The sequence below is a fragment of the Salmo trutta genome, chromosome 18, assembly GCF_901001165.1.
Source record: "Salmo trutta chromosome 18, fSalTru1.1, whole genome shotgun sequence".
Taxonomy (NCBI): domain Eukaryota; kingdom Metazoa; phylum Chordata; class Actinopteri; order Salmoniformes; family Salmonidae; genus Salmo; species Salmo trutta.
Genome location: NC_042974.1, coordinates 27849557 through 27958375, shown reverse-complemented (window position 1 = coordinate 27958375; position 108819 = coordinate 27849557). Strand labels below are relative to the sequence as shown.

The 108819-nt window shown below is 42.2% G+C and overlaps 4 protein-coding genes and 1 long non-coding RNA gene across 7 annotated transcripts; 3 read left to right on the top strand and 2 right to left on the bottom strand.

Annotated features, from left to right (window-relative positions):
• Positions 1 to 7180: 7180 nt before the first annotated feature.
• On the bottom strand, positions 7181 to 33682 carry LOC115153119 (uncharacterized). The gene is made up of 8 exons (XM_029698186.1): positions 33378 to 33682; positions 19299 to 19455; positions 8862 to 8999; positions 8565 to 8729; positions 8261 to 8383; positions 8052 to 8131; positions 7784 to 7868; positions 7181 to 7375 (listed from the first exon to the last, which is right to left on the bottom strand). Exons 1-8 carry the CDS (start codon positions 33414 to 33416, stop codon positions 7344 to 7346), a joined length of 819 nt encoding a protein of 272 aa, XP_029554046.1. The 5' UTR covers positions 33417 to 33682; the 3' UTR covers positions 7181 to 7343.
• LOC115153120 (elongation of very long chain fatty acids protein 6) lies at positions 9910 to 14392 on the top strand. Its single transcript, XM_029698187.1, has 4 exons — positions 9910 to 10186; positions 10794 to 10925; positions 12253 to 12404; positions 12595 to 14392. Exons 1-4 carry the CDS (start codon positions 10092 to 10094, stop codon positions 13020 to 13022), a joined length of 807 nt encoding a protein of 268 aa, XP_029554047.1. The 5' UTR covers positions 9910 to 10091; the 3' UTR covers positions 13023 to 14392.
• LOC115153118 (ninein-like protein) lies at positions 32897 to 78159 on the top strand. Of its 3 annotated transcripts, XM_029698182.1 has the most exons (28): positions 32897 to 33208; positions 45511 to 45719; positions 52470 to 52566; positions 55638 to 55837; positions 59155 to 59221; positions 59397 to 59587; positions 59878 to 60033; positions 61243 to 61410; positions 62081 to 62217; positions 63744 to 63884; positions 64078 to 64252; positions 64793 to 64903; positions 65033 to 65122; positions 65734 to 65878; positions 66657 to 66725; positions 66830 to 66954; positions 67167 to 67534; positions 67831 to 68961; positions 69920 to 70024; positions 70142 to 70211; positions 70381 to 70665; positions 73365 to 73478; positions 73588 to 73734; positions 73869 to 74018; positions 75623 to 75736; positions 76843 to 77040; positions 77114 to 77227; positions 77317 to 78159. In XM_029698182.1, the coding sequence occupies exons 2-28, from the start codon at positions 45537 to 45539 to the stop codon at positions 77506 to 77508; spliced, it is 5043 nt and encodes a 1680-aa protein (XP_029554042.1). In that variant the 5' UTR covers positions 32897 to 33208; positions 45511 to 45536; the 3' UTR covers positions 77509 to 78159. The 3 variants fall into 3 exon arrangements, with proteins under 3 accessions (XP_029554042.1, XP_029554044.1, XP_029554043.1); XM_029698184.1 differs by lacking the exon at positions 67831 to 68961 and having other exon boundaries at positions 32900 to 33208; XM_029698183.1 differs by lacking the exons at positions 32897 to 33208; positions 45511 to 45719; positions 52470 to 52566 and having other exon boundaries at positions 55723 to 55837; positions 59402 to 59587.
• A 10402-nt stretch (positions 78160 to 88561) lies between these two features.
• Positions 88562 to 89515, top strand: LOC115153117 (uncharacterized). The gene is made up of 2 exons (XR_003867643.1): positions 88562 to 88755; positions 89253 to 89515. It is a non-coding gene; the product is annotated as an uncharacterized LOC115153117 (long non-coding RNA).
• A 1-nt stretch (position 89516) lies between these two features.
• Positions 89517 to 99579, bottom strand: LOC115153114 (ectonucleoside triphosphate diphosphohydrolase 6). Its single transcript, XM_029698179.1, has 14 exons — positions 99369 to 99579; positions 98636 to 98963; positions 97761 to 97837; positions 97490 to 97633; positions 96644 to 96719; positions 94811 to 94846; positions 94207 to 94295; positions 93535 to 93614; positions 91576 to 91640; positions 90943 to 91047; positions 90650 to 90790; positions 90466 to 90522; positions 90130 to 90242; positions 89517 to 89992 (listed from the first exon to the last, which is right to left on the bottom strand). The coding sequence occupies exons 2-14, from the start codon at positions 98901 to 98903 to the stop codon at positions 89909 to 89911; spliced, it is 1335 nt and encodes a 444-aa protein (XP_029554039.1). The 5' UTR covers positions 98904 to 98963; positions 99369 to 99579; the 3' UTR covers positions 89517 to 89908.
• Between the last annotated feature and the right edge of the window lie 9240 nt (positions 99580 to 108819).

Below are 108819 nucleotides of genomic sequence, written 5' to 3'. Positions count from 1 at the left end.
TGCCATGGATACCCCCACTCTCAACTTAAACTGGTGACTGAACTAAGATTTGTTAAAGGCAATGGTATTGCTGTTGTGATTAGTTGTGTAGTTTTGGGTACCGGTAGTTAGGAGCTCTTGAGAAATTGTAATGTAATTGTCCCCTCCAAAGTTGATATCAGATTTTCGCCCCTGGGTGTGGGTGGACAAAATCAACTTGCGCACCCACGCGTGCGATCTGGTCAGCATGTTAGGCTTGTGTGCGGCTGCTCTGCCAATGGAAACCCATTTCATGAAGCTCCCGACGAACAGTTATTGTGCTGACTCTGCTTGTGCTGACATTGCATCCAGAGGCAGTTTGGAACTCCATAGTGAGTGTTGCAACCGAGGACAGACGATTTGTACGCACAATGCGCTTCAGCACTCGGCAGTCCCGTTCTGTGAGTTTGTGTGACCTACCACTTCGCGGCTGAGCCTTTGTTGATCTTAGACGTTTCCACTTCACAATAACAGCACTTACAGTTGACCGGGGCAGCTTTAGCAGGGCAGAAATTTGACAAACTGACTTGTTGGGAAGGTGGCATCCTATGAAGTTGTCACGTTGAAAGTCACTGAGCTCTTCAGTAAGGCCATTCTACAGCCAATGCTTGTCTATGGAGATTGCATGGCTGTTTGCTCGATTTTATACACCTGTCAGCAACGGGTGTGGCTGAAATAGCCAAATCCACTAATTTGAAGGGGTGTCCACATACTTTTGTATATACAGTGTATTATATAGTGTTTGAGGTGTGCAAAATCCACTTAAATCTCGCTGGATTGATTGCTTTAGAGAAGAAAGATAACTTTATTTGATGGGTGTTCATTTTTTGTGGAATTGAAAAAAGTAATCATTTAACACAGTTCACATTTTTACAAATTAAATGGGCTAAAATGAAAGCAAATTCCGAAAATGAAATAGTGATATTACAGGAGGTTGGTGGCACCGTAATTGAGGAGAACAGGCTTGTAGTAACGGCTAGAGCAGAATTAGTGGAATGGTATCCATTCCATTTGCTCCATTCCAGCCATTATTATGAGCTGTCCTCTCCTTAGCAGCCTCCTGTGAGTGATATTATGACTGATCTCGCAAACATTGTAAATTAAGTTTAGATAGTTGTAATCTAGAGCCAAGCGTGTTTATTTTTAATCCGAGGGTATCCTGCTATTGACACACTTGTTGAATTATGCAACAGAACATGACAACAGTAATTAATGAGGCAGTCTAGACAGAGCAGGTGAGTGCGTCCCCCCTCTATGTTAATGTATTCATATATGCAAACACACCCAGTGTGTTTATGCAAATGAGGCACACGTAATTCTTTATTTTAACACAAAATATAAGAAAATACTTCATACAATAAGAAAATGTATATTTGATTGCATTCTACGAAAAAAAGTGAAACTTGACAATAAATGTAATACCTGAATTCCCACCAAAATCCCTGAAATTCATTCATTATTGTCTGTTCCAGTGCAATGTTTTATGTGCTATAATTTAGTCAATATCGGATGGATTATAAAATTCTAAATGTTTGGAGTGTCTTCATCCATTGTGCAAACGTTGCATTTAGTATAATTGTTTTTAAAACCTTTCAACAATTTACATGACCTTGCTACTTTACCATAGACTCGTTGTTGGCACCTGATCAAACACTAAAACATGGCCCAAAGAATGTGGTGGGGATCATGGGTATTATCCCTATACTAAGGCACACAGGTGTAGCCCTATTGATGTACAGGCTATCTATGTTTAGGTTAGGGCTAGCAGGGAGGTTGAGTTTAGACACATATGTTTCATCAATGATGGTGGTTTTTATGCAGACACAGGAGGTGGATAGTACAATTCTAAGAATATTTATTATAACAAAGGGGCAGGCAACCACCATCTCCCTCACTGCTAGCTATTGTGCAGGCAAACAGTGAGTACTGGACTGTCCACTTGTCTGAAACGTCATTACCAATTCATATTTTTTCCCGGACTTTTACACATCTTGGACATTTACTTTTGCTTTGTGGATGTAAGGAATGGGAAATACTTTTTGTATCAGTGTGATAATGGAACCAAAGGAGACCTTGGGGATGCGTGGTCTTATTGCGTGCATGCAGAATAAAATAATGGACATGGGGTTCTGCTGTGACTTTTTAAACACTGTGACCGAGAGGTTCACCAGGCGAATGGACTTAATTTACAAGTAAAGGTAGGGCTAAATGCATTTTCCTTTGCAATTTGCGGGTTAGGCTACTATCAAATCATGGGAATAGACAACATCCCTTTGAATGTATTTGATTTATCAAGCTACAATTTAATTTTGATGAGACACTATTTTAACGTTTTGAACTGCATTTTCTGTCATTTCGATACAGAAATGTAGTTAGAACCTTATTTATTATTTATGTTTGCGTGTAATAATATTTCACATAATATTATTGTGTGTGTGTGTGTGTGCGGGTGTGTTTTTTTGCGCGTGCCGAATTGTAAATCCATTGTGAAAGGCCATGGAGTTTGCGTTGCGAATTATTCCGATGAAATGTGTCCATATATTGCTCTTTTAGTGTCACCTATCAGTTGTAATTGTGGATGCTACATCGGTCTGTGGCTGAGCTGAGTTGAACAGTGTGTCATTTTGTTGGATGGTATGAAATATGCTGCCATCAGAGGTGAACATTGGGTGAAAATTGTTTGTCAAATTCGGTTAATAGCCTTGTTGAAGCTATGTTTTACATGGTGAACTTGGGCTTAATCAATGTTTATTTGTGAGTAAATCTGACTTTGCTAATAGCCAGTGCTTACCTAGCCACCGACCGCTCCACACTTCACTGAAATACACAATTATTGCCACATGTTCACACATACCACACAAAAGTAGATAAATCAAAACAGTTTGACTTACAAAGATAGAACAGAGACAAATACAACATACACAGATCCTCTCTCACCTGCAGTATGTTGGCAAGATGGCGCCGACAGAGAGGGTTGCCTCGCTTCTAGTCCTTAGGAAACTATGCAGTATTTGGTTTTTATGTATTATTTCTTACATTGTTAGCCCAGAAAATCTTAAGTGTTATTACATACAGCCGGGAAGAACTATTGGATATCAGAGCAACATCAACTTACCAACATTACGACCAGGAATACGACTTTCCCGAAGCGGATCCTTTGTTGTCACCACCATCCAGGGCATTTGATCTGATTCCAGAGGTCGACCCAAAACAATGTCACCGCGGAAGTGGTAGACGGAGCGGCCTTCTGGTCAGACTTCGGAGGCGTGCACACCACCCACCGCTTTCGAGTATATTACTCGCCAATGTCCAGTCTCTAGATAACAAGGTAGACGAAATTAGGGCAAGGGTTGCTTTCCAGAGAGACATCAGGGATTGTAACATACTCTGTTTCTTGGAAACATGGCTCTGTCGGGATATGTTGTCAGAGTAGGTAAAGCCACCGGGATTCTTTATGCCTCGCACCAACAGAAATAAACATCTCTCTGGGAAGAAGAAGGGCGGGGGTGTATGCTTCATGATTAACGACTCATGGTGTAATCATAACAACATACAGGAACTCAAGTCCTTTTGTTCACCTGACCTAGAATTCCTCACAATCAAATGCCAACCATATTATCTCTGAAGAGAATTCTCGTCAGTTATTGTCACAGCCGTGTATATACCCCCTCAAGCCGATAGCACGACGGCCCTCAAGGAACTTCACCGGACTCTGTGCAAACTGGAAACCATATATCCTGAGGCTGCATTTATTATAGCTGGGGATTTTAACAAAGCAAATTTGAGAACAAGACTACTAAATTCTAGCAGCATATTGATTGTGGCACTCGTGCGGGCAATACACTCGATCACTGCTTCCGCGATGCATACAAGGCCCTCCCCCGCCCTCTTTGCGGCAAATCTGACCACGACTCCATTTTGCTCCTCCCGTCCTATAGGCAGAAACTCAAACAGGATGTACCAGTGACAAGGTGAAGGTGGAAAGGACTCAAACAGGATGTACCAGTGACAAGGAGAAGGTGGAAAGTTTTAAGTTCCTCGGCGTACACATCACGGACAAACTAAAATGGTCCACCCACACAGATAGTGTGGTGAAGAAGACTGAAGAAATTCGCCTTGTCACCTAAAACCCTCACAAACCTTTAGCAAGCTGTCCAGGCCCTGAGGCAGCAAAGCAACTCAAAACCATGGGATGAGGTTTTGAAGTTGGTGTGCTGTGCCTTTTTTTCTCCACACATAGTGTTGTGTGTTCCTTCCAAACAACCCAACTTTAGTTTAATCTGTCCACAGAATATTTTGCCAGTAGTGCTGTGGAACATCCAGATGCTCTTTAGCATAGTCTTTAGCTGACACTAAGATTCTTCTTAACCTCATTGAGCATTCTGCGCTGTGCTCTTGCAGTCATCTTTGCAGGACGGCCACTCCTAGGAAGAGTAGCAACAGTGCTGAACTTTCTCCATTTGTAGACAATTTGTCTTACCGTGGACTGATGAACATCAAGGCTTTTAGAGATACTTTTTTGTAACCCTTTCCAGCTTTATGCAAGTCAACAATTCTTAATCTTGGGTCTTCTGAGATCTCTTTTGTTCAAGGCATGGTTCACATCAGGCAATGCTTCTTGTGAATAGCAAACTCAGATTTTGTGAGTGTTTTTATAGGGCAGGGCAGCTCTAACCAACATCTCCAATCTCGTCTCATTGATTGGACTCCAGGTTAGCTGACTCCTGACTCCAATTAGCTTTTGGAGAAGTCATTAACCTAGGGGTTCACATACTTTTTCCAACCTACACTGTGAATGTTTAAATGATGTATTCAATATGGACAAGAAAAATACAATCATTTATGTGTTATTAGTTTAAGGAGACTGTGTTTGTCTGTTGTTGTAACTTAGATGAAGATCAAATCTAATTGTATGACCAATTTATCCAGAAATCCAGATAATTCCAAAGGGTTCACATACTTTTTCTTGCCACTGTATATACTGTATTTTTATACCATCTATTGCATCTTGCCTATGCCACTCGGTCATCGCTCATCCATATATCTATATGTATATATTCTTATTCCTTCCCTTTACTTAGATTTGTGTGTATTAGGTAGTTGTTGTGGAATTGTTAGATTACTTGTTAGATATTACTGCACTGTCGGAACTAGAAGCACAAGCATTTCGCTACGCTCGCAGTAACATCTGCTAACCATGTGTATGTGACCAATAACATTTGATTTGATTGGCCTTACCTTGACTGCAACCTGGAATGAGTCATCTACTCTGTCCACATAGCCTACTAGTAATAATCCCATGATAATATTCAGTTTTTGCTCATTGAATAAACCATATTTTTATACCTGTCTCATCTCCTCTATAGTTATCCAGACATTGCAGAGCCCAAGTGTAGTGTAAGTATCCCTCAAGCAATTCATTGTTATTTGTTCACAGCCACAATGACATTGCATTATTCTTCCGTTTTGGACATGCTATGAGAGAGGACCATGAGCTGAAGGTGGCTGGGTGGAAACAACCTCACTCACTGGGGAATCCTTCTTAAATCTCCCTCTGCGACCCTTGTTCTACTGTCTCATCACTACACACTTACCACATGCTTGTTGTTATTCCTCTGAGCTCACCTGAAGTAAAACAGTGAAGCAGTGAACCATGATATGCACTATGCAAATGTGCAAGGCCACCCATAACTCATGGTTTTTCAAACACAACTTCTCATACAAAACCCCCACTAAGCCCTGTCTAAAGCTTCCCTCCTTTCTCTATACCCTCTTTCTGTGCAAGAACTGGTGTGTAGTTTACTGTGGCCTGTCAGAAGTAAGTTTAGTGCTCGGAGAGGGAAAGCACCCACGTATAGGTCTCCCTGAGCAAACCACCCACACCTCAGCCCTGTTTGAAAAGTGGGAATGTATACAGTGGGTTCTGCTGCACACAGAGGTCGACTCTCACCCAGCTCACAAGCCCTGCAGTTTGGATTGGTGCACTTTCTAGAAATCACACCGTAGGGAGCCCATTCCAGCCTGTAAATGTGGACTATTTTTCATTCTTCTTCTCCTAAGCCAGATTTTTTTTTTAAATGCTAGGCCTATATGTATCCAACCCACAATACCTTTTCATCTCATCACTCACTATTTTCTATTCAATAGGAACCAAACAGAGCCAACGGGACCTACCTGAATTTGACCAATAGAAACTCTCGCTTTTGTTGCAAAATGCAATTATTTGCTAAGGTTTGGACTAATGATTACACCAGAAGATGGCAGCATTTCTCACTTCCATCCCCACTTGTGTCTGTAATCATGTTGTCAGTGCATTCATACAGTATACGAGGCATTCTCTATCTCTGCGACAACAACCTGAGGTTGACGAGGTAAATTCTTTCCAGGAACTAGTCTCTTCTGGAAGAATGTTAATTAGGATGAAACAGAACCAGATTAACTACATTGTTTAACTGGGTAGGTTCTGTTGCTCAGCAGTCTGTGTCATCATGAAAGTCACAGACACCGTAGTAAACTACAGCTCATTCAAAAGCTATGCCAAAAGGGGATGATCAGCATGATGGGCTCAAAAGTTCAATAAATATTTGTTTTTAATAAAACATACCCACGCTTGCCTATCTTGCTTATTTGTAACTAGTTCTTATCAGCCAAGTTGACTTATATCATCAACTTATCATTCATTATATAGCAGAGTAGTGGGTGTATAGCACAGGTTGGTTGCACCTTGTGTTGCACCATGTGTTTGATGCCATTCCATTTGCACCATTCCAGTCATTATAATGAGCCATCCTCCCCTCGGCAGCCTCCTGTGATGTATAGTATGGTAAACTAGGGAGCTGTTGGATAAATATTGTTTAAATAGAGAATCAGAGGACACAAGTCATATCTCTCTTTGGGAAAAAGGTGAGGCCTAACACCTAGGAATCCTAAAATGAGCAACAGTATAATATTGCAATATTGATGTTTGCATAATAACAGTATTAAAAACAAACATAATAATGGAAATAATGTACAGCATTTACAACACAATAGTATTTGTAACTAACAACAAACAATGTTAATTTAATATTTTACCATTCTATTCTACATTTTCATAAGTAATCATGAAATAAATTAAAATAGCAGTAATCATATATACCAAAAACGACTTTTCACATAGGCCTATATTTTGAATGCAAGATATTTTTATTACTAACGTAAGTATGGGGCTAAGTGATGAGACAGAAAGTGGCAGTCTTCAAAGGTGGCAGTCTCAACATTATCTTATTTGGAGAGTTAATTTCTGTTGCTTCCATTAAATGTCACTCGGTATTAAGACGTGGTCCTCAGTTGACGCAAACATCAGTCAGCTGAGACTCTGGGGAAAAAATGCAGACAAAATAAATGTAATATCTCCACGTGATCTGATATGATAAATAATCTAGGCAAAAAGCAGACTCTTCACCATGAAGAGCCTATGCAGATACAACTTCCTCTATATCGGAGTCAAATGGTTTCAGCGCCAGATTGGCAGACACAGAGTTCTCTTGAATATCTGAGGGAGAAATTAAGCCCATCTAATAACTCTTGTTGTACATATGAGGGCTGCGTATCTGTACACGTTAACATTTGTACAAGCTTTACATTAATTACAATGTTTGGTGTGATTAGGGTCAGTACCTCACTGTTTTATGCACTGAAAAACATAAACCTAAAGATAATTACATCTAATCTCATCTAATCTCTCAGTAACAAAACAGTGTGTGATCTATCTACAGTAACTCACTAGGCAGAGGATCCCACTCTCTAAGGCTGACAGCACTCTTTCCTTTTGCACAGTCTGCAAATTGTATGTTTGACTCAGGCTCTTCCTACAGAAGCAACGAAACAAAAATGTTTGAAATACACTTATACAACACACAGACTCAGTCATTAACAGTTTAAACACACATACATAGACAGTTTGAAAAATGTACAGCTTGTTTTGACTACTGCTATTGCATCTCACAAAAAATATATATATTGTGTGACATCTTCAAAATAAATGATGTAACCTTGGGATAATTTGCCTTCAAACCGTCAGCTATGGATGATGTATTTTCCAAACGAAACAATGAAGCGATGCTCTGTCGATCTAAAAGGAAAGAGGGCACTGTTACAACAGTATGTGAGACCCTGCAGTCAGTGTAGACTTAACTTAGCCAGGGATCACACGTTCAAGCAAGTTAACGGCACACAGAGTAAGGCATCATAGAGAGTGTACATTTGGATAAAGTTGACTGTGGTTCAACCGGGGGTGGTTCTTTTCTCTTCAGCCTGGCATCAGCTAGAGCGTCAGATCTTCTTCTGGCCTCCATGGAAACTCGGACAGAGTCATAGATAAACACTGGTGAAAAAAAAGCCCAGGCACAGACCAAACATGATAACATTGTTTCTGCAACATACCCCAGCTGTTGCTCATTTAAATATACAAAGCAGATCTACATTAAAGCTATATCAATATCAACCGATGAACAGTACATTTCCATGCAGTAAAAAGACAGCAGAAGGTTATGTAGCTACTCTACCTATCATGATGAAGCCATAGAAAAATAGGCCCAAAATCATGTTAACTTTCACAAGTGGCTCGGAGTAAGTGGGGTCTGTCAATATGTTGACTCTGGGTTTGATTTCATTGGTGCTCTTCTTTGTTTTTGGAGCTTTTCCCCACAGTTTGAAGACGTGATCATTACCTGCATCGGAACAAAATGTACAATCCATTTCAAAATCCATTTCACAATGGATTTTACAATTCAGCAATTGGGAAATTCACACAGGTTTAAGCATTCACACAAAGAGTAGGAACAGAATAAAGGGTAAATCACCTTGTGATGCCGTTTGCTTCTTGTAAGTCTGTAGAACAGACATTAGGGACTTCACAAGCCCCTGGGGGTCTTTAGCGTTTGTGTAGGGTCCGGGATATCCTTGAGTCACCTGGTCCAAATTACCTGGAGAAGTACCATCTGTGGGAAATCAGAGGAAAATGTAAAATGTTGCCACAACTCAAGCTTAGACATTTGCCTCTCTGACTTCACTCTGTTAACGCTAGGCCTAGGCTAACTTCTGGATTCCTGTCTCACCTTTCCCCAGCAAACTCTCAAATTGTCCAAGCAATGTGTTTACAAAATGGGTCAGTTTTGGGGTTGTGACATCGAGGTTGTTCTGAACAGGGTTGATCAAAGTCATGTGCTCCAGCGATGATGAGGAAGCAAAAACATTTGCTGGAGTTGGCTTTGCATAAACTGGCTTTATGAGACAGAAAATAAAGGCCAAACATAAAATCTTGCTATTGCACAGCCCTACCTTGTGGGCAAGCTGTGACATTTTGATGACAAATATAGCCTAATTTTCAAAGACAATGAGTAAACGTTACAACTCAAACATCTAGCTGACTAGCTGTGTGTTATACAATTAAGTGTGTGGGAAACTGAACATTCTGGAGCTATTTTATGTGCCCAGCTTGCCCATTGGCATGGTAACCAACTGTCCTTACTATTTATGACATCAATCAAATTGTGTGCTCAACGATTATTTTCAAATTCGGCGGAGTTGCCAGGTTATGGTCTTGCACTGTGTGGGTCAAATCCTTAAGACATATTCAGATCAATCTGACCAAATCTGGCAACCTATTATCTGCGTCACAATTGTCTGTCTGCCACGTGCGTCGGCATTTTCGCAGCTACAAAGTAATAACGTGTGACCTACAAAGTTAGCATACCTAAAATAATAAATTGTAGGCCTACTGTTAGTTATGTGAGTTTTCTTTTTGTTAAGCATTTTATAACGACCTTGGTCGAAACCAAAATTCTCCCAAGTATCCTCCCACAGTGGGAGGAGAGAGGGCAGGGCAGAAGCCCATCATAGTCCACGCCTGTATATAGTAAAGGTTTTATTTGCGAGGAAATTAAATCAGGTGTGAGTAGAGTAGTGGTGGAGAGGACGCGTGTGCGCGTTTATGATTCATCTAACAGTCCAGGTAGCCTCCTATCTACTGGGATTTTAAATCACAGAGAATAAAGTATACATAGCCTAGTTTAGCGAGAGCAAGATCGAAAATGAATGAGACTGAACATCAAGTGCCACTTTCTCAATATGGTTTCGAGCAGCAATTTGACGAGCGAGGCGCTATCGAATGGATGCAAGAAAACTGGTGAGTATGTTGATAACGTTGGTTTGGTTTCAAAATGATGATGAATTCGCCTTGTTCGTGTGGTCGAACAGGACAGCTGAGCCAGGTCAGGTGTCGCCCTTCATCACTTCATAAATTGAAGAGCGTCAGGTGTGACGTCACTCTTCTGTCAGCCTAAGGTTGAAGCCAAATATATTGTACACATTTCTTTACCACCTGTACTCAAATAGCAGCCACATTGTTCTGTTCTTGCTTTTGAAATTAGAATATCCACATCTAGTCGTGGTTTACTCAGGATGTCTAGTAAAAAAAGTCAGCTAAACAGCATGGGAAAAGATTTTATGGTTACTTGAACAAATGTAACATCTCATTTTACATTTCATTTCAAGCCAGCTACTATCAACCGAAGTGGCTAGGGCTGATTGCTTTAGTCAATACATTTCGCTTATCACCATAGTAAACTGGGTGTGCCATGTTAAATACCTTCAGCATGAGTAATGGTGTATGTAAAAACATCACTTCATTAAAGTCCTAGGGTGTGCTCAATCACTGAAATACCTTTGCAGCTGAGTATCCTTGCCATGGGCACAGTCGACGGAAACTTACTGACATGCTTCTCTCTCACCAGGAGCAAGGCCTTTGTGTTCTGTGGCCTGTATGCAGCGCTGGTCTTTGGAGGCCAACATTTCATGAAGGAGAGGCCTAAACTTAGTCTGCGCAGACCACTGGTGCTGTGGTCACTCAGCCTGGCCATCTTCAGGTGCGTTAACACAGAACATCCACATTTACCTCTGACATTTGAGTGAATGGAAGATGTACAAGGTCTGTTTGCCTACAGTAATCTTGTCATGTCTCTGGAAACTGAAACACCCAAAGCTCTAAATCTATATTGTGAATTATTTTTATTTTATTTTTACATCTGCCAACAAGTCACTTTCATTATGCATCCATCTGTTAACAATCCTGATGGCAGAAAGATGGCTGTCATAATCAGTTAAGAGTTTACAATTCATACTCCTGTGTTTTACTGTTTTAAGATCTCTTTGTGCTGAAATTATGAATTTTTTTTGTGCCGAAAGCACCCTCATGGAGCCTTTTTTTTCATGTGGTGGAACTAAGCATACTGTACATGTGTGCTGCTTTGTAAGGGCCGTTTCCTAGATGCCAACGTGACCTTACTACATATGTCTCCCTAGTGCAGGGCTCTCAACCCTGTTCCTGGAGTGCTTCAATCCTGTAGGTTTTCACTCCAACACTAATTTAGTGCACCTGATTCTAATAATTAGCTGGTTAATAAAATGGAATCAGGTTAGTTAAAACCTACAGGAGGGTAGCTCTCCAGGAATGGGGCTGTGGAACCCTGCCCTAGTGACATGCTGTCAGCAAGCCCTATACTACATGTGGTTTGGTTGAGTTTGATGTAACTTTAGTGAACTCAAGAGTTCAACTCGGGGAAAACCGGAATCACAAATGGCTCAACTCTTTAGCCAGGTATATTTGGTAACAAATCCTTCAGAACTTACCTGCTCACTGGCAGGTTAACTCGGGGCTTACTCATTTATCCTGAATGAAGCGTCTGCGCTGTGAGTTGCGGACCAAAGACATCAGGTTCCCTCGTTGTAAATGTTGCATCATCACCTTCATTTGAGAAATGGTTGATATTTATTTTTATTTGAACATTACTAATGCAGAATGCATTAACTCCACACAGTGAAACTTGTGGATGACTTAATATAATTTAATTGTGTGTGGGGGGGGGGGTATAAAAGGTGCTTGTGCATTGATAAGCACACCAATGACTGCATTAAAGATAAATACAAATAATGATGGAAATACAAATAATGATGGAACTACAACAAGCCTATTTCAAACCATAGCGTACAAAAATCAGCAGGCTAACTTTTTTGTTTCACTGTGATTTTGGCACAAATTAAAATGTGGCACCAACTCAGCCATGGGTTGATGTTTCAGCATTCTCAATGAAGATTGGCTAGACATGCACACGACGTTACAAGCCTGCTAGTGTAACTTAAGCATTGCACTAGAGGGCAAGAGCAAAACTAACTTCAACTTTATTTTAATTGCAGTATCATTGGAGCAATTCGAACAGGATGGTACATGCTGTATATCCTCTCAACCAGCGGTTTCAGACAGTCTATATGTGACCAGAGCTTCTACAACGGACCAGTGAGCAAGTTCTGGGCCTATGCCTTTGTCCTGAGCAAAGCCCCTGAACTGGGTAAGAACTGGGGATGGAACTGCCAGTCATTGGTCTGAACTTGGCTTTTTGTCCACTCCTACCATGAGTGTCTAATTTATGGCAAACCATAAAACTTAGTCGAAGATAGGCAGTAAATGTTTAAGTGCGTCTGCATGTCTGGGACCATAACTTTGTCGGTCCTGATGTGTCCTCTCAATGACCTCCACAGGTGACACGGCATTCATTGTGCTCCGTAAGCAGCGGCTGATCTTCCTGCACTGGTACCACCACATTACCGTGCTGCTCTACTCCTGGTACTCCTACAAGGATCAGGTGGCTGGAGGCGGCTGGTTCATGACCATGAACTACTCTGTTCACGCACTCATGTATAGCTACTACGCAGTGCGGGCAGCCGGCTACCGGGTTCCACGTCCCTTTGCTGTGGTCATCACCACCTTCCAGATCGCTCAGATGGCCATGGGGCTGACGGTCAGTTGGCTGGTCTACCACTGGATGCAGGAGGGGGACTGCAACTCCTACCTGAACAACATTGTGTGGAGCTCCCTTATGTACCTCAGCTACCTGGTCCTCTTCTCCTCCTTCTTCTACCAGACCTACATGAAGGGCAAAGGTGGCAAGAGCTCCAAGATGGACTAAATTGTGTGTGGGGGGGGTTGCTACGTTGCCTGACGGGGCCCATTTTTAAGCTTTTCACGACAATGGCAGTGATAAGTCTGTCCATTCTCTATACACCTTATGCCATTAGTTTACCGGCAGAGAACTATTTTTCTGAATCTGTCAAGTGACCTCCACTGTCTGAAGTGTTTACAGAAATGTTTTCATGAAGATGTTGCTCTTTGTATCATAGTTCCGATCTGTGCTTTTCAAAAGGCACATGTAATGGCACCCCCTGTGAGTTTCTGTTCAGACTGGTGCGACTGGTTTTCATACACGTTTCCATGGTGCTCTCCTGAGCTTGTCAATGGACCAATAAGAGGGCGGGCAGCTGGTACGCCCATACCCAACCCCAATATTTGGCATTTCTCATTACCTTGGATTAGCCTACACCAGCATATTTCACTGTGACTGTCTTAGGTGAGGGCCTTCGGTTTCTCTGAACTGGTTTCCAAAACTCACCCTGTGAGATATTTGGTCACTTAAATGTAGTTTTTTAACTCAAAGGAACCTTCCTGAAAGCAGCTACTTGTCGGGTGTTCATATAAATGTATTTATTTGATCGTATGATGGCAGCTGGAATAGTGCCGGAAAAGTCAAACTTTCCCATGGTCTCACTGCACAATTATTAGATTTCTGCACCGGAGATGAGTAGTTTACTTTCGTGCTCTTAGGATGCAAGCATTGCCATGTTGCTTTTATCTGATGCATCACAGGAGTGGTTTTTGGTTTCACTGTCACTTTCTGGTGAGAATGCTGTGTAAACTAAAAGAAAAGCCTGTTCTGCTGTGAAAATGTCAGGTATTTTTGTCCCACCTCATTCTAAAATGTTTTTTTTAGAAAGGGAATGTTTTGAGCTTTGTTTTAAGTAGCTGGAAACCGACTTGGTATCTTGACATGCCTAACTTTATTTGTTGTCTTGCTGATAATTCAGTTCTGTTTATTTAATGAAGAATATTTATTGGTCTTTACAGGTTAAAGGGAGTATGAATGTATTTTGTTCCTGGGGGGGGGGGACTGGGCAAGATACTTTTTATTATGCTCAGCATTAAACACCATTTTCACTCTACCTAAACTGCCAGTGGAATTTGAATGCTATGTTTACATTTTAAAATTTGCAGCAGAAAAAGCTAAATGTATTTTAAGATGTGCCAAATGATGCTGAACAACCCTATGTCAAGATTATCTGTATGTATTTCCATATTTAGCAGATGGCCATCAGCCGATGAATTCTGTGATCCTGATCCGACGTGTTTGACATGACATGTACTACGTGTTATAAATGAAAACAGACAAACTAAGGCCTTCTAATATTTGAAATGAACTATAATAAAGCACTCTTTTGAAATCTGTTTTGAAATCCTGTGATTTGCTATAACCCCGGTAAACAAGCAAGTAGGTGGCAGATGTTGTACTTGTATCCCAAACGAGATGTTTGTTTTTAGCTTCTTTCATGCCTAGCTAGTCAGATTTAAGTGTGCTAAGTTCTTTCACATATTCAATCATTGTTTGTTATACAGCCAAGTAACTACATTTTGTTAGTGACCGTTATAGGAAAAATGTCATGGGGGGGGGGGGGACAACTGATGTACGGTAATTCAGTATTGGATTTCATTGCTATGGAAGGACAATTTGAAGAACACTGAACAAAAAATATAAAAGCGTTTTCATGAGTTGAAATAAAATGCCAGGAATGTTCCATATTTCTCAATGTTTACATCCCTGTAAGTGAGCATTTCTCCTTCGCCAAGATAATCCATCCACCTGACATGTGGCATATCAAGAAGCTGATTACTCAAGTGCACCTTGTGCTGGGGACAAAAGGCCACAAATGTGCAGTTTTGTCAACACATTGCCACATGTTGCAAGTTGAGGGAGTGTGCAATTGGCATGCTGACTGCAGGAATGACCAGAGCTGACTTCACTTCTCTACCATAAGCCGCCTTCAATGTTTTAGAGAATTTTGCAGTACGTCCTACCAGCCTTAACTGCAGACCAAATGTAACCACGCCAGCCCAGGACCTCCACATAAGGCTTCATCTGCAAGATCATCTAAGACCAGCCACCCGGACAGCTGATGAAACTGTTGGTTAGCACAACCAAAGGATTTGTGAACAAACTATCAGAAACCATCTCAGGGAAGCTCATCTGCATGCTTGTCTTGACCTGACTGCAGTTTGACGTAACCGGCAAATGCTCACCTTTGATGGCCACTGGAGAAGTGTGCACTTCACGGATGAATTCCGGTTTCAACTGTACCAGGCAGATGGTAGACAGCGTGTGTTTGTGTGGGCTGGTGGTTTGCTGATGTCAACATTATGAACAGATTCCCCGATGGTGGTGTTATGGGCAGGCATAAGCTATGGACAATTGCATTTTATCGTGACGAGATCCTGAGGTCCATTGTCTTGCTATTCTTCCACCGCCATCATGTTTCAGCATGATAATGCACGGCCCCATGTCGCAAGGATCTGTACGCAATTCCTGGAAGCTGAAAATGTCCCAGTTCTTTAATGGCCTGCATACTCAGACATGTCACCCATTGAGCATGTTTGGGATGCTCTGGATCGATGTGTATGACCGTATGTTCCAGTTTCTACCAATATCCAGAAACTTCGCACAGCTATTGAAGAGGAGTTGGACAACATTCCAGAGGCCACAATCAACAGCCTGATCAACTCTATGCGAAGGAGATGTTGAGCTGCATGAGGCAAATGGCGGTTACACCAGATACTGACTGTTTTTCTGATCCACACTAACTTTTTTTCAAGATATCTGTGACCAGCAGATGCATATCTGTATTCCCAGTTGTGAAATCCATAGATTAGGGCCTAATGAATTTATTTCAATTACTGATATCCTTATATGAACTGTAACTCATTCAAATCTTTGAAATTGTTGCATGTTGAGTTTATATTTTTGTTCAGTGTACTATTTTTGACAAAGATGGAGAAAGAAAAAGTTGATGAGCAAGCGGGTAAGTGAGATTAATGTTCGTACAGCACTTACAGTATGTAGTGCTGGTGAAGGATTATTTTTACGTTTTAACATTTATTTAAACTGTATCATAAAATGCTCAATTGTTTTTCAAGAAGATGCACACTAGCATTAAATGGCAAAAATATACAATGTACAAAGTATCTTGCAAAATGTAAAGACATTTTCCGATATGCCACTGGTTTAATGTCATGTTAGAACAACAAACCATCTGCAAGCTGTTACCAGAATAAGTCACTCATTCATGGCTGTGCCGGCACTCTTTTGTGCCAGAATGTTCTGTATGGCACGTTCAGGAGCTTTCTGGCCCATCTCCTTCCAGCTCTTCCACAGCAGTAGGTTATTGCTCTTTCCCTGGGTGATGAGGCAGTGGGGAAACCATAGGCCTTTGAATTGGCCCACTCCATCATTATGGCCCATGCCCTACAGCATGGTCACACTCCCTGTCAGGACAACAGGTGGACAGATAACCAAGATAAAGTGTTCTGTGCTGTGCTATGTTACCGCCAATCATCTGGTTGGATCAAAGAGGAACAAGAGGAAAATATGTGAACAGGCACTGACGGCATTGTCAAAAACAATACTAGGGGAAAACGGTTTTAACTGAAAATTGGTTGGTGCGATACTGATGAGTATAGTCAGAGATCAAGGTCAAAACAATAACATTCTGACGGGAGTAGGGCTTACAGGAGAGGGAAGAGGAGAGTGAGGCTCACTTACCTGGGCAATACACAATATAAACAAAAGTATGTTGATTAGAGATCGACTGATTATGATTTTTCAACGCCGATACCGATTAATCAGACAATTTTTTTAGTTTTTTTATATGTATATTTGTAATAATGACAATTACAACAGTACTGAATGAACACTTATTTTAACTTAATATAATACATAAATAAAATCAATCTAGTATCAAATAAATAATGAAACGTTCAATTTGGGTTAAATAATGCAAAAACACAGTGTTGGAGAAGAAAGTAAAAGTGCCATGTAAAAAAGCTCATGTTTAAGTTCCTTGCTCAGAATATGAACGTATGAAAGCTGGTGGTTCCTTTTAACATGAGTCTTCAATATTCCCAGTTAAGAAGTTTTAGGTTGTAGTTATTATAGGACTATTTCTCTCCATACCATTTGTATTTCATATACCTTTGACTATTGGATGTTCTTATAGGCACTATAGTATTGCCAGCCTAACCTCGAGAGATGATAGGCTTGAAGTCATAAACAGCACTGTGCTTCAAGCATTGCGAAGAGCTGCTGACAAACGCAGGAAAGTGCTGTTTGAATGAATGCTTACGAGTCTGCTGCTGCCTACCACCACTCAGTCAGACTGCTCTATCAAATATCAAATCATAGACTTAATTATAATATAATAAACACACAGAAATACGAGCCTTTTGTCATTAATATGTTGAAATCCGTTATCTATCATTTCGAAAACAAAACGTTAATTCTTTCAGTGAAATACGGAATCATTCCGTATTTTATCGAACGGGTGGCAACCCTAAGTCTAAATATTGCTGTTACATTGCACAACCTTCAATGTTATGTCATAAATATGTAACTAAATATGCAGGTTTAAAAAAATATACTTCTGTGTATTGATTTTAAGAAAGGCATTGAGGTTTATGCTTAGGTTCATTGGTGCAACGATTGTGCTTTTTCGTTAATGCGCTTTTGTTAAATCATCACCCGTTTGGCGAAGTAGGCTGTGATTCAATGATAAATTAACAGGAACCGCATTGATTATATGCAACGAAGGACAAGCTAGTTAAACTAGTAATATCATCAACCATGTGTAGTTAACTAGTGATTATGTTAAGATTGATTGTTTTTTCTAAGATAAGTTTAATGCTAGCTAGCAACTTACCTTGGCTCCTTACTGCACTCGCGTAACAGGTGGTCAGCCTACCACGCAGTCTCCTCGTGGATTGCAGTGTAATCGGCCATAATCGGCGTCCAAAAGTGCCGATTACCGATTGTTATGAAACCTTGAAATCAGCCCTAATTAATTGGCCATGCCTCTAATGTGGACACCCCTTCAAATGAGTGGATTCGGCTATTTCAGCCACACCCGTTGCTGACAGGTGTATAACATCGAGCACACAGCCATGCAATCTCCATAGACAAACATTGGCAGTAGAATGGCCTTACTGAAGAGCTCAATGACTTTCAACGTGGCACCGTCATAGGATGCCACCTTTTCAACAAGTCAGTTTGTCAAATTTCAGCCTTGCTAGAGCTGCCCTAGTCAACTGTAAGTGCTGTTATTGTGAAGTGGAAACGTCTAAGAGCAACAACAGCTCAGCCGCGAAGTGGTAGGTCACACAAGCTCACAGAACGTAATCGCAGAGTGCTGAAGCGTAAAAATCATCTGTCCTCGGTTGCAACACTCACTACTGAGTTCCAAACTGCCTCTGGAAGCAACATCAGCACAAGAACTGTTATTCGGGAGCTTCGTGTAATGGGTTTCCATGGGTGGCAGGTAGGCTAGTGGTTAGAGCGTTGGGCCTGTAACTGAAAGGTTGCTGGATCGAATCCCTGAGCTGACAAGGTAAAAATCTGTCGTTCTGCCCCTGAGCAAGGCAGTTAACCCACTGTTCCCCGGGCCCAAGGCACTGCATCGCAGACCATAAGTGTGTGAATTTCACAATTCTCCTGTCCTGCTAAGCATTTAAAATGTAACGAGTACTTTGGGTTGTCAGGGAAAATATTTTCTTTAGGAATGTAGTGAAATATATAAATAGTGAAGTACATATACCCCAAAAACTACTTAAGTAGTGCTTTAAAGTATTTTTACTGAAGTACTTTATACCACTGCTCCCAGTACACAATACATTCTAAGGCTAGGATTGGATAGTCTTCCCAAACAAACGTGCATAGCTAGTCTAGCCACATACTACTGCACATGACCAATGAGCTAAATGTCAAGTGAGGTGCTTTATCACGATGAAACATACAGTATGTGTATATAACCAGGTAAAACAAACATTAAATAGGCCATTTCATACATAAACTATATACATATATGTATATAGTTTATCTAACCAGCTAGCTTTCACGGGCATTACTGTGATGAATAAAACAAGTTTTTGTTATATATCCAGCAAAACTATTTTACATAGATCTTGGACTCTCGTCGTAGTTTTATCAACAGCACTTTGAGCAGTATATCTTGGGGTTTTGGCTGCCTTGGAGTCACACATGGCACAAAGCCTCCCCCTAGCGGACAAGAAAGACAATTACTCAGCAACTTACTCAGGTTGGAACTATAGGCAGCAGTGTTGATTTTCATCCCTGTGCAGCAGATGATGAGGTCTGCAGTGATCTCTGTATCCTTGTTGGTCACGATGATCACCATGTTCTTGTGGGTTATATTGAGCTCCAGGTCAGAAACTTTCTGCCCTAGACTCAGCTGGAAGGGTGAAGCCATGGGGTGACATTGTGAAATACACAAGTGAAATTACATTGCAGCAGGTGAATAACACCGCAATTATAATAAATATGTTTAGCATGTAACAGATGATCAAAAACTCAAAGGTTCACACTATTTATTGACTGTTAGTGCAAGTCACAACAGACATCCTAATTCTATAGGATATCCAATAATGAGGAAGGATATCATAATGTTTATTGGTTGCGTAAACAGTTTAGGTGATGTTATAGCGGGTGCAACGAAATATTTGCGTTATTAGCTCCTAACAATGCTGTAAAAATGTCAAACAAGTACACAAATAATAATGAAAAACTAAAAAACAAGAACTCATGAATGCCAGTGTAACCGATGTGAAATGGCTAGTTAGTTAGCGGTGGTGCGTGCTAATAGCATTTCAATCAGTGATGTCACTCGCTCTGAGACTTGAAGTAGGGTTTCCCCTGCGTTGCAAGGGCCGCGGCTTTTGTGGCGCGATGGGTGTCAGTTGTTGATGTGTGCAAGGGTCCCTGGTTCGAGCCTGGGTTGGGGCGAAGAGAGGGAACCTACACTGTTACACCAGGGAACCTACACTGTTACACCAGTTAACAACCTAAATAACACTATCAGTAATCCAAATGCAATCTGTGTATATACACCAAAAATATATAATAAGAATGATATATACAGCAGTAGATATATTACAGTGAGTTATGTCAATAATCCAGTATATAAATACCGGAGAGGTATATAAACAGTGTAACAATCCCATGTATAATCCAGTATATTGGCAATCCCCCTCTGTACACATATGGGCTCTCATGGACATTCTCTGTCTGCTGAGCAAGATACAATCACAAAACATTTACTCTGACTAGTGCTGTTTTGTCACTGACACAAGCTAGGTTTCCATACAATTGGCTACAGATTTTCATGCGAATATCCTAAAATCCTCATAAACAATATGTGCATTTTCCAACCAGTACTATCTGCACACTGTTGGCTAGAGTGGACATATAGCCTACAGTCCATTCGGAAAGTATTCAGACTCCTTGACATTTTCCACATTTTGTTATGTTACAGCCTTATTCTAAAATGTATTCATTTGTTTTCTTCCATCATCAATCTATATACGCAATACCCCATAGTGACGAAGCAAAAACAGGTTTCTAGAAATGTTTGCAAATGTATTAAAACATAATAATTAAAAAATAATAATTGAGACTTTACTGAGTACTTTGTTGAAGCACCATTGGCAGCGATTACAGCCTCGAGACTTCTTGGGTATGACGCTACAAATCAAATCAAAGTTTATTTGTCACGTGTGCCGAATACAACAGGTGTTTCACCTTACAGTGAAATGCTTACTTACAGGCTCTAACCAATAGTGCGGGAAAAAAAGTATGTGTGGTGTGTAGGTAAGTAAAGAAATAAAACAACAGTACACTGCGTGCACAATTATTAGGCAAATTGTATTCCTCGGGATTAATTTTATTGTTGAACAAACACAATGCTTTCAGTCAAACCTGAATGTTTATCAAAGGAAAAGTGAGTTTTGTCTTTCTCAGGGAAATATATAAGTGTGCACAATTATTAGGCAACTATTAGTGTTCAGAATTATTAGGCAACTAAATTACAAAAATAATTTCTCTCAACTCACTTGTTTATTCTCAATTTTTAGAGTAAGTGTAACAGATAAGTAACACAAAATGACAATTCTATAACATTTTTGGCCTTTCAAAAATATTCAGTGACCAATATAGCCACCCTTATTTTCAATAACTGCCATGAGCCTTCCATCCATGCAGTCTGTCAGTTTCTTGATCTGTTCACGATCAATTTTCGCTGAAGCAGCAACCACAGCCTCCCAAATGCTGTTGAAAAAGGTGTATTGTCTTCCATCACTGTAAATCTCACGTTTGAGAAGGGCCCACAAGTTCTCAATAGAATTTAAATCAGGTGAGGAAGGGGGCCAGGTCATTAATCAGGCATCTTTGAGGCCCTTGCTGGCTAGCCAAGCAGTGGAGTACTTGGATGCATGTGATAGAGCATTGTCCTGCATAAAGATCATGGCCTTCTGGAATGCTGAGGACTTCTTCCTGTACCACTGTTTGACGAAAGAATCTTCCAGAAACTGGCAGTAGGTTTGGGAGTTGAGTTTCAGTCCATCTTCAACCCGAAAAGGTCCAACTACCTCATCCTCAATGATAGCAGCCCATACCAGTACCCCTCCTTCACCTTGCTGGCACCTGACTCAAAGTGGTGCCCTGTGTCCATTACTGATCCAGCCACGGGCCCATCCATTCGGTCCATCAAGGGTCACTTTCATTTCATCTGTCCATAAAGCCTTTCAAAAATCTGTCTTCAGGTATTTCTTTGCCCAACCTTGACGCTTTAACTTGTGAATCTTATTCAGTGGTGGTCTTGTTTCAGTCTTCTTGACCTTGGCCATGTCTCTGAGCACTTGACACCTTGTACTTCTGAACACTCCAGGTAGGTTGCAGTTCTGGAATACGGTGGCACTGGAGGATAATGGGTTCCTGGTAGTTTGAAGTTTAATTCTTCTCAAGTTTTTTGCAGTTAATTTGCACCTTTTCTTCCCCATGCGTTTTTTGCGCCCCAGTTGACTATTCGCAACAAAACGATTGAATGTCCGGTGGTCACACCTCAATAGTTAAGCTATTTAAAGAGTGTTGCATCCGTCTGAAAGGCATTTTACATTTTTGGCTTTTCAGTGTCAGTTAAATTTCTTTTTTGGTCCATTTTACCTGAGGTAATGAGGCTGCCTAATAATTATGCACACCTTGATATAAGGTGTTATTCACTTTCGCCACACCCTCCCTCATTTCACAAATCCATATCACCTGAAAATGATTAAATCCAATAAGCATTCAAGTTTATATGGTTTGGAGTTCGAAAATGTGAATAGAAACAATGATAAGATCAGAATACTCACTTGCCTAATAATTGTGCACACAGTGTAAAAAGACATTTGAAAAAAGAGTAGCAAGGCTATATACAGACACCGGTTAGTCAGGCTTATTGAGGTAGTATGTACATATGGGTATGGTTAAAGTGACTATGCATATATGATGAACAGAGAGTAGCAGTAGCGTAAAAAGAGGGGTTGGCGGGTGGTGGGACACAATGCAGATAGCCCGGTTAGCCAATGTAGTTGTATGTACAGGAATGTATAGTTAAAGTCCATATAAGATAAACAGAGAGAAGCAGCAGCGTAAAAGAGGGGTTGGGGGGGGCACACAATGCAAATAGTCCGGGTAACCATTTGGTTACCTGTTCAGGAGTCTTATGGCTTGGGGGTAAAAACTGTTGAGAAGCCTTTTTGTCCTAGACTTGGCACTCCGGTACCGCTTGCCATGCGGTAGTAGAGAGAACAGTCTATGACTGGGGTGCCTGGGGTCTTTGACAATTTTTAGGGCCTTCCTCTGACACCGCCTGTTGTAGAGGTCTTGGATGGCAGGCAGCTTTGCCCCAGTGATGTACTGGGCTGTACGCACTACCCTCTGAAGTGCCTTGCGGTCGGAGGCCAAGCAATTGCCGTAACAGGCAGTGATGCAACTGGTCAGGATGCTCTCGATGTTGCAGCTGTAGAACCTTTTGAGGATCTCAGGACCCATGCCAAATCTTTTTAGTTTCCTGAGGGGGAATAGGCTTTGTCGTGCCCTCTTCACGACTGTCTTGGTGTGTTTGGACAATTCTAGTTTGTTGTTGATGTGGACACCAAAGAATTTGAAGCTCTCAACCTGCTCCACTACAGCCCCGTCGATGAGAATGGGGACGTGCTCGGTAATCCTTTTCCTGTAGTCCACAATCATCTCCTTAGTCTTGGTTACGTTGAGGGATAGGTTGTTATTCTGGCACCACCCGGCCTGGTCTCTGACCTCCCTATAGGCTGTCTCGTTGTCGTCAGTGATCAGGCCTACCACTGTTGTGTCGTCAGCAAACTTAATGATGGGGTTGGAGTCGTGCCTGGCCATGCAGTCGTGGGTGAACAGGGAGTACAGGAGGGGACTGAACACGCACCCCTGGGGAGCTCTACTGTTGAGGATCAGCGTGGCAGATGTGTTGTTACCTACCCTCACCACCTGGGCCGGCCCATCAGGAAGTCCAGGATCCAGTTGCAGAGGGAGGTGTTTAGTCCCAGGTTCCTTAGCTTAGTGATGAGCTTTGAGGGTACTATGGTGTTGAACGCTGAGCTGTAGTCAATGAATAGCATTCTCACATAGGTGTTCCTTTTGTCCAGGTGGGAAAGGGCAGTATGGAGTGCAATAGAGATTGCATCATCTGTGGATCTGTTTGGGCGGTATACAAATTGGAGTGAGTCTAGGGTTTCTGGGATAATGGTGTTGATGTGAGCCATTACCAGCCTTTCAAAGCACTTCGTGGCTACGGACGTGAGTGCTACGGGTCTGTAGTCATTTAGGCAGGTTGCCTTTGTGTTCTTGGGCACAGGGACTATGGTGGTCTGCTTGAAGTATGTTGGTATTACAGACTTAATCAGGGACATGTTGAAAATGTCAGTGAAGACACCTGCCAGTTGGTCAGCACATGCCCGGAGCACACGTCCTGGTAATCCATCTGGCCCTGCAGCCTTGTGTATGTTGACCTGTTTTAAGGTCTTACCCACGTTGGCTACGGAGAGCGTGATCAGACAGTCGTCCGGAACAGCTGATGCTCTCATGCATGCTCCTAGTCCCGCTCTACATGTTGATAGAGATTTGGTACAAGCTTGGCACACCTGTATTTGGGGAGTTTCTCCCATTCTTCTCTGTAGATCCTCTCAAACTTTGTCAGGTTGGATGGAGAGCGTCGCTGCACAGCTATTTTCAGGTCTCTCCAGAGATGTTCGATTGGGTTCAAGTCCGGGCTCTGGCTGGGCCACTCAAGGACATTGAGACTTGTCCTGAAGCCACTCCTGCGTTGTCTTGGCTGTGTACTTACAGTAGGGTTGTTATCCTGTTGGAAGGTGAACCTTCGCCCCAGTCTGAGGTCCTGAGCGCTCTGGAGCAGGTTTTCATCAAAGATCTCTCTGTACTTTGCTCCATTCATCTTTCCCTCAATCCTGACTAGTCTCCCAGTCCCTACCGCTGAAAAACATCCCCACAGCATGATGCTACCACCACCATGCTTCACCGTAGGGATGGTGCCAGGTTTCCTCTGGACGTGACGCTTGGCATTCAGCCAAAATGTTCAATCTTGTTTTCATCAGACCAGAGAATCTCGTTTCTAATGGTCTACAAGTCCTTTAGGTGCCTTTTGGCAAACTACAAGTGGGCTGTCATGTGCCTTTTACTGACGAATGGCTTCCGAGGAGGAGTGGCTTCCACTCTAACATAAAGGCATGATTGGTGGAGTTCTGCAGAGATGGTTGTCCTTCTGGAAGGTTCTCCCATCTCCACAGAAGAACTCTGGAGCTCTGTCAGAGTGGTGATCGGATTCTTGGTCACCTCCCTGACCAAAGCCGCCCTCCCCCGATTGCTCAGTTTCGGTGAACGGCCAGCTCTAGGAAGAGTCTTGGTGGTTCCAAACTTCCATTTAAGAATGATGGAGGCCACTGTGCTCTTGGGGATCTTCAATATCTCGGAGCTCTATGGACAATTCCTTCAACCTCATGGCTTGGTTTTTGCTCTGACATGCACTGTCAACTGTGGGACCTTATATAGACAGGTGTGTGCCTTTCCAAATCATGTCCAATCAATTGAATTTACCACAGGTGGACTCCAAGTTGTAGAAACATCTCAAGGATGATCAATGGAAACTCAGTTTCGAGAAATTTCAGTGATCTTCAGGTCAGAAAGTCGGAGCTCTAGAACGAGGCCTGAGTTCCCGAGTTGGAATTCCGAGTTGCATGACCGTTCAAAACGATTTTCCCAGTCAGAGCTTGTTTTTTACTTGTTGTGGAAAGGTTTTCATAAAAATGGCAGTTGTACAGGAAAGTCCACACAGCCAGCTACAGTGCAAAAAGGTTCATAATAATCAACAACATGAAGACCTGTGGGAAAAAAAGCTCACATCTTTATTGAAAGATAGAAATTACATAAAATTCTGAACAAAAATGAGCAGTTGAGGTGGAAAATAGCATATAACCAATAATGATTAATTGTAACCAATTACTTTGACACATTTACATGTCCCATTTACCTATTCATGTTTATCTGATTGATCATAGCAATACAATACTTGTGTAAGTCTTTACAGGACAGTGTGTTACATCTAGTCTGAGTACCAGTCTCTTTAGCTAACATTCCACTCCTTGCCACTCCCTGTCATTGCCAAAGAGACTGCTCATTGGTTGTTGGAAATAACATTAATATTTTCCATGTGGAGCCTCGAAAAAATAATGAGAATTTATAACAAAGACAAAAACAAACATTTAGCTCTTAGCTAGGCAACTTGTTGTAAAACTATGGCATTTTGTAGTTGGAATTGCATTATAGTGTGGGTGTGGGCAAGCAACTTAAGACTGGTTTGTCCGGACAAACAAAAACGGTTGCTTAGCAACCGGCTACCAACATGTTCTGTGGAGAAAATTGAGAGTTCCGATATTTGCATTATTGTTGTGATTGGAGGATAGCTGTGAGGGTGATCAAATCCTCTGTTCTCTGATAGAATGTTAATTTAATGATGGAAGAAAAGCCAGTCTCTTTGGTACATGACATGGAGTACAGGGAGTGGATTAGCTAAATAGACTTGCATTAATAGTGGTGTGTGGGTAAAATCACTGGGGAAGGCCTCCCGAGTGGTGCAGTGGTCTAAGGCACTGCATCGTAGTGTCAATGTAAATAGTCCGGGTGGCCATTTGATTTAATTGTTCAGCATATTTATGGCTTGGGGGTAGAAGCTGTTAAGGAGCCTCTTGGACCTTTCTTACACAGTTTCATCTACCATACACTCCAGACACAAACCATTCACATACTTGCCAACCAGATGTAATGATGAGTTCAATATACAATGTCCTAAATGCAATCAAGCAAACACCACCTCTTCCTTCCTAATCTGACCTTTGAATCTTGGTCCACCAACCTTTCTTTGGAGAGATTATAAATGCCGGCCCTTGGGCTCAGAGTCCCATCTCTTCTGCCACACATCTATCAAAATGGCTCTGATCTTACATTTGATCTGACCTCTACGCAGTGGAACATTAATATCAATCATCTTGTTTCAATTTCATTCCCTTCCACACACAAATGTACTGGGACCCAGCAGAATCTCACTACTACACCCAGTCTCTCAATTCTCCATAATAACATTAATACCTCCAATAATAGGTCACTCCTATTAGATTTACAAGATGATAAACTATTCAATACAGACAGAGAATCTGAGCATACTATAATTCTAACAGGTTGTACGTCCTCCCCCCACTGGAGGGCAACTATTATCGCCAACAGTTCAACTGAGTATACTGAGAGTTCATCTGTTAGTCTTCTACATATATCAAATTCAGGAATGCAAATGCCTGCTCCTGTGCGCCCACTATCTGGGTCCTTAGATCCATGTGTGAAAAGCGGTAAAAAAAAGCATAACTTCTACCCATGTAATTGTCAACCAGTTTCCCTAATCACTGACTTCTGATCAATCTTTCCTTTTCTCTATCAAGGTTAAATCAACAACAGGATCTGGGAGTAACATTGAGGAACATCCCTTATCACCACAGAAGGGCCAATCTCCAACTCCCTCATACCACTCTCATCAGCAAACTGTCCAACCAAAACCACTGCCTTGTCTACTAGTATATTCCCAACAGTCATCTAGAACAGTAGCAGTGGGATGCTCAAGAGCATCGCATCTTTTTCTTCTTTGGGTTTTATGGCAAATTACACTCTAAAGGAGAATTGTCGCCACCAACTAGACTGGGGTAAAACATGTACAAAAGAATAGTAAATTCCATTAGGGGAAGGCAAAATGTACATTAATCCACATACAAAAAAATAACACATACATACATATATATATATATATACACACCAAACAAAATATAAACACAACATGCAACAATTTCAAAGATTTTACTCAATTACAGTTCATTTAAGGAAATCATTCAATTTAAATAAATTCATTAGGTTCTAATCTATGGATTTCACATGACTGGGCAGGGGTGCAGCCATGGGTGGGCCTGGGAGGGCATAGGCTCACCCACTTGGGAGTCAGGCCCACCCACTCGGCAGCCAGGCCCAGTCCCACAAAAGGGCTTTATTACAGACAAAAGACAAAATACTCCTCAGTTTCATCAACTGTCTGGGTGGCTGGTCTCAGACGATCCCACAGGTGAAGAAGCTGGATGTGGAGGTCCTGTCTGCGGTTGGACACACCAAGACAGTCGTGAAGAGGGCACGACAAAGCCTATTCCCCATTTGGAGACTGAAAAGATTTGGCATGGGTCCTCAGATCCTCAAAAATGTTACAGCTGCACCATCGAGAGCATCCTGACTGGTTGCATCACCGCCTGGTATTGCAACTGCTTGGCCTCCGACTGCAAGGCACTACAGAGGGTAGTGCGTACAGCCCAGTACATCACTGGGGCCAAGCTTCCTGCCATCCAGGACATCTATACCAGGCGGTGTCAGAGGAAGGCCCTAAAAATGGTCAGACTCCAGCCACCCTAGTCATAGACTGTTCTCTCTGCTATTGCACAGCAAGCGGTACCGGAGCGCCAAGTCTTAACAGCTTCTACCCCAAAGCCATAAGACTCCTGAACAGCTAATCAAATGGCTACCCAGACTATTTACATTTTTGTGGTCATGAGACTACTTATGTGCTGTAATATATTATTATAGTTAAGCTACTGTTTGCAGGTATTTGTATACTGTTGTTTAGGGTAGCTCTCATTGTTTTGTTTTACTGCGGAGCTCCTAGTCCCGCTCTACATGCCTCGGTTAGTTCCCTTGTCCCATCCCCCACACATGCGGAGACCGCACCTAGTTTAACTGGCGTTTCCAGTGATGCAGCCTCTCTCATTGTCATTCAATGCCTAGGTTTACCTCCACTGTACTCGCACCCTACCATGCCCTTGTCTGTACATTATGCCCGGAATCTATCCTACCACGCCCAGAAGTCTGCTCCTTTTACTCTCTGTTCCGAACGCACTAGATGACCAGTTCTTATAGCCTTTAGCCGTACCCTTACCCTACTCCTCCTTTGTTCCTCTGGTGATGTAGAGGTTAACCCAGGCCCTGTATGTCCCCCAGGCGCCCTCATTTGTTGACTTCTGTAACCGGAAAAGCCTTGGGTTCATGCATGTTAACATCAGAAGCCTCCTCCCTATGTTTGCTTTATTCACTGCTTTAGCACACTCCGCCAAACCTGATGTCCTAGCCGTGTCTGAATCCTGGCTTAGGAAGGCTACCAAAAAATCTAAAATTTCCATCCCCAATTACAACATTTTCCGTCAAGATAGAACTGCTAAAGGGGGCGGAGTTGCAATCTACTGTAGAGAGAGCCTGCAGAGAGAGCCTTCTGTCCTACTATCCAGGTCTATACCCAAACAGTTCGAGCTACTACTTTTAAAAATCCATCTCTCCAGAAATAAGTCTCTCACTGTTGCCGCTTGTTATAAAACCCCCTCAGCTCCCAGCTGTGGCCTGGACACCATATGTGAATTGATTGCCCCCCATTTATCTTCAGAGTTCGTACTGTTAGGTGACCTAAACTGGGATATGCTTAACACCCCGGCCGTCCTACAATCTAAGCTAGATGCCCTTAATCTAACACAAATTATCAAGGAACCTACCAGGTACAACTCCAAATCCGTAAACATGGGCACCCTCATAGATATCATCCTGACCAACTTGCCCTCTAAATACACCTCTGCTGTTTTCAACCAGGATCTCAGTGATCACTGCCTCATTGCCTGCATCCGTTATGGGTCCGCACCCCTTATCACTGTCAAATGCTCCCTAAAACACTTCTGCGAGCAGGCTTTTCTAATCGAACTGGCCCGGGTATCCTGGAAGGATATTGACCTCATCCCGTCAGTAGAAGATGCCTGGTTTTTCTTCAAAAGTGCCTTCCTCACCATCTTAAATAAGCATGCCCCTTACCAAAAATGTAGAACTAAGAAGAGATATAGCCCTTGGTTGACTCCAGACTTGACTGCCCTTGACCAGCACAAAAACATGCTGTGGCGCACTGCACTAGCTTCGAATAGTCCCCGCGATATGCAACTTTTCAGGGAAGTCAGGAACCAATATACACAGTCAGTTAGGAAAGCAAATGCTAGCTTTTTCAAACAGAAATTTGCATCCTGTAGTACAAACTCCAAAAGGTTTTGGGACACTGTAAAGTCCATGGAGAATAAGAGCACCTCCTCCCAGCTGCCCACTGCACTGAGGCTAGGAAACACTGTCACCACCGATAAATCCACGATAATCGAAAATTTCAATAAGCATTTTTCTACGGCTGGCCACGCTTTCCACCTGGCTACCCCAACCCCGGCCAACAGCTCTGCATCCCCCGCAACTACTGGCCCAAGCCCCCCCGCATCTCCTTCACCCAAATCCAGACAGCTGATGTACTGAAAGAGCTGCAGAATCTTGATCCCTACAGATCAGCTGGGCTAGACGATCTGGACCCGCTCTTCCTAAAATTATCCGCCGCCATTGTCGCAACCCCTATTACTAGTCTGTTCAACCACTTTCGCATCGTCTGAAATTCCTAAAGATTGGAAAGCGGCCGCGATCATCCCCCTCTTCAAAGGGGGAGACAATCTAGATGCAAACTGTTACAGACCTACAGTTGAAGTCCGAAGTTTACATACACTTAAGTTGGAGTCATTAAAACTAATTTTTCAACCACTCCACACATTTCTTGTTAACAAACTATAGTTTTGGCAAGTCGGTTAGGTTATCTGTATCACAAAAGCGTGTGTGAGCAAGGAGGCCTACAAACCTGACTCAGTTACACCAGCTCTGTCAGGAGGAATGGGCCAAAATTCACCCAATTTATTGTGGAAGGCTCCCTGAAACGTTTGACCCAAGTTAAACAATTAATAGGCAATGCTACCAAATAAGAATTGAGTGTATGTAAAATACTGACCCACTGGGAATGTCATGAAATAAATAAAAGCTGAAATAAATCATTCTCTCTACTATTATTCTGACATTTCACATTCTTAAAATAAAGTGGTGATCTTAACTGACCTAAAACAGGGAATTTTTACTAGGATTAAATGTCAGGAATTGTGAAAAACGTAGTCGGAAGATGTATGTAAACTTCCAACTTCAACTGTATATCCATCCTGCCTTGCCTTTCTAAAGTCTTCGAAAGCCAAGTTAACAAACAGATCATCGACCATCTCGAATCTCACCATACTTTCTCCGCTATGCAATCCGGTCTCCGAGCTGGTCACGGGTGCACCTCAGCCACGCTCAAGGTCCTAAACGATATCATAACTACCATTGATAATAAACAGTACTGTGCAGCCGTCTTCCTTGACCTGGCCAAGGCTTTCGACTCTGTCAATCACAGTATTCTTATTGGCAGACTCAACAGCCTTGGTTTCTCTAATGACTGCCTCGCCTGGTTCACCAACTACTTCGCAGATAGAGTTCAGTGTGTCAAATCGGACGGCCTGTTGTCCGGACCTCTGGCAGTCTCTATGGAGGTACCGCAGGGTTCAATTCTCGGGCCGACTCTTTTCTCTATATCAATGATGTCGCTCTTTCTGCGGGTGATTCTTTGATCCACCTCTACGCAGACGACACCATTCTGTACACATCTGGCCCTTCTTTGGACACTGTGTTAACAAACCTCCAAACGAACTTCAATGCCATATAACACTCCTTCCGTGGCCTCCAACTGCTCTTAAACGCTAGTAAAACTAAATGCATGCTCTTTAACCGATCGCTGCCTGCACCCACCTGCCCGCCCAGCATCACTACTCTGGACGGTTCTGACTTAGAATATGTGGACAACTATAAATACCTAGGTGTCTGGCTAGACTCTAAACTCTCCTTCCAGACTCGCATTAAGCATCTCCAATCCAAAGTTAAATCTAGAATTGGCTTCCTATTTTGCAACAAAGCCTCCTTCACTCATGCTGCCAAACATACCCTCGTAAAACTCACTATCCTGCCGATCCTTGACTTCGGCGATGTAATTTACAAAATAGCCTCTAACACTCTACTCAGCAAATTGGGTGCAGTCTATCACAGTGCCATCCGTTTTGTCACCAAAGCCCCATATACTACCCACCATTGCGACCTGTATGATCTCATTGGCTGGTCCTCGCTACATATTCGTCGCCAAACCCACTGGCTCCAGGTCATCTATAAGTTTTGCTAGGTAAAGCTCCGCCTTATCTCAGCTCACTGGTCACCATAGGAACACCCACCCGTAGCACACACTCCAGCAGGTATATTTCACTGGTCATCCCCAAAGCCAACACCCCCTTTGGCTGCCTTTCCTTCCAGTTCTCTGCTGCCAATGACTGGAACGAATTGCAGAAATCTCTGAAGTTGGAGACTTATATCTCCCTCACTAACTTCAAGCATTGGCTGTCAGAGCAGCTTACCAATCGCTGCAGCTGTACACAGCCCATCTGTAAATAGCCCATCCAACCAACTACTTACCTCATCCCCATATTTTTTCTGCTCTTTTGCACACCTGTATTTATACTTGCACATCCTCATCTGCACATCTATCACTCCAGAGTTAATTGCTAAATTGTAATTACTTCACCACTGGCCTATTTATTGCCTTACCTCCTTACTTCATTTGCACACACTGTATACAGATTTTCTATTGTGTTATTGACTGGAGGTTTGTTTATCCCATGTGTAACTCTGTTGTTTTTGTCGCACTGCTTTGCTTTGTCTTGGCCAGGTTGCAGTTGAAAATGAGAACTTGTTCTCAACTGACCTACCTGGTGAAATAAAATAAATAAATACAAATATATTTTGCACAGAATGCTTTAGTATACCTAAGTGGGAAAGGTGTCTTTTGTAGCCTATTGTGCAGGCATAAAGCTAATAGACTACTAATTTGGCACTACAGTCTGGAGCAGTAAGTCATGTAAACGAGGGCAGTGTTGAGAGGATCAAAACCATGATGTATGATGGGTAAATTGTGAATGATATGCAAATAATAATGAGTTATTTATGATGCAAGCCAAGGTGATTTGTAGATCAGTCAGTCGCAGTTGCCTGCACTCGTACAAGCCCCAGCTCTCTAATTCTAAATAAATCAAATAGACAACTGTCTGATCAGTAGGGGCTGCGAGCTTGAGCCTCCAGCATGAAAATGGTTGCGTTCCCCTGCATCAACCAATGGTTGCGTGCCACGTCATCGACTACGCCATTGACTGACAGGTTGCTATAAATTATATGGTTAGCTGATACTTAAAATACCTATCCATGCGTTGTAAGATCTGGCATGCGTCAGCAACGCCTGTGCAAAATAACGCGCACGTTTTCTTCAAACGCCTCAAGGCTCACGCTGAGCATCAAAGCACAGCGTAGCCTAGCTTTCGGTACTTCTGAGTGCCAGCCTCCAGTGGACGCTAGGAGGATATTGAGATAGACCTTCCCTCAGTAGCCCACGTAAGGAGTGAGATTTCCACCCATATATCTACTTGTGGTCACTTCATAGACAAGAGCTATGCAAACATGACCCGTTTTCCATAAAAGAACACTGAGGCAGACGGAACCATCTTCATATTTTCAAAAAGAAAAAACATAATCCGATGCTCATGTTGGACCAGCCGTGACTGGCTTCGGTGTAGGCTACTGTTAAAACGGTAAGAGCAATTTAATTATTAGTAGGCTAGCCTAATCTGTCAGAAAATGGCAATAATTATTGTTTACAAATGCATAGGATAATGCTACATAGTAACGGTTTTAGTTCATAGAGTGAGCGAAAAGTGGATAGTTTGGAGAGGAAAGTAGCCTTTTTTTCTTCTATTTTACCTTATCTTTGTTTCGTCTTGGCTGGTTTCCCGTTCCCATGGTGAAGCATAGCCGACTCACGCTTGCTACTTCAAGCCAAGAAGCCTGCTGCCTAGTATTGATCAATCTGTGATAGAATGAATTTAGCCCTTAATCACGCCTCTGTTCTATTACATTACACAAGTCATTGGATGGCGTCTTCTGTAGGGGGGAGTTTTGTTAAGAGCCGTGTGTTCTGCCTGAAAATTAAGTATTACTTGCAGTACGGTTTTGGAAGCATAAGGAGGTTCTTTTATATTGGCAAGAAATAATCATCGCAAAAAAATGTGTTCAATTGATACACACCTAAGGGTTAGGGTTCCCACACGGTCTTATTTCCATGTTACAGCGCTTGTTTACGGAACACGGATGGAAGACCGAGTGGGCTACCTGTGCTAATAGGCTTTATGCATCTCTCAACACGTGTGTAAAGGGAAGACGGATGCCACAAATGTGTTGTCACTAAAAAAATACTGTAGGCCGCAACTGTGTTAACCGATTAAAACAGCGTACGAGGCTACATATGGGAGGACTGCTCATAATAATGTCTGGAATGGAGTGTATGGAATGGTATCAAACACATGGAAACCATGTGTTCCTTACCATTCCATTTATACTGTTCCAGCCTTAAGGCCAACTAAGAGCCCTTCCTCCCCAATTAAGGTGCCATCGGCAGCCTGTGGTGTAGGGTAAGTGTGTTTTGCATTTGTGAAATGATTTTGTTGTGATATGAAAGTAGAGGGATTTATGTTTCTAGGCCCATACAGCATGATTCATGTTTAGATAGTATTTGGCTGTTTTGTCTTCCAGAGCCAATTAGCCCTTTAAACAGAACATGTTTATTTTAATTTATTTTATCTTTATTTATCTAGGCAAGTCAGCTAAGAACAAATTGTTATTTACAACCCGGACGACGCTGGGCCAATTTTGCACCGCCCTATGGGACTTCCAATCACGGCCGGTTGTGATACAGCCTGGAAGCGAACCAGGGTCTGTAGTGACACCTCTAGCACTGAGATGCAGTGCCTTAGACTGCTGCGCAACTCGGGAGCCCATGTAAGGTCCTTGGACTAAGGAGTAACGTCAGGATCCTTTAGCCCAATGCTGGGCTAGAACAAACTATGACTAGTCTGTTAATGCATGACATTAGACAGGCTATATTTTTCTTTGCACAGTGGGCAATTATGGGCAACTGACTTATTCATTCAACGGGGTGATTGGAAAAAGACGCATGCATCAATAATGATTGATATGAATTTGTTTATTCCTCCTTATAAAGCAAATCAAATAAAAACAAATTGTCACATGCCCTTAAAACCTCTTACATCTAGATGTTCCGCTAGCGGAACACCTGCTCCAATATCCAATGATGGGCGTGGCGCGAAATACAAACTCCTCTAAAATCCGAAAACTTCAATTTTTCAAACATATGACTATTTTACAGCATTTTAAAGACAAGACTCTCGTTAATCTAACCACACTGTCCGATTTCAAAAAGGCTTTACAGCGAAAGCAAAACATTAGATTATGTCAGCAGAGTACCCAGCCAGAAATAATCAGACACCCATTTTTCAAGCTAGCATATAATGTCACAAAAAACAAAACCACAGCTAAATGCAGCACTAACCTTTGATGATCTTCATCAGATGACAACCCTAGGACATTATGTTATACAATACATGCATGTTTTGTTCAATCAAGTTCATATTTATATCAAAAACCAGCTTTTTTACATTAGCATGTGACGTTCAGAACTAGCATACCCCCCGCAAACCTCCGGTGAATTTACTAAATTACTCACGATAAACGTTCACAAAAAACATAACAATTATTTTAAGAATTATAGATACAGAACTCCTCTATGCACTCGATATGTCCGATTTTAAAATAGCTATTTAGACACCCAACAAGTTTAGCCTTCACCAAACTCCGATTTACTATTAGAAAAGTTTGATTACCTTTGATGTTCTTCGTCAGAATGCACTCCCAGGACTTCTACTTCAATAACAAATGTTGGTTTGGTCCAAAATAATCCATAGTTATGTTCCAACAGCGGCGTTTTGTTCGTGCGTTCAAGACACTATCCGAATGGTAAATAAGGGTCACGCGCATGGCGAATTTCGTGACAAAAGATTTCTAAATATTTCATTACCGTACTTCGAAGCATGTCAACCGCTGTTTAAAATCAATTTTCTCGTAAAAAAACGATAATATTCCGACCGGGAGTCGTTGAATCCGTTCAGAGACAATAGAATAAAAACATGGTGTCGTATCGTACACGAGCATGAATCCCTTTGTCCGCTGATAGACCACTTAGCAAAAGCGCTCATGTGTTTCAGCCAGGGCTTGTAATTACATCATTCAGCTTTTTCCCGGGCTCTGAGATCCCATGGGAGCCGTAGGAAGTGTCACGTAACAGCAGAGATCCTTTGTAATGGATAGAGATAATCAAGAAGGGCAAGAAATGGTCAGACAGAGTACTTCCTGAACAGAATCTTCTAATGTTTTGGCCTGCCAAATGAGTTCTGTTATACTCAGACACCATTCAAACAGTTTTAGAAACGTTGGAGTGTTTTCTATCCAAAGCTAATAATTATATGCATATTCTAGTTTCTGGGCAGGAGTAATAATCAGATTAAATCGGGTACGTTTTTTTATCCGGCCGTGAAAATACTGCCCCCTATCCATAACAGGTTAATACAACTTGATTGTGAAATGCTTAGTTACGACCCCTTCCTAACAATCCAAAGATAAAATATATTTAAAAAATAATTTTTTTTTTTCAATTTTCACAAGTACCCTATGTGGTACATTTTCACAACTCTTAGTACAAAACTTAACAGCTCATCAAAAGGGCAGAAGTTTCATAACTCTAAGCACATTTTCAATTAAATCAGTCACTTTTTCACTAAACTTAATCAGTTTCATCTTTCAGATTGCAATACATGTTCATATAAAGTAATTGTCTTTTACAATATAATGCTCACATAATTTTTGATTTCTACCATGGCATTGTTGAATAGTCCTTTCTGATTGTCTTGAAGGGCATTCTAGAGCATACATTGCTTCCCTATATCGCACAGTTATTTGCGCGATAGAATTCAGTGGCTGTAGTTCATTTTTACATGTTTTGTTTGAACCGCTTTTGAAAGCAGAAGTCGAATATAAAACAGTAGGCCTATTGGTTTTGTTGAATGCGATTTTCATAATGGCAAAGTAGGACTGATGATTTTGATAACCAAACAGACTTGCTAGTTTAGCTAAAACAGCAACTACTGTAGCTATGTAGTAAACTTGCTAGCTACTTCAGTGGATGTTGAACACATTTCTACCTGCAAATCAACACATTTCTAGTGGAAAATGTGTTAAATTATAGCCATAGTTTAAAAGTGATAATCAACAAGGGGCTCTATGCGTTCTCTGGAAAATAATGCAACTCAGTGGAAGGTTGATTATCCCTTACATAATTCTCTTCTCTTTTGTTAAAATACAGTTTACAATTACTTAAAGCGGCAAAATGTAACTTTTTGGGTGACCTGACCAAATTCGCATAGAAATGGGTGTTATAGATCTGTCACTCATTGAAAGCAAGTCTACAAAGCAGTACATCTGTTCTATGCTTCCCGTTATTCATTTTTGTTTTTGCCTCTCTTTCGGTTATGTACACCAGCTGAAAATTCTATATTTTTGGTTATGGAAAATATATTTAGAAGCGGTTTAGATGGTACCATGATTCTCTACACTATAATTGCTTGTTTTGCGCCAAACTGAAATTAAACGAACTATTACATGCTAACTAGACCGGGCATGCGCCATCGCGTGCATGTTGATTTTGTCCATCCACACCAGACACAATCATGACACGCAGGTTGAACTATCAAAACGAACAATGAAACAACTATATTAATTTGAAACATTCATGCACATTTAGCTAGTCATCTTGCTGTTGCTAGCTAATTTGTGCTGGAATATACATTTTTACATTTACATTTAAGTCACTTAGCAGACGCTCTTATCCAGAGCGACTTATAAACACTGGGTTGTTATTTTACCTGAAATGCACATTGTCCTTTACTCTGACAATGAATCCACAGATTAAAGGGTAAAACTAGTTTGTTTCTAGTAATCTGTCCTCCTTTGGTCTTCTTCTTTGGACTTTATATGGCAGTTAGCAACCAACTTTAAGCTGTGTTACCACTACCGACTGGGGGGTGGACATCAGTTCTTCTTTCAATCACCCACGTGGGTATATGCTCCTAAAAACCAATGAGGAGACGGGAGAGGCAGGACTTGCAGCGCGTCAGGTGTCAAATAGAACTAAATTCTATTTTAGTGCCTGGCTACGCAGATGTGCGCGAGCAGTTTGGATGAAATGATTGAATAACATGTATGTGTACATTTATTTTGCAATGCTTGCGCACGTAACGAAAGCGGTGTGGTCAGTATGTTAGAATTTTAGCAACCAGGAAATGGTGAAGTGATTTCTGCGTAGTGCATCTTTAATCTGACTTTTTTAATTGATAATCACTTAACCGTTTGATAGAGCTATAGATTTTAAAGTGGTTTGTCTACTACAGATTGAGAACTACATAATGAAAATGTATGTCTGTAAAGTAGAAACATATAAAGTGTGTGTGTGTGTGTACTCTAATGTACAATTATGATAATGACTATCAATCAAACTGCTCAAAACGGATAACTACTAAACCAAAATGATGTAGTGCCTAGTTAACGTACTGTATATAGTTTGATAACTGCTGAGCACTGTACAATTATATATTTGTACTTCTTAATTTGACATCAATTTATGTTGAAGGTTGAACCAAATCATATATGGATGTGGTTGTAAATACTAGCCTACATCAGGGGTAGGCATCACTGTTCTTGGAGTACAGCAGGATTTTATTCCAACATACCCACTGGGCAAAATTGGTTGAATCAACGTTGTTTCCATGTCATTTCAACCCCCAAAATCAATGTGATGTTGAATCAACGTGGAAAACTAATTGGATTTGCAAAGAGTCATCAACTTAAGGGCATTTTGACATTTTTTTCACCCAACTTTAAACCTAAATCCACTGACGTGGTGAAATGTCATTGGATTTGTCAATGTTCACATTGAATTCACATTAGTTGACAACTGAACCAAATGTAAATCTAGATCATTCCAGGACAAGGGCTGCCTAGCCATGTATTGCATTCTCCATCAGCCAGTGTGCTTCAATAGGACAAAGTGGAAAGAGTCACTCCTATGTACTACCATTAGGAATTATAGTGTAGTGTACAATGCACTGCTGAAATAGCTGGATTGTATATAACAATATATTCCACTCATTATCTGAGTTCCATTGAAACACTTTCAAGCAGAGAGACAGGCGATACTGTATCAGTTGACAAGTCACGTAGACAATGTGGTCTTGTACAATGTTGCATGGGGCAGAAACGGCATACAACACCGTGCTACATTTTAACATTAGCTAACTACTTTACAATACCCCTATTTCTGATGATTTGTCCTATGTATGTACTGTATAAGGATAATGAAGCTGTATTCATCAACATGCTCACAACCTGCCATTGGATACAAATTATTTTAAAAAAAATGTATGTCAAGTTATAGCCAAATACTGTATAGAAAATAATATTTACCATCTACTATGCTTTCTCTTCACCACTTCAAAAAGAACAGTTTTGAAATTTGTATCTTGTATTTTTTGCTATTGGATTAAAGGTGTAATATGCAGAAATCACTCTGCCATTTCCAGGTTGCTAAAATTCTAATAGTTTGCCTAATTTCAGTTTGTGACAAAACAAGCATGTGGAGAGTCATTGTACCAAATAAACCGCTGTGAAATATATCTTCCATAACCAATAATATTGTATTTTTAGCTGTTTGAAGTTGGTGTACAAAACTGAAAGTAAAACAACATTTTTAAGAATGGAAAGCATAGAAATGGCGCACACAACAGATATACCGCTTCTTAAACTTGCTTTCAATGAGAACGACAGATCTGTAACTCACATTTCTATGTCAATTTGATCAGGTTGCCCAAAAAGTAACACATTGCAGCTTTAAATGCTATTTTAAGTGACTTAATGGTGAATAAACCAAATGTTCTCATAATATTTCATATTTTTTTGTTGTTGCTTGAATGACTTGGCGGTGAAAGATATGTGAAACCCCAATGAATGCACAACCAAATGTTCTAAAAATAAGATGGGGAGCATTATAAGTGTTATCAGTTTAAAGTTTTGTACTTTTTGAAAATGTACCAATTACATTTGAAAAATGAGTAGCAGCAGTATACAGTATAAGTGTGAAAGTCTGTGTGTGCATGACCGGCCGCTTGGTGTTTGCTAAATGGCACTTAAAGGGCTCTCAGACCATGAGAAACAAGATTCTCTGGTCTGATGAAACCTAGACTGAACTCTTTGGCCTGAATGCCAAGCGTCACATCTGGAGGAAACCTGGCACCATCCCTGGAGAGACCTGAAAATAGCTGTGCAGCGACGCTCCCCGTCCAACCTGACAGAGCTTGAGGGGATATGCAGGGAAGAATGGTAGAAACTCCCCAAATACAGCTGTGCCAAGCTTGTAGCGTCACACTCGAGGCTGTAATCTCTACCAAAGGTGCTTCAGCAAAGTACTGGGTAAAGGGTCTGAATACTTTGTGTGTGTGAATGTAAATGTGCTATTTCATTTATTTATTTATATATATATATATATATATATATATATATACACTTTTGTAAAAATGTTTAAACAGTTTTTGCTTTGTCATTATATGTATACATCAATGATGTCACTCTCGCAGCTAGTGATTCTTTGATCCACCTCTACGCAGACGACTCCATTCTGTATACCTCTGGCCCTTCGTTGGACACTGTGGTAACTAACCTCCAGATGACCTTCAATGCCATACAACTCTCCTTCCGTGGCCTCTAACTGCTCTTAAACGCAAGTAAAACTAAATGCATGCTCTTCAAGCGATCGCTGCCCGCCCGTCCAGCATCACTACTCTGGATAGTTCTGACTTAGGTATTTGTAGTGGTCCACATATTCTAGGTGTCTGGTTAGACTGTAAACTCTCCTTCCAGACTCACATTAAACATCTCCAATCCAAAATTAAATCTAGAATATTTCGCAACAAAGCATCCTTCACTCATGCTGCCAAAGATACCATCCTACCGATCCTCGACTTCGGTGATGTCATTTACAAAATAGCCTCCAACACTCTACTCAACGAATTGGATGCAGTCTATCACAGTGCCATCCATTTTGTCACCAAAGCACCATATACTATCCACCACTGCGACCTGTATGATCTCGTTGGCTGGCCCTCGCTTCATACTCGTCGCCAAACCCACTGGCTCCAGGCCATCTACAAGTCTCTGCTAGGTAAAGCCCCGCCTTCTCAATTCACTGGTCTCCATAGCAGCACCCACCCGTAGCACGCGCTCCAGCAGGTATATTTCACTGGTCACCCCCAAAGCCAATTCTTCCTTTGGCCGCCTCTCCTTCCAGTTCTCTGCTGCCAATGACTGGAACGAACTGCAAAAATCTCTGAAGCTGGAGACTCTTACCTCCCTCACTAGCTTTAAGCAACAGCTGTCAGAGCAGCTCACAGATCACTGCACCTGTACATAGCTCATCTGTAAATAGCCCATCCAATCTACCTCATCCCCATACTGTATTTATTTATCTTGCTCCTTTGCACCCCAGTATCTCAACTTGCACATTCATCTTCTGCACATCCTACCATTTCAGTGTTTTAATTGCTATATTGTAATTACTTTGCCACCATGGCCTATTTACTGCCTATTTATTGCCTTCCCTCTCTTGTCCTATATACAGCATGTGCAAATGAGGTAGATATTTCTACTGTATTAGTGATTGTACGTTTGTTAATTCCATGTGTAACTCTGTTGTATGTGTCAAACTGCTTTGCTTTATCTTGGCCAGGTCGCAGTTGTAAATGAGAACTTGTTCTCAACTAGCCTACCTGGTTAAATAAAAGGTGAAATATGTGCCATGTAAAAAAGCTAACGTTTAAGTTCCTTGCTTAGAACATATGAAAGCTGGTGGTTCAATATGCCCAATTCTTCAATATTCCCAGTTAAGTAGTTTTAGGTCGTAGTTACTATGACGTGTCGACTTTCTCTCTATAGCATTTGTATTTCATATACCTTTGACTATTGGATGTTCTAATAGGAACTTTAGTATTGCCAGCCCAATCTTAGGAGTTGATAGGCTTGAAGTCATAAACAGCGCTGTGCTTCAAGCATTGCTAAGACCTGCTGGCAAACGGAGTAAAGTGCGGTTTGAATTAATAATTACAAACCTGCTGCTGCCTACCACCGCTCAGTCAGACTGCTCTATCAAATCATAGACTTTACTATATTATAATTAACACACAGAAATACGAGCCTTAGGTCATTAATATGGTCAAATCCGGAAAACTATCATTTCAAAAACAAAACGGGTGGCAACCCTAAGTCTAAATATTGCTGTTACATTGCACAACCTTCAATGTTATGTCATAATTATGTAAACTTCTGGCAAATTAGTTCGCAACGAGCCAGGCGGCCCAAACTGTTGCATATACCCTGACTCTGCATGCAATGAATGCAAGAAAAGTGACACAATTTCCCTAGTTAATATTGCCTGCTAACATTAATTTCTTTTAACTAAATACGCAGGTTTAAAAAAATATATATACTTCTGTGTATTGATTTTAAGACGGGTATTGATGTTTATGGTTAGGTATAGTTGAAGTCGGAAGTTTACATACACTTAGGTTGGAGTCATTAAAACTCGTTTTCAACCACTCCACAAATGGCTTGCTAACTATAGTTTTGGCAAGTCGGTTAGGACATCTACTTTGTGCATGACACAAGTCATTTTTCCAACAATTGTTTACAGACAGATTATTTCACTGTATCACAATTCCAGTGGGTCAGAAGTTTACGTACACTAAGTTGACTGCACCTTTAAACAGCTTGGAAAATTCCAGAAAATGATGTCATGGCATTGGAAGCTTCTGATAGGCTAACTGACAAAATTTGAGTCAATTGGAGGTGTACCTGTGGATGTATTTCAAGGCCTACCTCCAAACGCAGTGCCTCTTTGCTTGACATCATGGGAAAATCAAAAGAAATCAGCCAAGACCTCAGAAAAAGAATTGTAGACCTCCAGAAGTCTGGTCCATCTTTGGGAGCAATTTCCAAATGCCTCAAGTACCACGTTCATCTGTAGAAACAATAGTACGCAAGTATAAACACCATGGGACCATGCAGCCGTCATACCGCTCAGGAAGGAGACGCGTTCTGTCTCCTAGAGATGAACGTACTTTGGTGCGAAATGTGCAAATACATTCCAGAACAGGTACAAAGTAGCTATAGCCACAGTAAAACGAGTCTTATATCGACATAATCTGAAAGGCCGCTCAGCAAGGAAGAAGCCACTGCTCCAAACCTGCATAAAAAAGCCAGACTACGGTTTGCAACTGCACATGGGGACAAAGGGGGAGGCTTGCAAGCCGAAGAATACCATCCCAACCGTGAAGCACGGGGATGGCAGCATCATGTTGTGGGTGTGCTTTGCTGCAGGAGGGACTGATGCACTTCACAAAATAGATGGCATCATGAAGCAGGAAAATTATGTGGATATATTGAAGCAACATCTCAAGACATCAGTCAGGATGATAAAGCTTGGTCTCAAATGGGTCTTCCACAAATGGACAATGACCCCAAGCATACTTCAAAAGCCAAAATGGCTTAAGGACAACAAAGGCAAGGTATTGGAGTGTCCATCACAAAGCCCTGACCTCAATCTCATAAAATTGTGGGCAGAACTGAAAAAGCATGTGCAAGCAAGGAGGCCTACAAACCTGACTCAGTTACACCAGCTCTGTCAGGAGGAATGGGCCAAAATTCACCCAACTTATTGTGGGAAGCTTGTGGAAGGCTACCCAAAACGTTTGACTCAAGTTAAACAATTAAAAGGCGACGCTACCAAATACTAATTGAGTGTATGTAAAATAAAGACCCACTGGGAATGTGATGAAATAAAAGCTGAAAGAAATAATTCTTTCTACTATTATTCTGACATTTCACATTCTTAATATAAAGTGGTGATCCTAACTGACCTAAGACAGGGAATTTTTACTAGGATTAAATGTCAGGAATTGTTTAAAACTGAGTTTAAATGTATTTGGCTAAGGTGTATGTAAACTTCCGACTTCAAGTGTGTGTGTGTATATGTATATATATATATATATATATATATATATGAAATGTAAAAAAAAATCAGCCGATCTAATCGGTATCGACTTTTTTTTTGGTCCTCCAATAATCGGTATCGGCGTTGAAAAATCATAATCGGTCGGCCTCTACTCTCGACCCGTTCCACTACAGCCCCGTCGATTTGGAAGGGGGCGTGCTCTCCCCCATATTTCCTGTAGACCACTATCAGCTCCTTGGTCTTACTGACATTGAGTGAGAGGTTGTTGTCCTGGCACCACACTGCCAGACCTCCTGTAGGCTGTGTCATCACCGTCGGTGATCAAGCTTACCAAAAAGGAAAGGGGATACCTAGTCAGTTGCACAACTGAATGCATTCAACCAAAATGTGTCTTCCGCATTTAACCCATCAGAGGTGCGGGGGGCTGCCTTAATCAACGTCCACGTCACCCAGTGACTGGGGAGCAGTTGTTGGGGGTTAACTGCCTTGCTCAAGGGCAGAATGGCAAAAAATGTTCCACCTTGCCGGCTCAGGGATTCGAACCAGTGGCCTTTCGGTTACCAGCCCAATGTTCTTAACCACCATTATGTTGTCAGCAAACTTGATGATTGAGTCGTGCGTGGCCGCGGTTGTGGGTGTACAGGAGGGGACTAAGCACACACCCGTGAGGGGCCCCCCGTGTTGAGGGTCAGTGTGGCGTAAGTGTTGTTGCCTAACCTCACCACCTGGGGGCGGCCTGTCAGGAAGTCCAGGATCCAGTTGCAGAGGGAGGTGTTCAGTCCCGGGACCCGAGCTTGGAGGGGACTGTTGTTGAACACTGAGCTGTAGTCTTTGAACAGCATTCTCTTCTAGCCTATTCATTGCCAAATGTTGACCCAACCTCAATCCTTTACAATTTATGCCAGAGTTTATTCAAACTGACATAAATGAACATTCATTGCTGAATATGCTGATATTTCGAAACTGCTGTTACTTGTGCTACTAAACCAGAAGGTCGTAGGCAGTTATTTTTATATATATATATATATAGCAAGTTAGATTTTATTGTTTGGCCCCTATACATACCATTTGAAACAAACAAAATAATTAGCTTTTAAGGTGATAACAACAATAATGACAGAACTCCCCTGCCTTACATAATTGATGCCAATCAGGACCAACTCCAGAATTCAATGCAGGCCATTGCAACCACAGAGGCAGATGTTTTGGGCCTGTGCTGTAATCCAAGGCCAAGGGGGGGAAAATCCAAGCCTAACACGGAACCCAAACCGGCTGCGCGCGTGCGCCATCGGGTATAAATGTATTTTGTCATCCCACACCAAACGCGATCACGACACGTAGGTTAAAATATCAAAAGGAACTCTGAACCAATTATATTAATTTGGGGACAGGTTGAAAAGCATTAAACATTTATGGCAATTTAGCTAGCTAGCTTGCACCTGCTAGCTAATTTGTCCTATTTAGCTAGCAGGAGGAGATGGGAGAGGCAGGACTTGCAGCACGATCTGCGTCACAAATAGAACTGACTTCTATTTTAGCCCTTAGCAACGCAGACTCTCGTTGGCACGCGCAATAATTGAATAATATAGATTTCAAAATGTATTTTGCAACGCTCGTGCGTGCGCCGAGTGGTGTAGTCAGCCTGTAAGGGCAGCAAATATATTTAGATGGTCCGTCTCACGAGAACATTTTACCACTGTACGTAGTTCAGGCCTAGTAGTCTATTGCAATGTATAGAGTAGCCTGGATGTAAGATTAATTGAAGTTGCATTGTGTGTGTGTGTATTGTGCAAGAGTGCAGATGTAGACATGTGATTGAACGTTTATTGTGCTTACCACTCTCTTCCTGTCCGCCATCCCACTTCACTGTAGGTGCAAGCCTTGCAATATGTACTGGGATGGATGAGGAAGAGCAGAACCGCTATGTGGCCCAGCTGAATGAGGAGTTTCACAGCTGTGACACCACAGGCACTGGTTACCTGGACAAGGAAGAGTTGTCAGCCCTTTGCCACAAGCTGTCCCTGGATGCTCACCTTCCCCTACTGTTGGACACCTTGCTAGGACCACACCACTATGCTCGGGTATGAGACCAGACCACTTTAGTAACTTCTCTCTCTATTGTGGATTTACCTTAAATTCCCCTTACTTTAAAACATGTTAAGTTCTGACATGCATAGTTGTGTAATAGCTGTGTTATGACACTTTCCTACCTTTTATTCAGTAGTCAAATCAAATTTTATTTGTCACATGCGCCAAATACAACAGGTTTAGACCTTACCGTGAAATGCTTACTTACAAGCCCTTAACCAACAATGCAGTTCAAGAAATGGAGCTAAGAAAATATTTACTAATTAAACTAAGGTAATTTTTCAAATAAAGAGTAACACAAGAAAATAACAATAACGAGGCTACAGTATATACAGGGGGTAACGGTACTAAGTCAATGTGCGGGGGTATAGGTTAATCGAGGTAATTTCTGCATGCAGGTAGGGGTAAAGTAACTACGCATAGGTAATATAAAGTGTAAATAGTCAGCAGTCTTATGGCTTGGGGGAAGAAGCTGTTAAGGAGCCTTTTAGACCTAGACTTGGTGCTCCAGGCCCGCTTGCCATGCGGTAACAGAGAACAATCTATGACTTGGGTGACTGGAGTCTGACAATTTTGGGGTGACTGGAGTCTTTGACACCGGCTAGTATATACGTCCTGGATGTCAGGAAGCTTTGCCCCAGTGATGTACTGGGCCGTACGCACTACCCTCTGTGGCGCCTTACGGTTGGATGCGGAGCAGTTGCCATACCAGGCGGTGATGGAACAGGTCAGGATGCACTCGATGGTGCAGTTGTAGTACTTTTAGAGGATCATGCCAAAATAATTTCAGTCTCCTGAGGGGGAAAAGGTGGTGTTGTGCCCTCTTCATGACTGTCTTGGTGTGTTTGGACCATGATAGTTTGTTGGTGATGTGGACACCAAGGAACTTGAAACTCTTGACCCGCTCCACTGCAGCCCCGTCGGTGTGAATGGGGATGTATTCGGCCCTCCTTTTCCTGTAGTCCACGATCAGCTCCTTTTGTCTTGCTCACATTGAGGGAGAGGTTGTTGTCCTGGCACCACACTGCCAGGTTTCTGACCTCCTCCCTATAGGCTGTCTCATCGTTGTCGGTGATCAGGCTTACCACTGTTGTGTCGTCTGAAAACTTAATGATGGTGTTGGAGCAGTTCTGGGTGAACAGGCAGTACAGGAGGAGACTAAGCATGCATCCCTGAGGGGGGCCCCTGTGTTGAGGATCAGCGTGGCATATATGTGTTGTTGCCTACCTTTACCACCTTCAGGATCCAGTTGTAGAGGGAGGTCTTCAGCTTAGTAACGAGCTTTGTGGGCACTATGGTGTTGAACGCTGAGCTGTAGTCACTGAACAGCATTCTCACATAGGTGCTTCTTTTGTCCAGGTGGGAAAGGGCAGTGTGGAGTGCGCTTGAGATTGCGTCATCTGTGGAACTGCTGGGGCAGTATGCAAATTGAAGTGGGACTAGGGTTTCTAGGATAATGTGAGCTATGACCAGCCTTTCAAAGCACTTCATGGCTACTGACGTGAGTGCTAGGGGACTGTAGTCATTTAGGCAGGTTACCTTCGCTTTCTTGGTCACAGGGACTAAGGTGGTCTGCTTGAAACGTACAGTTGAAGTCTGAAGTTTACATACACTTTGGTGTCATTACACAGGTTGGTGTCATTAAAACTCGTTTTTCAACCACTCCACAAATTTCTTGTTAACACACTATAGTTTTGACAAGTCAGTTAGGACATGTACTTTGCATGACACAAGTCATTTTTCCAACAATTGTTTAGATTATTTCACTTATAATTCACTGTATCACAATTCCAGTGGTCAGAAGTTTACGTACACTAAGTTGACTGCGCCTTTAAACAGCTTGGGAAAATCCAGAAAATGATGTCATGGCTTTAGACGCTTCTGATAGACTAATTTACATCATTTGAGTCAATTGGAGGTGTACCTGTGGATGTATTTCAAGGCCTACCTTCAAACGCAGTGCCTCTTTGCTTGACATCATGAAAATCAAAAGAAATCAGCCAAGAACTCATAAAAACAATTGTAGATCTTCACAAGTCTGGTTCATCCTTGGGAGCAATTTCCAAATACCTGAAGGTACCATGTTCATCTGTACAAACAATAGTACACAAGTATAAACGCCATGGGACCACACAGCTGTCATACCGCTCAGGAAGAAGACACGTTCTGTGAAAAGTGCAAATCAATCCCAGAACAGCAAAGGATCTTGTGAAGATGCTGGATGAAACATGTACAAAAGTATCTATATCCACATTAAAACGAGTCCTATATCGACATGACCTGAAAGGCCGCTCCGCAAGGAAGAAGCCACTGCTCCAAAACCGCCACTAAATAGCCAGACTACAGGTTGCAACTGCAGATGGGGACAAAAATCATACTTTTGGAGAAATGTCCTCTGGTCTGATGAAACAAAAATAGAATTGTTTGGCCATAATGACCATTGTTATTTTTGGAGGAAAAAGGGGATGCTTGCAAGCAGAGGAACACCATCCCAACCGAGAAGTACGGGGGTGGCAGCATCATGTTGTGGGGTTGCTTTGCTGCAGGAGGGACTGGTGCACTTCACAAAATAGATGATATCTTGAGGAAGGAAATTACGTGGATATATTGAAGCAACATCTCAAGACATCAGTCAGGAAGTTAAAGCTTGGTCGCAAATGGGTCTTCCAAATGGACAATGACCCCAAGCATACTTCCAAAGTTGTGGCAAAATGGCTTAAGGACAACAAAACCAAAGTATTGGAGTGACCATCACAAAGCCCTGACCTTAATCTGATAAATTTGCGGGCGGAACTGAAAAAGCGTGTGTGTGTGCAAGGATCCTACAAACCTGAGTCAGTTACACCAGCTCTGTCAGGGCGAATGGGCCAAAATTCACCCAACTTATTGTGGAAGCTTGTGGAAGGCTACTCGAAACGTTTGACCGAAGTTCAATAATTTAAAGGCAATGCTACCAAATACTAATTGAGTTGTATGTAAACTTCAGACTTCAACTGTAGGTATTACAGACTCCGTCAGGGAGAGGTTGAAATGTCAGTGAAGACACTTGCCAGTTGGTCTGTGCATGCTCTGTGTACACGTCCTGGCAATCTGTGAATGTGACCTGTTTTAAGGTCTTGCTCACATCGGCTACGGAGAGCGTGATCACACAGTCATCCGGAACAGCTGGTGCTCTCATGCATGCTTCAGTGTTGCTTGCCTAGAAATCGTGCATAAAAGGCATTTTGCCCATCTGGTAGGCTTGCATCACTGGGCAGCTCGCGGCTGGGCTTCCCTTTGTAGTCATGTCTCACAATGGTACACAACGGTCATCGAAATTGTCAAAAGGTAAACATATTCTAATAAATGCACTAGTTGGACAATGGATTTTTTTCAAATCCATCAGATATTGGCTGAATTATAGCACATAAAACAAATAATGAATGGAGTAAAGGCATTTAGTTGGGAATTTGAGGTATTCAATCTATTGTAAAATGTCACTTTTCTTATAATGCACTCATAGATAAATATAGGGCTGTTGCGGTGACCGTATTACCGCCACACTGTCGGTCACGAGTTGTGACCGTGTAGTCACTGTAATTAGGCTTCTCCAAGCTCAGATGCTGCTGATGGTCATTAGTAGCCTACCAAACTTGCTAACTGCCTGGTACTCAGCACTCTCTTGTCCCTAATCACTCTGACATCAATGCAAAGGTATTTGAAAATTGAATCAAACATGAGCCCAAGCTCTGTCAGGCTGGATGGGGAGCGTTGCTGAACACTCAGGTCTCTCCAGAAATGTTTGATCGTGTTCAAGTCCCGGCTCAAGGACATTGAGACTTGTCCCGAAGCCACTCCAGCATTCTTGGCTGTGTGCTTAGGGTCGTTGTCCTGTTGGAAGGTGAACCTTCGCCCCAGTCTGAGGTCCGGAGCGATCTGGAGCAGGTTTTCATCAAGGATCTCTCTGCTCTGTTCATCATTCCCTCGATCCTGACTAGTCTCCCAGTCCTGCCTCTGAAAAACATCATCCTCACAGCATGATGCTGCCACCACAATCTTTCACTGTAGGGATGGTGCCAGGTTTCCTCTACATGTGATGCTTGGCATTCAGGTCAAAAAGTTCAATATTGGTTTTATCAGAACAGAGAGTCTTGTTTCTCATGGCCTGCGAGTCCTTTTGGTGCGTTTTGGCAAACTCCAAGCAGACTGCCTTTTACTGAGGAGTGGCTTCCGTGTGGCCACTCTATCATAAAGGCCTGATTGGTTGTCCTTCTGGAAGGTTCTCCCATCTCCACAGAGGAACTCTGGAGCTCTGTCAGTGACGATCGGGTTCTTGGTCACCTCCCTGATTGCTCAGTTTGGCCGAGTGGCCAGCTCTAGGAAGAGTCTTGGTGGTTCCAAACTTCTTCCATTTTAAGAATGATGGAGGCAACTGTATTCTTGGGGACCTTTAATGCTGCAGACATTGACCTCATGGCTTGGTTTTTGGTCTGAAATGCACTGTCAACTGAGGGACCTTCTATAGTCAGGTGTGTGCTTTTCCAAATCATGTCCAATCAGTTAAATTTACCACAGGTGGACTCCAGTCAAGTTGTAGAAACATCTCACCTGAGCTCAATTTCGAGTCTCATAGCAAAGGTTCTGAATACTTAAGTGAATAAGGTATTCCTGTTAAATGTGAAAAATTTAGATTTTTCATTATTGTGTGAAGATTGATTTTTATTTTATTTATTACATTTTAGAATAAGGCTGTAACATGACAAAGTGGAACAAGTCGAGGGGTTTTAATACACTGCTCAAAAAAATCAAGGGAACACTAAAATAACACATCCTAGATCTGAATGAATGAATTAATCTTATTAAATACTTTTTTCTTTACATAGTTGAATGTGCTGACAACAAAATCACACAAAAATAATCAATGGAAATCCAATTTATCAACCCATGGAGGTCTGGATTTGGAGTCACACTCAAAATTTAAAGTGGAAAACCACACTACAGGCTGATCCAACTGATGTAATGTCCTTAAAACAAGTCAAAATGAGGCTCAGTAGTGTGTGTGGCCTCCACGTGCCTGTATGACCTCCCTACAACGCCTGGGCATGCTCCTGATGAGGTGGCGGATGGTCTCCTGAGGGATCTCCTCCCAGACCTGGACTAAAGCATCCGCCAACTCCTGGACAGTCTGGTGCAACGTGGCGTTGGTGGATGGAGCGAGACATGATGTCCCAGATGTGCTCAATTGGATTCAGGTCTGGGGAACGGGCGGGCCAGTCCATAGCATCAATGCCTTCCTCTTGCAGGAACTGCTGACACACTCCAGCCACATGAGGTCTAGCATTGTCTTGCATTAGGAGGAACCCAGGGCCAACCGCACCAGCATATGGTCTCACAAGGGGTCTGAGGATCTCATCTCGGTACCTAATGGCAGTCGGGCTACCTCTGGCGAGCACATGGAGGGCTGTGCGGCCCCCCAAAGAAATGCCACCCCACACCATGACTGACCCACCGCCAAACCGGTCATGCTGGAGGAAGTTGCAGGCAGCAGAACGTTCTCCACGGCGTCTCCAGACTCTGTCATTTGCCAATCTTGGTGTTCTCTGGCAAATGCCAAACGTCCTGCACAGTGTTGGGCTGAAAGCACAACCCCCACCTGTGGACGTCGGGCCCTCATACCACTCTCATGGAGTCTGTTTCTGACCGTTTGAGCAGACACATGCACATTTGTGGCCTGCTGGAGGTCATTTTGCAGGGCTCTGGCAGTGCTCCTCCTGCTCCTCCTTGCACAAAGGCGGAGGTAGCGGTCCTGCTGCTGCTGGGTTGTTGCCCTCCTACGGTCTCCTCCACGTCTCCTGATGTACTGGCCTGTCTCCTGGTAGCGCCTCCATGCTCTGGACACTACGCTGACAGACACAGCAAACCTTCTTGCCACAGCTCGCATTGATGTGCCATCCTGGATGAGCTGCACTACCTGAGCCACTTGTGTGGGTTGTAGACTCCGTCTCATGCTACCACTAGAGTGAAAGCACCGCCAGCATTCAAAAGTGACCAAAACATCAGCCAGGAAGCATAGGAACTGAGAAGTGGTCTGTGGTCACCACCTGCAGAACCACTCCTTTATTGGGGGTGTCTTGCTAATTGCCTATAATTTCCACCTGTCCACCTGTCTATTCCATTTGCACAACAGCATGTGACATTTATTGTCAATCAGTGTTGCTTCCTAAGTGGACAGTTTGATTTCACAGAAGTGTTATTGACTTGGAGTTACATTGTGTTGTTTAAGTGTTCCCTTTATTTTTTGGAGCAGTGTACTTTCCGAATGCATTGTATTGTTTGCGAGATCAGACAGGTCACTACAATCAGTGTTCATTTTCGGAAGTTGCTTTAATTTCAGCGCATCTGTTGTAAACATTTCAACTGTATTTTTCAGTTGCACAAAAAATCACTGATGAAGTGTTTTTAGCATTCTTATAGATCCAACGTTAAGCCAATGTATTCCATTGAGCCCGTTTCCACCATAACCAGAGTGTTTGACAGGTCATTACAAACATTTCCACTGTTTTTAACTGAGAAAACGAATGGCACAGGCAAGATTGGGAAGAGCCGCCAGAGTATGAAAGCAATCAGTCCTGCGAGATTTAAATGACAAGTGGATTTTGCACCCCTCAAACACCGGAAATAGATGGCTAAAAAGAACAGACCTTCAGGCATGTGCGTTGCTAATAGTGTACACAGTTAATTCACTTTCCCTTTTTGTTTTGCAGGTGAATTTTGAGGAGTTCAAAGAAGGCTTTGTAGCTGTGCTTTCACGCTCTCTGGACTTCAGCACCTCTGAAGAGGAGAGCAGCTACCTGGAGCCAGGTAAAACACGCATGCTGGGGAGGTGGGGCTTTACGTCTGGTTTTCATTGTTTAGATGTCTGTGCAAACACACTGATTTGTTTATGTCCCTAAGCAGTTCAGATTGCTGTTTTTCCATGTCCGCTGGCCCCATGTGGTGAATAAGATGGATTTATAGATCAGATTCGAGGTGCGAATGCCGGGGGGGCTCAGCTCCCCTTTTTTAATGAGACGTTAGCTCCCCTAAATTTTGGAGCGTCTCTAAATAATGCAAATTGAACCATTTTTAACATGTAGTGGTAAATATATGACAAACAACTCAGTATCAGGAAGGAGTTCCTTTTATGTTTTGTGTATTTAGCTTGAGTATTTTCTATCAGTATTTGTTTTCTTTCCTGGGTCAGCTGATGATGGCTGACCAATCTCACTAGACATCTAGTCTACAGCTAGACCCTGATGCGCATCCAATCCATCCATCAAGGTGACTCTTTCGGTTAGAAGAGGTTAACGTTTGGTTAGAAGCATTCGATTTTGCAATGGCATAGGCCTTCATTATTTTGGATTCGTGTGCTCACGAGAACTGTTTTCACGGCGATACATAATGAAGTGTCTGTCTGTGATCTCCAAGATCCACGATTCGTAAAGGATTTAAGTTAAATGTAATTCAATTGTTAAATGCTTAATAGTGACATAGCACTGTCATATTGTAATTTCATGTAAAGAAAGAAATGTTTGTCACGCGAGCTGTGAAGACTCCAACCATTAACTCATGAATTATGGACAACTGATGAACTAGGGTATAAAACATGTTTTGATTCAACTCATGTGTTATATTGAATGTAGGCTACCTGTTCTGCGTGTGTAAAATTGCTTCAGCCGAGAGGATAGGCTATCTGCAGCGGTGTAGGCCTAGTGGAGGGTAACACAGTTTACCCACCCTTTTCAGAAAAATGCATTGAAAGTATACCGAGACCGGCAATCAGAGTTTACCTACCTTTTATTTTTATTTTTTATTAATTAATACATTTTTTTACCACTTCTTCACTGGGCACCGTCATACATTAACATTTACATTTTAGTCATTTAGCAGACGCTCTTATCCAGAGCGACTTACAGTAGTGAATGCATACATTTCATTCATTTTTATTTTTAATTTTTTTCCCCCCGTACTGGTCCCCCGTGGGAATCGAACCCACAACCCTGGCATTACAAACACCATGCTCTACCAACTGAGCCACACGAGACCCAATATCATACCTATTTGAAGTTCATGGTAGTACACATTGTAGCCTAGTCTAGTATGTTGACCGTGTGTGTTATGGTGACCATTCAGTTTCAGCCCCATTTTAGTTGTCCCAGGTTTTCAGGCTACAAAAAAATTACAATTTGTCAGCAAGACGCTTCAATTCATGTAGGCCTAATCAATGGCAATCACTGAATGTCATTGGGTACACTGTTTGGTGTTTCGTAACCGATGTCTATTTCCATTCATAATATGGCGTGAGTATACATGCAGTTTGAATGCTGGATTTATTTTGGAGTGGACCAAACATGCACAGGTAGCCTACTTTTTGATATGATCTGTTTGACAATCAGATGAAAATATAAGTGGTTGTGTTCATACCACATTAAAAGGTAATTCATTTTTACCATTTTAAATTACGTCTTTATTATTAGGCCCATGAAATGTAATTGTGCTACGCAAGCACAATTGCGTAGCACAATAGAGACCCACCCCCCCACCTGAAAGTCATGGTATAATTTGTACTCTAATAAGATTAAGTAAACATTGTATCCTTGTGGATAAACGTCTGCTTTTATATAAGATAGTCTGCCTTAGTATGACCTCATCGAAAGCGATCAAAATAATTTTGTTTAGACTCGTGGTACTTCATTTGGGATATTCTGGTTTGTTGCACAGGGTGGATTGACCGTGAGATCACCTGAATGAGGACTCCAACAGTAAATAATGACAATACTATTAGAGACATCAAAGGGATAGGCTATATTTAGTATCTTCCCTCCCTAAGGAAATGCAGCTGATCCAGTTAATAATCTCTGTCCTGATTTAGCTCCAGGATGGGTTTTATTCTGAAACAAATACTGATTTTAAAATGTATTACACATTCTGTACCTTTTTGACAAACCCAAACTCAGTTAAGATATCATGTATTGTACAGCCATTCACTTTATAGGATTTCTGAACTTTAGTTGGCCATACGTTGGTATGTGTTCTTTTATTTTGAAATGTGTTTCCTGAGTTTAGGGTGTTGCAGTAGGAGGATCTAGGAGGGCACCAGAGTTCCCTCCTCATTCCCAGAATGTTACAGTATGATTAAGTTTATTGCCAAGTTAGTTTCTGGGAACTGATGACCACTGTCCTTTTTTGAAATGCTCTTTTTTTAAAGGCTGTGTTTGACAACGTTTTTGTAAGACCAGAGATTTGGTGACTACTAAGTCTACGCTACAGTTTGTCCCTTGTTTCTTTGTAACTAAACATTAACAAGCTTTTGTGAGAATATGTTTATAGTAGTAATTGTGGGCAGACTAAATGCCCAGCTGGTCTAAAATGTTTTTTCTTTAGTACTGATACAGTTTATACAGTTGATATTTTGTGTGGAAAATATTATATCGATACTTTGACTCCAAGTATATCGATTTGTAAAAAATGTATATACTTTTATTTTTTATTTTTTAGCTGGTTGAGAGAATGCGAAGAGTGTGCAAAGCTGTCATCGAGGCAAAGGGTGACTACTTTGAAGAATCTGAAATATATTTTGATTAGTTTAACACTTTTGGTTACTACATGATTCCATATGTGTTATTTCATAGTTTTGATGTCTTCGCTATTATTCTACAATATATAGAAAATAGTAAAAATAAAGAAAAAACCCTTTTGACTGGTACTGTACATGTAGCTTACTTATGTTATTCTTATTTATTTTTCTCGTGTTTTTGTTCTACTTTATTTTATAGTACTACTGATATTGATTACTGCATCGTTGGGAAAGAGCTTTCAAGAAAGGCATTTATTTCACTGCAATCTCTCTGTCCTTCCCGATCACCATCTCTTTCCTCTCCCGGCCATCCCAGTTGTTCCTGAGGAAGTGAAGCCCAAGTTTGTGAAGGGAACGAAGCGCTACGGCCGGCGGTCCCTGCCGGATCGGCCCGACTCTGAGCTCACAGCTGACTCGGAGGGCTCTCGTCATTTCAGGACGGAGCAGAAGGAGCCCTCTCCCGCTGGCGTGAGGAGGATAAAACTCAGACGCTCTACTTCTCTAGAGAGTGTGGAGGTAAGAGACGTGCTCCTCCTCTACCCCTCTCACCCTCTGTTTGCTGTGTTTATTCTGTGGCTGTGCACTAATTTGAGAGTCGCTGACAAAGATGGCTGACTTTTGACTTCTCAAGCTTGGCGCAGGGCATAATCTAGATCTGACTGTTTGGAGAAATATTCCCATTTTGTATTTATTTTTTACCTAGGCAAGTCAGTGCTTCACTTCAATTTTCTTCATTTCCTTCACATCCCATGAAGGGTGCGTTGTGCTGGGTGAGGTCTGAATCAAATATCTCTATGACCTGCAATTTGTTGGCAACCACACGTTTTCTAGGATTCCGCACCATACTTCTCTTCAGACCACTGTATAACTGAGTGAGAGAGTTGAGTCTCAGAGGTACTTGGGGTTTTGAGCAGACCGCTCCACTCCACACTCAGGAAGTGGGATTATATGGAATGTGCTACTGGCAGCGCTCATGGCTGGTCCCCGCTCCTGCCCCACACCATCCATTCCCCCAGTTCTAGCTTTGGCTCTCTCGCACTCTCTCGCACTCTCTCATTGCTTTATTGGCATGAAAAACATTGTGTAAATATTGCCAAAGCGTCAATATATGCGATATACATTAATAAAATAATAAACTCTCTACTAGTCAGGACCTCTACCTTAGGGAGGAGAGCTTTGGACCATCAGATTATACTGTATATTGTATCTCTTTGCATTGTGTAATATTGTGATTTTGAATCTGCTGACTCAGACTGATAATATTGGAATGAGTGAAATCCTCTGTTATGTTGCTGGCTTGGTGCATATGCCAGGTACTTAAGGGATCTGATCTTCCATGGCTTTGTCTTTCATTGGTCTCATTGCATTTTATTGTTTTTTGAAGGCCCATTGTTTTGGGCTCTAAATTGTATAACAGTAGAAGACAACTAGTGAAGGAAAGTTCATGGTGGTGGCTGATGGGTATCTGTCAGTGTTAAAGACTCGGCGTGAAACACTGCTGTGAGTGAAAAGTTTGGCGCCCTTTGCAGTTGACCACCGTTTCCCTGTCTGGTGTGTGTGTTTTGAGTCTGGAATGAGTAGGTTAGTTGAAGTAAGAGTTGCATAAATGGTCTGGATAGAGATTTTGATAATGAGGCTATACATTCTCACATTTTATCTATGAGTATGCATACATAAGCCTAGCCGACATAATCATGGAAAAGCGATGGTTGACCTCTGTCGTCCGCTGCCTGTGAACAAAGTGCTCATTTTAGAAACCCATCCTGTTATCCCAGATTTTCTCTCCCTCTCTTTTTTCAGTTTGAAATATTTAGAGCTTTTATGTAACGCTGCACTGACTATCTCTGATAACTCGTGAGATTACGTCTTTCCAAAGCCCCTCTCTCCCTCGTCAAGCCATAGTGCCAGATAGGTCCCTGTGCCATGTTTCTCATTAAGCTCTCCACCAATAATCTATTTTTAAATAGTTAAACATTTTCCATCAGTTCAGGCATTATGTAAGCAGCTTTAAGCCTTGGTGGATTCCTTGCTACTGGAGGACAGAGAGTTGAACTACGGCATAGCATCCCTGTCGTATTGTTGGTTACACAGGATGGGTAACAGCAGTTCACTCAGGTAGAACGTAGTAACAGTCAACTGCTTGGTAACAGGAACATGGTTATCTGGGTGAACTATGTGATTAGAATGGGGGAGGGTGGGATTCATGGGGCTGGGGAGTTGATAGGTCGTTTACCGCTTTTGGGCTGAAACACGGTTTCTTTGTGGAATTTTGGTGGTGGAATGTTGCCGTCAGCTTCCCCTTGTTATGTAAATAATTGAACTGGTCCCGTTTTTAAATATTTCACACAAGCTTATCCCTCTTCACATCACTTCGTATGACTTATTAAGTTATCATACGCAACCTACATTTACGTCTGCATATCCTTCTACAATGCAGCGTGTCGTCCGGGTTAAGTGCCTGAAGAAGCATTTTCAAGGGCATGTTAATGTTGGTGTCCCATTTAGCTGGCATGCTTAAGTTAGCATCAGTTTCCATTCACCTTTCTTTCACATGCTATTTGTTGAGAATTCTGTAACATTCTCTCTGTTCAGACAGAATTCCTTTTGTCTGGTTACAGCGGGTAGTCAACCATCGTCAATCTATTGTTGACTTACGGACATAAACATTACGATTTCATCATCCAGCTGAAACGATTGGTTTTGATATGTTGAGAGGATTAGTCTTGTCTTTACCTTCTCAGCTGACTACATCACTGCCCACCATTTTGTGTTAGTACAGTGTTTGTTTACATTTCTTAAGCCGCGGGCCACTGTAGTAAAGAGCAATTGTGCTCGGTGACCTTGAAGTGGTGCCTATGACAACAATAATAAACTCACTGACCAGGGGTAGCCTGCCATGTGTTGGAGAGAACCAATTGGATTTGTTGGGGGGGGATTCGACAATCCTGAAAGCAGCACAGTGTTCCCATTTTGAAAAGCCTTTCATGGATGAGTTAAATGTTGTTCAAGAATTTCAGCTGATAAAAAAATTGATAGTGTCTTGTTGTCCCATGATAAGTGGCCTGTTTCTGATGTGGCTCTGCAGCTTGGGGCCGTGCCCAGATTGATTCCTTATAATGAAGCCATGAAATCAATAGACCAGTCTTCCACATGGGATTGATTTAAAATGATAGATTTCAAAGATTTTGAGGGGGAACATGGGACCTTGGAACCAAGACGGTAACAGCCGATCCTTCCACAAATATATTCTCTGTTTAAGATGTTGCCAGGATTCATTTGGTTAGATGATTAGGGTGCTTTGGAACTTGCCTCCTCAGTATACAGTACTCAATAACTGACTTCCGTTACTAACTTTAGTTAAACTTTATTATGTAAGACCATAATTAGTTTGTCTGTGTGAGAGCCAACGGCCCCATATGCTGCTGGGGAGTCCAGTCTACTGTTGAGCCTGCTGGAATCACAATCTGCTGGTTGTTCTTGCTCAGTGTAGCAGAAGTAATGTTGAGAAGGGGTTGGAACTCCTTATGGTCAGTTAAACGTTCTCTCTGTTATCATTGCTCATCGCTAACAGGCTAGCACTCGCTTACAGATTTCTCTCTTTCACACTCAGCAGGCACACTTACACAAACACACACTTCATCTTCTATACACTCCTCTCACAACACACTTAGTAGTAGGGTAAACTAGCTTCCACAGGGCAGTTCACACACAGACCTACACACTGACTAAACAACATAGCCAGATTATGATACTGGATGTGGACAGGCATACGGGTCAGCATTTTAGGCAGTGTCGTTTTTCAGTTGTGACACTCATCAATGTCTTACTTCCAGAGTCTCAAGTCAGATGAGGACACCGGAAGCCATAAGGACGCCATCCATCAGACTTTTGAGGCACAAGGTACTTAAATATTTTTATTTAAAGGTGATTAAGTTTACTTCATTGTACATTCATTCTTCAAGACTGGAGTTTTTCCTGGTTAAGTCTTGTGACCAGGAAAACCTCCTGGCCCTATTCATACAGTCTACTGCTATACCCTCTGAGGGACTTCCATCCTGACGTGTGTGTGTCTCAGGGCAGCAGAAGCGATGGAAGCGGGACAGTTCAGAGAGCACGCTCCACTCCCCTGGGCCGCGGGCCGAGGTGACAGACAGCCGGATGAGGGCGGGGTGGGAGGAGCTGGGGGTAGGAGTAGGTGGCTTTCTGAACAGGCAGGAGCTGTCCCTGGTCTGTGACCACCTTGGCCTGCAGGACCTGAATCCAGAGGTATGGCCAGCCCAACATTCCAGCCAGTGGTTGTGTTTTAATTCCCTAATTCCCGGAAGTGTGCACTTGCTCACTCCCCCTCAAGGGATCAAAGTATTGGATTAGTGTAAACTTGGGCTAAAGGGAATTTTCACCGTTTCTTCTATCAGTACGTCCATTCCTTTTTAATCCATGGGGGGGTGCACACCAAGGAGATAGGCAGGTAGTCAGACTGTAGTCAGTGGTTACAAGCCAATGACATGTGTGTGAATTTGACTTTGTGTTATCTGACTCTACGTGTTATCACACAGGAGTTGGACGCCCTCTTCAGAAAGTTGGACACTGACCTGGATGGGAGGGTCAGCCTCGGGGAGTTCCAGAAGGGTCTCTTTAGAGAGGGGGGCGTGCCAGCTCCCACCTCCTCCTCCACCCCCATACGCCCCAACCCCCAGCGCTCACTCCAGCAGGTGAGAAGACCGACCAGACGGACACCCTTTTTAGGGCCTGCGTACATGTTTTAACAGTGATTGATTTCTATGGAAACGTATGCGAGTGGGTCTGGGTCAGTAGAGTAAATGTATGTAATTAGGCCAGAACAGTGATCCGTGGATAACACAAAATGACAGTATATTGGCACGTGGGACCTCCATCTGGCTCTAACTGAAGGGAGTTTTTGAGATTCATTCTATTTATTAGAAATACACTGTCACTTTACTTTAAATGGGTGGCTGGTAGGGTGTTTTAAGGAGCCTATTGAGATATTCTGTGGCTCATAGTTTAGTATTAAGATAAAGGCGTAATAAAGTATTCAAAATTCTATGATCTATTGATTTCTACATTATCCCTTCAGTATCCGACATACAAAGCCTACTAATTATACTGGAACAGTTTCTGTGTATACGTTTGCCGTCTGTCACTCAGACCTATTTCCTGCTGGTCAATTAAGGAACTTTAGGCAGCTGCCGATCAAGTCATTGACTGTTGATGGCGGAGCGTAGTCTGCCCTTCCTGCATTCCTTTGCAGAATGACCATATCCACACAAGGAGGAAGTCAGTCAGAAATCATGTATTGCATTTCAGGCCTGAAATCTGGCTGTGGTTTGTTAACATGGGCTCTGAAAGACATCATCTGTTCTTTCAAAGCTGGGCATGTTGGTGCCTCTCAGGTATTAGGAACAACTTGCAAGTTGTTTTGATAGCTACATGAACCAGCACCGAGACACCCAGTGTGTTTCTCAGCCTGAAAACTACTGCCTCTCCTCCATGTCCTAACCTGGTGGGTGTAGTGGTAGATGTACAGTATGTCATGTGCAAATAGGGAATGGAAAGTAGGCTAAGCCAGATTAAGTGTTACAACACCAAAAAGGTGTTTATTAGCGGCGCGTGAAACACGTGTGTGTGTGTGGCACTGAGGCTCTTTTGTCTGTGGGAGCCTGGATTAAACAATGCACAGTGGGGGAGTTCAGATTATTCTTTGAGAGAGCAGCATGACCGATGGAGGTGTTCCTACGACAATGCCATGTGTTTCTATGGCACTGTGGGAACAGCAGTGAGGCTACACAAGCACGTCCGCACTGCACAGTGGTCTGCAGCGGTGTTCTGCGGCGGACGAACTGAATCGGGCCATCCGCTAGCCTGTTCCTGTAGCTCTCATGTCTTTCTCGGTTTTCTCCCAGGCCTTCGAGGAGCGGACGGTGCGCTCCACCTCTCCCTCTCTCCTGTCTGCCACCGTGGGCCAGAGGCTGCTGACCAGGCTGGACGAAGGGTCGGGCTGCACCAGTCCAGAGAGGGTCATCGCCCTCTGGACCGGCGAGGGCATACGGAACAGCAGGGACATCCTACAGGTTAGTGCCGGACTAGTTTTGAACCAATTGCATGTGTTCATCCAACTACTGTTTTATTTAATATTTTTTTGAATCTCTTGCTGTCATGGATACACATGCTCATTGCTTGTGCCAGTTATTTTCAGAAGTAGCCTTGAAATGTTGAGTACTCTGCCTTTTACGGCTGATTGAATTGATATGTTGTTGAAGAGCCTTGGCGTTAGTTGGTTTGTACGGGGTAAAGAAAGCTGCAGGGTTTCTAGGGGCATCTCCTTCCTGTGTGTGAAAGGTGTAATGGGAGTAGAATTGAGATTGTCGGTTCCAGATCCATGTAGCTGATGCTCTTTTGCTTTCGATTAGACGCTTTAGTGTGGAACTATAATCTATGTAACTCAGCCTACAAAAGCCCCTAGCTAGACACGCTCTGATTTTTATATTAACTGTTACTGAGATAATAATAGTGTAATCTGACACATTTTTAGTACACTAGAGTATAAACATGAGGATGAGCTGAACTTTGACCTGAGTTTATATTTACCGTACACCAGTTGTCAAAACACCTAGTCCATGAGAGCTACAGTGATGGAGGCTGGCACTAAAACACCAAATTGCACTCCAGGACCGCGGTTGGTGATTGAGTTACCACTGCCATGCGTTCATAAATTGACCTGTGCTGTTTGGTCCCCGCCAGACTCTGGACTTCCCCCTGGAAGAGCGGGTCAGTCTGGCGGAGCTCACCCTGGCCCTGGACAATGAGCTGCTGGTCAGCGGCAACGGCATCCACCAGGCCGCCCTCATCTCCTACAAGAACGAGATCCAGTTCCTCCAGTGGGTCTTTGGTTTGATACTGTATACTTTGGTACTGCATGCTTCCATTGGATTCTAGAATGAAGGTCATGGCCAAAGAGAGTACATAGAGAACAATAGTAATGGTGTCCTTTTTGTAGGCACTAACTCCGCCCTGGCTCATTGGCTAAAGCGTAATGGGGAAATTAATGGGTTTTTGGATAAAAAAAATGTCAGTGGTAAACAAAGGCTTAGGAGATCTTATACGTTTTGTTCAACGCATTTACGTAATCAAAACGAGCACATAAAGGCTTTTACAATTCTTAAAGGTCATGTTAACTGACTGATATTATCTCATAGAACAAACCGTGTAATATTTCCTAAGCCTGTGTTAACGTCAGACCTTATTTTCTGCATTTATCCCAAAACCCCATTCATTTCCCTCCATAGGAATGGCTGAACGAACCATTGGTAACTCATTTCCGTTTTTTTTTTTAGGACTACAAGCTGGCGAGCTCTGTTGCATCCCCTGGGTTAATTTCCTGTATGAGCCAGTGACCTTTAATTAATTTGCATCAACTGTTTATTGATTTCATGGTCAGGCATTGCTTTAAGGGGAATCATTGGTTCAACTTCACTAATGTGCAGAGAAACCGTAGCCTACATAATGGATTTTGGTTCTGACTGATTTTACTACGGCTCCGACGAGAGATGTTGACGATGCTTTTATATTGTTGATTGTAAAAGTTATTGCTTTGTCAATTTAATGACCAACTTTGGAACCAAAATACATCACTCTTTTATTAAGTATTAATTTGCCAGTGTTCAGCTGCCGTGGTAAGCCTATTTGGATTCTATATGCGTAATGTAGATATAATATCAACTCAGCAAAAAAAGAAACGTCCCTTTTTCAGGACCCTGTCTTTCAAAGATAATTAGTAAAAATCCAAATAACTTCAGGAATGTCAGTGTTCTGCCATGGCCAGCGAAGAGCCCAGATCTCAATCACATTGAGCACGTCTGGGATCTGTTGGATAGGAGGATGAGGGCTAGGGCCATTCCCCACAGAAATCTCTGGGAATTTTCAGGTGCCTTGGTGGAAGAGTGGGGTAACATCTCACTGCAAGAACTGGCAAATCTGGTGCAGTCCATGAGGAGGAGATACACTACAGTACTTAATGCAGCTGGTGGCCACACCAGATACTGACTGTTTACTATTTTAACCCCCCCCTCTCCTTTGTTCAAGGACACATTATTCAATTTCTGTTAGTCACATGTCTGTGGAACTTGTTCAGTTTATGTCTCAGTTGTTGAATCTTATGTTCATACAAATATTTACACATGTTAAGTTTGCTGAAAATCAACGGCGTTGACAGTGAGAGGACGTTTCTTTTTTTTTGTTGCTGAGTTTTATATATATATATTATATATATTATATATATATATATATATATATATATATCTGCTGTTAAAGTTAGTCCTCCATGATGTACTGCGCTATCGGGTCATTCTGGTGAGTGATGTAGTAAGGTCCATGCTGAAATGTTTGTCTACTGGCTGTCCCTCAGGGTCCTAGCAGACCAGGCGTGTCGGGAGAGGGACAAGGTAAAGGCTGACCTGGAGTGGGCCGACAGGAGGAACCTCCAGCTGGTCAGCGAGGTGGATGACAGACACGCCGCCATTGAGTCACTGAATGAAACCAAAATCAAGTAAGACCTGTTCTTCCTTCTCGTTCTAGATTACAGACTGATCTGGTGGTTGGAAAATCTTGCTTGACTGCTTGTGAATTGTCATGATCTGAGTGTGAGCTGTTGACCTTGTTGAATGTAAATCATGTACTGTAAAGTAGCTCCTGTTGAATGGAGGAGAGGCAATTTAGTCCAACTTCTCTCTGATTGGCAGGGGTCTGGAGCAGGAGTTCCGGGATAGGCTTACGGCCCTGCGTTGTGAATCTGCACAGGAGAGCGAGGTCCTACTGCAGCAGGTGGAGCATGAGCGGGCCAAGCTCAAAGAGGAAGTGGAGGTCCTACGGGCACATGATGCCAGTCTGCACGAGGAAGTCTGCAATGCCACCCAGGTGCCTGGCCCTATAGAGATGCCCGATGAGGTTTTAACAATGAGAAAAGCGTGCTAATAAGACAGGCAATTGTTTGACTACCCCTTCTACAAGATTCCTTGAGCTTAACCTCCTATTTTTGATTTCATTGCTTTAGGCTCCTTAAGCTTTTGAATACACTTTTGTGTGAGTATAAACTGATGAATGTTCTGCAAGGAATATTTCATCTCCCTCTAAGTCTCTTCTCTAGACTAGAGAACTCAAAGGAGAGGATTAGATTAGCCCATGTGATTTTTATATATATATATATATATATATTTATTTTTTTGTCTTGGCCTTCCTGCTTGCAACATCCACCTTCAGACAGACACGCTCTATTCACACTCCAACTAGACCCACCCGCTCACTGACCACCAACCAATGGCAGACTGTTGCTGAGCTTCTTAACAATCCGCCTGTTGTTAGTACCCCCTATTGTTTTCTATTGTGGCGTGATTATACTGTGTTGGATACCTTAGAGCGTTATCGTATCACTAAGTAACCCTCCCTCTGGGTTAACAGGAGAAAGGCCGTTTGGAGGAGGAGGGCAGTGTTCTGAAGGGGAAGCTGTCAGAGACAGAGAGAACCATCTCTAAACTGCAGAGAGACCTGGACCAGCTCCTACGAGACAAGGTGAGAGGGAGCTTTGTGAGGATGGGCGTGATGATGTCATTCTGTGGTAACTCATCCCTCTGGTAAAACTGCATTGCTCACTCCCTATGAATGATTGATGACGGTTTCTGTTTTGGTTGGCTGACGCAGTTTGGGAGCCTGGATCCGAACAACACAGGACTGCTTAACCAGGAGGAGCGCTTCTCTGAGATCATCAAGGAGTACGAGCTGCAGTGCCGGGTAAGCGAGAGAGGGAGCCAGAGAAAGTGTGCGTGTGTATGTGTGCTCGAGTCTGTGTTTTAAAGAATCATGCCTCGCGTGGAAGCTCCGAGGGGGCTTGACCTAGCCTGGCTACCAGTCTTTTTAGCTAACATTCCACTAATTTGTCAAATGACAGGAGTGGCAAGGAGTGGATTGTAAACTAAAAAGACTGTTACCAAGACTAGGCTTGACCTGGTTTACCTTTCACAATTTTCCAAAGTCTAGTAATTGGTTATACACGGCATGCATAACATTCATGATTCATGGCAAACAGATGATTTTTTTCTTCTCACTTGCCTGTACAGAGTTGAGATCTGTTTTTGAGTGTATCATGACAAGCCTCTTGATTTATCCAAATGCCTCCCATTTTTGGGAACCTAGAAAATGAAGGTGAGCGTGTGTTATTCTGGGTTCACAGAATGAGTGTTGCTGTGTGGCTTTACTAGCATGTGCACGTGGCAGTTGGTGAGGACATTGTTGACTGGTGCTGCTCTATCTCTATAGTAAGTCTGCTGGGTTTTGCTGGATGTGTTATTTATGTTTGTCTGAAGTGTCACCACTCTGCTAAATGACAAGTTTGTGTGTCACAGGCGCTGCGGGACCGGAATGACGAGTTGAACTCGGAGGTGGATTTTTTAAAGAGTCAGGGGATGGGGAGGAGATCCAGACAGGAAAGGGACACATCCACACACGCCTGGTCTAGCCGACGATCACTGACTACTGAGTCAGACTCTGGTAAATCCCTGTTTTCACCCGATTTGTCTCTAGAATCTATTTGTGTTAAGAACATATTTAAATATGGTTTTTCTCATTTTCAGTTTTTACTTTGAAATGTATACAGAACAAAAATATAAACGCAACATGCAACAATTTCAGTTAGTTCATATCAGTCAATTGAAATAAATTCATTAGGCCCTAATCTATGGATTTCACGACTGGGAAGGGGTGCAGCCATGGGTGGTCCTTAGAGGGCCCACACGAGGTGAAGGAGCCGGATTTGGAGGTCCTGAGCTGGCGTGGTTACTCCCTCAACTTGACATCTGTGGCATTGTTGTGTGACACAAATGCACATTTTTAAAGTGGCCTTTTATCCCCAGCACAAGGTGCACCTGTGTAATGATCATGCTGTTTAATCAGCTTCTTGATATGCCACACCTGTCAAGTAGATGGATTAACTTGGCAAAAGACAAATGCTCACTAACCGGAATGTAAACACATTTGTGCACAAAATCTGAGAGAAATACGCTTTGTGCGTATGGAAAATTTCTGCAATTTTTTTCTTTCAGCTCATGAAACATGGGACCAACACTTTACATGTTGCCTTTATATTTTTGTTCAGTGTATTTATTTAGACATACTGTATACTAAAGTGTTAACTGAACATTTTATAAAATGTTGTTCTCTAATGCACTTACACACACCTTCTCATTCCTCCACTCTGTGTCTCTCCAGTTACAGTTTAGCTTAAGTCACTTAACTACTCTTTACTGTAATCTTGTCCATTGTGCTTCAGATGACCCTGAGATGAAGAGAGGTATTTCTCCCATGGCAAGGAAAAAGCTTCAAGTGGCCGATAAGAATGGTAAGAATTGGAAACGTCAATCTTTTTTATTTTTTTCCCCCTCTCTGTAAAAGCCTGTTGGGTGTGACTCGCACACCTTGGTTATTTTGATTCTGTTCCCTCAGGCCTGGGTTCTCTGGAGAGTCTGCCAGGTCTTGTTGTGAGCATTGAGACTGAGATGGCCATGGGACAGCTTAAGGAAAGGCACAGCCAGGAGGTGCAGGACCTGAAGATTGAGTTAGAGACCAAGGTAGAGATGAGGCGTTGTGACACACTGGCTCACGCATTTTTGTATTGTTTTGATTATCGTCTCCTATTTTTTTTTTTTGTGAAATGAAGAGGTCCAATTGTAGGTAATTTGAGTGAAACGTTGTTTTAAAAAAAAAAGAAAGTTCAGTACATGGGAAGTGCATTTTTCAAATTCTGGGATATCCCTGACCCCTCATCATTCTCGCCCCAAAGGTGAACTTCTACGAGCGCAGCCTGGAGCTGATGCGGCGGAACATGGAGGTGGAGAGGAAGGACATCTCTCAGGGCTTCAAGGTGGAGATCAGTGATCTGGAGGAGCAGAAGGCCCAGGTGGAGGAGCAGGTTAAGAGGCTCAGGGAGGAAGTGGAGAAGCTGCAGGCCCAGCTACAGCGCCACTCCGGGGGCCTGGGAGGGCCAGGCTGGGGCACTGACCAGGAGAGAAGGGCCCAGCGCGAACAGGCAGAGCTGGAGCAGAACTATGCCCGGGAGATCAGTAACCTGGTCCAGAGGCTAACCTCAGAGAAAGACCAGCTGGAGGCTGAGCTGAAGCTCAGAATGGACCAGGAAGTGCTGCTCGTAAGGTGGGTGTGGCCAACTTATCTTACTCCAATGGCCTGTATTTTGTAATTCAACTCAATTCATTTCAAGTTCACATTGTTGTATAGGTTGGCTAACTGTTTCTCATTAAAAAAACAAAGAAAACATTTTTGTGCCAACTGTAGTCCCTACAACTTCATCCCTTTAACTCGTAACACATACACTGGACTTACAAAACAATGGTGTGTGTGTATGTGAACTGGGAATGGTGTACTGTGTGTGTGTGTACAGTTTGTGTATCTGTTTGTGTGCCTAAGTGAACAGTCTGCTATGTAATCAGGGAAGAGGCAGAGCAGCAGGTGTCTCAGATGAAGACACAGCAAGACCAGGCCCAGCACAGCCTCATGCACCAGCTACGCTGTGAGCGCCTGCGGCTGCAGGAACCGGAGCAGGAGAGGCACAGGGAGAGGCTCCACAGCGCAGAGAGGGCGAGTGAGGAGCAGGCCAGGATCTGCAGCCGGGCCGCTGTGGAAAGGAAGAGGCTGGAGGAGGAGCACCAGGAGGAAGTTGAGACACTTCTTCAGGACAAAGAAATGGTGGCAGAGAATTGCAGCCGTCTGTCCAGTGCTTTCATACACCTGCAAGTTCAACTGAGGGCCAAAAAAGAAGACACAGATACCCTGAGGGGGGAGTTGGAGACGGCACAGGAGGCTCTGAGAAACGAAGTTGAACGACGCTCAAGGCAGACTGCTGAGCTGGTCTCCCTGAAGACGGACCGAGCGAAGCTGATGGAGGAGCTGAGAAAACACACGACAACCATTGACCGTCTGCAGTCAGATCTTGACTGTGTCACTGAGGAGTTAGACCAGTGGAAGAGGGTAGAGGAGAGTCTACAGGAAGCCTTGAGGCAGGAACGAACCAAGGTTACACGGATCCAATCCACCCTGGACCTGGAGAGGGAAGAGACGGGCAGTCTGAGCCAGGAGAACGCCCACTACAGCCGCCTGGCAGACCAACTCTCCAACCAGATCGTAGAAATGGAAACTGAATCATCCAAACTCCGAGACCACATCCAAGAGCTGAAAGCCCAACTGAGTGAAACATTCAATCTGGTTTCTAATCTAAGGACCCAGCTAGAGGCCAAATCCACAGAGGTACACCACCTTGTGTCAGATATGAAGCAGATGGCAGGTCTGTTAGAGATGGCGGAAGCCCTGTCTAATAAGCACTATAGGGAAGAGGAGCTGCTGAACGCCCAGCTGGAGACCAAGGAGAGTGAGCTGCGCTCCCTCAGAGGAAAAGCTGGCAGCAATGTCCTGCTCCAGCAGGCTCTGCTGTCCTCTCGGGCAGAGGTCCATGGGTTGGAGGAGGCCTTTGAGAAGAAGAAGGGCAGGATGAAGGAGCAGCTCGTGGAGATGGAAAAGCTGGTCATGGCTCTGGAGATGGTGATGGACCCTGCCAGTCCACACAGGTTTGTGACGTGCAGGCCGGTCACCAGAAATCAAACCAACCTTCAAACGACTAACCTGCCTGATTGCAATGTTTTCTTCCCCAAACATGGAGGCTGAGATTTGAATGACTAATTGCAACCGACCAGCTCTCATCTGAAAGAGATCCTCGCCTTTTTCTCTTCAGAAACCTTCTGCCTTGGGCCTCCCGAGTGGTGCAGCGTTGCATCGCAGTGCTAGAGGCGTCACTACAGACCCGGGTTCGATCCTGGGCTGTGTCGCAGTCTGCCGCGACTGGGAGACCCATGAGGCGGCGCACAATTGGCCCAGCATCGTCTGGGTTAGGGGAGGGTTTGGCCGGCTGAGATGTCCTTGTCCCATCGCGCTCTAGCGACTCCTTGTGGCGGCTGGGTGCATGCACGCTGACTTCAGGTTGTCAGCTGTACAGTGTTTCCTCCGACACATTGGTGCAGCTGGCTTCCGGGAGCAGTGTGTCAAGAAGCAGTGCTGCTTGGCGGGTCGTGTTTCGGAGGACGCATGGCTCTCGACCTTCGCCTCTCCCGAGTCCGTACAGGAGTTGCAGCGATGGGACAAGACAGTACCAATTGGATATCATAAAATTGGGGAGAAAAAAAGGGTAAAAAGTACAATTAAAAAAAGAAACCTGTCTTCAACCATTTCTATACCTCCAACATCAAACTGTCTGGAATGCATTAACAATTACTGTCTCTCTCTAACGGAATGGTTTTCACCTAGGTGTGCATGCTAGTAGATTTAATTTGTGTGAATAACATTTGTATCATTTGAATGTTTACCTGTCTAATCCCGTGTCCATTTTACTTCACCACAGAAGTGCATTGATTTCACCCAGTTTTATTTGTAACTCAAATGTTAGCGTCAAATTGTAAATTGTTCCCTGAAATTATTACCCAGAAAAATGCATTTGAGGAGAAACTCATATCTCAACTATTTCAACGCTAGATCTCAGCTAGACAAGCTCAACTGTGAGAACAGTGCACTGAAGGACAGATTGGCCATGTTACAGCAGGATGTCCAGAGACTTGAGGTGGAGATTATCCAGAAGAAGTAAGTTGATCCGTCAGCAATGTTGCTGTGAGAAAATGCTAAATTCAGATGGGGCTTACAAATGTCATCCTGTCTACACGGCAATGAATCATTCCTTTCCATCTTTGATTCCATCAGAAAGAAACTGGACAAAGTGGAGCAGGAACATGAGAAGAACAGGGAGGAGCAGGAGAGGCATTGCAAAGAGGTTTGTTTTCAATTTGTTTTTTCCATTTTAACATAATCACCTTGTCGTTCAACTGACCCTTTCAGCCTTCTAGATTTTCATAGCCTACATTTGATCAATGGACACATGTACATTCTCAATGACCCAAGACCCAGTCTGATGAGCCCTTCCTCGATCCCCTCCCTCTCAGAATGCCAAATACCGTGAGGAGGTCCTGGACATGAGCGCCCGGAACCTGCAGCTGAGCGACGAAAACGCTGAGTTGAGCTCCCGTCTCCGTGGCGACCAGGGGGCAGTCCAGATGCTGACAGAGCGGCTGGCGCAGGTGTCCCGGGAGCAGGAGGAGGGGGCGGCCGCTGCCAGGCAGCTCCAGGAGACCTCCACCCAGCAGGAGAGGGAGAGGCTCCACCTGCAGGCAGCCTGGAAGAATGACAAGGAGCTGCTGGAGAGAGAGCTCAACACCACCAAGGAAAAGGTACATATGGGGGAACCTTTGGGACAGAATAATTATTTATTTGTGTGTGTATATATATATATATATATATATATATATATATATATATATATATATATATATATATATATATATATATATATACTGATCAAAAAAATAAAGGGAACACTTAAACAACACAATGTAACTCCAAGTCAATCACACTTTTGTGAAATCAAACTGTCCACTTAGGAAGCAACACTGATTGACAATAAATTTCACATGCTGTTGTGCAAATGGAATAGAAAACAGGTGGAAATTATAGGCAATTAGCAAGACACCCCCAATAAAGGAGTGGTTCTGCAGGTGGGGATCGCAGACCACTTCTCAGTTGCTATGCTTCCTGGCTGATGTTTTGGTCACTTTTGAATGCTGGCGGTGCTTTCACTCTAGTGGTAGCATGAGACGGAGTCTACAACCCACACAAGTGGCTCAGGTAGTGCAGCTCATCCAGGATGGCACATCAATGCGAGCTGTGGCAAGGTTTGCTGTGTCTGTCAGCGTAGTGTCCAGAGCATGGAGGCGCTACCAGGAGACAGGCCAGTACATCAGGAGCCGTGGAGGAGGCCGTAGGAGGGCAACAACCCAGCAGCAGGACCGCTACCTCCGCCTTTGTGCAAGGAGGAGCACTGCCAGAGCCCTGCAAAATGACCTCCAGCAGGCCACAAATGTGCATGTGTCTGCTCAAACGGTCAGAAACAGACTCCGTGAGGGTGGTATGAGGGCCTGACGTCCACAGGTGGGGGTTGTACTTACAGCCAGACACCGTGCAGGACGTTTGGCATTTGCCAGAGAACACCAAGATTGGCAATTTCGCCACTGGCGCCCTGTGCTCTTCACAGATGAAAGCAGGTTCACACTGAGCACATGACAGACATGACAGAGTCTGGAGACGCCGTGGAGAAAGTTCTGCTGCCTGCAACATCCTCCAGCATGACCGGTTTGGCGGTGGGTCAGTCATGGTGTGGGGTGGCATTTCTTTGGGGGGCCGCACAGCCCTCCATGTGCTCGCCAGAGGTAGCCTGACTGCCATTAGGTACCGAGATGAGATCCTTAGACCCCTTGTGAGACCATATGCTGGTGCGGTTGGTCCTGGGTTCCTCCTAATGCAAGACAATGCTAGACCTCATGTGGCTGGAGTGTGTCAGCAGTTCCTGCAAGAGGAAGGCATTGATGCTATGGACTGGCCTGCCCGTTCCCCAGACCTGAATCCAATTGAGCACATCTGGGACATCATGTCTCGCTCCATCCGCCAACTCCTGGACAGTCTGTGGTGCAACGTGGCGTTGGTGGATGGATGCTTTAGTCCAGGTCTGGGAGGAGATCCCTCAGGAGACCATCCGCCACCTCATCAGGAGCATGCCCAGGCGTTGTAGGGAGGTCATACAGGCACGTGGAGGCCACACACACTACTGAGCCTCATTTTGACTTGTTTTAAGGACATTACATCAAAGTTGGATCAGCCTGTAGTGTAGTTTTCCACTTTAATTTTGAGTGTGACTCCAAATCCAGACCTCCATGGGTTGATAAATTGGATTTCCATTGATTATTTTTGTGTAATTTTGTTGTCAGCACATTCAACTATGTAAAGAAAAAAGTATTTAATAAGATTATTTCATTCAGATCTAGGATGATCAGTCAGTCAAAAGTTTGGACACACCTACTCACTCAAGGGTTTCTGCCGCTGAAAAACATCCCCACAGCATGATGCTGCCACCAACATGCTTCACCGTAGGGATGTTGCCAGGTTTCCTACATATGTGATGCTTAGCATTCAGGCCTAAGAGTTCAATCTTGGTTTCATCATACCAGAGAATCTTGTTTCTTATGGTCTTTGGTGCCTTTTGGCAAACTACAAGCGGGATTTCATGTTCCTTTTACTGAGGAGTGGCTTCCATCTGGCCACTCGACCATAAAGGCCTGATTGGTGGAGTACTGCAGAGATAGTTATCCTTCTGGAAGTTTCTTCCATCTCCACAGAGGAACTCTAGTGCTCTTGTCAGAGTGACCGTCGGGTTATTGGTCACCTCCCTGACCAAGACCCTTCTCCCCCGATTGCTCAGTTTGGCCAGGCGGCCAGCTCTAGGAAGAGTCTTGGTGGTTCCAAACTTCTTCCATTTACGAATGATGGAGGCCTCTGTGTTCTTGGACCTTCAATGCTGCAGACATTTTTTGGTACCCTTCCCCTTTGGTTATGCATCAGTAGTCACTCAATTAGACCATATCAGCAAAAATGTTTTAGATTGGTCTAGCGGCCAGCTATCTAAACTTGTAGTAAGCATGGTGGAATTACTGTCCAGGGTGGGGCCCATTTTAATCATCAGTTATCATATTTAAAACTGCAAACATTTGCCTCCACCCAATGACAAAATGTGTAGAATTGCATGAAATGTACTTAAATGTTCTCTTTGTTATCACAAAGGGGGCTAGCTGAAATGTTTTGCTCACGGGGGGGGGGGTATGGATGTGGGTACGCAGACCCACGAGCCACTGCGGCCCCTCGTGATGTGTTCCATTTGAGTTCCCCCATCAAAGTTGCCCATCCCTGGTCTTTGATACTAAGTTTGGTCTAAATTGTAAAGAATGTAAGACAATTTATTGTTCAGCATTTTTTTTTTATCATCTAACTAACAGGTCTCATTAATGGAACCTTGGTTCTTGAATGTTTTGTTTGTTCTTAGCTCCAACGTTTGTCAGAGGTGGAGTCCTCGCTGACCAGCCTGACCCTGAAGCACCAGTGGCTGGAGCAGGATAAGGAGAGGCTGCTGAGGGAGGCAGAGGAGAGGACCCATAAAGTGAGAGAAGGATCTACTTGGCTATAGCATCTCTGTTGGGGGGGATTGTCATCTTCCAAGTACTAAATGCTAGGTTTCCTCTGACTTATGTATGAATGTTTGTTTACAGGTTGAGATGCTCCAGGATTCTCTTTGCTCTGTGGACTCCCAGACAGAGCTGCTTCATTCCAAACTCCAGGCTGTGGGTCAGGAGAAGGCTGATCAGGCCCAGGAAGTTGCCAACCACCAGAGGATGCTGCAGGAGGCCCAGGACAAGGTGGGTGACATCCTGACGTTGAAAACATTGGAAATATCGCCTAACTTTTTGCTGCTCCTGAATTTGCTCTTTAATATAGAGTATTGATACAACAGCTCTTTGACTGACTTCCATTGTTGTGTGCTGATCATCAGGTAAAGGAGCTGGAGGCCAGCATGGGCAGGCTGAGTAGGGAGAAGGAGCAGCTGCATCTGGCCCAGAAACATCATGAGGAGGAGGCCACCATGGCCCTACAGGAGGAGTGCCAGAGCCTGCGTCTTCAAAACCAGGAGCTGCTCCACGAGGTAGGACGACGTCACTTGCTCCTGAAGCTATTGTTCTTCCTTGTTCAACAACATATAACACTGAGGCAGTTGACGTGATGGGCAGTAAGTTAACATAGTAGCACAGATAGGAGACCGACGTCTCACCGGATGTATAAATCTGATGCATCGGTTTAGCACTTCTTCTCGCCACCAAATCTGGAGATTGAGAGGAAGTCCAGTGGGAGAAGATGGAGCTAGATGGGACTTGGCCAACATTCTGCAAATGTTCTCATTGATGAAACATTCAATCTCAATACATTTCTGCTCCCAAAACTAGAATCTGTTAATAAGAGTGCGCCAAGTTTGGTAGACTTTGCCATTTCTAAAAGTAAAAAAAAGTGCATTGTTTAGGAGTGCAAGGGCAAATTGAGTTATTGCACACGCACACTTCAGAGTAGGCTTTTCCCTAATGACAATATGCAAATGCATGCTACTACGCACCAATAAGATCTTGCTGGCTCGTGCTTGGCTTTCCACCTCCTTGCTTTTTCAGCCAACTATGCTTAATTTGCTCTCAATTGGAAATAACACCGGAGGTGTATCTTGGGTTAGTTACCAGCAATGTTCCCTCGAAGCTGTGCGCGGGGACGCTTCTCCTCCAGGACTGCCGTGCAGAAGAAATGCCGGGCCCCGCAGACGCGCAAGAGCTTGAACTTCACTGAGTTCGCCCCATTGGTTTTCACTATATAGATAAAAACTAATTCTGTGATCGAATCAACATTATATCAGTCCCTTTTCAATGCAACAAACCAAAGCAAATTAGTGTGATTTTGTTGTAGGCGCAGAGGCAGAGCACAACGAGGTAGCCCACGAGCTGTCTTTCAATCCCCCGAGAGTGAATGCACGTTTCAGATCAGTTCAGATGTGCACATTTGTTGATATTCTTTGCTAGTTAGCGTGTTATTAGCCCAGTTATAGATTAGTATAGGTCGGCAATGGGGAGTTACTGCTTCCTACAAGAGCATAAAACGTGTAGGCTACATTTCAAGCTGTCTTTGAAAAGCCAGTCCGGTAAGAAGCATATGTCTTAATAAAAAGGGGCAATAAGCCAATATGGAGGCTAGCCCTGTGCATTGTCTAATTCTCTGTATGGTAATAATAATGCTTTTATTTTGTAAAGTGGTTTCTTGCATCATATAACACAATGCAATTTACAGTCACCTATTTGGCCCGTGGTGTTAAAGACCAAGTAAAAAAATCATGAATTAATGTCCTTCATAATGTACTTTTTTAAGTCTCATGCAATGTAGGCTTGCATTGAACACCACATTTAGGCTACTGACCTATATCATAGAAATCTATTTCTATGTGAAAATGTTATGGGATTGGCTCTTTTGTTTTGTTGGTAGACCTACATTATGCCTGTTGGCTACTGTCTAAAACTGTAAGGGAACAGCCTCAGTGTTCACTATAAATGCACGCCGGAAGTTGTACAAAATTCTCACAACGTTCAAGTTTCCGCTAACAAGACCTAAAAGTTGCTCAGTGCCCCAAAAAATGTGAGAGAACATTGGTTACCAGTGTCTTTGATAGTCTTTCTGAAATGTTGGTTGAAGTTCACTGTTGTGCTTTGTTTCCTTCAGGTGTGCCAGCTGCAGGGCCAAGACTTCCAGGTCCAGAGTCTGACCCAGGAGTGCCTGACTATGAAGAGCAAACAGGCACAACTGGAGGCTGCTTGGGCAGAGGCACAGGACCAGGTGATTACCGTAATTTCCGGACTATTAAGCGCACCTGAATATAAGCTGCACCCACTGAATTTAAAAAATATATATATATATATATATTTTGAACATAAATAAGCCGCACATGTCTATAAGCCGCAGGTGCCTACCGGTACATTGAAACAAATGAACTTTACACGGGCTTTAACGAAACACTGCTTGTAACAAAAATAAATAGGCTTTAACGAAACACGGCTTGTAACAAAAAATAAATAGGCTTTAACGAAACATGGCTTGTAACAAAAATAAATAGGCTTTAACGGAACTTGGCTTGTAACAAAAAATAAAGAATTAGCAGTAAACAGTAGCCTACCAAGAAAGTCATTGCTCCAGACCAAGCTCCCGTGCAGCAGCTCTATTTCCTTTTCCAACAGCCAGATCAATCGCCTTCAACTTGAAAGTTGCATCATATGCATTTCTCTGTGTCTTTGCCATGATGAGGGTGACAAAATGACTACCGTAATCAGAATGATGGGAAGTTTGAGCGCGCTTGATTTAATCTAAACAGTAAACAAAAAAGTTGTTTGACCTTAACCCGTTCGGCAATTTCATTGGTCTAATGAAAGCTTAATGCCACCAAAAAACTGAGCACGTCACAGAATGTGTTTTTTTAATTTAATTTTTTTTTAATTTTGAAAGCGGGAAAAATCCATATATTGTTTAAGAAAAATATATGGAAAAATCCATATTGTTTAAATCCATACATTGTTTAAGCCGCGAGGTTCAAAGCGTGGGGAAAAAGTAGCGGCTTATAGTCCGGAAATTACGGTACGCCACACATTTTGGTCAAATAATTGATCAATTTACTTTTGCTGAGGCACCAAAGAAAGCAGGTTTGCCAATTTAAAGTCAAATTAAGCAACTAACACCATTGTCCAAGTTTGCACTAATCCTCCCCCTCAGGCTTGTGAAAGTTTAGGGTAATTCCTTTCATGAAAATGTCCAAACTCCATTCTTATGTCCTATTGAGTCTAACAGCATGTTTGAGGGGATCAGTTTGAGCAAGAATGGGATGTAAATCTGACTACAATGTATTCGATGCTCAAGCAGTTTTATTTATTATTTTTTATTTTTTTGTGCAGGCACTGCAGGCAGAGACAGCCCTGGCCCAGCATGCCCAGCAGCTGCAGCAGTTCAGGGAGCAGGCAGGACTGGGGTCTAGGGAGCAGCTGGCACGCCTCCAGGCCCAGCTGGCAGAGGAGCGGCGCAGAGGGCAGCAGCTGGAGGAGACCCTCCGCACACAGGCCCAGCAAGCCAGTGCCCAGATAGGCCTGCAGCAGGTACTTTACTGCACCACAGGAAATGTGTATGATGTTGACATGGTCTAAATGCTCTCTCTCTGTTGGCGCTCAGGAGCAATATGAAAAGGTGATGGGGGACATGCAGGAGAGGATGGAGGAGGTGGAGACCAAGCTGAGGAGTGTGCGCATGATGCTGCAGGAGAAGGTCAACCAGCTGAAGGAGCAGGTCAGTTTACCGTTCATATGAGACAAACAGCAGTCAGAGAAACGTCCTGAAAATCGGACTATTTAATCGTGTCCCTTTCCCTCCCACAGCTGGCGAAGAATGCCAAGTCGGACATCATGCTGAAGGACCTGTATGTGGAGAACTCCCAGCTGATGAAGGCACTGCAGGTCACTGAGCAGCGGCAGAAGAGTGCTGAGAAAAATAACTTCATCTTAGAGGAGAAGATTACAGCCCTCAACAAGCTCCTTCGTAAGATTGCCCCTGCCTCCCTCTCGGCGTAGGAGTTCCCTACTACTCAATGCTACGCCCCAAAATACATTGACATTTGTGAAACAGTTTCCTTCCCTTAACCTTAGTATAGGGATGACCGTCCCAATGACATGTTTATGCTTAATGTGGCGAGTGGTCCACAATATGATTTTGTACAATCTATAACAAAATCACTGTGTTACACCTTCCTCTTGGGATGGTGGGTTTGACTGCACACAATTGGCACAGGTTGTGGGTAAGTGGAACAGAACGTTAAGTATTTTCAGCTACCAGGGTAATATGCATGACTTTTGTTTTTGTGTATATAAAAGATATTTTTTTATTTTAATTATATTGAGATTAACGCGAGACCCATTTTTTTTTGTGATGGTCGATCAGAAGTTTCATGAAGTATTCTCTCTGTAGAGGCAGGTAGTCTGTTAGTCTGTTCGTTACCTTCTAATAACCTATCCTCCAGCATCATGCTGTGTTGGTAGGTCTGAGAGTCAATTAGATGTTTAATGTATAAATAACATTCCAGTTTGATCACCAAACACACTCCATTAAGGTACTTAACTTTACGTTTTGGTCTGTCTGCGATGAATGGTACTGTAAGCGAAAAGCTGAAACCTCTCTTAATCACACAAATGAATCAAATAAATGGTTTAGCTACTTGTTTAATAGTTATTTATGGTATTTTAAAGTATCAACCAAAAGCGCAGTACAGTATTTACAAATGTCAAGTTTTGATACACATGCCCTTTTTATAAAATCAGCACAATTTTCAACCCTGATGCACTGCTGTACAGTCAACCTTTTGAGTACTAAAAAAGGTTGTTGGGACAATGTATTGTCAGTCGAGTAATGTATTTAGGTAATTATTGTAAAAACACTAACATGCAAGCTGTGGATTTGTCATGCACTACACAATCAATGTAAAACAAAACTGACCAAGTAATACATGTCCTCGAGCTAAGCATGAATTCATTCTTGTTTTTAAAGCACTTTTTCAAAACGGCATGACCTGACGCATTGTATCACTCAATGGGTAATCCTCTCTGCCGAAACAAAGGTATGGTATTTGATCCAAGACATGATATGCTCCAAGACCCCCTGGCGAATCAACTGCTCACACTTCCATTTTGGCAAAGTACTGTGGAGACCAAGCAGTTGAGTTTGAGTGTTAATCATTTTCATTGCCTTACAAAACACATATACACAGAACAAAAATATAAATGCAACATAAAGTGTTGGTTTCATGAGCTGAAAAAGCTTCATGCACAAAAAGGGTATTTCTCTCCAATTTTGTGCACAAGTTTGTTTACATCCCTGGTAGTGAGCATTTCTCACTTTGCCAAGATAATCCAAGATAATCCTTTGCCAAGAAGCTGATTAAACAGCATGATCATTACGTCTGAGACCAGCCACCCGGACAGCTGATGAAACTCTGGGTTTGCACAACTGAAGAATTTCTACACTAACTGTTAGAAACCATCTCAGGGAAGCTCATCTTCGTGCATGTTGTCCTCATCGGGGTCTTGACCCGACTGCAATTTGGCGTTGTAACTGACTTCAGTGGGCAAATGCTCACCTTCGATTGCCACCGGTATGGTGGAGAAGTGTGCTCTTCAAGGATGAATACTGATTTCAACTGTACTGGTATGTCGTCGTGTGGGTTTGTTATTGTCATTGGTATAAAGTACTTTTAAGTATTTTTACTTAAGTAGTTTTGGGGGGTGTCTGTACTTTACTATTTATATTTTTGACAACTTTTGCTTCACTACATTCATCAAGAAAATAATTTACTTTTTACTCCATACATTTTCCCTTGCACCCAAAGGTACTCGTTACATTTTGAATGCTTAGCAGGACAGGAAAATGGTCTAATTCACACACTTATCAAGAGAGCATCCCTCGTCATGCCTACTGCCTCTGATCTGGCAGACTCACTAAACACATGCTTTGTTTGTAAATGTCTTGAGTGTTGGAGCGTGCTCCTGGCTATCCGTAAATAAAATAAAATAAAAACATAAATTGTGCCGTCTGGTTTGCTTAATATAAGGAATTTGAAATTATTTATACTTTACTTTGGATACTTAAGTATATTTTAGCAAGTACATTTACTTTGATACTTAAGTATATTTAAAACCAAATACTTTTTAGACTTTTACTCAAGTAGGATTTTACTGGGTAACTTTTTTATTTTCTAAGGTATCTTTACTTTTACTCTTATGACAATTGGGTACATTTTCCACCACTGGCTAATGTCAATGTTGTGAACAGAGTGCCCAAGGGTGGCAGTGGGGTTATGGTATGGGCAGGCATAAACTATGGACAACAAACACAATTGCATTTATTATCGATGGCAATTTCATTGCACAGAAATCCCGTGATGAGATCCTGAGGCCCATTGTCGTGCCATTCATCCGCCGCCGTCACCTCATATTTCAGAATGATAGTAACAAGGATCTGTACACAATTCCTGGAAGCTGACAATGTCCCAGTTCTTCCATGGCCTGCATACTCACCAGACATGTCACCCATTGAGCATGTTTGGGGTGCCCTGTATCGACATGTACGACAGCATCATCGGGTTCTTCATCACATCCCTAACAAAGGCCCTTCTCCCCCGATTGCTCAGTTTGGCCGGGCGGCCAGCCTTATGAAGAGTCTTGGTGATTTCAAACTTCTTCCATTTAAGAACGATGGAGGCCACAGTGTTCTTCGGGACCTTCAATGCTGCAGACATTTTTTGGTACCCTTCCCCAGATCTGCGCCTCGACACAATCCTGTCTCGGAGATCTACGAACAATTCCTTTGACCTCATGGCTTGGTTTTTGCTCTGAAATGCACTGGGACCATATATAGACACAAGTGTGCCTTTCCAAATCATGTCCAATCAATTGAATTTACTACAGGTTCTAGAAATACTTCAAGGATGATCAATGGATACAGGATGCAGCTGAGCTCAATTTTGAGTCTCATAGCAAAGGGCCTGAATACGTAAATAAGGTATTTCTGTTTTTTATTTTTAATACTTTTTGCAAACATTTCTAAAAATCTGTTTTCGCTTTGTCATCATGGGGTATTGTGTAAAATAATGTAATTTCAGAATAAGGCTGTAACGTAACAATGTTGAAAAAAATCCGAATGCACTGTAGATAGGCACAGTACAGAGATGGCACAGTACAGAGATGCAGATACAATCTTTTAAAAAGTGGTTATGGTTGGTATGAGTTGCTGTGATAGATGGTTCCACTCAACAGCGCCGGTATATAAAAACAATTTCTTAGACTCATATTTAAAACAGTGTATATTAGAGTCTCTGACTATTCTCACAAATGAAAAATAGTTGGATAGATACCTGGGGGCTGAGTCCATGATGATTCTGTGGACCAGACCAAGTTGAATTAATACTACTCTTTTCTCCACAGATAGGCCAGCCTAGCTGCTTAAAATGTTTGACCTCCAGATGAGTATGAGGGCGGGGGTTAAGTAGCCTACAATTCTTACAAGGCTGTTTAAGCTGGTCTGTAGCTTATTCTTTAGATGTTTGGGGCTGTTGGTAAACAAGGATGTGCAGGCATAATCAAAGTGACACTGGACTATATCAAGGTTTCCGTCCAATTGGCAACAGATTTTCATGCGAATATTCTCAAATCTGACTAAAAACAAAAATTGAGAGTCAGAGTTCTTTCCATTAAATTGACTTATTGCGGCTAAAAGTCTGTGCGAAAATACGTAGTGCACATACAAATTACCTGTGGTTAAAATCGCGGGGGGGGGGGGTTCCGGCAAGGCCTCCTTGTTCGCACATGCTTTTTCAGTTCTGCCTACAAATTTTTATAGGATTGAGGTCAGGGCTTCGTGATGGCCACTCCAATACCTTGGCTTTGTTGTCCTTCAGCCATTTTGCCACATGTGCTGTCATCCAGGTGGAAATGTCACCTGCATATCTGAAGAGGGAAAAGAGACAACAGAAGTTGAGTGTCCTATGTATGTATGTATGTATGTATGTATGTATGTATGTACAGTGGGGGAAAAAAGTATTTGATCCCCTGCTGATTTTGTATGTTTGCCCACTGACAAAGAAAGGATCAGTCTATAATTTTAATTGTAGGTTTAAGTGAGAGTGAGAGACAGAATAACAACAAAAATATCCAGAAAAACGCATGTCAGAAATGTTATAAATTGATTTGCATTTTAATGAGGGAAATAAGTATTTGACCCCCTCTCAATCAGAAAGATTTCTGGCTCCCAGGTGTCTTTTATACAGGTAACGAGCTGAGATTAGGAGCACACTCTTAAAGGGAGTGCTCCTAACCGCAGCTTGTTACCTGTATAAAAGACACCTGTCCACAGAAGCAATCAATCAATCAGATTCCAAACTCTCCACCATGGCCAAGACCAAAGAGCTCTCCAAGCATGTCAGGGACAAGATTGTAGACCTACACAAGGCTGGAATGGGCTACAAGACCATCGCCAAGCAGCTTGGTGAGAAGGTGACAACATTTGGTGCGATTATTCACAAATGGAAGAAACACAAAAGAACTGTCAATATCCCTCGGCCTGGGGCTCCATGCAAAATCTCACCTCGTGGAGTTGCAATGATCATGAGAACGGTGAGGAATCAGCCCAGAACTACACGGGAGGATCTTGTCAATGATCTCAATGCAGCTGGGACCATAGTCACCAAGAAAACAATTGGTAACACACAATGCCGTGAAGGACTGAAGTCCTGCGGCGCCCGCTAGGTCCACCTACTCAAGAATACATATACATGCCCGTCTGAAGTTTGCCAATGAACATCTGAATGACTCGGAGGACAACTGGTGAAAGTGTTGTGGTCAGATGAGACCAAAATGGAGCTCTTTGACATCAACTCAACTCGCCGTGTTTGGAGGAGGAGGAATGCTGCCTATGACCCCAAGAACACCATCTCCACCGTCAAACATGGAGGTGGAAACATTATGCTTTGGGGGTGTTTTTCTGCTAAGGGGACAGGACAACTTCACCGCATCAAAGGGATGATGGTTTGGTAGCATTGCCTTTCAATTGTTTAACTTGGGTGAAACGCTTCGGGAAACCTTCCACAAGCTTCCCATAAGTTGGGTGAATTTTGGCCCCTTCCTCCTGACAGAGCGGTGTAACTGAGTCAGGTTTATAGGCCTCCTTGCTCGCACACGCTTTTTCAGTTCTGCCCACAAATGTTCTATGGGATTGAGGTCAGGGCTTTGTGATGGCCACTCCAATACCTTGACTTTGTTGTCAACGTTGGAAGTATGCTTGGGGTCATTGTCCATTTGGAAGACCCATTTGTGACCAAGCTTTAACTTTCTGACTGATGTCTTGAGATGTTGCTTCAATATATCCACATACTTTTCATAGCTCATGATGCCATCTATTTTGTGAAGTGCACCAGTCCCTCCTGCAGCAAAGCACCCACACAACATGATGCTGCCACCCCTGTGCTTCATGGTTGGGATGGTGTTCTTCGGCTTGCAAGCCTCCCCCTTTTTCCTCCAAACATAACGATGGTCATTATGGCAAAACAGTTATATTTTTGTTTCATCAGACCAGAGGACATTTCTCCAAAAAGTACGATCTTCGTCCTCATGTGCAGTTGCAAACCGTAGTCTGGCATTTTATGGCAGTTTTGGAGCAGTGGCTTCTTCCTTGCTGAGCGGCCTTTCAGGTTATGTCGATATAGGACTTGTTTTACTGTGGATATAGATACTTTTGTACCTGTTTCCTCCAGCATCTTCAAAGGTCCTTTGCTGTTGTTCTGGGATTGATTTGCACTTTTCGCACCAAAGTACGTTCATCTCTAGGAGACAGAACCCGTCGCCTTCCTGATCGATATGACGGCTGTGTGGTCCAATGGTGTTTATATTTGCGTACTATTGTTTGTACAGATGAACGTGGTATCTTCAGGCGTTTGGAAATTGCTCCCAAGGATGAACCAGACTTGTGGAGGTCTACAATTTTTTTTCTGAGGTCTTGGCTGATTTCTTTTGATTTTCCCATGAAGGTAGGCCTTGAAATACATCCACAGGTGCAACTCCAATTGACTCAAATTATGTCAATTAGCCTATCAGAAGCTTCTAAAGCCATGACATAATTTTCGGGAATTTTCCAAGCTGTTTAAAGGCACAGTCAACTTGGCGTATGTTAACTTCTGACCCACTGGAATTGTGATACAGTGAATTATAAGTGAAATAATCTGTCTGTAAACAATTGTTGGGAAAATGACTTGTGTCATGCACAAAGTAAATGTCCTAACCGACTTACCAAAACTAGTTTGTTAACAAGAAATTTGTGGAGTGGTTGAAAAACGAGTTTTAATGACTCCAACCTAAGTGTATGTAAACTTCTGACTTCAACTGTAGATTGTCATTATGGAGACGCCTATTCCCAACCCCTTTTTCGTAAAACATATTAATATGCTTGAACTGATGCACATCAAGAAATAATGCAGACAAAGCACTGGAAAACGACTTTGGGCGCACTAAGTGCATTACCTAAATTCGCTCAGCACTATCACATTTGCCGATCAGTTGTATGAATGCATTAGATTGGGAAAAAAAGGGTTTAGTGTATAAATATGGTAACTCCACTCTTGCTGTGAAAAATACATTTGGGCTAGTTTTCAGGCCTTTTGGGCAGGTTTTGAGTGTTCATTGGAATGGAATGCAACCCTACAATTTCTGCAATAATTGCAATGATTTTACTGAGTTACAGTTCATAAGGAAATCAGTAAATTGAAATAAGTTCATTAGGCCCAAATCTATGGATTTCACATAACTGGGCAGGCAGAATGCCCATAACTAGCCAATCAGAATGTTATTTTCTCCACAAAAGGGCTTTTGTGTGTGTAATGTTTTACCCCCTTTCTCCCCAATTTCGTGATTACGATCTTGTCTTATCGCTGCAACTCCCTAACGGGATCCGGAGAGGCGAATGTCGAGTCATGCATCCTCTGAAACATGACCTGCCAAGCCACGCTTTAAAAAAAACTAAAAACATTACATTTTATTTAAAGGAGTTTCTTTTGCAATTTAATACAGAACAAAAGCACACAAAAAAATAACAAAAAAACACAGCTGCCAGACATATGAAATTAAGTATTGCTTAAGCAAGACATGGGACAAGAATAGAGCAACAATGACAGTTACAACAATAAGCGTTCCTAGTCAGTGTTCACAGTCAGTCTCTGTCCAGATTGTCCAGAAACCAGTGGTGAAAAAAGTACCCAACTGTCATACTTGAGTAAAAGTAAAAATACCTTTAATCGAAAATGACTTAAGTAAAAGTCACCCAGTACAATTGTACTTGAGTAAATGTCTAAAAGTATTTGGTTTAAAATATACTTAAGTACTAAAAGTATAAATAATTTCAAATTCCTTATATTAAGCAAACCAGATGGCACCATTTTCTTGTTTTTTTAATTTACGGAAAGCCACGGGCACACTCCAACATTCAGACATCATTTACAAATGAAGCATGTGTGTTTAGTGAGTCCGATCAGATCAGAGGCAGTAGGGATGACCAGGGATGTTCGGTTGGTAAGTGCGTTAATTTGACTATTTTCCTGTCCTGCTAAGCATTCAAATTGTAATGAGTACTTTTGTGTGTCAAGGAAAATGTATGGAATAAAAAGTACAATATTTTCTTAAGGAATGTAGTAAAGTAAAAGTAGTCAAAAACATAAATAGTAAAGGACAGATACCCCAAAAAACGACTTAAGTAAAAATACTACTTAAGTAATTTACAACACTGCCAGAAACGGACCCCAAATCTTGAGAAATCTGCTAGAGGAGTTAGTCCTGAAAAAATGAATATTTTCCAAATTATTGGTGTTAATATTTTCTGCAAGCCCTCTACAGAAGCAATGGGGGTGGGTGACTTCCATTCTGTGAGGAATATTTTTTTTTGTTCCTCATAGGACAAGCTGCACTTCTTAACACCCGCTCATCCCAGAAGCCAGCTGCACCAATGTGTCAGAGGAAACACCATTCAACTGATGACTGTAGTCAGCTTGCAGGCACCCAGCCTGCCACAAGAGCACAATGAGCCAAGTAAAGCCCCCCTGGCCAAGCCCTCCCCTAACCCGGACGACGCTGGGCCAATTGTGCGCCAACCTATGGGACTCCCGGTCATGACACAGCCTGGGATCGAACCCCAGGCTGTAGTGACGCCGCAACACTTGGACCGCTGCGCCACTTGGGAGGCCCCCCACAAAAGAGCTTTATTACAGACAGAAATATTCCTCAGTTTCATCAGCTGTCCAGGTGGCTGGTCTCAGACGATCCCACAGGTGAAGAAGTCGGATGTGGAGGTCCTGGGCTGGCGTGGTTACACGTGGTCTGCAGTTGTGAGGCAGGTTGGACGTACTGCCAAATTCTTTAAAATGACGTTGAATGCGGCTTATGAACATTCAAATCTCTGGCAACCTCTCTGGTGGACATTTCTGCAGTCAGCATGCCAATTGCACGCTCCCTCAACTTGAGACATCGGGCCTCCCGAGTGGAGCAGCGGTCTAAGGCACTGGATCGCAGTTAGGGGAGGGTTTGGCCAGCTGGGATTTCCTTGTCCCATCGCGCTCTAGTGACTCCTTGCGGCGGGCCGGGCGCCTGCAAGCTGACCCCAGTCGCCAGCTGGACGGTGTTTCCTCCGACTCATTGGTGCGTCTGGCTTCCGAGTTAAGCTACCAGTGTGACAAGAAGCAGTGCGGCTTGGCAGGGTCGTGTTTCAGAGGGTGCATGGCTCTCAACCTTCACCTCTCCGGAGTCCATAGGGACTGTAACTACCAATTGGATATCACGAAAAGGGGTAAAAAAACATTTTAAAAACTTGAGACATCTGTGGCATTGTGTTTTGTGACAAAACTGCACATTTAGTGGCCTTTTATTGTCCCCAGCACAAGATGCACCTGTGTAATGATCATGCTGTTTAATCAGCTTCTTGATATGCTACACCTACACAGTGGATGTACTATCTTGGTAAAGGAGAAACGCTCACCAACAGGGATATAAACACATTTGTGCATAACATTTTAGAGAAATAAGCCTTTTGTGTATGGAAAATTTCAGGGATCTATTATTTTAGCTCATGAAACATGGGACCAACCCTTTACATGATGCATTTATATTTTTGTTTTTCTGTATGCTGGACAGCATTTCAATAACTTTTCGGGGCCCTCGATGCTGCTTTCCAGCTCTTCCCTTGTAACTTCATTATTTTTGGTGGGAAGTTTGCCCAGGTTGAAGTTGAGGATCGACGGCACCTCACAGACCACTAAAAGGACAACAAGTCAGTTAAGAACAAATTCTTATTTACAATGACGTCCTAGGAACAGTGGGTTAACTGCCTTGTTCAGAACGACACATTTTTACCTTGTTAGCTGGGGGTATGATCTAGCAACCTTTTGGTTACTGGCCCAACGCTCCAACCACTAGGCTATCTGCCGCCTAATCATCCTCCAACAGTAACTCAACTTTTCAGCTTACTACATACTACCTGTGGTCTGAAAGAAGCATTTTGAAGCTGAGCTCTGCTTATCACCAGGGGAATGGAGCCAGCTTTTGGAGCTAGTGGACATTTTGGACCCTTTTGTCCAGGGCACCGCACTTACTCAGGGGAGAAAGTGGTGACTCAGTGCTGCTCTTCATTGTGTACTGTCACTCAACTATCATCTGCAAAGTATACTGAGCACAAGTCGTCACCTAGTCAGTCTAGTAAAAGCACTGCAGCAGTCACTCAAACGCCGATTCCAGGGGGTGTTTGTGAATGTCAGAATGGAGCACTCGGATGAACAGGCAACAAAACTTCAATTTGGTGACAATGTATACATAATGGCTGCACTGCTGGACCTTTCTGCCTGTTCTGGCTTGATCATGATGTCCTCATACCACATGAAGATAAAGCTGAATTGAAGGAGAGTGTGATTGGTAGGTACAATGCATTGCAACATGCAATGTTTTTATGTTACTTGCATTCAAATAATGTTTTTTTTTCATGTATAATGTATATATTATATTCTTGATCATATACATCCTTTTATGAATTTTTTTCAGACCTTGTTTTGGCTGAGGCACAGAAAGTGACTGTTACAGAGAGCAGTAGTGGAGAAGAACAACAACCATCATCTGCCAAAACCTCCAGACTGTTCTCTGGCTACCGCAACAAGAAGAAAGGAGACAAAGTCATTGTCAGAGCAGAGATTTGCTAAATTCAAGTATCTTCTGGTGAAAATTAAGCTGATTGCTTGGATTTTTGGAGAATCCATGCAAAAGACTTTCCAAGGCTCAAGCAGGTAGCAATGACAGTGTTGGCTGTGCCCCAGTGGAGGGAGTGTTTGGTCATGGAGGGAGTGTTTGGTCATGGAGGCCTCATCATGCACCCTCATTGTGCCAGGCTCCGTGCAAGAACGCTGACAAACTTGATCTTTCTGAAACGTAACCTGTCTTAGGGCACAGGATGTAATTTGCTACTTGTTACAGGAAATGGTATTTCTGTTCAGGGTCCAGGTCAGTAAGTATATTTTAGGGATAAAGGTCATTACATTTGATATATAGGACACTTTAGTAGTGCAGTTATTGAACAGTTGTCAGTCATTTTGATTTACATTCATACTTGTCATTTATCTTCCCTCACCTACAGATGTTCTGTTTGTGTGACAGAATGAAGTGAAATATAGACCGTCTGCCACAAAATACCATGCACATTAAAATGTTTGCTTTTTTTCATATCCGGTACAATTACTTTTATTAATGTAAACTGTCTACATTTTAAAAGGACATTTATTTTGATATAAATAGTGCCTGATGTTCTTTCTTTCCTACAAGTATGGACTAATGAACAAGGGAGTCTCTTCAAATCATTTACAAGGTTTATAGACCTAACCCACAGCAGGCAGAAAGCCATTGCCAAAAGGGACTTGAAACTTGACTTAGACTTGGCCCTAAGACTTGAACTTTACCTCAAAGACTTGTGAACATCCCTGCTAGGTATTTCAACATGTTTAGACCTACTGGAATATTAAGTGCAAGATTTAGGCCTATGGCTCACAGACACACCCAGATCTGTTATTAGGGTGAGGGTAGACAGTCTAGTAGTCAAACAACTAGGCTATCATTGCACAGCTGTCTCTTGTAGAAATGTTGACCACTTCTCAGGGGACTTTGTTGCTGAACCGATGGGTGATAAACTGCACTGACTCACTGTCGGGAATTGGAGAAGTCTTCTGAAAGATATTGGAGGAGCAAGGTTTTGACAAAGTGAGTAAATTTGTTCCTTTTTACTAGCATACTGTGGATAACCCAGCGCTTCACATTATATACATTCTAGACTAGATGGCTACATTTGCCAAATGAATTCAATAACATTTTCATTTTTCAGAAATGGGCAGCTCTCCCAAGTTTGCATTGAGTTTGCCTTAGCAAATGGGGACTTTTAGGCCCCATTGTAAAAGGGCAAGTGTTTCCAGTTTATGGATTTTGGGGTGTTTCAACCCTGATCCTACATGCACGTTTGTTCTATCCCTGTAGCACCAACACCCCTGATTCAACTAATCAAGCCCCTAATTCGCTAATCAGGTGTTAGTGCTGGGCATGAACATCAAAAAGAACACCACTATGGGTGCCCAGGACCAGGATTGTTTTGATCTTCCACCATGGGCAGTAGCCCCACATCGCTAACCTGCAGTCAGAGCAGGCCCGCTGCAACAAAGTAATATTTCCTCATTTAGGATAACTTCTGCATCTCTTATTTTTAGGCCTTTGTGGTCCTGGGTCAGTTCCTGCTGATTCGGGAAGGACGGGGAGTTGTTCACGGAGTGGCTGAAGGTCACCAGCGGAGCACCACCAGGAATGCGGCATCCTGCTCCCAGTGCCTGAGCGAGTGGTGGGATGCATTCCTATGAAACTGGGGATATACTGCTCCCCATTCTGTTTTATAGTGAAAATATGTCAGTGGTATAGGCTATGGCTTGATGATTTGTCTGAGCAGAATATGCTAATAAAGGTGTTGAATCTGTAAGTTGTTTCACTTTGTTTTATCATTCAAAATACATATGCCTTCAATATTTTAGTTAATGATTCAGAACTGTATACAATTGTACAGACATTAACATTTTAGCAACTTTATATTTAAAAATACCAAAAATATGTAATAGGTCATGCTCCTTCAAAATACACCAGTACCATATGCTTGATTACTATACAACTAACATTCCTTTATAAGTACAAAACAATCACACCTGCCAAAAGATACAAGTAAAACATCCAAAGGCGACTGGTAATATAAACTCACATTTTGATTAAACTTAAGAACAGGTACAATCACCAGGGGGCATTTTCCCCAGAGCATACTTCGCAGCACATAATCACTGGCACGTCATGGCAGTAGCGAGTGAGAGGAGAGACTGGCAGCTCACTGACTGCGGAGGGACTCGATGTAGTGGAAAGTAGCCCCCAGAGCCCAGCTAGTCTCCACTTCGTCAATCTTCCTCGCCAGCTGAAAACACACACAAATCACAGTTCTCTCTTTGGCCGTCCGATGCAGACCCATGGAAATGCACAGCCTCAGTGCAACACCATCACAGTTGTTTTCGAATGAATGATAAATAGCTTTTGTTTGCATTTGGTTCTTACCTTAAATACTTTATCTTTGGGAAAACCAAGCTCTTGTAGCATCCCAGAGATGTAGGTTAGATCAAGACAAAGGAAAGGATTCTCTCCTGGAGTAACCGCCATTCCGTTGCACACTGCGAGAAAGCAAGACATGCTCATAAATCAGCATACTCTATGCTGATTTCTTGCAAGTATTCACTAAATTCCAATAGAACTTGGATTACTTATTTATTAAAAATGTGTGAATGCTCAAAACGTTGATGAATAGGGATAAGTCATGTTTCTACTCAAAATTCAGTTTGGTAGCAGTGAACCACATACAGTACACAAAACTGCAGCATGAGGGCACCGTCTTACCTCTCTTGGCAGCATCAATGTAGTCGCTGACTTTTATAGTCCCTCCTGTTTCCTCATCTGAGTTAGAGGGGTGATTAGAATAGAACTACATTCAGTTACTAAATTAAGATATCATTATGGAAAACTGGGCAGCATATTCATTTACACCAACTGTGAAGTGGCAAAAGGCAGGTAGGGTTCCTACCAATAGCACCCAGATCCACAGCTCTGTCATAGTAGTAGGAAAAGGCATAGAACTCCATATCTTTGGCTTCCCCTGCATTCTTAACCTTCCTATACAGCATCTTCTCCACTTTCCTAAGGCATGACTCATAAATGGGCTCTCCTGAAACAGAAACAAAACTGTTTATACACAACAGTTGGTCAGATTAGTCACGATCTGACAGGCAATTCATTGTTCATTAACTGACTTAACAATTGGTCCTTAGCATTAGTAATATTAATTTTAAGTTAGTTATTAATTCCGTTTTACCGTACCTGCCTTCTGGCCCTTCACAGTATACAGAACTTCTGCATGTTCCCATTGGCCAGAGTATTCCGGGGCCAAGCAGGGGCTTACTAGCTCTGTGCTGCTGCCCTCTACTGTTGAAAATAGAACAGAGAGAATGCACATTGAATTTTGACCCGACCAGCATAACTCATGTTTTGGTACACAGGTGGGATATATATGAAAGCTATGGGTGGAGAAGGCTACATTTTATGAAAATAAACAAGGAACTAATGTGGTGTTGTCGTAAGGGGACACAGGGTCTGAAATTGCTGTGCTCCAATAGGTTTTATGACTATTGGCCGACATCTGGTGGCACACTAAAGCAACCCTATAACCAAAAAATACATTGAGAATAAATAGATTACACAACAAACAAATGTATCAAAGAAATCTGATTAAAATTCAAGTGTATAAAATGAAAATCCCCATGGAGAACTGCATCCGGGGCATTCGACTGACGGCAGTTCTTAAAGCCAGGCATCAACTAAATCACAGCAACAGCTGGCATGCAAGGAATTAATCTTGGTCCATGTTATTAAAAGATTAGATAATGGCTTATTTATCGGGACGGGGAGGGTCTTTAAAAGCCAACGATGAAAGCAAATTGAAAAACCACATACAAGGCTGTCCCTCGATTCCTCCCAAGACAGCTAGTCTTGCCGACATCAAGCCTAGACCAAGGTAGCTGTGGAAAAAAAGAAAGCAGAATCAGTCTGTGATACACAGAAATAAGAGAGTGAGAGGGGTGTGTCTGAGTGTGTATAGTCATACAGTTTGTGCAACATGCCAAAAAACATAGCAGGGTCATACACTAACCTGAGGACAGGAAGAATAAACCTGTTTCACTCTCTGAACAACAGCACAGAAAGGGCTGCATTTCAGAAAAGCAGGTAGGGCCCCCCACAGTGCCAAATACTAAACTACAGTATATACCATAAGTATATACCCCCTTGGATTTTTTTCACATTTTGTTGCATTACAAAGTGGGATTGAAATAGATTGATCTGCACAAAATACTGTATAATGTCAAAGTGAAAAGAAAATTCTACAAATTAATCCCCAAAAAATGATCAACAAAAATATAGTCGTGGCCTAAGTATTCACCCCCTTGGAGTTTTTTTTCTTCACATTTTGTTGTTGGGATTGAAATAGATTTAATTGTGATTGTTTTGTCATCGATCTACACATAACTCTATTAATGTCAAAGTAAGAAAAAAATAAATTATACAGCCAAAATTAGTTCAGGAATAAAATATGGTATGAAAAACTAAATAGTAAAAAAAAAACACATAAGTTACATGGACTCACACTGTGAAATAATATGAGTTGACATAACTTTATGACTACCCCTTCCTTTGTCTCCCATACATATAACACCCGTAACGTCCCTCAGTCAAGTATTGAAATTCAAGTACAGATTCAACTACAAAGACCAGGGAGCTTTTCAAAAGCCTCAAAAAAGGGCAGTGATTGGTAGATGGGTAACAATAACACATCAGACATCGAATATCTCTTTAAGCATGGTCAAGTTAATTATGCTGTGGGTGTTGTAATAAACCAACCAGACATCAAAGACACAGTCGTCCTTCTGAACTGAACTGCAGGACAGAAAAGACCCTGCTCAGGGATGTCACCATGAGGCCATTGGTGATTTTAAAACAGCTACGGAGTTCAATGGCTGTGATGGGAGAAAACTGAGGAAGGATCAACGTTGTAGAGACTCCACAATAATGACTTAAATGAGTGTAAAAATAATACAAATATTATAAAACATGCATCTGTATGCAACAAGGTACTAAAGTAATACTGCAAAAAAAAACACAAAGGAATACACGTTCTGGCCAAAATGCAAAAGCTTCTGGGGCAAATCCAACAACATGTCACTGAGTAACTGTCTCCTTTTCAAGCATGGTGGTGGCTGCATCATGATATGGGTATGCTTGACATCGGCAAAGAGTTGTTCAGGATAAAAAGAAACGGGATAGAGCTAAGCACAGGCAAAGTCCTAGAAAACCTGCTTTATACCAGACACTGGGAAAGGAATTCACCTTTCAGCAGGACAATAACGGCAAGTTACAGTTTTGACTTAAATCCGTTTGAAAATCTATTGCAAAAAATGCTGTCTAGCCATGATCCCAAACACACAAAAAAAGATGAAAAAAATCCAAGGAGGGTTAATACTTATGATACCCACTGTAAATGTCCCACCAAAGCTGCTTTAGCACTTAGTATAAGACATTATTAAGCCAGAAATGGAAGAGTGTACTTGAGCGCATATATATATATATATATATATATATATATATATATATATATATATATATATATATATATATATATATATATATATATATATATATATGCGCTGCCATATACATTTGTGCTACAGCTTTCATCTTAAAACTCCATGCAAACGAAGAATAAAATGGTAGGAATCATTTCAATAAAAATATATATTGACAGTTGCAATAATATAGCCTTTTGCAGCTGGATGCACCACACTGTAGGTTTAACATAAAGAGGGAGGAGGGCTTTCCAAAGAGCCCAATTATCCGTCTAAACATAGTGCACGATAGTACCTGTGTGAGTAGAGTGTGTGGGTGCTGTTGAACATCTGAAATGATGTAATGTAGTTGATGGGTGAGGTCTGGATGGTTTTCTGGAGAGAAAGAAAAGATGCAAAACATTAAATTGCATGGCTTTATACATTTGCAAACAAAGCATTTCTAGATTTAAAAACGTCAGAATGGTACATGCTTTCTTATATGAACCCCAATTCCTGGGTGACCAGCTAGAGCTTATACAACAAACATCACACTGTGCTGTTTGACATCAAACCGACAAAAAGGATCTACTCAATAAGAAGAGAAAAAAAAAACCCTGCCGCAATCTGCAAAACCAATTTCACCCCTACGGCGTGAACGGCTTGCCGGGAGAGTTTAAACTCTTTGAAAAGCAGTGTAATGACATGGTAAATTGGTCCTCAATCCCTCGCGTACAAGGCCTGACCTAGTTAAGGAACAAGAAATCCCCCTCCAACCTAATGTCCAACAACGTTTATTTACCAGCCCTTTCGGATTAGCGTGGCATTTGCTGATTAAGCCCTAAGATGAGAGGACATCCCGGTAGTTTGTGTTGCTTTAGAGAAGAGATCTGCCTTCATTATCTACTGTGTGTGTGTGTGTGTGTGTGTGTGTGTGTGTGTGTGTGGGCATGTACATCCCCTATCAAACACAGTCGCCTTATTGTACCTCATCCTGGGGGGAGAAGGTGATCTGGGTGGACCCCCCTCCCAAATCCAGCATCCCCACAGTGGGCGTGTCAGAGCCGTGGAGACCCCCTGCAGGGAGAGCGAGAGGAGAGAGAGAAGGGGAGAAAGAGCGGGTCAGGGGGGGGGGGCGTGCCAGTCTGGTCACCAAGGAGGAACTGGGGATGCAGCGCTAGGCTAATCCAATAACAGGTAATCAACATTTCTTGTCCAGATTAATCTATTTAGCTGGTGGTCTGTTTATGTACCAGAATTAAGCCTGTTCTGAACATTGAGCTTGGGGCTAGGGCCCCTGAGGGTGAGGGTGGTAGGGTCAGTACAGGACGTCTTGGCCTTTAGTTCACCGAATCGTTCCAAATTAAAACATATCGCTCCAGTATCGTATCCCATGTATCTAGATACGTCTCAAATCGTCTTGAAAGGGAAAGATGCACATCCCTAGTATAGATGGTCACATTCCCGCCTGGAATATATTTTCTCTTACATCTGGTACACCTTTAATCTCGGAGCTTACTCTATATCGATCCTTACCAATGCCATCTATGCCATTAGCAACTGACAGTAAACAAAGTTTGAAAGCGTCTCACCTGTGAGGAAGTTGACAGTGATCCAAGCAGAGATCCCTGTGAGGGGGAGAAAAAGAGAGATGGTGATTACCTCATCCCTCTTACTCAATCCTTCATAATACATGTATAACATGGTTACATAGTTTGTACTGAAATCCTTTAAACAAAAAAAACAATATAGAAAATGTCTAACATTTGAAAGTTAGTTATGCAACAGTGCTTAGGGGTCAACTATTTAGGTCAAATGAGGAGATTATGCTATATACATTATGGCATTACATTATGTTTGCACTCAATGAGTAGGACTCCATTGCGTGCATTAGTGCCTTTAACAACCCTGTAATGACCCTTTCCTAGTTTTTGGACTCAGAACTATATCATAGGAGCTTTAGGATAAAACTCTTACCGGAGGATGTCGAGAAGCAATTGACATTTACAAACAAACAACTTCAAAAAGAGTGCTGTGCTAGTAGTCATTATGACCAAAACACTGTCGCTTAGCTACCATACACTTTGTCCACTTTATCCCTCCGTCCTCCCTCAAATGCCACTTAGATTTTTTTACAAGTCTGTTCGATTCAGAGAAGCATGTGTAATCTCCACTGGGATTAGTGTCTGGGGCAAGAGCGGCAAAAATCGAACTGATAATAAGGCAGTGAAATCCGGTTATGGATCGAGCGGGAGTTTAGCATTACAGCTCAGCAATGACGCCAGAGGAATTTGTCCATTAGGCACAAAAACGTGAACTTCAACGTTAATTCAGTAATCATAAAAGGTATTTTCCAAGGGTCAGGTCACCTCCACTGTAACAAGCTGATAGACTTGGGGAAGACGACAACATTTTCAGCCTCAGAAATCAAATGGAGGATATTCGGTTTGCAGAGATTAAACGTAGGATAATGTTCCATGCCCATAATTGCTTGTATAAACTACTTTAAAAGGATTGGATTTAAAATATTTTATGTACTGCTTTTGTGCCTATATCAAACATGCCTTTCAACAGAAAACACAAATGTATATCTTATTTCAATATAACAATCCTATTAAAGCGTCAATGCCCACAGTAATTGCAGAGAATTGAATGGTCAATACCAGGCCAAAGGACCAGAACCTAGTAGCCACAGAAACATAGCCTGTCACCAAACAGCTTGATGATGCTCAAACAAGCCAGTAATGGACCAGAGAGGGCCTCTACCATCTAGGCCGCTCCACTGGACACAGAGGGCTCCAGTCCAGTCCCAACTCCATTATTTACAAATTGTATTAATTCTGCACTCCTGTCAAAAGTTTTGCTGTAATTAGTCATGGAGGTTAAAGCGGAGATTGACACATTTAATTAGCTTTTTTCCATAATCCGCTAAATGCCTCTGTATGCATTGGGTAATTCAGGACAGGGTCAAACTGAGTGACCTCTCTCGCTCTCTGAGTCAATGCAACACTGTGTGGAAACATCCTAATCAGTGATCCCAAGGATCCCGTCCTGTGATAACTTCTGCTACCTCTACTAATGCCATTTCATCATGCTAGATGAAAGAACATCTAGAAATTATTATGAATTAGAAAAACGATCAAATGAGAAAAAAAATGAGACATCAAAAAGTCATACAGGATGTACACAGGATTTTTAAAAAGGAAATGTCCATAAATTGGCAAGGCCATGGAAAAATTGCTTCACTAAGACCCAAATGGGTGCAGTGTAAAAACATTGAATTCTAATTGGATTAAGGGGGAATCTTGCGTCTATAAAAAAAAAATGTGAGTCCCAAAAATGTGAGTCCCACAGTACGACACTAGAAACACCTGCACAGGAATGACGTGTTTGTGAAACTACAGGTGGGTGAGGGCCAGACATACCTTCATTAGTGCCATCCATTATGGACACACTGTCCCCTCTGGACAGGAATGGAGACTCCCCAAACACCTCCCTCACCTAGATAGAAAGCTTAAGGTCAGTTCTTCCTCAACCATGATTGGAAGCTGTTTTCCACATACATACTTCATATACATGGCACGATTCTTTCGATAAGGTAATATCGGCATGAAATCAACTTTGCAATATATAAATACTACTATTCACGAGCTGTATAGATGACACATTTATGCATCTTTATGACAAGGATGACGTGCATTCAATTCACACCTCTCGTTGTTGTAAAAAGGGGTTGGGTGTGGTAACACTTGGCCACGTAACAGTTCAACTACAAACTAAACAGGTTTAGGGTGTGTAGTCCTTAGGTGAACCTGTCATAGGCTATTAAATGGAGAGAGAAAAAAAGAGGTGGAGAGGAGGATCTGTGAAAGGCGTGGAGGACCCGGAACACTGACAGGTTATCAAACAAGTGCACAAGAGGTCACTTATGCAATTCATTCACGTCATTAATTGCTTTCAGCTGATGGTATTACTGTACCGGGAGGACCACCAACAGTATGGGGTAAATTTAGACAAGTTATGCAATTACATAGCCTAGCTCATTTGTAAGTGGGCAACTCATTATTTGACCGCTGCCAACCTACATGCTTTTCCCAGCACAACTCGTCTTTTTCCAATGTAAAATCCGAAATCGGGGTGAAATGTAACAAAACAGCTAACGGAAATGCTAACTCCACAAGGTGAGAGAGTGGGAACTGTGCAGCGTTTGTGGTATGGCAATCTATCTACGCAGTGAGTCCACAGACATTGGACAGTGGTGAAAGGCTCACCCTGTCCAGTAGGTGTGTGGCCTTCTCCCCAGGCAAAAGACGGAGGCCTGCAGTGGCCTTAAGGACCAGAGGAGTGCTGCTCCATACGGAGGAGGGAATGCTGCCTTGGGCCACAGCCAACAGCTCCAGGATCCCTTCTTTACACTAAGAAACAAACCACAGTGGAACAAAGAGATTTGATTTCTGAAGATAATGTCAGTGCAATAAGAGATGGTCTACATTTAGGAGTATCTTCACTGTTCTTTTCAAATAGATATATGAAGTCGGTAACCTTTTCTGGGTCATCAGCATATGCAGAAAGACCTGGTTTTATTGCTCTGAATGTTTCATGTGCCAATTTAGGAGCCTCTGTAGAAAAAGACAGAACAAATTGCATGAAGCCCATTGCAGTGAAATACAGTTGACATTTCATTCACAATTGAAATAGAATTGTAGGGTGCTAATGTAGATTTGAGCAATGTTAATAGTTACCACCAAAGCAGAAAACCCATGGCAAGCGGTGAGATATAAAATAGCCTATATAACACTACCATTACAATTGACTTGTTCTATCTTGTCAGAATTTCTACATTGATTCTGTGAACCTCTACTTGGCATGTTGTGTGTTTGTGAAAAACAATGAGGGCTATTTCATCATAAATAGCAGGTGCTTGGTAGCCATTAGAATATAACAATCATTGGTTTAACAATAAAGCCAAAACAGCACTTAAATTATTTAGCTTAATGTTGAAATAAATGCGATAACTAAGCCATTTGGCGATGCTTTGCAGTAACTTTTTGGGGGGGATTCCTGGTATGGGGCAGCGTAAGCCTAATATGAGGCACATAATACAAATTAAGCCTGAAAGCCTTACATGTCTCACATGGATTCAAATCTGTAATTAATACTTTTGCTGCCGCACCCAGATTACAAATTCTAAAAGCAATGCAGAGAGCTACATTTAATTGATCCATTTTGGTCAACTACATTTGCAGATGCTATTCATAATACTATTCACCAAAACAAGTCCATTAATGGATGGAATAGAGACAACATTTTAATTTTGGGTTCAGCGGTATGGAGGTAACATTTCTACATTCATACTGTCTTTTCTACCTCTCCCAGTGTAATATATTTGTTTTCAACAATGCGCACATGTACAGTACCGTTGTCCTCCAGTTGAAACTTGAAGACATGGATCCTTGTCCCTGTGCTCCCAGCATCAAACATAACGCCATACTGGAAACGTCCGCTGACCACTTCTGAGGAGGTTGGTCTTTTGGGACTGCCCGACAAGCCCAATCTGTGTGGGAAGTGAGGTGGTATTTTGGAGATGGCTGGCCTTACACCATCATAGTGGCGCTTAACAAACATCAGGTAAGCTGCCAGGCAGCCCAAGAAGACAAAAACACTGGCCAACTTTGGTAACCTCATGGTGACTGGTGTGTGTAAGGCACATTCTGCAGTTCCATACAGAACTGAAGGCCGTTCGTCCTAAAAAAATGAAACAGACAAACTGCAGTTAGCGATCTGATAGAGGGCTGTTAGAAAGGTGACATCACGAGGGTCACCAAACTTTAGCTAGCTAACGTTACTTGTATACATCATTTCAAGCTTTTCAACACCAGTGCCACTAGCTATAAAACACTGTTTTAGTACTAGCTAAATAAGCTAGCTAGTTGCTTTAGTGACTAACTAACGTACACTACTAGGTACTGTAATGTTCTCCCTTTTGAATTGCTAGCATGAAATCTTATGTAGGATAGTGTAAATACTGGCAGGCTCGCTGTCACTGTATTCTAGTACAGTAAGAGACAAACGACATTTACTAACGTTAGCTAGTGTAGCAGATAGCTAACTGGCTTTGTTCCTGGCTTGCTTATATTGAAGACAACTTACGAGAGCAAATCCTATGCGTGTAGCATAAATAGCTAGCTAGCTACTTATTCTGGTTTCCATTCGCATTTTCGGTGTTCCTGTCTGGGACGATAGTTTGAAAACTCATGTCAAATAATGAATTAGCTTGATGATCGAACCTTTACCCAACCCAAGTCTCTGTTTGATTACATCAGTGTGTTTTACTGATGACGTGTGAAGAAAATGCCGCGTTCATAAACTAGTCGGAATTAGAAAACTCAGAAATGTCCGACTTGCTGACTGGTTGAACGCGGCACGTGTATAACTGCATCCATTTAACAAGTCCGACATTTTCGAGTTTCCTTGTTCCGACTAGTAGATTAACCCGGCAAAATACCAAATAGCTTCTACATAGGCTCAAAGGTGGTTTGTACATTATCTGGCAAATTAAAAGTGGCAAGATTATTTCCAGTACTGAAGGTTGGCGCTACCTAAATACACTCACCATAATTCTGACAATTATTTTTTATTTATTTATTTCACCTTTATTTAACCAGGTAGGCAAGTTGAGAACAAGTTCTCATTTACAATTGCGACCTGGCCAAGATAAAGCAAAGCAGTTTGACACATACAACAACACAGAGTTACACATGGAGTAAAACAAACATACAGTCAATAATACAATAGAAAAATAAGTCTATATACAATGTGAGCAAATGAGGTGAGATAAGGGAGGTAAAGGCAAAAAAAGGCCATGGTGGCGAAGTACATACAATTTAGCAAGCAAAACACTGGAATGGTAGATTTGCAGTGGAAGAAAGTGCAAAATATAAATATAAATAATGGGGTGCAAAGGAGCAAAATAAATAAATAAATACAGTAGGGGAAGGGGTAGTTGTTTGGGCTAAATTATAGATGGGCTATGTGCAGGTGCAGTAATCTGTGAGCTGCTCTGACAACTGGTGCTTAAAGCTAGTGAGGGAGATAAGTGTTTCCAGTTTCAGGGATTTTGTAGTTCGTTCCAGTCATTGGCAGCAGAGAACTGGAAGGAGAGGCGGCCGAAGGAGGAATTGGCTTTGGGGGTGACCAGTGAGATATACCTGCTGGAGCGCGTGCTACAGGTGGGTGCTGCTATGGTGACCAGCGAGCTGAGATAAGGGGGGACTTTACCTAGCAGAGACTTGTAGATGACCTGGAGCCAGTGGGTTTGGCGACGAGTATGAAGCGAGGGCCAGCCAACGAAAGCATACAGGTCGCAGTGGTGGGTAGTATATGGGGCTTTGGTGACAAAACGGATGGCACTGTGATAGACTGCATCCAATTTATTGAGTAGGGTATTGGAGGCTATTTTGTAAATGACATCGCCGAAGTCGAGGATCGGTAGGATGGTCAGTTTTACGAGGGTATGTTTGGCAGCATGAGTGAAGGATGCTTTATTGCGATATAGGAAGCCAATTCTAGATTTAACTTTGGGATTGGAGATGTTTGATGTGAGTCTGGAAGGAGAGTTTACAGTCTAACCAGACACCTAGGTATTTGTAGTTGTCCACATATTCTAAGTCAGAGCCGTCCAGAGTAGTGATGCTACACGGGCGGGCAGATTTTGTTAAACTACCTGCCTAGTGAAGCCACACAACTTCAGAAGTAGGCTAACTTATTATGGAAAGCAAATCATTTGTCTGTGAGAAAACAAAAACAACAACTCTTATCCATTATTAGAATCGATTAAACAGTATGAGAAACAATAAACAGAAAAATATATCCTATGACTGCACAACATTGCATCACAACTTCAATTTGTGAAACCGCATTTTTTGTTTTTTGAAAGGTTGGCATTTCTTATATCAAAGTATAGGGGTGCTATAACTGCACTAGGAGGATGTACAGTTACACGTTTGATGTGACCTCTCATTCTACCTATACAATTCAAATAATATTTTAGTTCAGAAGAGAGTATATATGATTTGGTTGTGTAATCCACTGTTTGATTTCTATTTTGTTGATTTTATCAGATTCACATGCTCTCTTTCAATTTGATCTCTATCTCATTCACTGTCACCCATATCCCAAAGTTAATCATTTAGCATTTTAGCTAATTAACAACTTTGCAACTAATTAGCATGTTAGCCAACCCTTCTCCTATCCCTAACCTTAACCCTTTAACCTCATTCCTTGCCCTAACTTTAACCTTAACCCTAACCATAACCCCTAATCCTAACCCCTAACCTAGCTAACATTAGCCACAACAAATTTAAATTCGTAATATATCATACAAATTGTAATTTGTAACATATCTTACGAATTGCAATTCGTAACATATCATACGAAATGGATGATGGACATCCACAAATGAATACATACCATACCAAACAAATCATATCATACTCCTTTGTATGTCACAGATTTTTGCTTACTATTTTACTTCTACCCCTGAGTTCAGGTTTCATGAAAATCTGTAATAATGGATCTTAACTCAACTGGACAGTTCAATAGCCTAAAAAAAAGTTATTTACCCAACGTTTCACACCCTTTTTCAAAGAGAGATACTGAAGGCAATTACATTCTCATTGTCCTTGTTGACAATATGGCACCAGCTGGTCTGTCTCTGGCCAGCTCGTGTCAAAAGCACTTCACCTCCCTCTCCAACAATTAATAGTTTTGTTAAAGTTTATCAGTTTGTGGCAATAGGCCCCCCTTGCTACTCTATTCATTACCTCAATGATCAATCATTAGACTTTGATATATGGGCCAATCTTTTGGTGTGCTTTCTTATGCACACATGTAACATGAACGTACCCGCCAACACAACCACACACACTCATGCATATAAGTATACTGAACAAAAATATAAACGCAACATGCAACACTTTCAAAGATGTTGCTGAGTTACAGTTTATAAAAGTAAATCAGTCAACTGAGATAAGTTCATTAGGCCCTAATCTATGGATTTCACATGACTGGGCAGTGGCACTGCCATGGGTGGACCTGGGAGGGAATTGGCCCACCCACTTGGGAGCCAGGCCCATCCAATCAGAAAAATTTTTTTGACCACAAAAGGGCTTTATTACAGACAGAAATATTCCTCAGTTTCATCAGCTGTCCGGGTGGCTGGTCTCAGAAGATCCCACAGGTGAAGACGGGGTCTGCGGTTGTGTTGTGTGACAAAACTGCATATTTTAGAGTGGCCTTTTATTGTACCCAGCACAAGGTAAACCTGTGTAATGATCATGCTTTTTAATCAGCTTCTTGATATGCCACACCTGTCAGGTGGATGGATTATCTTGACTAAGGCTCAAATGCTCACTAACAGGGATGTAAACAAATTTGTGCACAACATTTGAGAGAAAAGGTTTTTGTGAGTATGGAACATTTCTGGGATCTTTTATTTCAGCTCATGAAACATGGGACCAACACTTTACATGTTGCATTTATATTTTTGTTCAGTGTAAATAAATGACTGGCATTGAGGGGCTTTGGGAATTTGAAGGGAGGTTGGTGATGGTTTTGTAGATATTCAATTGGAGTCCCTTATTCAAAGTCTCTGCAGATGTAGAGGACGCCGTAAAAATACCATATGCTCAGTAGTGTGTATGGGGGGGATGTTTGTGTGTGTACCTAGGACGCATTGTTTAACACAATTCATTTGTTAAGTGGCAGTTTACAGACTGCTTCAGGCTCAATTTGTCATAGCTTTTCAAAGGATATATAATTGGAACATAAAATAAAAAATCTACAAGTCAGTGTGCTGCATGGAGTCAGAATTTATGCCAACTGATACTCAACTTTTTTATGAGAAAATAACTGTAAAAAAAGATATTTAAAAAAGGACCAGATTCTCCCTCTCTCTCTCTCGCTGTCTCTCTCTCTCTCTCTCTCTATCTCTCTCTCTCTTATAGGACGTTTTTCAGCGCTTTCTGCAGTCTAAAGCCTTCACGCTCTTCATGAGGTAGAGAAATAGTATAGTTTCATCACTCTGTGGTCCATATATGTAATTTAATATTTAAGCCCCTAACAGCTTTTTATCAGTTAATGGGTCAGACAACATGCTTGATGGTTCTGTAATCTTTCTCCTCCATGAGCAAACATTTTAATAATAATGATAATAATAACAAAAGCACATTGAGTGGATCCTAATCGCCACAGAGATTTACATACAAATGACATTTAGAACAATTACTTCAGATCATTAAGGGGCACTTTCAATGGAAAGATGACTAATCCAACTAAGTTGTTAAGCGAGGCAGAAATGTCTATGTGGGGAGGAAAGAGCCCCTCTGACCTGCTTCTGCTCCCATCATGCCTATGATCATGGATTCTCAAGGAATGCCTTTGCCTCCTTAGTTCTATCTAGTCACTTTAAACCACATGGTAAGTGGTAACCACTACTAGTACTACTACTTCTACTATTACTACTACTAAATTGCTTATAAGCTATTGTGAACACCAGTAGCAGTAAGAATATAACTACATAATATTGGTAGTGTTTTCTCAAGGTTCTAAACAGTAAACTACTAGTAGTAGTAGAATAGATAGATAGTAGTAGTAGTAGTAGTAGTAGTAGAATAGATAGATAGTAGTAGTAGTAGAGTAGTAGTAGTAGAATGCAAAGCATGTGTATATTCCTCTATTTTAAGGAGGGATCACTTAGGCGAGTCTGTAGAGGGTTGAATTCTAAAAATGTCACAAAGCACTCTTTTCTTTCAAATACCAAATACAGTAATCGACAAATCAACTCGACACAGAGGATGATTGAGATAAATATTGTCCAAATATCTTAATGGACAGACTTCATTGTGGATAGAAATGGGTTAGGGCTTTTTCAAAATGTCCCTCTTTTCATAACTAGCATCATAGTCTCTTCTATCAGACTCTTGAGCCACAGTAAATAAAGACAGCAGGTTAACACAGCTTTGTGGGATTACTGTTAAAACTAGGATGACTCAATATCATATATTTTACCATTTCTGTTTCCTTAATGGCTTGTTTTCTACGCACATAGTTCCGCTTAATTAGTGGAATTTACCTTCCACAGAGTTGCATTATTTTCCAGAGAATACATAGACCCCCTTGTTGATTATAACCCTTATATACCATGGCTATAATTTAACACATTTGCCGCTAGAAATGTGTTGATTTGCAGGTAGAAATGTGTTCAACATCCACTGAAGTAGCTAGCAAGTTTACTACATAGCTACAATAGTTGCCTTGGTAACCAAACAAACAGACTTGCTAGTTTAGCTAACCAAACCATTAGTCCTAGCTTGCTATTATGAAAATCGAATTCAGTAATGCCAATAATGTTTTCAAGTCGACTTTTGCTTTCAAAAATAGAACATGTGAGAATGAACTAAAGCCTTATATTTTTTGTTGCGTTATGCCTAAAAACAGCCCTTAGCCTTTGGCCTTATTGCTATTATAAACAGGTTACCACATAAATAGAGAGGTAAAAAAAATGTTTTTATCATATCCGTGGTATACGGTCTGATATACCATGACTGTCAGCCAATCAGTATTCAGGGCTCGAACTACCCAGTTTATGAAGGGAAATAATGTATGCACCTGAATGCCCTTCAAGACAGTCAGAAATTAGTATTCAACAATGTCATGGTTTAACATATTTATTATGGCAAAAAAAGACAGTCAAAAAATCCATCATAAGGAATAAGGATTTGAAGTGTTTGTCCTATATTTAAGACCTATAAGTACGTTTAGGAAATGTTTTTTTTGTTGTTGACATATTTAACTCCTTAGTTTTGTTGGCACAAAACTACCTCCATGCTTCCATTAATTTGTATAGGTTACCTTCAGATGAGTTCCGTGTGGGTTATAGAGCAAAACGGAGAACACTGTTGTTAGTTTTTAGGCCAAACCGTTTGGACAGTCAGATGTTTTCGTGAGAAGACCGATTTTGGAGATGTCTCATGGTCTGACAAACACCGTTGTAGCTCGGCCACCTTCCACCGCAGACGCGGAAAGCCGACATAGGCGGATTTGGTGGATTGAGACGCAGCCCATACTAATGAGATTTCTCTTGTTTAAACTGACGGATTTTGATGGGGATATTTTTTGTTACTTAGATTGACGCACGTGTGAGCAGTAGCCTACACCCTGAATAATAAGAAAACCCCTTACACAAACAATTTGTCTAATCCAGCTCTTATTGGTAAATCTAAATATACATAACCTCAGCAAAAGCCATGACCTGCTGTATTTCATGGGGACAGGGCAACATCGGATGAGATGACATTTAATCGACTTTTGGAGAATTAGTCATTCCTTATTATCAAAGTGGTTTTTCAACTAACATAACAGGATTTTCCTAGAAAATCCCATTGAACACACATTTTAATTTCATTTCTACAGGTCAATCATGTTGAAGGCAACGTAAATAATCCAATGAGATTAATCAGTAGTCTATTTCTTTTTGCAGAGTTTGGTACAGTATGCTTCAAGAAAGGCTGGATTACAGACTTTCAGTCTTGGGTTTTAGATTTTTGAATAAAACAGCTTTTTTGAATATTATGATGGCAATTACTGAAGAGGATGAAAGATAACAATACATAATTCTTCGATAGTCAACATGTCCATAATAAGGGTCAGTGGTATATGACTTTAGGAATTATAAACAGCCAATGCTTTGCTCGAAGAAATACATAAAATACACATATTTACTTAGAAAAATTAAAGGTAGCTCAGGCCAGATGTCCATGCTGCCCTCCTAATCCATGGAGAACCCTGATTTAAAGGATGAAAGTGGAATCTTCTATTACTTACTATTCTAATATACTGTATTTACACTGAATTATATCCCTATAAATCCCTGAATTATTTCCTAATAATCCTCCTTATAGTATCATGTGGCCTACATATATAGCAAGTAACTACAAGTCACATGGTTGTTGACTGAATCCTCTACTCTTTCTCACATATACACCCCCCTTTTGATTTGGGATTGTATTCTCCAATATAAATAATGGGGGATTTTGTGAGGTGTTGATACTACAATCCAAACTGTAAAATCAGAGAAAATATCCAAAAGAGCTTACATTTACATTGTAGTCATTTACCAAATTAGCCATCATACATGGAAACTGACTGCATAATCATTCATGACGGGCTGACACCAGTGTTCCTCAATTCATATGTCCATCCTTTGCCAACTGAGCCAAAGGGCCAGGTGAAACTTCAGGTTACTTTCAACACTCTAACACATTACATTTACACATTTTAGTAATTTAGCAGACGCTCTTATCCAGAGCGTCTTACAGTAGTGAATGCATACATTTCATACATTTTTTTTTTTCTGTGCTGGCCCCCTGTGGGAATTGAACCCACAACCCTGGCATTGCAAACACTGTGCTCTACCAACTGAGCTACAGGGAAGGCTATGTCAGCAAACCTTAAAGCGGTATACAAAAGTAACCAAACACCTCCACTATTTTTCAACCCATGTAGGCACAGGACCTTAGTTGCCCTTTGTTGAGGCTATTGCTAATATAGTCCTGTCTCCACTCCAGTATTTTACTTATAGCTGATTGCATTATGCGGTTCCAATCCAATATTTACTAGCTCAGGTCCTTTATAAATGGGAAATAAAAGGGATAAGTCGGTAATACCACTTTGATTCATTATATAATGATTTAAAGGAGTGCAGGCAGGGGAACTATAATAATATTAATGTGATAATTTAATGCAATTTTCTTTATTTGATGTGTTCTGAATCGTCAGGCTAATCTGCAGACATTGTTTATTAAATGAAAAAAGGGAAGAATCACAACTATGGCTAATCCATTAGCCAATGTCCTGTTGGGGGAGCAGGTGGGGAGGAGAGATTTAGAATTCACTGAGAGACTTTCACTTAAGGAAAATTAAGTTAGCCTAACCTGGCTTATTTTTACATGCCATGTATTGTATAAGGAGGGGGGGGGGCATCATGAATGGTATGTGGAGCAGCAGTGGAATGTGTCATGCAATCTGAGGGTTACGTGTTTTGGCACATCAAAAGATACATCACACACTCAATTGTAAAACTGAGTTTCATACTGTATATCGTGCCCATATCGCCACCTTCAACCATTGCACAGAATTAATGTTAAAATGATTTCTACTGATTCTTGTAGGCTTTCTGTCACTTGAAGTTTGAGGTTCCAGCGTAATCCCTTCCGGGAATAGCCATCTCACTCATTTTATGGACCAGAGGTATATAGCACTGATTCAATATAAGGTTGACATCTAAGCTATGAAAATATTGAATTTTAATAGCACACATGATCTGTGGTATTCCGATTAAAATGAATGTGGAGATCATGATTTTTGTCCCAATCTGTTTATTTAGCTTGGAGACGTTTTATATGACCAACCATCTGTCTTTCAGGAAACTCCAATGAGAATTGTCTGTGAATGTAAATGCAATTACCATAGCTTGCACTCTCAAAATAAAGGTTATTTCCATGATTTGATCAATTCATTTATGATTTGGCAGATTGCATGAGGGTATTTTACTGTACCATTGATCACAAATGATAATGTTATTTATGAACTGAATATGTAGAGATAACCCCATACAGAAAAATTATATATTTACATGTATTTTAGCAACATGTATGTAAATGTAAATGTATTTCCGTATAAGTAAATTACCGATACATAAATATATGTTTAAGTCTTATATGTACCAAAATATGTGGACATATTACAACATTTGCCGTTTTCATATACTTCTACATACAGTGTATTCGGAAAGTATTCAGACCCCTTCACCTTTTTTAAACATTTTGTTACGTTACAGACTTATTCTAAAATGGATTAAATTGTATTTTTTCCCTCATCAATCAACACACAATACCCCATAATGACAAAGTAAAAACAGGTTTTCAGAGATGTTTTTATTTATTTATTTATTACATAAATATTCAGACCCTTTGCTATGAGACTCAAAATTGCGCTTAGGTGCATCCTGTTTCCATTGATCATCCTTGAGATGTTTCTACAACTTGATTGTAGTCCATCTGTGGTAAATTCAGTTCGTTGGACATGATTTGGAAAGGCTCACACCTGTCTATATAAGGTCCCACAGTTGACAGTGCATGTCAGAGCAAAAACCAAGCCATGAGGATGAAGGAATTGTCCGTAGACCTCCAAGACAGGATTGTGTTGAGGCACAGATCTGGAGAAGAGCATCAAAGAATTTATGCGGCATTGAAGTTCCCGAAGAACACAGTGGCCTCCATCATTCTTAAATGGAAGAAGTTTGGGACCACCAAGACTCTTCCTAGAGCTGGCCGCCCGGGGAGGAATCGGGGAGATGTGCCTTTGTCAGGGAGGTGAACAAGAACCTGATGGTCACTCTGACAGAGCTCCAGAGTTCCTCTGTGTGTGGAAATGGGAGAACCTTCCTGAAGGACAACCATCTCTGCAGCACTCCATCAATCAGGCCTTTATGGTAGAGTGGCCAGACGGAAGCCACCTCAGTAAAAGTGAAATGACAGCCCAC

Coding starts and splice junctions, on each gene's coding strand:
- LOC115153118 (XM_029698182.1), top strand. CDS start 45,537: ATGGATGAGGAAGAGCAGAACCGCTATGTGGCCCAGCTGAATGAGGAG. Junction 64,904..65,032: donor ACCAGCTCCTACGAGACAAG/GTGAGAGGGAGC, acceptor TGGCTGACGCAG/TTTGGGAGCCTGGATCCGAA. Junction 77,228..77,316: donor TCAACCAGCTGAAGGAGCAG/GTCAGTTTACCG, acceptor TCCCTCCCACAG/CTGGCGAAGAATGCCAAGTC.
- LOC115153120 (XM_029698187.1), top strand. CDS start 10,092: ATGAATGAGACTGAACATCAAGTGCCACTTTCTCAATATGGTTTCGAG. Junction 10,926..12,252: donor CTCAGCCTGGCCATCTTCAG/GTGCGTTAACAC, acceptor TTTTAATTGCAG/TATCATTGGAGCAATTCGAA. Junction 12,405..12,594: donor GAGCAAAGCCCCTGAACTGG/GTAAGAACTGGG, acceptor TGACCTCCACAG/GTGACACGGCATTCATTGTG.
- LOC115153114 (XM_029698179.1), bottom strand. CDS start 98,903: ATGAGGTTACCAAAGTTGGCCAGTGTTTTTGTCTTCTTGGGCTGCCTG. Junction 97,838..98,635: donor GTTTCAACTGGAGGACAACG/GTACTGTACATG, acceptor CTTTTTCTACAG/AGGCTCCTAAATTGGCACAT. Junction 93,615..94,206: donor CCTTCTCCCCCCAGGATGAG/GTACAATAAGGC, acceptor CTTTCTCTCCAG/AAAACCATCCAGACCTCACC.
- LOC115153119 (XM_029698186.1), bottom strand. CDS start 33,416: ATGGGAACGGGAAACCAGCCAAGACGAAACAAAGATAAG. Junction 9,000..19,298: donor TGCCTATAGTTCCAACCTGA/GTAAGTTGCTGA, acceptor GATTTCCCACAG/ATGGTACTTCTCCAGGTAAT. Junction 7,376..7,783: donor AGAGTGGGATCCTCTGCCTA/GTGAGTTACTGT, acceptor TTTTTTCCCCAG/AGTCTCAGCTGACTGATGTT.